Genomic DNA, 143,174 nt, shown 5'->3' on the forward strand with positions numbered 1-143,174 from the left:
CTTCAACGCTGGTAACTAGTACCTCCTGTGAGAAAAATAATAAAAAAAAACAAAACAAAACAAAAAAAGCTCATGAGTTTATAAAGATGAATTCTCAAAGCAAGCCTGAAAAGAAAAGCAGCAAAAGGAAGGAGTGGGATTCATTACGAAACCCAGCAGATAATTGTAACAAATGCGTATTATGAAGATGAGTCACACAGCAAAGGCTGAAACAAAAGGCAGAGAGAGGACAGAGATATGGCTGGAGAAAAGCACATTAAGCTAGATAACTCACACAATGCACTCAGTCCTGTAAGTACTGCACACAACCAGCCAAACCTGCTGCCTTTCCGTTTCTAAACACAATTGCATCCTTTGATGAGCAAATAACTCACAAGACACTGCCACAGTGCCATCCTCCAGTCTATCACACACACGCACAGTCCTCAGCTCACTTATCATACTGCCTTAACGTTGTCTTCATTATCTCAACCAAGCAGTAAATTGAAGTAGATAAGGTAAAAATATTATGATAATTATGGTTTATTTTTTAAAGTTTTTTTTTTTTATAATGGTGTAAGGTTTAGTTAACTAAACAGATTATTTAATTTTTTTTTCATTTTGAGTTTGGTTTTTTTTTTTTTTTTTGTAATTGTTGTGTGGTTTTATGTATAGATATGGAATGGTTGGAAAGATTCTATCTTTCAGTCTATCACATAAGCCCAGTCATCCTCTCACTTATCATACATTGTCTTCATGATGTGAACCAAGGAGTAAATAGCCCGTTTTTCACCACCACTCGAACATCCCTCGATAACACCACACTATTGGTGCTGCTTTCCACGCTGCTGCCATGGCCCCGATCTCACCAGCACACACACCAACAGCAGCCCACCTCTGTATTCCAAGAATTCCTGCTCACATGAGACTCTAGCAGACGGTTCTTTCTTGAGTGCACCCTCAAGAAATTAAGGAATAACTTCTTTATTCATCTCGGGGATCAGGAAATAAAGGAAGGTCCTGAAAAGAATTTCTTACTAGTGGCGAAGTTGTCACATAGAAACGGATGTTCTCTGTAATTAGAAGGGAGACACGCTTTAGACACGCAGCATTTCTGAGAGGAGACAGCAACAGGAGTTTCAGAAACTGCACAAAAGCATCAGCAGCAACTTTGTCAGAGTGCACTGGCACAGCCCACGGACTGCCCCCGTTCTGCTCCCCAGGAATGGGAGCACACCTGGGAGCCAGAGCCACGGTGGGTCCAGAGCTTTCCATAGAGAGTGTCCTGGTCCTTTCAGCATCCCAGAGTCTTGTTTCTCCCACTCTGTGAGAACAACTGCTGCTTAATTGTCCCCAGTCTCCCGGCAATATGTTTGTAACTGGGAAATCTGCAGTTGTTGCAATGGGCGCCTGGATTTACAAGGTAATTAGTGTGGACAGTGTTCCCAAACCTACTGTCATGTCTGAGTGGATGGCACTTCCAAACTGTGTTGGGATATACACATCCTTCTGTGCTCATGGTTTCTAACAAATTGCAAGGGGGGAAAAAAGAAAAAAAAAGAAAAAGAAAAAGGAAAAAAAAGGCAAGTTGTGGGATTCATTCATTTTCGACCAAATTTACATTGAGAATCTGTTTTTCATATAATGGATTCATACTTCTGATACACAACAGCTCTAGTTCTTTGCTCCAAGGAACAAAACCAAGACAAACGACTGCAACAAGAGTGACAACAGAAAGCCTGAATGATGAGAAATAAAGACACATCATTTCTGGTCAAGGAGCAAACAAATATAATAAAAAATCCAAGGCACTTCATTTTTTCATGTTAAATCACTGCAGGATCATTACATTTTGAGTCATTTCCCCAGGAATTGTCCCCAGTCTTTGGAAAGATGCTACGTGGAACAAGTACTAACTAATATATAAGCATTACATTCCCTTTTCTGCCTCATTGCCCTCTGTATGCTAATAAAATGAAATGGTTGTTCCAGAGTAAAAACTTACACAAGTATTATTATTTAAAAACTGTCAAAACAACACAAGGAGAAAAATAACAAATGCACACATGTAACATGAAATGAACTGTAATGCAAGATTTAAGTACAATCAATACATAATTAGAGCTGCCTGGAAGAGGCAATACTTTTCAGACTGTTGACCTGAAGGATGCTTTTTCTTATATGTAGGCTGAGACATTTCTCTTAAATGAGATTTCAAAGTGCAGTGTTATACTATTTCAGAAATACAACAACAAAGCAAATCCTACTATATGGGTTGAGGTATCATTACAAGTTCAAATGCAGTATAAGCTTAGCTAATAAAGAGAACATAAAAGCACCTCCTTAGCTTTGTGTCCTTATTAATTTAATAAAAAATAGCACACAAGAAAACTTGGGATCACTGGTTTAACTACAGAAGACAGCTCTGTTAATATGAATCCCAGCTTCCTACAGGAAAGGGCCCCAGCACTGCAGTTACCATTAAGTGTATCTGTCTGCTTGTCTGGTATGATCACCATGGTACCCAGATGCTTCAGAGATAAATATGAAAACACGGTCCTTAATTCAAAGTGCATGCAATCTGTTAAGGTAAATTCACACAGGGGTAAACTCATAGGGGGCTGGGTTTCACGTGCAGCATGTAGGTCTGGACGAGGTGACATCAGCAGTGCAGGAGATTCACACAGAGGCCAGGAACATCAGTCATTTCTTCAAAATTAGCTTTGATAGCAATAATGGCCTCATTAGAGACAGAAATGTTCCTTAAGGTGGGACACACAGCACAGTCACCATGGATTTTGAAGGTGAACTGAACCAAGGGGTATTTTGTGGATCAAGATGTACACCGTGATTGCAGGAGGAGGAGGTGGTTACTATTCCTTTAGACTGGCATTTCCAGAATTTGTAAATCAAGTTTGTCTAAAATAAGGAGATAGAAACAATCCCAAACTTTAGTTTCTTTCACATTGCTTCTAGGTTTCTGGGAGCTTGCGATGTACTTGAGTCACACAAACAAGCTTTGTTTCATAATAGAAGGAAACAAACTTAGAAGAAAGAAAGATTGATTCTTATGTAAACACTTGTTTCCTGGAGCTGAGCTTTCAAGCAAAACATCAAACACTAAAGTTGCATAGCAACCTCCCCACCCCCAGTACAGGTGGACCGGGTGGCCAGTTCCACCTTTCCTGTTTCTCCAGGCTCCACAACACAGTGCTTGCATACATGGGATTTATGTGGGCAGGGTGAGCTTCCTAGCTGTGGACAACTTGTGTTTAAGAAAATAAGAGTTCTGCCCAAAACACCCTGAGGTGGAAACCTGTGATGTTCTGTGTTCATGTTCTCCAGTACATTATGAAAATGAACAGCATGTAATGTCTTATAAACTCACTCTTACACATCATCTTATGATGATTGGATTATTCAACTAAGTAGAAGGCATTTGAGTGCACGCAATAATATGCTTAGATAGTCAATTATTTATTGTTAATCACTAGCATCTTTTGGAACCACTACAGTACTATATCCACTAATCACAACGAACACTAAATTTTGTATCACTGGCTTTAAGTGAGAAGAAACTGCAATCACCACTATGTTTTTTACAGGGTTTTGTCTGTGTATCTGTAACTAGACCAAGCAAGCATACACTAGAAAACACCTGAGGCTAAATACTGGTATGCAAAAGCATAAAACCAATTACATGTAAGTATGTTCTGCCCCACCTCATTTTGTTCTCCCATTTATTTGTTGGATGATCTCTATGCTGCCTACTGGAAAGTTCCCTCTTTGATTTCCAATTGTCGCTTGATGACTCTATTTTCCTTCCATATGCTCCTGCACCTACTTATTAACTGTTAAAACCCAAAATGTGCGCGACTGTTTCCTAAAATAAGGTAAAGTTAAAATACTTTAAAAATAATTCATCCTTGCAGGCTGTGACTCGACAGCAGGATTCACAGAAAGACGCTCCTGATGTCCAACATCAATGTGGCAGGAGAAAATCCTGTAACCAGCCACGAGGCCCCCCGAGCTGGTGCCGCGCCGTTTCCCCGCTGCGCGGCTGCCGGGTGCGCGCTGCCGGTCCCTCGCTCCGCTGCCCGCGCAGTGTTTGCCTGCCACCTCCCGGGCGAGCCACAGCGCCGGGACACCGCGGGGCACAGCCCCACCAGCCACAAGAGCGCATCTGGACACGCCAGTGGTCGCTAGGAGCGTTTGAACGACTTCGGAAATACTTAGGTTACAAACACGCGAAATTTTGAGAACATTGCTGTGGGAATGCAGGGCATCCCTCTGGCTGCCCTGGCAGGTCTGGGACCCTGGCAGGGGTCAGGAACCCCCCTGGACAGAGCCCCCAGAGACACTGGCTGTGATCTCTGGCCATGGAAAAGAGTTTTCAATCTTACAGGATCAATTACCAGCTCTGAGTGTTTGATATAAGTAATAATTAAGTGTGGCACGGGTGCAAAAGTAAAATTTTAGGATTCTAGATGAGGGGTCCAAAGGGGACAAGATGGAGGAAATTGGGTGTGCCTTGTCCTTTTTCTCCTTCTTCATGCCCTCCATGTTTCACTGTAGTGTTGGCATTTTTCTGTTGGTTCAGGCTGGGGACACACTGTCCAACGTAGGTGACAGATATTGGCACGTTCTTGTAAATGCAGCCCAGGGAGTTTCTGGTATTTAATGTTTGTCACATCCCACTGAGGGCAGAGCCCCACACGCTGCCCTGCAGGACAGAGCTGGGCAGGGCAGCAGAACATGTGAGAGATAAACAGAATAAACAACCTGGAAACCAGCACAGACCAGTTATGGCTTCTGCTTTGGCAGGAGGCTGAGAGACAGAGACTTTCTACAATCTCAGAATCATCAATACCTCAGATTCCGACACATTGCAATCAGTGAACTGTGCTGTTGTTTGTATAAATTACCTCCTCTTTCTCCCTCCAGCTGCAAGGCTTCATTTGGACTCCACTTTCATCCAGAACAGCATTTCTCAATTGGTTTTCTTTTGTTGTTGTTGCCATTGGCTTGGTGGGGTTTTTTTTGTTTTGGTTCAGGGTGTTTTGTGTGTTGGTTTTTTTAACTTTGTTGTGTAATTTGAAGTTTTCTAGATTTCTACTCTTTTTCTGCCTAGAGATTTTGTCCAGGCAGAGCTGGTGGGTCTCAGCCTCTCTGATTTTCAGAGCCTTGGACTCTGTTGCAGCCTGGCAGTGGACAGGCAGGAATGCCAGAGGAATGGACATGTGGGGCTGACTGTGCCCATCCTGGGAAGCTCATCTGCTCACAGACTTACACCCAAAGCATTTGGGACATGTTAGACCCACTGTATGTACACTGTAAAGGGCACATCCATAAATACCTGACCACAGATCTCAAGGGGAAAAAACAGTGTAATCCTGCCCCTGAGGATACCCAGTTGTTGTCTTAAACAATTTACTGCACCATGTTCAGTGCTTAGGGTTTCATCTTTAAAATACAGCTTCGACCAGAGAGAGATCCAGCTTCAGATTTCATTTCATTATGGTAAATTTTCCAAAGAATCCACAAGGCAATATAAATAAACATTGATGAATACTAATAATGATCCACAACAACACGAAGTGTTACAGGAAGGCAACAACCACTTGCACTGGGAAAGAATTCTGCATTGAAAACAGAACAAGATTTATAACAAGCTTGTTTGGTTGACATGATGATTATTTACACTTTCCCTAGAAAACTGAAAAAGCTGCTTACAAAAAATAAATGAGGCAATACTGTAATAAATAGCATTAAGTGATAGGCAATTCAAGCAAATGAATTGATGTTGAGAGGCTAGAATTCAATCCTGAATTTTAACACCTTATTACACTACTAAAATACATTACTAGGACTATGTAATCTGCTGTAATTATTTTTACTCATCACCCTAGCTGTTCACTGGTCCATCCAGCTTTGTTTTCTGCTTATACACTAAATTTCTAAACTCTTTTCAATCCTATTTCTGCCTTCTCCTCCTCACTACCCAAATCCCCCCAGATTATTCCTTCCCTCTTGACTACAAACTCCAGCAGTGCCAGTGCAGAGCCCAAGAAAACAAACTCAGCAAAGCTTGTTTGAGTTTTGCTTCCTCCCTCATGTTTGATATTGATGGTAATTAGGGAGACCTGATTAGTGAGACACAGCGCCCTGGATGTCAAATGGGGAGCAACACCAATGTGGCAGAAGGATGAGTTTCATTCTTAAGTATGACCTAGGAGGATGTAAATTTAGGCTGCTTTCTCTTTTTTAGTTGACAGACTCTCCACATTGTTGTTCATTTAGAAATCCAAAAGGGGTGATTATGGATTCTGTAGGGGACCCAGGCCCTGCAGAAGTCTCAGCTGAGGAAACACCAGGCCCCACCAGGCCAAGAGCAGCATGGGGTCTCTCGGTTGTCAGGTCCTTACCTTTATCCTGTGTCTGAAATCCATCTCAGGAGGGAGACAGCCCACAGCCTCCAACCAGTGTGGTGACACTGGTGACAAGGACAATCTTCAGCATCCTCTGCACTCTGGTGAGATTCACACTGACACAGAAACTAATAGGGCAGCTCAAATCTGAGGGCCTTAAACTGTCTCCAACTCTGAGCAGACACAGTCAACATAATTACACCTGTGATTGAATCCTTCTGAGAATAAGGTTGCAAACATCATTTTTAGTGCTAATTGTTGCACAAAACCCACTATTTCATAACTAGCATTAAAAATAAGCTGCTAAAATGCCTTGGGAGGCAGGTGTTTGATAACCACTGCCCCAACTCTGTGAAAGCAGCCTCCTTTCAAATTTGCTTTGCTTACAGTTTGCCAAGATGATGGCCTGGCAGCCTTTAAGGCTCAACATCTATTTGGGTTCTCATTTTCTCCCAGTTCCAAGTCCCACTGACCTGTAGGTACAGTAGTCTTTAATTCCTGAGCAGCTTCAGAGTTTTGATTTCTGCCACATTCCCTCCCAGAGCAGTGTAACCCACACAGTTTCCTTGTTAATTCATTAAGTTCCACATCAATGACTGAGCTAAGCATGATTCACTACAGCACAGCAAGCTTTAACAACATCCTCCTGCCTTGATGTCACAAACCATCCCAAAATTGCAGTGCAGCCCTGTAATCATGTCCTCCCTGCCCCAGTTCCCTCAGGCTGGCAGCCCTGACATTCACAACAAAATGGAAACCTGGAGAACCAGAAAAAAAGAAGTTCAGCCAGGCCAGGGAGGCAGCTGGCACTTTGCATCCCTGGAATAACACAAGTATCGTCTAATTAGAAGATTCACCAGCATTGCTTCAAGCAATTATTTTGGAGGAATTCAATCTTGTATAGGAAGTGGGAAAACATGACAAGAATGACTTGGAAAATTGCAGGGTTTTTGAAATGGAATTGTATTTATTTCTCAAATAATTGCAACAAATTAGGCTCATATCACAAAATCCCTGTTCTCCAAGAACAGGACAGCTTATCTGCCAAGACATGTTTGTATTTCACTTGAAGAATCAAAATTTTGAGAAATGTTACTGCACAATTGGTCAACTAACTCTTCACTCCCTTTCTTTTTCCCAGGTGAAGCTTCAGAAGGTTGCATATCGTGTTTTCCTTATGTCCCATCTCCACACATTTCTGTGGTTTAAGACAGCAACTTCTGGAAGATGAGGCAGAAAGGAAACGCCACTACTAACACGGAACTACTCCATGTATTTCTGTATTACACAATTTTAAGAACACTTACACTGCTGTTGGGAAGGCAGCTAAATCACCTTGGTATCCACCAAGACTCCTCCCGGATTTTTTTTTTCACATAGCATATGAAAAACCACCTCATATAGAGTGGCTATACGCAGCAGCTGATTCAAAGCCCTTTTCTCAGGAACAGACTGGTGGGTGTTTTGCAAACAAAATTAAGCGGCTTTAGGGGGAGCTGCCTCCTGTGCCCTTGAGATCTTTTGAGACCGCGATCTCAGCTCGTGTTTTGAACTAGCCTCGATTAGTGAGAGCGCCTGTGAGGCGGAAGGGACGGCTCTGCGGCTGGCAGCCCCGCTGGCGCTGCCCCGGCGAGGAGCCGCTGGGAGCCACGGAACTCGCCCCGCTTCCTCCCGCGGGTGCCGAGAGCTACAGCGGGGCCGCCCTCGGGGCCGGGCAGCAGCGGCTCCGCGGAGACAGCGCTGTCCCACGGCGTGCACAGGGAAAAGAGCGACAGGGAAAAGGTAGGGAAAAGGAGAGGAAGAGGAGCGGGAAGGGGATGAGGAGCAGGGAAGGAAGTGGAAGAGGAGCCGGGGAAGGGGAAGAGGGGCCCGGGAAGGGGAGCCGGCATTTGAAGAAAAAGAGGAGCGGGAAGGGGAAGAGGAGCGGGGAAGGAAGAGAAAAAGGAGCAGGGAAGGGGAAGAGGAGCGGGAAAGGAGCATTGGAAAAGGAAGAGGAAGCGGAGCGAGCACCGGGAGCAGCGCCCGGCCGCCCTCCCGCCCTCGGCTGGGCGCCGCGCCCGCCCGTTCCGGCCGCCCCCGCGCGCCGCGATGACGCACTTCCTGTCGTGATGACGCACTTCCTGTCGCGATGACGCACTTCCTCCCGCCAGTCCCGCTCCCCCACCCCCGGCCCGGAGGCGCTGCCGCCATTTTGCCGCTCTCTCGCTGCCGCTCTCCGGGTGCGGCGGCTGCGGCCGGAGCAGCGATTTACAGGAGCTTTAACCCGCTCGGGGCCCCGCGCCTCAGCCCGCTTTGAACGCGCCATGTCCGGAGAGGGAACCGCCGGCGACCAGGTGAGCGGGGGCCGGGAGAGCGCAGGCCGCGCCCCGAGGGAGGTTGCGGTGTGGGCTCGGCCCGGGCGGGCGTGCGGCCGCGTTTCCCTGCCAGACACTGAGGCCGGGGCTCGCCCGCCCTGCCGCCCGGCGGAAGGAGCTCCGTGAGCCCCGCCGGCGGGCAGGGAGCGGAGCCGGGCGGGGACGCCGGCAGCTCCGGCCCTCAGCCCCGGCTCCAAGGGCTGGGCAATGGGCGCCGCGCCGAGCTCCCCCGTCCTGGGCGCTGAACACGGCGGGCTCGGGATGAGAATTGCAGCCCGGCCGGGCTGTTCACAGCGGCAGTTTGCGGTGTTATGTAAAGCGAGCGTTGGCTGAACTCAGGCGTTTAATGGACTAGGCCTCTGCCTGACACCATCTGCCTCCAGAATAAAGCATTGTTCAAACTCGCTTCGCCCTTAAACTGCAAACGATAAACACTCTTTTATTTGACAGAGGGTTTTCTTTGTAGTACAGCGTTCCTTCCGTTTAGTAGGGAGCCAAACTAAAGCCCAGGAAGTGCCACCTCAGCACGAGGAAGAACTTCGTTATTTTCGGGGTTGCAGAGCACTGGCTGCCTCGGCGGATGCAGAGTCTCCCTCTGTGGACGCGTTCAAAACCCACTCCTGTGTAACCTACTCCGACAGTGACCTTGCCTGGGCAGGAGGGTTGGACTAGGGGATCTCCAGAATCCCTTCCTAATCTCAGAGTTCTGGGATTCTGAGAAATAACTACAGTTTCAGCAGAATTTGGCTTGGGTTTTGTTTGGTGTTTTTCTGTTTTTTGTTTGTTTTCTGGTGTTTTGGTTTTGTTTTTGTTTTTTAGTTAGACTGAAGTTTGTATTTACCCTAACTCTTAATTTATAGGGAAGTACCACCCGAGTGTTGTATGTCAGCTTTCTTAATCTGGTGTTAGTTACTGTGAACGATTTCCAGCTTATTGGCAGAGTTTCTCCAAAATGGCTTTTTTAGTAGTTTAAAATCGATATTAATTGGAAGGGTGGGAATGAAAATTCCTGATTGAGGGAAGAGTTAATGATAACAGTCAAATGACTTAGTGGCCAGCATAGCCTTTAGAAAATCAAGCTGATGGTTCTTGGAGCAGGTTTTTCTTTGTAGAATGTTAGTGTCTTACAAAGCAGGTGAGTTTCTGTATGTCTGGGCCTGTACCCCCCTAAAGAGTGATGTGTAAGTTATATAAGATCACTGTTTTGGTGGATGGGGTGGGTATAGGAAATGTGGTGCTCAGAGGGTAAATTACTCAGTTTCTGCCTTGTTAGGATAATGTCCCAAAATTCCCTGTGCACTCCAAGTTTTTCAGGCTGGTCAGTGTACTTGGACTGTGTTTGGGCATTCTTCAGAATGGTTCCCCTCCTCATGAGGTGGATGGCTGCAGAGAAGTAAGAATATGCCAAATTTTGGGAACGCTGGTGTGTGGCATGTTCCAGCTTTCATCTCCCCACTCCAGTGTGTTTTCAAGAATGCATTGATGTTTCATAGCTTAATTAAGCTGCTGGCTAATAGAGCATATGTTTCTGTAGCTTGTAAATTGTTACTTTTTAACTTCAACCGTGCTGACTTTAGGCTTTATGTTCTTTTACAAGGGAGAAATTGATAAGCAAAATGTTTAGTTACTATCTGTATGCTGCATAAAAGTGGCAGGTGTAGCACTGCTATGCCATAGCATTTCCAAACCTGTAAATTGTTATTTGCAGCCTGTGTAAAGCATGTAGTCTAACCTGTAACTTGGCCTTTGGGCCATACTAAGGTTCCTTTTTGTGCCCATTATTATTTCTGTGTTCGTGTTGGGTGCACTTCAGATTTAAAAAACAGCTCTCATAGGTTGGGTTAATTTTTTTTATTTATACTTGACTGCTCCATCCTCCTGATGAAGGCTTCTGGATTCTGATTTCCTGCAAGTCTCTAATTTTGTTATGGTCAATTACCTCCCTTCCATCGACTTTCTTCACTTGGCAGACTCGTGTTTCTGGCAGGCCACATCCAGACCCCAGTGCCTTTAGCAGCACTGCCATGGGGTTTGCAGCACAGAGGCTCCTCTCAGGGCCTGCAGGGAGCCTGGCTGTGGCCTGCCATGGCTCGAGGGATCCAACTCCAGGGTCCCTGGAGGGAGGGGCAGAGCCCGCTGGTTGGGGCACCCGCACTGCAGCTGCTCTAGAGCAGCTTGTGCTGGCTGCAGGCCTCCAGCTTACATGCACAGCGTTCTGAGGGTTCTAAAGGTGCCTTGCTGTAGGAAACTGAGGCTGGGCAGAGGTGGGATTGATTGCAGCTGCCTTTCCTGTTTCAGGTGTTATCTGCAGCTCCCAGCTCTGAGGTCGGGGTGCCCTGCAGGGATCAGTATGAAACGGGGACTGCACGGTTAATTGGCGTCTGTGCTGTGCGTAAAATGTAAAAATGTGAGAGTGAGAAATCTTTGAGGAGGCAGAGCCCACTCTCAGACCCACTCTCAGGCAGGGGGTTCTGCAGCTTGGTTCCCAGATCCCAGCCTTTGGAAAGCACTGCCAAAAAGCAGCCAGAGGAATAATAAATCCATGCCATGCTGCCTGCAGCAAGTACAGAGCTGTGGTGGTATAGGAAGGAAGAACAGTGGAGTGCTGATAGTAGGAGGAGAGGGAGGGAAAAAGGAATGTAAGGTTTAAGACATAGGTGGGCTTTAGGAGCCTTTATTGTACCAGGTGCAGTGCAGTTGAAACGTGGCTTTACCACCTTTAGGCCAAGCTTAGCTCCAGGAATTTTTCGGCTCCTTTGCTGAGTGGATCAGGAGCCTAATCTGTGCTATCTAGGTTGTCTCCTCATTATGTTATTATAGAACAGACTGGAGCAGGAGGACAAAAAAATACAATGCAGCCACAACTCTTGGAGTATATTTTAAGTTCTTGCTCTGTGTTAACTGTGCTGGGCCCAAATTAGTCCTGAAGAACCAGTTGAATCATATGAGGACTTAAACTCTGTCAGGCCCTGCCAGACTTCTGGTGAGGCCTGCCTGATGTTTAACCAACCAGAATTTCCAGGGTCAGTTTCTGGAATACCAAGTACCCAGTCCTGTCTGTATCATAGAAATGCACTTTTGTGGACTGAAAGGCTGCTGCATCTGCCACTGTTTGGCAGAAAATTCCATGACCAGCTCTTCCCAGCCTAATGTGTCAGGGTTACAGAGATCCCATGCTTGCACATATGGATGTCTTGACATTTTTGTGGTCCTTTATGTACACGTCTAGATTCATTTCAGTCGTGCTGCTTGTTTCATGTGCTTACTAATAAAACCTCAATTCCCCACTTCCTTCCCTCCACTTTATAAATATTTGCAAGGCATCTACTTCATCTGAAGTTCACATAACATTTCCTTTGCCCCTGCATTAGTGTCTTCCAGTCTTTTAAGGTTAGAACATGCATTTCACACTCCCAATTAGTGTTTCTAAGATACATACCCCAGTCTGTGATGCATTTTTTGTTACATGAATATGGATCTGGTCTAAGACTAAGCTGTGGAAAAAAAGAGGTCTGTGTTGCCTCTGTGATTTCAGAAAATACCTCAAAAACAGTTTGTTCTGGTTTCTTGGTGGTATTTTTGTTCCTTTTGATTCCTCTCTTTGTCTTGTGTCTGTTTGATGTGGTGCATCGAGAAAGTTTCTGCATGCTAAAGACAATAGTAAATGTTGTAGTTAACTACACTTTAGTATTTTAAAAATAGATGCTGAATGCAGTGCTTAAAGATTTTTATTGCAGGATTGTGTGGGTTTAACATCACAATCTTTAATTGTGATGTTAAACCCACTTGGAGAAACCTCTTTAAGAGTAGATAGAGTAAGTACAAGTGTTGGTGAAGGAAAGCTCCTGAGTTTGTAATGCAGTGATGTAATGGCAATTTTTACACAGTTGTAAATAAATTATAATTCAGGTGTATCTCCAGAGTCAGTAAATTCCAGGTATGCCAGTAAGAAGTCAAGTGAAAAATGTGTCAGTCCAACATTTGGGAAACAGTCCTATGAGGAAAGAATGGTAGCCATTACTAATCTAAAACTTTAAATTTATCTGGAGTTTTGAGCCCAGATTATGTTGGGATGGGGTAGTACTTACAAAAGTACCTTCTTTTGGTCAAGATGAATATGCTGGGCTTTGTCTTCTCCTAGTGATCCAGTCTTAAAGGACACAATTCTTTCAAGGCTATTCACAGTTGAAGTGACTTAGTGTAGAACAGAAGCAGTCAAGGTATTAAAAACATTTAAGAAAGTGCAAGCTTTGATAAGTTGAAACTGCAGTTCCCACAGGAAAGGGATGTGTTACTGAGGAAAGGAGTTTAAAACTTGTTCTTCTCTGCACATGCAGCTTTAAAGAAACTTTAAGGGAAGAAATCCTTAGACTAAACCAACCTGTAAATTTAGCAAACCGGATAGCTAACAATGCTTATTCATTTGCATGTTAATATATTTGAAGTTTCATTCACTGGATCTGTTACAGGCCAGGCTGTGCTAAAGTGTGCAATACCCAGCCAAAACCAGCAAACTGCCTTCTGTCTTAGGCCAGAAACCTTTGGACATGAAAGCAATTTGCTTAAAGTAGCCATTAAACTTCCTGCATTTCTGTATACAACAGCCTCCTCCTGTGATGTTAAACCCACACGGTCCTGCAAGAAAAATCTTCTTTGGTTTGTGGAAGTTCTTATTTCGTAATTAGTGATAGTTTTTAAAGCATCTTGAGCTGGCCACTTCTTGGATATAACAGGAGTTTTGAACACATTTCCTTTTCACTGCAGACGATCCTTTTGTGGAAACAGGAGGATGCCTTAAACAATTGGATGTATTTAGTCTTGTGTGTGTTCAGGTGTTTTCTTAGACACTTCGGCACCATGAAGTTTCATTTGAGAGGCCTGAGGAAACTGTTGATTTTAGGAATATGGTATAAACCAAGAATATTCCCTTGGGTGGTGATTGATAAATAAGCAAATACTAAAAGTGAACTCTATTTCCTCTGGTTTTGTTCCCTCAGGCATTCTTTATGAATTCAGAATTGGGATTTTGTCCAGTTGATCTGTTTTGTAGGAAGGAGCTCCTAGATCCCTTCCTGGAAAATTTGGGTTTAGGTCTCTTCAGATTTTGGAAATATCTTTTTATGCTTCTAGTGTCTGTGAAACTTCAAATCTGTTGCTATTTGTCAGTGTATAAATAATAAAAGGGTAGTTATGAACTGGACTACATGGTAATAATCTGTAGAAACCCCTAAGTGCTAAAGTAATTCCTTGACCTTCAAGGAGTTGTTCATGGGATAGGATCAGGATGATGTGGAGGTCTACTGAACATAGTTTAAAAAAGAGAGGAAAAAAGCATTTTTACAGTCTGTGTGCAGTATTTTTTTCAGGTAGTAAGAAAAAGTTAAAGGTTTTTCAGGTAGAAAAGTTAAAAGGCAGTGTCTGATTAGGTTCAGTCTGGTGGTATTCAACCTGGTCTAAGTTGGGGCTGCTAGAGTCTTGAATGGTTTTGCATCCTTTTTGCTGCATCTGATTTTGAAACCAGGGTGTTGAATCATTAGGAAGTTAATCAGTTTTCTAACAAGATTATTTTTCTGCTGATTTAACTCCCTGAACTGGCTTGCTACAGGATGAGCTTACCTGGAAATGTTTATCTAGGGGCAGGATAATGGCACTGAACAACCAAGAATTCTATGTTCACATAGAGAGAAAAACATAATCAGAAGCTGTATGGCCTTGAACTTTGATAGCAGCGGCTGTAAGCACAAATTGCAGATAACATAAAGTTCTCAAAACTAGGATCACATGTCTTCCTGGCTGTGGTTGAGTTGGGTTAAAAGTCAAGCTTGTGGTTCCATTTTGCTGTGTGCTTCCAGTAGATGTTGGTCCTTACAATGGGTGTTTGTTCACACACCCAGTTCTGGCAAAAGGGTCAGAAAATCCTAAGTGTCTGTTCCTGCAGTGTGTGAGGAGTGGTTGTTTGTGAGGATACAGTGAGGCCTTGTTTGTGCTCAGGTAGAACCAGGACATGAATTTGCCTGCAATGCAGTGTGTCCCTTGGACACGGATGGCTTTGGTCAGTGCTGGAGGTGGAGAGGGACAGGAGAGGGATTTCTCACTGGCTCTGAGAAGTTTGAGTTTTTCCAACTTCTAAGGTCACAAGCAAGTCCAGGCAAGTCCAGTTTAAAACTGTGATCATCATAAGAGTTATTTTCAGTTCTGTGGGGTGCCTATAATTTGTCTTGTATAACTGAGTGGAGAACTTCATCTGCTGCTGCTAAATAATTATTTGCCAATTTAGAAAATCAGTTTTATTTTCCAGTAAAATAATTGTGCTTCTTGCACAGATAGATTCACAAAAATAATTTAAGATTGCTGTGTTTGTGCATGTTATCCCTATCTATTTTTTGCTGAGCTGTTTCTGCCTTTCTGAATTTGACCCTGTATCTGCATAGGTGAATCGAATTCCTGGAAGTCTTAACTCAGCTGCCACTGCAGTGAAATGCTTATTTTTTTGTCACCTGGAAAGATTTGAGGATATACAGCTAAACTACTGCTATAATAGTTGAAAAGTGCTTCAGTGGCCCATTCTACTTTACTTTGTTTAAAAGTCAGTACTTACAGGGCAGGACCTTGTGGTTTTTTTGTAGGGTAGGGTCCTTTTTGTTGTAGACATTAATGGTACTTCTGTCTAAATGTATCCAGAATAATTTATTTGAGCCAAGTAGATTCCACTGGGGTGGTTATAGTCAGGAGCAGTGCTTCCTATTGATGTTGATTTATTTGAATTAGTGCTTTATTGAATAAGCAACATTCCAGCTTTGGGTCACCTCTAGGGGTAGCTTACAGAAATAGTATAAACTTCAGAAATTTCAGCTTCAGCGCTGTTTCTGGAAGCTGAATAACATTTATGCATTCATTTGGGATGAAACGAAACCACTAGTTCATTTTATACTGTTTTACATGTTAAAACTGTTATCAGTTGAACTACTACAGAATCAAAAGGGGAGTAAAACTATTCATATGGCAGGGATGTGAAACTATTCATATGGCAGTTTATAAATTTTCTACTTTAGAACTGACAGCTTTGAGCAACTTTGATTTTTTAATCAAATTAATTTTATAATAGTTTAATGTGGGACTTGATAGTTGCCTTCCAAGTTACACTGCTTTGCATTAATTAGTGTTAAGAATTGCTTGAATTGCTTAAAAAGTGAATCAAAAGGAGTAATGGTCTTTAAACACCTATAAAGCTCAGGCTACTGTTTTGGGTTTTTTTCCCTTTATTGCATATCTGCCACTATATGTCCATTTAGCAGTTTTGCAATATTTTTGAACCTTTTTCCATTTTATTAGTGGTTTTATTAAATAATGTCTTTAAAGGGATATGCTTTGAATTATATCGTACTAGTAGGACTGAGACAAAAACTAGTAATGCTGAAAAATATTCAGAACTAGTGTAGTTACATTCTGCTTCTCATTCTAAAGAGTGATGGCACTTTTGAGAGAGAGGAGTGATGGTGCTCTCTGTACTGTTTGTCTTTTTCAGCTTCAGAAGGATGCATTGACCTGCTGGGGCAGGGAGCTTGGACCAGGTGACTCACTGTGATCCTTTCCAGCCTGCCCCATGCTGGGATTCTGGGACCCAATATTAACAATTAAAACAAATTCCTTGAAATAAGCTTTTAGCAAGTGACAGGGTTTGGATTTTTTTTTTTTAGAATTTTCTGCAAGTTCTAGAATTTTTTTTTTCTATGTCAGTCATACTGCACTGTACTGTAGAGATGAATATTCTAACAGTGATTATGTAGTGAAATTGTAAAATTTTACCAGCAAGGTCTTATAGTAACAATTTAAGGATTACTATTGTTACATCTCGCAAAGGCAAGAATTTCGTTGGTATGGTTTTTGTATTGCTGTTACCTGCCTAAAAATGAGCCAGGTTTTCAAAGTTAGTAGTAAGTGGTTTGGAGTACTGCTCAGAACAATATTTCAGCCTTAATAAGTAAACTTCAGTTCATTTAGGGTTGTAACAAGCATATATCTTAAGGGTGCCTGTATGTGATCTTCACACGGTAATTTTTTTTATTGTCCTTTGTGTTAGACAATGTTAGATCTAGGAAAAAAAAGCCTGAAAATCATAAAGCAAGTTATTTCCAAAAGTGTTTGAAAGTAACTATGTTAACAAGTTTGCATTAAATTTGGTAAAGGTTTAGCCTCAAAAAAAGCTTTTAAACTTCGATAGGAATGTCTGAGTGTTTTAGAAAACAACAAGGTGGCTTTAGTGCCAAAACGACAGGAAGGCATCTGTAGGATTGAGAGATCAGAAAGTGAGCACAGAAACTGTGCCTGGATAGTGTGTATCTGTTCCTACTTAACCATCATCTCCTGGTTTTCTTGTTAAACTGTGATACCAAATACCAGCTGTTCTCCTTGTGCAGAATGACTCCTGGATAAACTGGATTTGTTTGCCTGAGCTCTGTAATAGAAATACTGGGCTGAATTTACTTTTTGCATCTTAGAGTTTACCAGGTTGGTAAAAATGTTTAAAATTCATAGTGCAGTAAATATCCCAGCAGACTCAAATATGTATTAGAGACATTGAATTGGTTTAGTCTAACATCTTGGTTGATGTCCATTACATGTAGAACTTGTGCTAAGTGTGTATTATCTTCCTGAGACAACTTCCAGCCAAATTCCAGTTTAGAAACTTCCTCTTAAAGCAGAGTGGTGGAGCGTTGCACTGTGGGAATGTTATCTTTAGCTTGACTGTGTAGGTGGAACAGAACTTTTCAAACACTGCTTGTTATCTCTTATGTCTTCTTTTTAATTTTTCTAGACTGCTGAATATGTCCCAGAAAAAGTGAAGAAAGCTGAAAAGAAACTAGAAGAAAATCCATATGACCTTGACGCTTGGAGCATTCTCATTCGAGAGGCACAGGTTTAGTGATATAGGATTACATTTCCTTATCTATGGTCCACTCACACTATTTCGTTCTGGAGTAAAATCAGCATATTCATTTACATAAATCATAATATTGTAAATGCTGTTTTGATTTTCAATTTTTAGAATCAGCCTATAGACAAAGCACGGAAGACCTATGAACGCCTTGTTGCCCAGTTCCCCAGTTCTGGCAGATTCTGGAAACTGTACATTGAAGCAGAGGTTAATATTTTTACATTTTTTTCTTACATAACATTTCATAGGATTTTAAGTTTATATTTTTATAAGCATGAATAAGATAGGCACATAATACCTAGGGGAAAGGGGATTTTAAATATGCCTTGCCTTTATTTTGTAAAATAGGTACAAAGGAATTATTAAAATGAATTCTAAAGTATTGGGTCTTTCATGAGTTGATGATTGTTGCATTATGGAATTGCAACAACATTAAAACTGTTTCAATGGTATTGGAGTGCTTTAGCCTTTTATTTGCTTGTCGTGTCAATTTATTGCCTCCCGTGTCATTTACTTAGAGGATTTTTCTTTTTATTTACACATACAAACTTATTTGAGTGACTTTCTCTGAATATTTGGTTTGTTTTTTTGTTGTTTATTTTTTGCTTTCTTAGGGAATTGAATGTTTCTGTGAACAGTGTTTGCAGGGAGGGTGTGGGGATGGAAGCTAATTTCTGAAATGAAAATGCATTAGCCCAACTCATTAGCTGTTAAAAATCTCAACAAATTGTGATTGTTTCCATAACTGGGTAAGACTTACCACTGAGTGCATTGGTCACTTGAACTGTCTTTAATGACATGCCATGAAATTCCCTGAATAATCATGGGGGTGGGGGTGGTGGTGTTCATTTTGGTTTGATTCCTTTCTGTAGCTGGTATTTAATACTAATACACATGGTTTCTGTGTACATCTTCTGGGCTGCACATTTTCCTTGAGACAGATTTTCTATATGCTAAGCTTCATGGGTGGGGACCTGTATTCTGTAGATGAGAAATGAGCTGGTTTTCTTCCATTTGATATGAAATTTCATTGCATAGTTATCATTTCTTATTGTAAATTAAATTACATATCCAGAAATACATGGCAGTAAATTTTGAAGATATGGAAAACTGGGATCATGGGAATCTAGCAGAAATTTTTATATTGCAGTTTATAATAAGATGCTACAGTACAAAATAGTGCCATCTAATTTAAATGCTACCAAATTAAATATATGGAGTTTTCACTGTCTTGTTCGTAGCAGTAGCTAGAATGTTGGTGTTTATTCATATTTGGGAGATTGCAAATGGACTAACATACAAATACATATTTTTACTTTTTTGGACCCTGCAGCCAAATCCATTAGCCTCTTGTACCCTGAAATTTTTGCTACAGGTTCTAGTTTTCAGAATCTAATCTTATTTCATAATTGCATTAAATGACCTGATTTCTGTGCTTTTTTAAAGCCTTTAGCTTTGCCATGCCTCAAGTTTAAGGGTTGAGTAAGGCCATCTCAGAAAGCCAGTACTATACTGTACATCCTTCAGCAGAAAGTCCTGTTGTCAGTGTGAAGCTTCCTGTCATAAACCACATTCAGAGATGAATTTATAGACGTCACCTCCCCTAATTTATAATCTAAGAGTATTTAGAAACCTTAACAGTGGCAAACTTACAACAGGCTAGGGTAGAATTTTTCACCTGCTCCTTTGAGGAGGGCAGATCAGCACATCAGTAGTTATGGATACCAGGGAACACGAGGTAAATCTGAGAGGGAAAGAATCATCATAACCATCATCAGTTCTCGTGTGTCTGCTTATTAATACACTTCAAATATTAGGGAAATGGAATATATAGTTCTGTTATTCAAAATTGGAAAAACAGGAACTGTAGATTTCTGGTAGAAATTACACCTGAAGAGGGTTATATTTGAAAGAAATCTAAGAAGGTAATTTTCAGAAATTTACCTTTTATCTTAACAGCCAAATTTTTAAATCCCGATTATGACTTAATTTTCAACTTATCTAGTTGCAGTAACACATTACAACTGGCAAGTGGCCAATTTATGAATGAAGCAATATGCTTTTTTGCTTCTTTTTAAGGATAGGTGAGCATATATAGCTGTAAGTTGAAATAACTTATTTCCAAATTCCTCTCTAAGAAAAATATGCTCACACAATTGGGCACCGTTGTCAGTGTTTTTTCAGTTGCATGTCATTTGTGCAGTCCATCTGGGTGAACTAAAATTAAAATTAAAAACTTTCTTCAAACCCTGTGGTTAAATTAAGACTTCAGTTAATTTTTGAAGGCTAAGTAGAGGAATTCTTTTCAGGCTTCTTTTGTTGCAGCCTTAAGGTGTACAGGGAATATAAGGAAAGTATTTTCCAAAAGCCTTTTTCCTTAGCAATTTTAGTAATCTACTCCTTCTAGGTAGCTTTTCTTGGGCTGTTCAGAAGTATGTAACTTTCTAGCCATGATTTAGTAAAATAAACCTGTGGTAGATCTCCAGCACTGCTTTCAATTTACTTTCGCTGCCTTATTACTGAAATCTGAAAATTGCAAAATCTTCAGTCATCTGTTACTTGCATTTCCTCTGATGTCAAAACAAGTATTTTACTCTTTAACATGAAAATGTTTCCTCTTTGCATCCCAGAAAGGCAGAAGTGGGGAGGGAGGTGGGGGTTCTTTTCTAGCAGCTTGTCTTTCACTAGAGAATTTTGCCCTCTGAAAAACATAAATCAGAGCTGAATGTTACCTAGTTGTGGTGTATTGGAAGATGAGCGAGGGTGAGGATTATGAAAAAGAAACTAGCCCTTTAACAGCTGTACTGTCAAAGTTGCTAGAAGTCTTTAAATTCCCCTTTAGCTGACTTAACAAATGTGTTCTCTTTAGTCACTCCCAGTCTTCAGTAGAAATTGTTGATAAACTATCTGAACAATAACTGCATGTGCCATTCCATATGTAATGGATAACTTGTAAGTGCAGGTCTTACTGCTGTGATTACCTCTTGGTTTTATGAGTCTTTTCAGCTCACTGACTGTTCTGCTTTTTGTGTATGACTGTGTTCCCTAGTGGAATAGAGTGGAGAGCAGTGCACAGCACTCAGTGTATCATCCAGCTCACCACAACTGGTACACAGAGCATGCTGAAGTAACCAAATACTTCACATTTAGCATTTTGTGTGCCAAGCACTGATTTCTATGCTCTGCTCTCTGCATTGTGAATGGTTAGGTAGTCAGTAGAACATGGAGATTAATTAGGAAGAGCATGCTTTGACAGTTTGTTAATGGGAATTACACTATTAAAGTTGAAACTGATGAAAATGTTTGGGTTCTTGCACTGTTTTTTATTTCTTTTGACATTCAAAGAAGAATTATAGGACTTAGAAATAATATAAGTGGATGAAACAACTCCCAGTTCACAGCTGGTTTTGGGTAATATTTGAACGTCTTAGTAGAGTTTTGGATTCGATAAGTGAGCAAGTAAAATAGTTAACTTGCTATTCTGCATCTCTTAAAATTTAGGAAGTGGAACACTAGTGCTATTCTTCCCAAACTCTTGTTTTCTCTAGTTACTTAAAGTACACTTTTCTTCTGATACGTTTCTCATAAAAACCTCCTCTCAGAAAACTTGACTCAATTCACATGGCAGTGCCTCTTTCACAGTTGTATAAAGGAGTGTCTAAGTCTCAGCCCCATGTGTGCCATAATATTAAATTCATAGATCACACGGTCTGGACTCTAGCCTGCTCTGCTGATGTGCTGTGTCTCCTTGGGTAAGTTATTTAACCTGTTTGCCCTAATGAAACAGATACCTACCTACCTCACAGGGTTGTTGTGAGGCTGCTTTAGTCATTAAAGTGCTTTTGGCACCTGCCTGAAAGGTGCTACAGAAATGTGAAAATAAATCCAGTTTAATACCCTATGATCCCATAGGCCCAGCTGTCTGTTACTGTTTCCTTTGTCACTGACTGATTTAACCATCTTTTAGACACAGAAAGACCTGATAATGCTTTTCATGCTTATGAAAGAACATTTACTTTGCCAGTGTCTTAAATACTTCAGTAGTTCTGAAGCAAGCTTTTGAAGTTGCCTTTTTTTTTCTCTGCTAGTTTCCTTTGAGAAATCACCAGGTTGAAAATACTCTTAGGCACATTTATTAAACTGTATTCATGTATTTGCAACATTTTTTTAATGATCTAAGGAATTTTTAGTTCCAGTTACTCTGAATGGAAACTTTCCTCTCTAATTGTTCTGAGTGCTTCAGGCCAGTTCACACCACACCTTTCACCTTTTTTGAGTGTACAACATTATATCCTGGTCACTTTGAACATTGTTAGTAGAGGTTGAAAGGTTGCCATAATTAAAAAGATAAAAATCATATCCAGAAGACAGTTGTGACAAATAGCTCCAGTCTAGAAACAATTAATACAGAGCTGGTAACATGCATGTGAAAGGTTTGGCTGTTAATATGTATTTTTTGTCTTGAGAATTTTGCAAGTAAGACTCCTGTGTTATTGCTTGTCCTAAAGAAATGCAACCAGATACATTTGTTTAGATAACTTCTATTTCCTATGGACATTTTGAATTTTAAATGTCTTGGTAACAAACAGATGCTGTGAGGATTCAGCGGGTGGGACCACAGCTTAGGGTTGATTGTTTTGCATTTCATCATATGCAATACATCAGTATCTTTAATCCATGTAATTCACACTGGTGTGGATACTAGTCAGAATGTATCATTTAACATACTTGTATATGAAAAATGTAAATAAAACCATTTAGAAAAATTATTGTTTTTGTTTAAAATGTCTGTGTTTCTTCAAAGCATTTTCTTCCCCTGTTTTACTTTAGTCTGGTTATGAATTCAGAAAGGAGAATGTTGTACATACCACCAGAATTCTGCTTGGGGAAAAATGGGAACTGACTTCTGTCAGGATGAAGTTGGAGTGATCAGAAGTCAAAGTAGAATAGACTTCTTGCCTGAGATTCTGTTTGGTGGTATTTTCAATTCAGTATATTGTGTGTATCAGCAGCTGATCTTAGTGAATTTCTTAATGATAATCCATGCCCACCCCACTAGCCAGACACATTTCTCATGGTAAGATTCTGCTTTAAGAATGCTGTACAGGTGCTTTGTACAAAACCCATACTGCACACTCTTGACTGCCTCAGTCTGAGATTTTCAATCTTTTTTACAACTGTATTATTTATGATCTTTTCTTATTCATGTGTGGACTTGTTCCATTCCTGTTAATAAATGTTGTTCTGTCTGTGTGATTATTGTAGACTTGCACTAGAAAGTGAATGCACCTTTTTCCTGTCTTTTCTGCTCAAAGTGTCAATACAGGTGTGTCTACATCTTGCATAGTTCCCCTGGTCCTACAAGCTGTGTAATATCTGAAAGCTGCCCACATGCTGACACTTGTAGTTTGAGAAGATGTGTGCAGTACAACACTAGTGGGTTTCTTCATAATTCTGTTTGCTGTATTTGATCATTGAAAATCCTATGGGGAAGTTTTAGGACATGTTTGAAGTGGAAATGATGCCTAATGAAGAGATTACCCTCTTCTATAGTGTGTTGCTATTTACACATGAATAAACACAAACTACTTCCTGTTCTGTTGTATTCTTTCCATGTAGAGTGACAGAAATATATCCCTGTTAGCTATGTGCTCTTGTTCACAACACTGCTGAAGTCTCACTTTCAAATGTGACAAGAACAGGAAAACTTACTGTGTGCTTTCTTCTGTTGAAATAATTCGTTGATCCTTCGATATTTTGAGGGGAGAGTCGATATTTTGAGGTGTGTCAGGTCAGGCACAAGCTTGGGCTTCTTATCTCTGAATATGAAAGAACCAGAAGTAAAAACAGGTTTCTTGTGTATGCTGTATTTGCTATGGATGGATTCTCCCTCTGCTTGTGAGAAGGAAACTGTAATTGTAGTCTTTGATTCTCTTCCATATCTCTTCCAGCTGCCAGCTGGTTGCGTTTCCTGTTGTTCTTTATTCCGATTTTGAGTCACATGATGGTTGAGAGAACACTTTCCATTAAACGTTCTCTGCTAGTGCTACTACATAAAATAATGTGTGACTGCTGCAGAATGACTTTACAGAATGTGGGAAGGCTTTGAGTCATGTCTGGGATGAAATCCAGTGACTTTTCTTAGCTGGAAGGTCTGTGGAAGCCAAGCCTTCTCCACGGCATTCCTGTGCTCTGTTAGTACCCATGGTCTTCATTTACATGTGTGCTTGGGTTTCCCCTTTGCTCTTCTCCTGATTTTTCTCACCAGTGTCTTCAGAATGATGAATGCTCCATATCCAGTGGCAGTTTTGGATTTGTGCAATGACATGTTGTGTACCTAATATCCTATAACTTTTTTATTTCTTACATAAAACAGTTGAAAAGTGAGAAGAAGGAATATGCATTGGTCCATAACTATAACATTGCACAGCTAGCATTTGCTATGTGTATTTGCACATTTTTTACATGTCATTAACTACACATGAGGAGATCTTACAGTAATTTGAATCTGATCTGTATTGGGATTTAGCTGGTTTGGTAATGACAGATATTCATAATACAAGAGCATGGGAGCATTTCCAGAGTTCATTGGAACATTTTGAGGATAGGCAGATAAGTAGAAAGGTTCTTTTTAAATTGAGTTTGTGCAGTTGTCAAGTAATAACTTCTCTAAGGTGGAGTCCTGTTGCATCTTGAGATAAGACCTCACTGTTAACCTGAAGTGTAAACAGCTGGGCTGTCTCTGTTCCATTAAAAGCAGATTGGACGGGCCCTGTGGCAGGGGCTGTGCATTAATTTTAGCGTGCATCAGTTCCAGTGAGCACACAGTGCTGATCTCTGGGCCAGTGCTGTACCCAGTGCTCCTGTAGATTGCTGGGTTAAAGGCTTTCAGAGCTTTGACATCTCTGGTGTACTCCAAAAGGATAAGAGTTAGTATGCTGAGGATGTGTGGTAATTTTATCCATCCTGGCTCCGAGTTTCAGCAAAACAACTTGTACATATGTTTAAATTACATACTTTTTATCCTTAATTCAAACTACTCCTCTAAATCAGCTAATTTGGAAAGTTTAATATTGTGATGGAGGATAAAGTGTCTTACCTCCTTAAATTCCTGTAATATCTCTGGATGAAATAGAGATTCTAATGAGGACAAGATACTCTGTCCAGTTCTTTATGGTTTGCATTAGTTCTTGAAATAGAGAGTCAGAAATAACCAGTGAAACTAGAACAAGACATGACTGTGCAATCTTGCTATTTGCAATCTGATACTTCTGTATTATTTTTTGTGAGAATGAATACATTGCTTAAAATACATTTCAGGTCATGCATTTGGACTAAAATAATGCCTAGTTGTTCAGTTTATAGTATTTTCTATGTCCAGACTGCAACAAAGTCAACTTCTTCAGCTGTTGTTCACCCTCGAAGTATGGGTTTTCAAACACAGTTTTTACTGTTTAAACAAAATACAAAATGAACTCTTTGAGATTTAGATTTGCAAAAGTGGGGTGGCAGGTGTGTAGGTGTATATGTGCTATCCTACAGATAAAACATATGAAGTTGGCACATGAGCTAACTTCATTGCATTCAGTGGAACTGCCTTTAAACATTAAACTATATTTAAAAGGTTATCTTAATTTAGCATTTTGATTATTTTAATTTTTATGGTTAAATGACTTACTATAGGTCCTATGCTGGCAGAGTCCTGAGGAATCTCTTAGACTGTGTATGTGCATCTGTGTTCATGTGTGTTTATATATGTTTAGATTATAAAATCATACAGCATAATGTTCTTTTTAAATCATAGAGTAGGAATAGGAGTGGGTGAGCTTATCAGTGCTAATATTCTGCAGGTAATTGGATTCAGGCTACCTAAAAGTTTATAGGTACTCTGAAAAATAATGTATGTAGAATATATTTGGAATTTCAGTGAAAATGATTTTATCTGCAGCTTCAGTCTTGAGTGAAAAAGCATACCTTGGTGCTGTATGTAAAGGAGTGGGAAGATAGAGCTGAATTTCCTCTTTCTTTTTGTTGTCTTGAACCCAGTATTGGCCTGCCTTTTCTCCATTCCTGCCTACCCATCACAGTACTGTCTTTGTGTGTTTTTATGAGATGCAGGAATATATTCAGTATAAGAATTGTGAACTCTCAGGTATTGCTGGGTGCTCTATCTTCCAATGTGTGCTTGCAGTTCATCTTTCAGATGATGAGGAGGTCCCAGGAGGCCTTAGCAAGAAGCTGTCACTGCACAGCTCAGACACGTTCTTTCAGTGTCACAATTGTACTGTAATGTTCTTTCAGTGCCACAACTGTACACAGTTGCTGCCCCACATTTCAGATGAGGCAGCAAGGGGATTGAGGGGGGAGATTCCCTAGTAATTAAATGTGACTTCTGATTTGATCTAAAAAATAAATCTCAAATTAATCCCATGACAAACTTTTTAACGTAGTTGCTGCAGAAGAAATCTGGTACTCTTGCTATCTCTAAATTATGCTTATGCATAATTGAATAGCTGCTGGTTAGTAATGGTATTGTATTTGTAAAGTGTGCAAGCACATTTAACAGCCTGTGGTGGGCACTATATTGTGGAAACAGTTCAGAATTAATTTATTTAAACTTCTCCTGAAGCATGGTTTAGTTAGTCTCTGTAGGTTACTCTTTCATATTGTATCACAGATACTTAGAAAATTGTATTACGGCATGCAGGAGCTTGAGTTACAAGCAGCCTTGCTATTGATGTTAATGCAGCAGGGGATAGAATTTAATATATGTAGGCTTGCAGCTACTTAGGCTTGCAGGTACTTAAAGCATTTCTAATATACAGTTAATACAAGCTGAAGATGAGTGACAGTGAATAAATTCACAAAAAATAGCTTTTGTAGCGCATTTGCTTTTGGAAGCTTAGCTTGCAGTTTTCCTTCTACCAGCTATGTCAACTGACCCCGTCCCAGGATTTTCCATGGCATTGAGTAATTAATAGTTTTGGTTACCAGCAATGTGCTTTGGAAGTGTCCCTGCACAGCCTGACAGTGCAGCCAGGTTCGTACATGAAGAAACATTTCCTTTATACAGATCAGAACAGTGGGCCCTACACTGAGAGCCTTAGTCTATCAGGTTTCATTTCACTGGGAGAATTTTGTCATTCTGGTTCTGACTGTGGCTTTGGGAATTTTAAATTCTGCCTAATTGCAGGATTGTTCTAGGTGTTCTTACTCCATGTGATGATGGTAGTTAGATAAAAAGTGACTAGGAGAAAATTTTAAAAATTATATTTTTAATGTAAAAATTATATGTTTATAATAAATTTAATCATTTATTATAAATAGTGCATTTAAAATAAAGAATGTAAAGTTCAAATGCACTGGTTCTAAATAGACAGGGGTAAATGTTTAAAAGCACACATAGGTGCCCTGGAAAACCCTACTAGCTATTTAAGGTTGGGGTTTTTTTTTTTGTTTTGGTTTGGTTTGGGGTTTTTTTTTTGTTTTTTTTGTAAAAATGCACTCTTAAAATAGTCCCAAATGCATGACTTGTAAGTTCAAGTCACTGGAAGAAGTGCAGTGGTACCTTACGTGCCCGTGATTGTTGTCCATCAGTTAGCATTCCCCAGGCAAATGTTATCAATACATTTAGCACAGAAGTCCTTGAACAGGATGGGCAAACACCTCAGAATATTCCACAGTATTTACTCTTGATAAAATATCAGTGCTTGTAAGCCTGAGCAGGAAACAGACTGTATGATTTATTGTTACAGGATAAAAATTTAAGTTCTCCCACATAAGATGGAACTAAATTTAATTCAGGCCTCACTTTTTTTGAAGGGGGGAATGCAGTTTCAGGTTGATACACAAAAGCACATGCTTTTTTGTATGTGTACAGGATAGGTATTAAAAGGGAAATACTGTCAAACTTTAAAATTAGCTGTTAGACTTGAATTCAGGAATATTTTTTCTGTCACTAAGCAGATGGAGGTAAGTTTCTTGCTAGTAGTCTTTAGTTGTTAAAAAAATTACTGTTGCATTAGCTATTTACAAAAGAAAAGAGACATATTTATTTGTCATTTTACTGATGCCTCCAAAGTTTGGGTTTACCCCTAGAAAAATCATGATTAAGGTCAGCTGTGGGTTTTTTTAATTTGCCAGTGAGAAAAGTACTGATGTTTTCAAATAATTAAGTTTGGTAATTCTGGTTGATTGATCTTCTGTCTGAGTCAGATGAAGACCCTGCACTTGAGGAGGTGTCCTTAGACTTCTAGCAGTCTGTCATTTCTGCACAAGCTTCACAGTCCAACATTTTTCACTGCTCTTGGAGTTTACCTTTGTGCCTGTAATGCACAGAAATGTTGAGCACCTGCTGAGTTGCTGCAGCTGCTTGAACCCTCTGGTGGTAGCTGTGTTTGCCTCCCAGGCTGGCAGAGTTGCTCTAAATCTAGAAAATGCTGGTTTTCACCCATGAGCAGAGATTTCTGCTGCAGTCAGTACTGGAAGTCAGTTCTCAGGTGCTGGCTGACTCCATCCATCACAGAGGTTTTGTGGTGATGCTTCACTGTGTTGCTGAGCCTTCAGAGTGGGTTTTTTAAGGCTGCTACATCACCATGATGGCACACACCCAAACCGAGCTGAGCTTCTTTGCCAAGCACAATTCTTGTCCAAAGCTGGCTTCAAGTTTGCACCTGGGGAGATCCACATCTTTCCTTGAGAATTTTGGCTGCTTTGCTGGGAGCTGCACCTTCTCAATTTAGAGGGCTTACTTTATGCTTTGGTAGCAGGTCTCTGTTTTGTACTTAGCAGAATTTTTTCTGCCAACGCTGGAGGTTGTCAGTTAAGCTGCTCTGTTAGTTATGTGTCACTTTTACAGAGTGCTTTGGTATTGATGTGTCCTTGATGTTTTTATATCAAGCCTGCTCTTGGCATCCTAGCTTAAAGCAGCAAAATAGAAGAAGAAGGAGCTATCTTGGGATTTCTGAGATCCCTTATGTGCTTCTATGCAAATTAAATTAGCTGGGAGCCTACATACCATTTTTAACACGATAATTTTCTTTTTGCAGGCATTTGCAGCATTCTGTAACGCAAGTGCTGTCTGAATGTATTCTGTATTTACATAACAATGCACCTAGCCTAGGAGTCAAAGTCAAGTCCTGAATCAAATGATTGCCTGCTGCTCATCTGCTGAAGAGGCTCTTTTCTGTAGAAAGTTTTAGAACTTTACCATGGGCTTCTGAATGATCAATTGTAGCAGAAAAGCCCCAAAATGCTTGGTTAGAGGGATGGGGGAGAGAAGTATCAAACTGAACAGATGTTCTGCTCTCTCAAAACAGCAGTTCCCTACTATGTGTCTCATTTTGCATGGCCAGCATTTGGTGGTGGAGGGGTGCAGAAGAAAACACACTTTTCCCTGTGAAAAGCAACAAATAAATGAGATTATTAATACCAAACAGGGCTTTCGTGTAAAGAAGCTGTAATTGTTCTGAGTGTTCTCTAGCATGGGGGCAGAACTGGCAGCAGTATTTGTTTGTTGTGTACAGGTGTCTGTAAAAGTAGCACATTTCTGGTCAGTAAGTGTTCTTTCTAGCATATGGGTTAAGGCTGACCTTTGTCAAGGCAGGGGGTTTACCTGTGCCAGTTTCTCTTCATTAGTCCAAAATCAGAATCTTAAATATGTGACTAACTCCTGGTATTTCTTCTCAATATGCTGAGAGAGGGATAGATGGGAGGAAACTGGGAGGTCAGTGGTTTTCCATCTCTCTCTTGTTCAGGCTACAAGGGATGTGAGTTTCTGTACTGCTTTTATCATGGGCTTCTTCATTTCATCTTCCTCCTAAGAGGTGAAATAAGCTGCAAATGCACCTACCTAGGCTGCATGGGAAATTAATGTTAGCACAACTGTTATATGGAAATCTGACATCAGAACAGCTCTTCTCTCTGCTAACCCAACACCAGTGAATTTCAGATGGGAACAACATAATGAATTGTCTTTACAAGTATTTTGTCTTAGAAGTGTAGCTGACTTAAATGGGTTTTCATTCTATAGTTCTGACACCACACAGTGTATAGAAAAAAGCTCACAAGCAAACAGGAACCTCACATAAAGTGTCAGTCATTTTGGGTTGACCTGTAAAATGAAAAGACTTCAGTGTGGAGGTAACCCCTCTCACTTTTCAGTGGCAGTGTCACCTACATTTCATTTCTAAAGTGTGGAAATGTGTGATCTGTGGTTTTATTTTCCAACTTCAGTGCATCTCTTCCTAGCCAATTATTCAAGTGTAAATTCACTTATTATCTAAGTACTAACATCAACTCGTAGATTTAAAAGTAGCTGTACAAATATTTTTGTCTTGATCCTGTTTTTTGAATAAATTCCCATGTATGGAAGTTGAGCAGGATTAGCTTTAATATCTGAGGGCATGAAGCTGAAATTTAGGGAAAGAGAAGAGGAATTCACTTTTAAAGCTACTTGTACAGTGTTTAAGGGGAAAAGCAGTATAGCATTTAAATATTCTAGAAACTTGAGGGGTTTGTAATACAAGCAGTCTCATTAGCTAGGATAGTAATTACACTCAAATTGAACTATTCTGGAAAGAGGATCCAGAGTAGTTATGCAGAGCTTATCCATGGAAAGTTTTTGGATCAAGTTTTTACCAAAAGGATTTGCATTCTTCATGTGGATTCAGATTAGGTTGTTGGTGATCAGTTTGATACTTCTCTCCCCTATCCCTCTAACCAAGCATTTTGGGGCTTTTCTGCTACAACTGATCATTCAGAAGCCCATGGTAAAGTGTTCTAAAACTTTCTACAGAAAAGAGCCTCTTCAGCAGATGAACAGCAGGCAATTATTTGATTCAGGACTTGACTTTGACTCCTAGGCTAGGTAGCTAGATACTGAGAGACCCTGCAGTAAAACTCCTATCTTGAAGGAAACTGTTTTACCACTGAATGCTGTTTTTATAGTGAATTCTGATTTCTCTTCATAGCCAAAAGACAGAAATCTGGGTGTTTAATTCTGTGATGGACTCCTCAGATAGAGTCTTTCCTTTTCCAATATTCAATATTATAGATGATATTTCCCAGTAGTTATGATTAAGAATGTGCATTTTCAAAAAGGATGGGGGAATTTCCCTGATTTCTGACAGACATGTAAAAGATTTTTGATGAGGGCAGTTGCCTATATTAGAAAAATAACTTCTCTGAACTTAAGCAGGAATACTTCATTCATGTAAACCAAAAGCAGCTCAGTCATCATCTGAGGCAGATTATTATTCTAGTTAGTAAATGATTTGCATAATCCTGTTTCTTAATGATTTCATAGGAAATCCATGGCAAAGCCAGGAACCAAATCCCTTCCTTTAAAGATCCATAGCACTGCAGTTGAAGTGTGCTTGGTTTGGGTTTAGTGGGTTACCTTTGCTAGGGTTTATTTTGTAATGCAGGGTACAATAAACAGCATCTTGTCAGCTGCAAATCGATGCTGTGCTGTAGTTGCAGAGAATTACTTGTGCCTGAGCATTATTCTGAATTATTAACTTTGAGATTTCTGATTTATGGTTTCCTGTGATGAGACAGTGGCTTGTGTGGTCATACATGAGAGCCCTTAGGCACAGTCTAATAGTTTTGAGAACCATTCTCTGGGCCATTTCTGCTACAAATTATTGGAAAATTGTTCTTTATTTTCTAAGAACAGAGGCAAAATATTAAGAGCAATTTGTTCTCTGCTAATAGGCCAAGCTGGTCTTGTGCTAATAGTACAAGAGTAAGAAGATTATGCTGTAAGAATTACATTTTCAAGTACTATTTTTTACTCTTTGAATAATCTGTATTCATTTTCTTTATGAGAATTGCTTATTTGGCAGGCTTTACTGGGGAGAGTCTTTATGAGTTCCATGATAGAAAATGGGAGCCACGAATGCATGGCCACTGAATGAATTTGAGCACTCAAAAGGGCAGCAGTTCTTTCTGGTCTTAAGATATCTTCATTTGGGCTATCAGCCCAAGTCCTGGCCCACAACTAAGTCCCTGTGGAGGCTGCCTTAGAGATATGTAGCTTTTATAAAATTTTATTTTTAGGATCTCTTTAGGAAGTAAGAACTCTTTGAAATTGTAAATTCCTTAAGTGTACTTTTAACATATGCTTGGTGAATGAACAGAGATTTCTTCCATAAAAATTATTACTATTCGATAGCCATATTTTACTAAAATAAATTCTCTGAAATACTGTAATTGACAGTTTGTGAAAAATATGCTTATCAAACTTACTCTTTTCTGCCTTTTTATGCAAATCCTTTTCATCTGAAAAGAATGGGTCAAAACTGTAGGCGTGGGATGAGTATAGTGAGAAATAATAAAACTATAAACCTAATGGGGAACTCAGTGCCCCCTAAAACACCCCATTTTCCCCAGCTATAGCCTCAGATGACATAGTCAACTGCTACTTTCTTAAAGAATTTGAGGATAGCAAAATGAAAGCAGAAAAGATTTTTTTAAATAGTTATACATTACTGTAATGGACAGTGATTTCTAATAGACATAAGAAAACGCAGTGATGTCCAATTAAGAGTCTTAATAAATGAAATCTTAGGTCACAGCCTTGTAAGGTGTGAGAGGAGCAATTGGCTTTTTCTCCCCTATGTAGTGATGCCTCACATACCCTTTACTCCATGTAATCTGTTGTAGTGGTCTGATCCCTGCCTTGTTTTTAGGTCTTAGTATTGCAAGGAGTTTTCAGCTTGGATTATGGGGTAGAGCTTGTCTGGTGGCACTGGCAGACTGCAGTGGGTCTGTGCTCCTCAGATAATAGGCACTGGTGCCTGTTATCTTATTAAATCAGCTGAAAAAAGCATTAGAGGAGTGCCTGTGTTCAATTCCAATGGCTCTGCTGGGTGACTGTTCTCTTTGGAAAAGTAATTGAAGTAGACAAATGGTGTAATTTGTCTGATTTTACAAATCAGGGATCCCTAGCCCAATGAGCCCTCTTAATGAAGCTTTTTAACTTCAGTGATCTGGCCAACAGCTAAGACTGCAAATCTTTAATTTCTCTCATTGCATTTTGTCATGTTAGAGATTATCTTGTAATCCATGGGTGCTAGATGTGCTTTTGAGCCCTGTAATTTGAGAGTTAAATGATAAAAAAATAATTCTAGGAGGAAAATCACTGCTGTAAAGGATCCCAGTAGATCTGGGAATGTTAGCTACCCAAAAACACATCCTAGGACGTCCCACTGCTTCTGTAAAGTACAAAAGACACTGAAAAAGGGATGAGCAGCAGAAGTGAACAAAAGCACACAGGAAAAACCCAAATGCCCAAGTTGGGAAGGAAGCAAGTTTGCAGGGCTGTGAATATGGGGTGGTGTTTTCCCCTGTGGCTTAAAGGGAGTGTGAAATTGAAGAGGAAATTATAAGCCACCAGGCATGTTGAAAATTGACTTTTCATTAAAATGAGATTGAAAATCTGGTTGTGAGGTAGAATCTGGCTGGAACGTAGTGGGTGCTTAGCATTTGTAGATTACTTCATACAGCTAATACAATATTCCATTTCATAATGGGCAGATTGCCTAAATAAAAAAATGTAATGGTTTTCCTGAGTTGGAGAACATATTAGAGAGTAGGTAGGAACAGAGCAAGGAAAAAAAGCTGGCAGTGCTTATGTGAGCTGTGCATCTGGGAGCTTCATCAAAGACCAGCCAGTTCAGTAAACTCCCAGGAAAAGAAAACATGGAGCAGTTCTCTTCTTCACCCCCAATTTCCAGGCAATTTTTCAATGTCAGAGCTGTAGGGTGGTAAATGGAGAAGTGACACTGTCTGTGTTTTTGTTTTGAAGAGCACAGAGTGTGCTTTTCATTATGACTTAAAAGGGCTGTTTCTGCAGCTTTACTTCCCTCCTAATCTGTGAGAGATGTTTGCAGTACTGGGGCTCAGTCAGGAGGAGTATCAGTGCAAATAATAACAGGTGGGCTTAGTGTTCCAACATAACTGCAGATGGAAGGGGGAGGCATGTTTTTCTAATGAAAGTGTGCTCTGAGAAGAAAGTAAAACTCCAAAATGAGAAGACATAACATCTACAAGATGCTGTAGATAGGAAGAAAGAGAAAAGACCCATGAGAAATTGCTTCTTTTTTATAGTCAAAACCAAAAGAGATGTATTTGATGTCTGAAATAAACGAAGTAGGGAGTGAATCAGTGATTGCAATTCAGAATCATTCTCCAATCAGAAAAATCACTGACGAGTTTTGTCACCACTGTTGTTTGTTTATTTTAAGGCAGCCTATAAATAAATATTTCTCTGTACAACCTCTGTCTAGTCTCTTGAGAGTGATGATTGAAAATTGTGCATTCTTTTCAAAATATTAACATGAAGGAAGGCACTCCCTGCAGGACCAAGAGGCCAGCATTTTTGTAAGGGGGTAGAGGTAGATGCTACTCCTGCAGATTTGTCTCTTTGTGAAAATTAATCAAATTGCACTAAGGTGCAAACCAAAGCACATTTGATAGTTTTAGTAGCTCTGTCTCTGAGCTCTTACTTGTTAGTGAAGCATTTGCTCTTTTCACTAGAGTAGGTATTTAGGAATCAGATGGGGTAGGTAGTCCTTTTATATTCCAAACTTTATTATTAGTAGCAAAGTTTATTTACTGCAGTGCACTAATCCTTCATCACTTCTGGATCAATGTTTACTGTCAGTAACAAAGAGGTTGTCTGTATTCTCAGGCCTTGTATTACTGCACTTCTGGAATGCAGTTTGCTCATACCTAAGCATTTTCTAGTCAAGTATTTGTATGGATTGATTCCTTTGCTGATGCATCAGAAAATTAAAGATACGGTGTCTTTCAGTCTAATAGATTAAACAGAGACTTCTTCCACTTGCAGATTTTTTTAATTGGTAATTTTTTTGTTTACATAGTTTTTCTAATTAAGAATGACTCAACACTGTTTAACTAGGGAATTTCACTCTGTCTGCAGAGGGACATTTCACAAGTTCTTCTTTTTGCACCCTTTCCCAAAGCCTTCTGCTCTGAGCTGTTCTCTCACCACCCTCAGGCCCCTTGGGTTCCTTTCTTTCCCAGACTTCCAGATAAATTTAATTTTATGTTTGCAGTTTCAGAAATGGCCTTTTCAAGTCTTCAGTCCAATTTTTGCAGTTAGTCAGTGAGGGAGATGTTCAGGCAGAGATTCTTCATGCTGCAGCCTCTGAGAGGAGAGATGTTGGTCGAGTGTGTTAACTTGATATGCTGTGGTTAATGGTTTCTGAAGGCTGTTTCAGGTTCTGTTAAAGGCTTGGGTGATGAAGCTGTAATGAGAATTTTCAAGAAGTTAAGAGAGTGAGGAGCAGTCTTGCCTCTTATTGCCCATTCATTCAGTGGCTCTGTCTCTGCCACTGCCCTGTCCCCATTTCCTGCTGCCACTTAGCTCCTTATGAAAATTGCTGTCCTTCATTTCCTAATTATCATTTTTCCTGTAGACATGACCAGTTTTTTCTGTTGAAAATGGTCATGTGGCTCAGAATTTTGCTATTAAAAGTCATCTTTCTCACTATCTGTTCAGTAAGTGCCTGTTCAACTATTTTTGAGTGCAGGATATCAACTGGTAATAGGATGTACAGAACTGCAGCTTTGCTTCATTAGCAGAACCAATATTCTCAGTTACTGTAAAGTTTTTTATTCTTAAATACTGTGAGCAAATTGAAAGTGTACCTAACTATTAATATAGTGTATGTGACACCTCCAGGATTGGGGGGGATCAGGAAGCTGGTGGAACATTGGGACAGGCTTCCCAGGGAGGTGATCCTGCTAGGGTTTAAGTGTCATTTGGACATGTAAATTACATTTAAGTGTAATTTAGCCCTTAAGAACATCCTTGAGGCTCTTGTCAGCCCTGAAGTGGGGCTGCGTGATCAGGGTAGGTTCCTTCACACTGAAACATTCTATTCTTAGGTTTCTTCAGAAGCAGATTGCAAAATAGTGGGAGTTTTCCCCCTCTACATTACATCTGGGGTTCTTTTGGCAGCTGTGAGTGAATCCTGTTTTTCACATGATGTAGTGGAAACAACATGACTTCTAAATTTTGATGCCATGGTTCTGGAAGCTCTAGACACAATCCTTGTAAATAGTAGTTGGAGGCATTTAATTTAGAATAACTTTTCAAGTCCCATTTTATGGCAGACTTTGAAATTAAAGCATATAACCAGGTGAATGTGAGAAATTACAGTTCTGAATGAAAACGTGTGAAATCTCATCTTGCTGCCTTTTGAGAAAATGGGTTTTCCCATGGTCAGTGTACTCTATCTCTTCTTTGCAGGCTTTACTAATGGCAAGATAAAAGCTGTATTTTCACAGGGAGTAGTAAAACTCTGAATGAAGACAGCAGAAGTACCTAATAATTCAAACCTTACCTGGTACAAATTATAGCAAAACAATATATTACAGAAATTGCATCTGCAGTCACACACTAATGTTTTTCAAGAAAGGATTTGGAATATCTGGCACAAATGAAATGCAGGCTTTGTTCAGCATACATAAAATAAGTTTTGCATCCAGTTATTTAGACAGTGATAGTCCAGCCTCCTTGGGTTAATGGCCACGGGGAAGTGCAGTGCTAGCCCTGCCTTTTGTCTGCCTTTCACGTGCCTGGGGTTGCTGTTTGCAAAGGCCATTGCTGTTCTCTGAGCTGTAGGACAAGGATTTTGTCACGTTAAGTGCTCACTCACACAATTAGTCACTGACTGGGAGCCTCAGCAAACAGCAAAAGGCTGAATGTGCTGGAGCTAGAGCAGAGAATTAGCATCTCCATCCTTTCAAATGCCACTCCTTTGAGGTAATCTGAGCAGTTTGAATTGCTGTGGTGCCTAGCCTGTACTTTGGAGACAGAAATGTGAATGTATTTTGTTACACCCACAGTTCTGTACTGCTAGACACCCAAATTGCACCCCCCCCCCCGCTCTGCTTGATTATTTAACCCTAACAATCAAGATGGAAAAAAAAAAAAAAAAAAAAGCAAATGGTCAAGACAAATGGATTGAGTGGTGGTAAATTTTGTGTAGACTGATCTTATTTTTTAAATGTTAATTTTATTTATCTAATACCCAGTTGTGTAACTGTCAATGAATATAGATATTTCACAATGTGTTCCCTTCAGTAAACAATTAGTTACCTTCAGTTAACAAAAGCAATATTTCCAAGTACATATATTTAGACTCTGGTTGTAAAAAAAAAACCTAAATAGTAAGGATGGTGCATATCTTTTAGTTTTTGTAACAAAACCAGATTTTAGGAAAATTCTCAAAAAGGTGACACCCACGTAGCTGTGGTGTTTCTTTCTCTCCCACTTTGTCCCACATCAGCTGTTGCAGTCTCAGGGCTGCAGAGTGTTTCTCTTCAGGTCCAGAGAAACTTGAAAAAAACTTGGAGTGTAGTGCAAGAGCAAGAGGATCTACCTCACCAAGGGGAGAGCTGCAGGGAGTGAGTAAGGAAACGTCAGATCTTCTGCTGGAGAAAATCTTTTTTTCCCCTGGAAAATAACAACTGATAGAAGGAAGATGGAGTTGGGCTATAGAAATAAATCAAACCATGCTCATCTTTAATTATCACATACTAACTATGCTTCCTTAGGAGCTTGGTGGAAAGCTGAAGAAGTTAAACAGGGATGCTTTTTAGGCTTGTGTTGCATGTTGCCAGACAATTAGAACTAGTATTAAGTCTCCAGATTAGTAAAATCACTTGCCTTACATAATCATAAATGATTCATGTGGCTTGTAAAAGTCTATTTAAAAGGTTGGAGTAATTTATGGATTAAGTTTTGCCCTTCAATGTTTGTGAAGCTCGTTATAGGGAATTATATTGTGTATTCTGGGAAGAAATTTGACTTCTATTATGAATTAATCTTGTACAAAGATGATACAGCAGTGACTTAAATTTCTCATTGGAGCATCAAACCTAAAGTTAATATTCTGGCAAAGCAGGTGGAATTTCTCCTTGTCATGGGCAGAGGAGGGCAGGTTCAAGTGTGTTTTGCTACAGGAATGTCCAAGCATAGCTGGTCAGACTGGGAGGTCTTTGTGTAGTCCTCAAGAATGGAGGGGAGACACTCATTACATTGATTTTACCTTGGAATGAGGATATCCCTCAGCTCATTGAGTAGGAGATGGATTTGTGGTGAAGCCACTCCTTTGTGTCAGCTTGTGAGGGTTACACCTGCCCTATGAATTAAAGCAGTCAGATTAGGAATCCTGGCAGCCTTAGAAACTGGAGGATAAGCTGCTGTAAATATCTTTATTTATCTTTATAGTTGATTTTATGTTTGTCTTTTAAGGACAAAATTACAGTAGTAATGTCAGTTCTTTGATGCTTTCCCACATCTCATCACTGCCTGTTGCAGTGTCTGTCATAGGAAAACCAAGAAGTGTGTGATGGGCCCTGGGGGCAGCACCTGCCCCTGCCGGGGGTGGTACTGGGCTTTCCCTGAGCCAGGGCTGCCAGGGCGTTTGCTTGGGAATGAACTAAGAAATGCAGATTCCTGCAGCAGAGATGCTTTTCTGGCATAGTTGAGATGGTCACAATACAGAGCAACACACTCCATCTTCAGAAGGCTTGAAACTTGTTTTTATTCTAGCATGGATGCTTTTTATGCATTCTTAAAAAGCTCCCAAGTTTACACTTCATTCATTGATCAGGAAAGACAAAGTGCTCATTGGAACAGGCAGTTGTAGGTTTCTCTTACTTATCCTTCTCTCTTTCTTAGTTTCTGTGTCAACGACCTTGGTAGGAAATTCTTTCAGGAGTAGACATGGATCCTCTTCTCAAACTTCTGTCTGACTCACAGAAGTCACTGTAAAACCTCTTCCTCACTTTTCCATGGAGAGATCCAGAAAGTGTTGGCCAGTACTGTTTTGCTTTTCTTCTTAAACAAATCCTTCTGCTTGCCAGCCTCCTGACTCCACTGGTACCAAGGTTTCTGAATTTTTAGATACCAACCCCCTTGTGTGCATTTAACAAATATGGAATGCTGATGTGAAGTCCAGATGTGGTCAGCAGCTTTTCATATATATGATAATCACATAGCAAATATTTTGCTTTGAGTCATAACCCATGCAAATAAAGAATATACCTCCTTTTCTTAGCAAAGTAGTTTTCTTTTCAAGGTCTTTGGTCCTGGGAAGTGCAAGCAGTCTAATTGATACGTATTCCTTGTGCTCCATCCTTTGATGTTACCTGGTGACAGTGCTGCCAGGAGCTACTAAACTTGCTGACACTGTTTTACCTGGCTGCACCTGGGAGGCAAACTCATTTTCTGCCCTGTCTGCTTACAGCTTTTCCTTCTGAGCTCTTAAAAATTATTTTTCATCTTGTTACTGAATAATTAGAGGGTGATGCCTTTTGTCAGTGGCAGAGCCATGAATTAATTACTTAATTTTCACAAACGAATTTATACTATCTCCTTTCTCACTCTGTTTAAAGAAGAAAATCTTGCATATCTTGTTGAAGGTTTTACTTAAATTAAGTACAAGGGAAAGAAGGTGCAGGCAGCTGTCCTGCATGCTAAGGCATAGAAACCAAGATTCATTTGTTCTTTCTCACTCAGCCAAGGATAGCAGGAGATTTCAGGGAGTGGGAGAAGAAGGATGAAGTAAAAATGTCATCCTGTTAAAGAAGGATGAAGTAAAAGTGTTTTTTGTTTTTTTTTTTTTTTTTCACTCTGCAAGGCATAACGAGGTTTAATTTACCTTCCTGCCATGCTGGATTGTGTGGAATCCTTTCAGCCTGGGTGGGATACCACTCCACTTCAAGTGTGGTACAGACACAAGGGTCCAGCCTTCCTTGTGTGCCAATAAAGTTTTTTTTCCAATAGTATTTCAGTTCTTTTATTTTTAACTGATCTTTTTCAGGAGATGGAGAGATGGGGATGGCTCCTTTGAGCCTCTCAGGCCCGGGTGTTGCAGAAGTAGAGATGCTCAGGGAACAGGAGGCAGGGTGTTCTTATTTAAGATCTCCTGCAGTCCCAGTCTCCTGATGCTTCCATTAAAAATTCTGCTGTGCTCTAGAGTGGGAATGATATAAACTGAAATCATTAATCCCTGGTGCAGAGGGTGCTGTTTGCTGCCTACACCTCAGGGAGATGGGAGAGGTGCTTGTGTTTCACACCACAGTAAAGGCTGGGAATGCTCTAAGTGAACAAAGAACAGTGAGATTTAAAAGGGGAGTTGGATGCTTTACAAAAATGCAACACAACGTAGCAGATCTTTATTTCATTAAAGGCACTTTATTTCAAGGTGTCTGTTAAGGGTATTGTTGATTCTCCTTGTGTCATCAGGATGTAGCTGTAGAGATTGCCTAGCCTGCTACCATAGCTGGAGCTAACAAATCCATGCAGGATGCCACTCTGCCCTCCTCATCAGTCTTTCCTTTGTCCTGTCTGAAAAGCAGCCTGTTAGCTGGGGGCTGAATTTCACCCCCTGCCCTTGTGGGGTGTGTCTGAATGAATGAAAGTGCTGCTGGGTGTGAGTCCCTCCTCCAGGGAGCACCAGGGCTGGGGCAGCTGTGGAAAAACAGGTTCTCCATGGGTATTATTCCTTTATTCAGCATCAGCAGATTGGAGCAAAGTGCAATTTGAGAAATGAATGCTCAAGTATAATACATTTATTAGCCTAGTAGTTTTGTAAATACAGTATTTTACCCTTTGTTTACTAAATCTTAGTCTAGAAGCTCTGGTACCTAAATCTATATCTGCACTGAATGCATCAGGTTCCTTGAAATAAAAAGTTAAGTCTGGATGTTCAAACCACAAAGCAAATTTGCTGGTACCTACATTTTGGAATTGAAGAATTAAAAATAAAAATAAAAAAGCTGCTAATTTTGCAGCAAAGTACATGACTTTTGTATGTTTAATTATATTTTTGGAACATTATGTGGTGTTTTGGTGTAATTAGTTTAGGCAAGGTACAAACTGGAATGCTTAGTACTATATGAAGAATATATTCCTACTACTCTAAAATATTTTCTTAAGTGATTTGTTTTTTTTTCTGCTTCCCTGTAGATTAAAGCAAAAAATTATGACAAAGTGGAAAAGGTGAGTCATATTCATATATGTAATATATCTCTATAGCAAGAACAAGTACCTTGTGATTGGGCTAAATCAGATTGAAAAACGCTGTAGCTGTCCATTGGATATGAAACATGGATAAAAAGTAGCACTAAAGTTGAATTGTTGCTGCCAAGCTCTAATCAGTGAAGTGTGCAGGGGATTTCTCTGCTTAATTCTCTCCAATTCCCTTGCATAGCATGGAGCTGCTTTAAACAAAAGAATGAGTTTAACTTAATCTTTCTTATAAATCTCATTCATAATTAGAAGGGTTGTTTACATTCATTTTGTATAGCTTTAAAAGTAGAAACTTAATTTCTATGTCTGGAATCCTGATCACATCTTCTTGATGTATTAAACAGTTATTTCAGCGCTGCCTTATGAAGGTTTTACACATTGATTTATGGAAATGTTACCTTTCCTATGTACGAGAAACCAAGGGGAAGCTACCTAGTTACAAGTAAGTTCCCAGAGTTGCTCTGAATTATTCTAGTTTTATGGTGGATCTCTTCTTGATTTTTGACCAGGGGACGGGGAGGAATCTGGGTGACAAATCTATCTGGGGATTTTCTCTTGGGGGTTAATATATAATCTGCATTTAGAAAACACTGAAATCTCTCTGATTGAGCTTGCTAGGTAAAATTGGTTCCTTAGTTTGGACTCCTCTAACAGGATGGGATAAGAGCAGTGGAAGAGCTGGTGTATCAATGCCAGTTCCCTGCAGATGGGATTGGCGCTTGAACCAAAAACCTAAAAAACCTGGAAAACATTTCTTCCTCTGTCCTTGCCCTCAGTGTCCTGTTTAGTCTCCACTAAATTTAGCACTGGTTCCAGCTGAGACCAGTAGCAGTAAAGAGTTCAGGAATTGTAGGAAGTTTTGGAATGCATAAAAAAGTTCATAAAATTTAGGGTGTCAGATTTTTGGGGTATATTAATCTTCATCCCTTTTCAGTTATTACATTTTTCTTGTTTATGTTCCTATGGGTTGAGTTTCAAAAAACACCAGTGACTTACAGCATCTATAAACTCTCTTCCCCAGCCCACCATAATTTCTTTGCACTGTAATTGGCAAAATGAGGAATGCATTAACAGAGAAAATAAGCAAGAGGTTTTAATTTATTTTTACACTACGTTTTTGAAACAATTTTAGAAGTGACAGTTTCAGTTTGCCTTTCCTCTGTTTCTCCTGTTAATGTGGTCAAGGAGGCAATAAGTTACTGAAGTGTGTTTGAATAAAGGAAACTGGGAGAAAAGTTGGGGAGAGAAAAAACAGCTTTCACTGAAACTTAGTGAAGTTCTGTAAACATTTTAAATTTGAGGGAAAATACTTGGAAATAAGAAATCATGTGAAGTATTCTGGGCAGTTTCCACACAAGGGAGCTACTCCTAATTGTCCCAGCCTTTTGGGGTTCCTGGAGAATTACAGAAGGGTTTGGGGAACTCTGAGGGGAAAAAATAAGAAACCATGGGTGCATCTGTCAGCTGAGAGGATGTGGAGAGCAGTTGGTTTCTTCTCAACTTCATGTCATATTTGCGGATTTCCAATGCCTTGGGGTGGGCCAGGAACAGTTAAAATACTGGATTACCACCAGTGGATTTAAATAATTCTTGAATAAAACAAACAACTAAAACCCCAACAGAATCTGAATAAGGAATTTGAAGTTATCTGAATACCAATTTTTGCTCTAAGGTGTTGAATGATATTTCTCATTCCTTGATGTTTGGTTAGAAATTGCTGCACAAAAGAATACTCTTAAATAAAGAATTTTTTAAATACTGAACGCTTGCTTTATGGTCTTTGTGGTTCTTTTCCTCAGAGAAAAAATGGCTCAGGCATATGATTTTGCTCTGGATAAGATTGGCATGGAAATCATGTCATACCAGGTATGTTTTCTTAATCAAAACACATTTTATTTCTAACTTTATGACAAGTACAGCTAATCATTGGTTTCACTCTATGTAATATTTTTTCTCACCTAGATCTGGGTGGATTACATCAATTTTTTGAAAGGCGTGTAAGTACCTGAAAATTAACTTTTTTAAAGCTCAGTTAATGCAATGCTGATGTTCCTGCCGGTTGTGACCTGTCATAGCTGACGTTGCTCTCTCTCCCCACTGTTTAGAGAAGCAGTAGGATCTTATGCAGAAAACCAGAGGATCACAGCTGTCCGTAGGGTTTACCAGCGTGGTTGTGTCAACCCCATGATAAACATAGAGCAGCTCTGGAGAGATTATAACAAATATGAAGAGGTAACCAGTAACTGATTCTTTGTGACATTCAGAAAGAAATAATTATCCTGTAATTCAATATGGTGCCCAAGCTATACCCACTAAACACATGTGTAGAAAAGAGATGACCAGCAGTATAAACACATTTTTGTGTGCAGTATGTAGCAACTCCTGTGGCAAAACTCTACAGATACCCGAGTGATTTTTTGATTTCTTTCAAAGACCCTCCATGAGATACATTTTACTGTCCCATTTCCCAGCTGGAATTGCTGGTTGGTGAGTGAGTGAGTGAGTGAGTGAGTGAGTGAGTGAGAGTGAGTGTGAGTGATCCCTGTCCTCAGTGGTGGAGCTGGAGCAGCTCAGCTGGCAGTGAGGACTTGTGTCCCCAAGGAGGCACTCCCCTCCTTTCACTTAGAGTCAAATGGCATTCAGCTGGGATGGTTTGGACTTCCTCCACGGCATTAAGTTCCAAGGTCTCAGTGTTTGAAAGTGCTCCTCACCATCTCTCACCTGAAGCCATTCCAGCAGCCCTCCAGGTGAGTCTGCTCCCACACTGCCTTCAGCCAGCACCAGCTCAGCTCACTGCATTTCTGGCCAGTTTGTAGCTGCACCTTCAGAGTGTGTTTTCAAGCACAGCTGGTGACAAACCAGCCCCAGTCAGCAGCAGTGTGACTGCAAAGCTGAGGTGGATGCCCTGGTGCTCAGCAAGGATGATCATACAGCACTGGCATGGTTGCTGTGGGTCACTGTGCCCTGAGCAGCAAAGAAGGGCCAGTTCCTGTTCCCTTGTTGCTAATTATGCAAGTTGTGAGCTTGATGCACTCTGGTGTTAATAAGGCTGTGGTGCTTAGCTGCTGGGAGAACCTCTGGGTGGGAGAACTCCAGGCATCCCCAACCCACGAGCATGTACCATGACAGCTCATTGCCCCACAGCTGTTTGGGGACACCACTGCTGTCACCAGGGAGGGTGCCCAGGACACACCTTCTCCAGGGTAGGCAAATCCCCAACACCATAAACCACCCCTGCTCCCACACAGCAAGCAAAGGCTCTCACTGCTGGTTCCTCCTGCTTTCATTAGACACAGGGAGGCTGCCCAAGCAATGGCTCAGACCTGCCCAGTTTCCAGCTGGGGCAGCTCTGGCTGACACCTGGAACTCCAGGCTGTCCCTCAGGCTCTTTGAGCTGCTGCAAGCTGAGAACCAGTGCTGAGCTTGGGCACGGGGCTCTGCCTGTCCTGTTCTGGCTACTCTGGCCTCAGGGACAGGGCTGCTGCTCATGAGTGTCCTGGCGCAGGGAAATAAGTGCTCCTCACCAGAAGGGCTCTTTGAGGGGGAGGAGATTCCCCATGTCAGCAGCCCAACAGCACAGGGACTTCATGCAGGTCTCAGTATGGAAAGTTAATGGCCATTTGCTGTAATTCAAGCTTTCCTTTAGCTCAGCTGTGGCCACCAGGTAACAATACCAGCCTGTCAATCCCCAGTCTTTAATTAACTAAGTGGTCAAAAGTGGTAGAATTTTTAGGGAGACGTGGCTCAGTGACAAAGTGACAATCTGGCTCACAAATCTGCATGGCTGCTGAGCTGGGAGTGCATTTTGGGAGAGTGCTGCTGTATCCTCAGCCTGGTCCTGGGTTAACTGGGGCATTGCTGGGTTTGTGTGACACATGGCCCAGTTTGCTATCCCAGACACTGCCTTTGCTTCTGTAGTGAGGGCAAAGCTTCCTTTGCTTCCCAGCTTGGGTGCCTCTTGGACTGAAAGCTGTGCACATCTTCTGCAAAGTCTTGGCAACCACACCAGCAAAATCCACCTGGCAACAGGCAACAGACACAGGCAACAGCCTGCTAGCAGGCTGCTTTTCCTGCCTAAGAGCAGTTCTTTGTGGGTTTGTTCTTGCCAGAGCCTTGTGCCCAAGGCCTGGCTGCCCCCAGCCCCTGCTGCTCTTGCAGAGCAGCACAGCAGAGCTCTCTGCACGTGTGTGCAGTCTTGGAGGGTGTCAGGCAGTGCTGACACATCTCAGGCCCCTGCTGACAAAGGCACACCTGTGGCAGGGCGTGTGTTGCATGGAACTTCTTCTAAGAGCTGTCAGTCACTTCAGGAACAGGGGAGCAGGCAGAGCTCTGAGCCTGGGGGTCAGTCTCTGGTACTTCTCATACAGGAAATCAAATTGCTCATGTGCTCTCAGTCAGGGAGCTGTCACTGGCCATCATTTAAGAGCAAAATTGTAAATCACAAATACGTTCTTCCCACTTTCACCCACAGCAGTTCTTGTGAAGTTCATTGTATTTTTGAAAGTGATTAAAAATAAGCTGAGGTGCTTCAGATCACTTGAATTCTAGTACTGACTTTATCCTCTGATATAAGTTCTTGCCCATATATTTATTAGGTGAAATAAATATTTTGAGATTGGTATTTTACAATAACTTTGTCCTTGCTCACTTTTGCATCCCTTTTCAAACTCTTTCCTGGATAAAATAGGATTCAGTATGTCCAAAGGGAAATTGCACATTCCCAATTCCTTTTTTCATCCTTCTCCAGGGCATCAATATTCACTTAGCCAAGAAGATGATCGAGGACAGGAGTAGAGATTATATGAATGCACGACGTGTGGCAAAGGTACAACCTTCCACTGACTTTTCTTTGTTCTAGTTAATTCCATGAAGCAGCATTAAACTTGGATCTTACACCAAATAAAAATATGTACAGACTAAGAAGGCTGGTATGCTAAAATATTTCCATTTGTTTTAGAAAGCATAAGCTGAAGTAAGTGTTCAATGTGTTTAAAACTACTCTTCAGAGCATTGCTTCTGTTTCAGGAGTACGAGACGGTGATGAAGGGCCTGGACCGCAACGCTCCCTCCGTGCCCCCACAGAACACCCCCCAGGAGGCTCAGCAGGTGGACATGTGGAAAAAGTACATCCAGTGGGAAAAGAGCAACCCTTTACGAACAGAAGACCAAACCCTGATTACAAAAAGAGGTAATTAGATGTCTCTAGGGCATAGAGGATTGTATTTCTCAGCTCTAGCAGAAGTCCTGACGTGATTTGGTGTTCAGGGATCGTGCTGGAGTAGAAGTTGATTGAGTTTCTTAAATTGTGTGGGTGGTTTTTTGTTAAAAAAAAAAAAATACAGATTTTGCTAAAGCCAAGCTGAAAGTAAGAAATGCATTTTGGGAGACAGTGCTATAGTTGTGTGGCACTGAACCTCCAGTGCAGGTCAGGGAACAGTAGATTGGAGCCTGATTTCATGGCTGATTTTCAGTGAGCTGTGCTTGTTACTCTGTGGACAAGACAGGTTTTAGCTGCTACTTGTGGTTCATAAAGTTCCTGGCAATATAAAAGAACTGCAGCAGTGACCATTGTATTCAAAGCCAATTAGTGTTGATGTTGTCTGATTCATTTGATGAATTTTGCATTCCATACTTGGGTTGTACAATGGTGGTACCATTTCCAAGGAGTGTTTCTCTTGTGTTTTGCCCACAGTGATGTTTGCCTATGAGCAGTGTCTCCTGGTGCTGGGCCATCACCCAGACATCTGGTATGAAGCAGCTCAGTACCTCGAGCAGTCCAGCAAGCTGCTGGCTGAGAAAGGGGTAAGCAGCTTGCCACTGGCTTTCTCTTATTTCCTTGCTCTGACAAGGTGTACTGTCAGTTTTTCCTCAGAATCAAGGAGGAGGGTGTGAAAAATAGTTGTGACATGTTCAGAATTTTCACATGGGAAAATTAAAAATTTTAAGAAATAAAAAATGTATGCATTTTAGATAAGAATTGTGAAAAATTGTTTCAATCTTGACCAGTTTTAGGCATTGGGGATTTTTTGGGCCTGATTTTGTGATTCCTTAGGTACTGGGGAAATGATTGTCTCTTTGTTGGAGCACTGAATGGATATTCACTGGGGCTTGTCACACACAGAAGATATTCCATAAGTTGACCTTTGTTGTCACAGATGCTGAACAATTATATTATTATTTTATAACAGGACATGAACAATGCTAAACTTTTCAGTGATGAGGCTGCTAATATTTATGAAAGAGCGATCAGCACTTTATTAAAGAAGAATATGCTTCTTTATTTTGCATATGCAGATTATGAAGAGGTGAGCAAAAATAGTGATGTACTGACATTAAAATCCAAATACATCTCCCATTAATACTGTCATTTATTTGAAACATACTGAGTACAACAAATTCTGTAGAATTAATTTACTGATTCTTCTAGCCTTATTCTCCTGAGATGGAGTGACAAAATGGAGAGGAAAAGCCCATAGTATGAGCTGTGAAGATCCACTGTCTTTCCATTTCAATATTGACTATATTTCTGAAATTGTCCTAAGAGGGAAATGCTTACAAATTTCCATTTCCCAGAGCATCAGCTTCTCCACTTTTAAAATGGGCATAAAGGGCACCTTTCCTGGGTGATTCCTGGGGAGGTGATGTTTTTTTTGGCACAGCTGTGACAGAAGATAGGAGGCACCTTTGCTGTAGCTGTCTAGAGAAATCTCTTTCCCAAGGCCACCATCTCACTGTGCAGCCTCCACAAGGAACAGTGCCCCAGTGGTGTTTGTTCCACCAGGAATAAAGGCTGTTTTCCACTGGTCAGATGAGGACTCTGGAGTCCTCTGTGGGGTATAGTTTGCCCACTTATTTTATCATGAAAAAATCTTTCCAGGAAGAACTTCAGGACAACAGAGTGGGTAAACAAGCCTTTGCCTTTAAAAGAAAAATCCTTCTTTGGTTTTCAGTGCAGCCTCCTGTACGCTGTGTCCTGTTTTTTCAAGGCTGCAGAATACAGCCTGGAGGGCTGCAGCTGGCAGGGAACAGAATGGACTATTTAAAATGTGTAGGTTGGAGAGTTAAGAAGGTTTTCCTACCTAGCTGCACATTGCTTTTAGACAGAGGTAAAGGATACAGTCTTCATATGCCAAACACCTCCAATGGCAGTTCTGCTGCAGTATTACTACATTAGAAAAAGACTTGAGAGACTCCTGAAAAGCATGTAGGTAACCCTCAGTGGGAAATTAATGTGGGAAGTAACAAATCGTCTGCATGAGACAGAATACATATCTGACTAAAGGGACTGACATACACAGTGTTCAGCCAGGGAAAAATGGGAACAGGAAAATTCTAGTTTTGTCTTCAGCTTGAGTTTTGCATTGTGGGAGATGATGTGAAGGGAGTTACTGAGCAGTCTGTGTTTGCTTTCCCTCAGAGCCGGATGAAGTACGAGAAAGTGCACAGCATCTACAACCGGCTCCTGGCCATCGAGGACATCGACCCCACGCTGGTGAGATCACCCTGCTGCCTCCACATCCCCATGGATTGTCACCCAGTGCATGCACAGAGTGGGGAAGCACTTACAGGATTCCTTGGGTCACAGGGGTGGTGGAGCAGGTGGAGTAGTGAGGTGGCAGAATTGCAGTCTTCAATCCATTGACATACGCTACGACACGTGCACTTTCCTCCTCTGTCTCTTTTACACAGTCTTTTACAACAAGTAATGAGATAAAAAATATAAAATATTTCACAACCATCCTGTGGCCATGTAGTTTGCAAATAAATCTGCAATGCACCATGTAGGTATCAGAGTGTTGCCGTGCTGCAGTGACACAGTAAGCACTGTCCGTGTGCCAGCTCTGGTGGTGCTGAACCAGTGATGTCAGAAGTAACCTGCCCTCAAAAGGTTGTTTAGTTTATTATAAACAGACACAACAAAGCATGAGGAGGCAAAAGAAGGTGTGAAGCCTAACACTAAACAACAGGTCAGTGTCAGAGGAGAGGTATCCATTTACTAACACTTGCCATTCTTTAGAGACACGTCCTAATGCTTCCCAAAGGCATATTTTATGGGAAACCATGTACCTCCTGCTAAGGAATGCTGCTATTTGTGATCTAATTCAGAGTGAAGGAGAGTTGACTCCCAAAGAAATGCAAGTCACAAATTGGCTGCTGAATTCACACATTCATTATTTCCTTGATCAGGTATAAATACTTGCAGGCAGGAGGATTTGTATCTTGGATTGTATAATGTACAGTAAAATGCTTCATCAGGTCTTTTGGCTGTTCCTTGGCTTTATGGATGTCTTAACTTTATTGGGAAGTTACCATTTTTACAATAAGCCTTGAGTTCTCTGAAGGCACCAGCTAATGTAAATTACATTCATCTCCTTCCCTCCACTTCCTTGAAAAATCTGTGTATTAACTACTGTCTTTTCATGGGATCAGTCTTAGGTGTATTCCACATTTTATTTAAAAAAAAATCTTTAAAAAGGTTTGCCTCAGTATTTAAAGCAAAACAGCACAGAGGCACAAGACAGCCTTGTTCCTGTTAGGATTCATTTGCTGTATTTTTTGAGTCATGGTTGCTTCAGACATAGTAAAAAACTTAATGATATCCTGGTGTTCTTTGTTAGCACTGATGCTATTTAAATTTAATGTGCACCTCAGGTTTATATCCAGTACATGAAATTTGCAAGGCGAGCAGAAGGCATTAAATCCGGAAGGACGATATTTAAGAAAGCGAGAGAGGATGCCCGGACCCGCCACCATGTCTATGTTACTGCAGCTTTAATGGAGTATTATTGTAGTAAGGTAACCACAGGTGCTCACCCTGATCCTAAACAAGTGGCAGGAGGGTGCACAGCTCACTGAAGCTAATAACTTTTTTTTTTCCCCCCCAATGTTTGCAGGATAAGTCTGTGGCCTTTAAGATTTTTGAGCTAGGGCTGAAAAAATATGGGGACATTCCAGAATATGTACTGGCATATATCGACTACCTTTCCCACCTTAATGGTAAGCTTTAAGCTTTGAGAGGTCTAATGAAGCATTACTCTGTGAGTTTAGGTCCAGGCCAAGCTTTTGGTGTTTAAATTCTTCATGAAGCTCAGCAGTTAATCTGAACACAAAACCTGCTGGTTTGTCCGAACTGAAGCTCCAGAAGTTATGGTGACATGAAATCTTGATTCTGCTGAAAGGAGGACAGTGAACTTTCCAAATTGTAACTCACTGGCAGTGCAGGAGTTCCACAGCATCTGCTGCAAATGGTGGGAAGTACACTGAGGAATTTAAAAAGGTCTAAAGGAGTTTACAGTCAGCATGAGAGGAGTGAGAGATTAGCTGGTCCTGACTAGAATGAATTTAAACTCATTCTCCCCAAGTAGATGAGCAAGATGTAATATCAATACTGGGCACGTCAGTCATGCCTGGAAGGTGCTGGGGAGCTGCAATGGAGAGAGCAGGACACAGGGGCTGGGGAGACCCGGGCAGGAGGTGGAGCTGGTGGTGGAAGGGCTCTGGCTGGATTCCCCGAGGCAGGGGGCCTCTTAAAAAGGAAACCCAAGCTGCTGTGTGGATTCTGCAGCACCAGGCACCATTCCTCTCCTGTCAGACTGCAGTACCTGCGTTTTTCAGGCACTGGGAGTTTAAAGATTCTGAGGGTTTTTTCTCCTGTCAGTTGTAAAGTGAGAGATTTTATACAAGTTAGAGTATATTTAATTTTGCTTTAATTTATTGTGGGTCTACATAAATACTAACAATACCTTTCTGTAAGTTGCCATGAGAAAAAATTATCTTAGATCTCAGTAGTTTATTGGTCTATTTTAATAACCCAGCAGAACTCCTGGAAGCCAGGAGAACTGATCTCTGACCTGTGAGTGTAGGAGGTGGTGCAGTGCACAGGGCAGGAGTTGGCAGTTTTAGGAACAAACCCAGCAACATCTCCATTTCCCCAGCTGGCAATGTGCAAAGACTGACTTCTTGCTGGGAACCAGGTCTAATAATTTTGGGAGGATGTCTGAGGACTATACAAGCATATTAGTATTGCCCTGATTTAAAAGGGAAATAATGAATCAAAAGGCCAAATTTAAATTTCCCAACATATGCTATTGAAATAATTAAAGAAAATGGATAAAACCCCCAAAAATCCTGAAGAGATGCCAAGCAGTAGCTGTGCTGTTATAAAAGAACCTGTAGTAGGATCAGTTTGTCACTGTCAATAAAAACAGACTTCCAAAGAACAAATTCATATTGGAATTTAACATCAGGAAAGTTTTACGTGGGAACTCGGATCTCTTTATAGTTACTGAAATTCAAATCCATGAAAGTCAGCCTTATGCTTAATTCAATGTACACATCTCTTTGAATGGACATCTTTTAACTTGTCTTTAATATATTTTACTCGGTGTGATTTTTTTTTTTCTTTCTATTTTTAAAGAGGACAACAATACAAGAGTTTTGTTTGAACGTGTTTTAACTTCAGGGAGCCTTCCACCTGAGAAATCTGGGTACGTCTGCAAAAGCAGTTTCACTGCACTGGAAAAGATACATAACCCCTTTCAACCATAAATATCCCAAAGAAATTAGAAACATGAACAGCAGGACAAAATTAGGTACAGGTGTTCCTTCCCCTCTTTGTGCTGTCCAAAATAGCAACAACTGTGAAGATTTGGGAAAGTCCCTATCCCATTTCTAGTGAAATTATTAGTTTGTTGACTTTAGAACCTCACTAATGCAGGATTGTTGAGGATGGAGTGCAAAATCCTCCTGTACAGTAAGGATTCAGTGGTCTGAGCTGAGAAGGTGAATCAGGAATTTGTTGAGGAGGGTGCTGAGCATCTCCCAGCCATAAAAATAAAATAAGGAAAGAACCAGAAAGGACTTGGATTAACTGTTTACTGCCATATTTTCATTGCTACTCTTTAAGTTTCTTTCTCAAAAATAATGCTCACCAAAGCCTTGCAGTCTGAGGGTTCACTTCACCATTATTCTGGTAGACAAAAGCATCTAAACTAAGGAATCAAATAGGGCACTGCTGTGCACGTTCATTCTGCACTTCAGTTCTGATCTTTTGTGAGAAATATTTTTATGCCAAATTTAAAAGTGACAAAGCACGAGAACTTAAAAGCTGAATCTTCTTCAAAGGTGAACTCCAAAGCCAAAATGAAAGTTGAATCAATATGAGAAACATGGTCAGATATTGCTTAAGTTATGTATGAGATTTTCCATGGAGAAATTAGCACTAGCTATATATATTTTGGGCTGTATAAAATTCTGAAGCACTGCCTGTTGTGTTCTTGCCAGTTAGAATGTGCTAACTGGTCGGTGCAGAGGAACTAGATGATAATGCATGGTAAAAAGTCCTTCCCATATCAACATCAGAGTGAAGCTGTGTGCACAGGATGAGCAGAGTGTTTGATAAAAGCTCACCTCAAATGTTGAAGTCCTTGACACCAGAAATCCTTTCTTTTCTGTAACAAATTCCTTTGCAGTCCACCAGACTGAAAGCTCTTAGAGGAATACAGAAGGCACTGGGAGGGCAATGCCTATTTTAGATGCACCTAAAGTAAATAACAGCAGTGGCCCTCCAGACTCGTCTGGGTCTGTCCTCTTGTGTGTTTTTAACTGGGTTGTGCTCAGTAATCCTTCCTCCTTCAGTAACTCTCAGTGGCCTTGTTCTGTTCCAGGGAAATCTGGGCTCGGTTTTTGGCCTTTGAAAGTAATATTGGGGATCTGGCCAGCATCCTGAAAGTGGAAAAAAGGAGGTTTACAGCCTTCAAGGAAGAATATGAGGGCAAAGAAACAGCTCTGCTGGTGGACAGGTACAAGTTCATGGATCTGTACCCTTGCTCTGCCAGCGAGCTGAAGGCTCTTGGTTATAAGGTAAGAGCATAAGAACAGTTCACTGTTGTTCTTTTCAGTCCTAGGAATCTTGGGCAATTCCTTGTTTAGAATTTGCCTTACAGTCCTTCCCTTTGCTAGAGAAGCAGGCAAAACAGGCCTCTTCCTCCTCCTCTTCCTCCTCCTCTTCCTCCTCCTCCTCCTCCTCCTGGTCTCATTGGGCAGCCAAGTGCCAGGGGCCAAGGGCAGAAAGGAGCCAGGACCATCAGTAACAACTGCAATTTTGGGTATTCCTGGTTACCTCTTGTGTTCCCATGGAAAGGTTGATGTGTTAATGCCATCACCATGCAGCTACAGCCTCCACTTCACATCTGAGCTCCTTCAAGAACCACAATTCTGTGGGAAATTTGTAGGATCAGGTCATGTATATGAAATATGGCTGGCTGTCCTCCTGCTTTGAGGTGGCAAAGCTTCCTTGACTTCATTGGGAAAAAAACCCCACATGCTGCAGTCCCAATGTTTGTTGGGAATGGCTGAGGAAGGCTACTGACAGGGATCAGTGGCCACCTTTTATCAGTTGTTTCTTAGGGCTCAGGTGCCTTGGTGCTGCCATGTGGAGTTCAAAGTCTAGGCCGACCCCTTATCTGGTTATCTCCTGTTTTGCTTCTAACTACATGTATTTTTACTATTTCTGTAATTTTGGAGAATCATTAGAACAGAACAGGATGTTGGTTTACATTTTTTTAAGTTTGCCAGAGAAGAAAAAATAGCTGATTACCATTTGCATGCACAGGAAGAGAACCCTCAATCCGTGCCTCTAAAACGGTGCCTCAACTTCCACGTACTTCTTCCACAGACAAATAATTTATGAAAAATACAGATGCCATCAAAGTTAACAAAGTAGCTGAATTGTTGACCACCACAGAGCTGTAAAATTATCTGACAGGTGGAAATCAGATTGACATTAAGCGACTGAATACTTTTCTTTGAATGTAGTGGGGGCAAAGTTATTTTGAAGTTGGATGTGAGCTTACAAACAAGTACATTTTGCTAAGTGCATGCAGGGCGGTGTGTACCTAAGATGGTGCAGCCCTGGGGCTAATTCCTGCTCCTTGGAACATGCCAAAACATAATCCTGTTTGAAGTGATGCTTTGCATGCCTGCTGACTGCCTTATGCTTTACTTCTTTTCCAGCTAAAGCAATCTAGGGAGTGAAATGAGGGAGAAATGATAGTTGTGAAGGCCTAGTGGTCTGCACCTGTTCACCTAAATCCTCTTAACCTAAAAAAGGAGCCGCTCAAAAAATGATAAACACCCATTGAGTAACAGAAACAAGTGTTTCCATTCCATTCCACTGGGTCGCTGTAGGATTAAAATATTTAATGAAACCATGCAAGTTTTGCCCAGATGGTCTGGTAAGAGGCCATCTGAAATGAGAATGCAGGCAAAGTGAGAATTAAGTGACTGGTGCAGAGTGAGGTTTTATCCTGTAATTGAAGCAAGCCATGTGATCCTGCCAAGTTCAGCACTCTCTAATTGGCTTTCACAGGATGTCTCCCGTGCCAAGCTAGCAGCAATAATTCCAGACCCTGTGGTTGCACCTTCCATCGTGCCTGTTCTCAAGGATGAAGTAGACAGGAAGCCTGAATATCCCAAACCAGACACCCAGCAGATGATTCCATTTCAGCCAAGACACTTAGCACGTAAGTCAGGCTTTGGGAAGTGGTTGTGTTTCACCTGTGGCGAGTTAGAAACCTGGCTGTTCAGCCAGCCTAATCAGTCATCTAAACCTGTACTTTCCTCTTCCTCAGTCATCTAAACCTGTACTTAAGTCTTAGGCTGTCATTTCACTGGCTTGCTAAAGGCATATGTGTTTTAATTTATGCCAAGGTCACATAGAAATAAGTACAAGGAGTTTGGGGTATGGTAAATGGAAATAAGCTGTTACACACATCACAGAGCAGATGGCTGAGTGAACAATATGGAATTAGTAGAGGGAAAAGGGACAGGGTACTAATTATTTGTGTCAAATAACAATGCAGTGCAAAAGCAGCTCTAGTCCAGCTGTCTTGCATTGGCTTCACCCAGCTTTTCTCCCCACAGCTCCAGGTTTACATCCTGTCCCAGGCGGGGTATTTCCTGTTCCACCAGCAGCTGTAGTTCTCATGAAGCTTCTGCCACCTCCTATTTGTTTTCAGGTTTGTTTTAAAGAACTCTGAACATTTCAGAAAGCTGTGGAAGACATTCTGTCATGATAGAACCACAGTGTGTATCACTCTATTAAAAATAACCTTCTAAACTTTTTTTTTCCCCCTTTGGTAACAAATCAGGGTCCCTTTGTTCAAGTGGATGAGCTCATGGAGATATTCAGAAGATGCAAACTGCCAGACAGTAAGTTACTTGTCCTCTCTGGAGGCTGTACTAGGGCTGCATGAGACTTGGGTTTACATATGGATATTGCTGTCTAAAGCCCAGACCTCATTTACAGAGTGTAATTAGTGTTTAAGAGATTGTGCTGGAATCTGAATAGAGATATTTGCACTTTTACCTGGAGGGAGGTAACAAAAAGTCAAAAAACTACAAATCACCAGCTGCTCGTTAATGTGTTGGTGGTATAAACTGAAAGAAAGAAATTAAGATTTTGAGAATAACCTTTAAAGGCAGCATTTCCAGCAGCATTGCAGCTGTAACATGAAATTACAAATTTGCAGCATGGTGAGAGATAACTCTGAGTGCATGTTGTTGCAGTGCCTGGGCATGAGCTGCAGGCAGTGCATTCTGAGCTCCTGCAAAGAAGGGAAGGAGAGTTGTGGAACAGAGAAACAGCACAGATCCTACAGCAGATAATAATCTGCTACTCTTCACCCTCCTTGTTAGTTTAAGGAAAAAAAATTATAGAGAAAGAAATGTAGGATTTAATTTCTTTGAGTGAAACTAAAATATCTATTTAAATTATACAGGTATTTTTGAGGCTTCCTCTGTTGAGAAGCAGAAGCTGCTCTGCAGCCTTTCTGGTGAATCATGAACTAGTTACCCTGATTCCCAAAGGCCTTCCTGTTTTATTGCAGCTCCCAAATGACCTCAATTCCTGTGTAAAGGGAGGGCTGGAGCTGAAGCAGCAACATTTCCTTTCTAATTGGCTTCACCACAGCTCAGAGTTTCAGACAGCCAAGGCTTCACATTTGTAGAACAGGGCAGGAGAAGTGTCTCATGTTGCAGAGGTGTCCCTTAGGTGTCTGTGGGGGTCCCTGCTGGGGTGCTGGTCGCTGCCAGGGCTCGGAGGTTCCCCACTGAGCCGCTCTGTGTCTGTCTCTGAAGCTGTTGACGAAGCCGTGCGGATAATCACGGGCGGCCTGCCTGAAATAGCTGTGGAAGGCAATGGACCTGTGGAAAACAACACCATTCTCAACAAGGCTGTGAAGAGATCACATGAGGATTCTGATGACGACGAGGAGAAAGGATCTGTAGTTCCCCCTGTACATGACATTTACAGAGCACGACAGCAAAAGAGAATCCGGTGAAACAAGTTTGGAGTTCTGCTGTGACAGACAAAGACTTGCGTTGAATCAGTCTCTTAAAAGTCAAGCATTTAAAAGGGACAGCTGCAAACAAAAAAAATCCTTGAACATGGTTTTGTTACTGTGGTGCCTCTTCTCCCATATGGTTCTTGATCTGAAAACAGCCCGAACAACCTTAGAATGTGCTCTGAACAAAACTCGGTTTTCAAAACCAAAAGTGCAAAATGTCAAAACTGTATTTTGTTCTTCGAGGGTGTACACATCTACCACTTGAACTCTTGTGGGTTTTCAACAGTTTTATTTTAAAAACTGGATGGCTTATACTTGTGAAGCATTTGAAATTCACATTTTCTGGAAAACAGTTGTTCTGTTTGTTCATGTAGTGTCCTGCCTTATTGTTCGTTTTTATTTATGGCAGAATGTAAGGAATCTGTTTTGTAGTTAAAAATTTAAAAAATAAAACAACAACAAAAGACCATTCCTTTAAAATAAAAGGATATCCATAACATCATGCCTCATTCTGGTTTTATTCAAACGCAACAAGGTATTTCTTATATATTACTCAGCCACTTCAAAAGCAATGCTAATTATACCATCACAGGAAATTGATCAGAGCATACATATTAGAATAGAGCTTGCTTTCCATTTTCTAGAGGATACAGCACACTTTGGCTTGTAATTCCAGGGCTGTTTGAAGAAGACAGCATTGTAAGACTAACTCAGTTCAGTGTGGGTGGTCCAGGAGCACTGGCTCACAGCCTGGTCCTGGATACCTGCACTGCTCTTCCACGTACATGTACAAAGCTAAATGTTAATAATCAGCTACATCAGCTTGTAATCAGCACTTGTGTTATCTTCAAACAAGCTAAAGAAACACTATGTGAGCTTTCCAAGCAGTTTCTATGCGTACTCCAGCTTTTAACTTGGAATTGGCTGTGATCAGATTGACTCTGCTAAGATCCTAAGAACCCCTTGGACCACAGGACTGTCAGAGCCTGGGGCAAATGAAAGCCATTCCCACCCCAGCACAGCTGCCTGAGCCAGGGCTCCTCTCTGCCAGGGCAAGGGTGAAGCACCTGCACATGGAGATGGGGCTGGCCTCATCCTGGAACTTCTTCCTTGCTTTGCCACTCAATTGCAGCTCCCCGTTTCTTTTAGAGAGGATGTAGAGAAACTGTTTGTCAAACACTCTCGTTAAAATGCATAACCTGGGAGAGTCATTACCTTGCACTTGTGGGAATTTATTGCACTTCCTTTAGCTCTTTCCTGTTGAAAGGCCCCCAGCACCTGTGCCAGGAGCATTTGTTCCTTCAGTGAGGGCCCTGGAGGTGAGAGTGGAGCCACAGGTGAGTACTGCACTCCGTTCCCTCATTCTAGGATCTTTCTGCTTAGGACCAAATCAATCTTGTGCGGAGAGCTGGGATCCCTGTGTGGCCCTGTGAGCAAAAGCATCACGGTGGCAGCACAGTCCCTGCTGCCGTGTCAGGAGCAGGCACTCCTGGGCCCTGAGCCCTGAATCCCAGCCCTGGAAGCAGCCGTCTATCTCCTCAGTTAGGATTTTATCTGCTGCTAAAGCAGTGCCCTGCACTCTGCCATCAGTCACACACCTTCCAAGGGCTTTTCTGTCTCACCATGATGTTCCTCCCCACACCCTCGAGCTCATCCTGTACCTCATCTAACTCTGTGCCTCTAAAGGCAGCTCCCATTTGAGAAAACTGGAAACAGCTGTACCTTGGCCATCTCTCTTGGTGCCAATTCCAGCAGTTTGGGCTCTGGTGGCTCCTGCAGCACAGGCTGAGGGAGCTGGTGCAGCTGCAGAGCTTTAGGCTGTGATGTGAGGCAGAGCCTGCTCTAACAGCACAGCCCAGCAAGCTCAGGCAGCAGCCTTGAGGACCTCTGTAGAATCCTTTGCTGATCCAAACAATGAAATAGACCCTATTCAGAACCCTTTTTTCCTGGCTAACTAACCTCATTGAGTTCTCAAAGAAGGATTCAAAGACAGACATTTTCACTTATCTGAGCTGATGAACTCTCACAGGGTTTTGCTGGGCTTTTCCCTTGGAGAAGGGGCTTTGTCATGAACAAGAAAAGATTTGGTTTAAAGTTGCTAATATAGAAAAAAAGGCCTTATTTCTTCCATCCCCCTCCGAAGTTGGTGCAGTTTTATCCACACTGACATTCAAAGGAAACTGGAAAGGGAAGCATCAAGAGTGGATCATAATCAAGTGTTTCTGCAAGTTCTGTTTAAAGACAAGCACGTTCTGGTTTGGACAGCCTCATACTTGGGCCACTTACTGTGAGTAACTACAAACTTTGCTTTCATAAAACCATCAAATATTGATTACTGTAATACACAGTTGTGCTCAACCAGAGGAAAATTTCACTTACCTCCCAGCTGAGCCTGAGATTGCAATGTAAGATCACTGGGCTCTTCTCTATACAACATGTAGCTTATGAAATTCAAGACCTACAAATATTCTAAGTTTCAAGAACACATCTAGAAAGTGAAAAAAAATCTACTAAAATATTCCCTGTACATTCAAACTAACATCAAACCATTCACCTCTCACAGTACATTGAAATTACTTATACAGCCCACCATCTCTGCACATATTTCTGAATACATGATTGAATATGCAACCAAACCCTGTTGTTGTTTTTAAAAAGCCCAAAATTTTCAACCTAAAGTTTCACACACTTTAAATCCACCTTCTGCAAATGAGAATTTACTTTAAAATTAGTATTTCACCTAAAAAGGAGTAAATTACTAGCAAAAAAAAAAAAAGGTAAGAAATGGCACTTTATCAAAACGTTTTAGCTCTGCCCTTTCTGAAATCTTTACAAGATATAAATACAGCTGCAATCTATAAGATTGCCACTTCTGGGAGTACTGTACATAGCAGAGGACAGTTACCCAATAACCAGAAAAGTTGCTACAAAAATAGATTGCAACATCTGCAGGTAAACATCAAAAAAATGCTATTAAAAATGCAGTAAAATACAGAAAAAACTAGTAAGCCTACTATACTCACCATAATGTTACAGAAAAGTGCTGCTTGGCTTGGTGTTTTGTCTGGTAAAGTTCTTCTTTAGAATTTTAGCTTTATTAATTCTTTAAAGAAAGATATTTTTTTTTTTTTTTTAAACCAAATCACCCCTTCTGGGAAGAACCATTGCTAATCAGCTCTGGATAAATTAAACTAAGTTCACTGTAAATTAAGAGTTAAATGCCCTGAAATGAGCCACTTAAATACAAAGTTTGGTTCTTAAACTTGCCCTACCTATCACCAGCTCAAAAATCTAAAAATTGCCACCAGAAGACTCCCATGATATCCCCTTCCCCAGGTTGCATAATTATATTAGAAATGCATCTCTCATCTTTTACCTCAGAACCTTTTCTGCATCTCCTCTATTTCCCTCACCAGTCAGCACTCAAGGGTTAAAAGGAACCAGTATTTACACGGAAAGCTGTTTTCCTAGACAAATATTGGTAGAAGTTTTATTTAATAGCTGACAATACTGTATTGGTAGCACACAGACTGGTTTTTTTATGATTCTTCTGACTTCCCTACAATTTGGGATTCTTCCTTAGTCAGTATTTTGCCAAGGACTGCATCATAGTAAGGGCTGAAGACCATTCTGTTGTAGGTGACAAGACGAATGTACTTGGCAGCAATCTCCTCCAGCTCCCTCTGAATGGGGCCTAATCCTCCAGGAATGGCAGGCAATGATTTCTGATGACTGGATGCAAGATAATTGTCCAGAAACTTTTGAATTCGAGAATCTGGAAAAAAAGGGGTTTGGTTTGTTTTCAAAAGAGATGGTGAATTAGAGACAGTGTAACCTCATGTAAAATGCAATAAGCCTGAATGTGGTTAGCAAGTTGGAAAGACAACATGGAAAAAACATGGAAACAATGTGGAAACAACAGGGAAAGAGGAGCCCTGCACATCCCCCAGCCCCAGTTCCACAGACAGGGAGAGCAGAGCACTCTGCAGACCTACCTATGAGCTTGCAGATGGAGTTCTCCGGGCTGGCCACTGCCTGGATCTGTCCCTTCAGCACAGCCTCCCTCTCAGCTGAGAACGGGGTGAAGCCATGCTGGGAAAGGCAGCTGTTCACTTCAGCACACACCTTCTCGCCCACGGTGGCCAGGGATTCCTTCAGGTTAAAGGAGCTAGAAAACATAAGGTATTAAAACATCACTGTTTTCCAACTTTCTAAAAATAAACCATTCAATTAGAGTTGCCTTACTTATCAAATGTAGTGGAAAAAGCATAATGCAGATAAAGCCAATTATAAAGATTAATACAATTGTATATACATGAAAAATAAAGCTAAGATCTAAAGCAAGAAAGTAGGAGAACATTCAGGACTTCAAGGCTGAACAATCCACACACATAAGAGCTGAGTTTCTGCCTGAGGACAGCTCTGACTAAATCAAAACCCACAGGTGTAAAGCAATCACTAAATCTGCAGGCAGCTTACTGTGCCACACTCAGGTTTTTGGGGAGCCTGGCCCAAGCTCTGAGCAGGGGCAGCTGCTGGCACCGTGAAAAGCACGCGCCGAAAAGAGCAGCTTGTATAAACCATGAATCAGCAGACCAAGAAAAGACAGCTCTGTGTGAGTTAACTGAAGAAAAAATGTCAGCCTGGGCTCACAAAAAGCCCTCGTCATTTCCTCTGCATTTCCTGCAGTCCCCAGCCTTAAACTGGCTTAACCTGATCATTTCCCAGGGTGACAAGAGAGCTCCACGTGCCCCTGAGAGCAGGAGGTGCCATACTCACGGGAGATGCATTCCCGTCAGCAGCACCCTGACGATGGTTTTGATCCTCTCGGTGAATCCAGGCACATCGATGAGAGCTGGGCCTGCTGCACTGAACGTGACCAGCAGCACTGTCCCCACCACCACGAGCTGCTCCAGCTCCAGCTGCATCTCCAGGAAGCGTGTCTGGTCCATGAGCAGCGTCTGCAAGGAGGGAGGGAGCCAGCACAACAGGGAGTCAGTCTGCAGGGCTGGCAGGGGACACTGGGGTGCAGCAGCAAAGGCACAGGGAACAGCAACCAGCAACAGGAGCACAGTGAAATCCCTGGCTCCTCTTTCCCAGCTAAGCAGGCTCCAGCACTGAAAGACAGGCACCTGTTAGAGCTGCCCCATCTCCCAATCAGAGATCAATGGTTTAGCTCTGTATGTGTTGCCAGGCTACAAATTCAAACAGCTTCTGCTGTGTCCTGGGAACAGAGGAGTGGAACAAACACAGAACCAATTTTTCTGTTAAATACCTACTTCTGGAAAAGGCCTGTTCACGTGATCCCACTTCAGAAGCTTCAGATAGGCCTGGTTTTGTACAGCAGTGAAGCACAAGGCAGAAGCTCCACCAGTGGCATCACTACAGTGGGGAGGCAACATTTCATGTCCCAGCTTTGCAAGATCATCTGCTGCTTCTTGCAACCACTTGGTGACAAAGTCCAAAGAATCTGGAAGAGCGGAGAAAAAAAATCTTGTTAAGAAAATTCCACAACCAGGTTTTTCCATCGATAATTTCCAAACAATCCCATTAGTTACTATGACTAATGCCCATGATATCAGGTATGACATGCATTTCATTTATTGCATCAAGCAGAACACCTAAAACAAAACCACACAGCTACAGGAAATCAGAGGTGAGATGATGCTAGGTAATCATGCCCTACACTGTACTGAAATTAAACTGAACATACCAAAGGCAGAACTATTGTTCTGGCAGATTTTTTCTAACCACAGTTTTGGGGCACAAGCTGTCATTTATCATAGGAATTCTAGAACTTATAAAAATATCTGAGTTCTTTTCATAATCTACAAGCAAAGACACGCAGTTTACTGGGAGGTCAGGGGGGAAGAAAGAAAGGAACAAAGTCATACTTGGCTGTTTCTCAAGAAACTCCTGAAACTTCTTTCTTTCATATTCAGCAGACTGCTGCATTAATTTTGGCCTAATACTACTGACAGCGAAGTTTGCCATATCCATTTTCATTAGGTCTAATACAGAGAAAATTGCTCTAAATAAACAAACAGAAAAAGTTATTCAAGGCTGCAGATGTTTCCGAGGTGCTGTTTACAAGATTTATTACAGGTTGTCTAAAGAAAGAGCAAAAACATGCATGGGAAACAGTAACAGCTTAACAACTTCAGAACATGAGACAGAGAAAGCTGGAACAAGCATGTACATGCATGCATGTGCCTCTTCCAAGTGGGAAACAAATCCTACTCTCCTGTAAAAAAGCCTCCATGGAATTAACTTCACTAGCTCCATAGATTTTATCTCCCAGGATGTGCAGTATTGTATATGAAAAGACATCTGGGTTTCCAAGCTTGCAGGCCATGGCTGTTGAAAGCCTGGAAAGCCAACCCCAGTGGGAAGTGAATAATCAGACCCGAGGGGCAAAAAAGAAAAAACAAACAAACAAACACCAAAATAAAACACCTTAATTTCAAAGCAACCTAATTCCTGCTGGCAGTATTTCTGCCAAGTCAATCCTGAACTCCTGGAAGCTTTCAAATTAGAAAACAGCAAGGTTAATGAAGCTTCTCTCAACTATTGAGACCTTGAGCTGTTCCACTGAGAACATGGTGACAAAGCAGAAGCCTGGATGCTCTCAGATGTGGAACACATACTCCCTTTGGAACAGACAGGGAATTACACAGGGACTGGGGTGAAGAGAGCTCAGACTGGGAGGAAAGGACAAACTGGTGGGAAAAGAGCAATGCTTTTCCCCAAACCCTTGTGTGCCTTTTTCATCTTCTGCTGTTGACATTCAATTCTGATACGAACTGACTATTCATCAGCTACCTTGCAGCTTATTTGCATTTGACATTTAAGCAAATGTCCTTCAGTGACATGCAGGAGCCAGACAAATACTCCAACTCACTAGATCAGAGATGGTCCTTGATAATGACTCCTGGAGCATCTCTCCCCTTTCACACCCACAGCTACATCCTTTTCCCTATCACTCTTTTCTTTCTAGGAGTCTTAAGCTGCCCCCTCCAGTTCTAAAATTATTTAAGAGACTCTGAACATGACTAACAAATACATTTCAGTACCTGAAAAGAGGAACTATTTCATTAATATCTTTCAGTTTCTTAATGTCTTCATCTCGAGCTGGAGCACAGAGAGTCCCCATCATCCCAATAACAAATTTGACCAACTTAGAAATGTCAAGGGCCCCATTCTCTGCCTCCTGTTTTATCAAATCCAGGTCAAGAACTTCTGTAATCTGGCTTCTCAGTCTAGTATGACCAGGCAATAAGAAAGACAGAAGACTCTGAAATAGAAAGTGAACAGTGCATTAGTTCTACATCAAAGACTACAAGGATCCAAGCAGAATTATAGAATCATAGAATGGTTTGGGTCAGGAGAGATCTTAAAGATCACCTGGTTCCAAACTCCTGCCACAGGCAGAGTCACCTCCAACTAAACCAGTTTGCTTAATGCCCCATCAACCAGGGCTTGAACACTACCAAGGATTCTTATCTAATCAACTAAATAATTAAATTTCCCTTTTTGTTTGTTGTTTTTTTTTTTTTAACCAACCACCCACCAACTCCAAGTGTTCCACCTGTGTGATACTGAAATTACTAAGTGGTAAATCCTCTGTGGCACAGATCATAATTCAGACTGGTGTGCTTGGTTTCATCAGCCCAGTGTTGGAGCATCTCACTGATTCCATACCTAATACCAGTGCCATAACATGAAGGAAGCTTGGAATTATGGAACTGGTATTGCTTACCTGTTAAATCACCTTACATGGTTTTGCATTTGGTTTTATATTCAAATTTCTCCTCCTGGATTATACAGCTTGTGTATGTTCACAGGAATGAAAAAGAACAAGAGGATTTTTTATGAAAAGCCAAACTCCAACCACTTCTGTTCATTCATATCAAATTCAATCATTTCCCTTCATATCAGATCATCTTACCTCTTTAATTTCTCCCAAAAGCTTAATTGCGTGATCATATGTCGGGGGGTCTTCCTTTAGCTGAGCTTCCAGACAATCCCAGAAAGCTTTATGCACAATATCTCTGACTTTCTTCTCTAAGCTGTGAATAAACATGTTATAAGGAATGATACTGGTTTCTGCACCACCTTACAGATAACCTGCAGCTCCTGAAGCACAGCATGTAATAATATGAATATAATGCAATAGTAACTATATGATGATTAACAGAGATCCATCATTTAAAATTACCCAGAAAAGCAAGAAAAACTGGACACAGGATTTGGAATGGTTTATGTCCTAATACAAGATTACACACCAGCAAAGGCAGCTACAAAGTAAAACCCTTCAAAGTATTTATCACGTGCTACATCTAGAAAACTGGACCAAAACAAAAATGGCAAAAATTACATTTTGTCTTCAAAAGACAAGTATTCATGTTCCTTTTAAAGGCCCCACTAAGTAAAATCAATTCCACTAATAAAATTAGTAGCAAACCTAAAAGAAATGAAGTAACTTCCCTGACACAAAATCTTCTGTTTCACTACCTAAGTATTGCACCTACTCTGAGGTAAGGGCCCAGATCAGTTTGTATACAAAAAATAAATGAATTCCACTGTTTCAGTACCAATTCCTATCTCAAAATACTCTGAGATAAGGGCCCAGATCAGTTTGTATGCAAAAAATAAAGGAATTCCACTGCTTCAGTACCAATTCCTATCTCAAAATACCGACAGTTCCTGTTCACACCAGGTCTAAGTTCAGCAGTGGCCCCAGTGGGGACCAAGTTCCCTCCATGAAATATGTACCCCCTTCCCCAAATCAAGCCAGGAAGCTGTCAGCCACACCTCACTGTGTGTGTGAGAGAGAGGAACAGAGGATGGAGCTTCCTCTGCTCTCCCTCTCCCCTCTCAGCAGGGCACACAATTACTGCAGACTCACACAGAGAAGGAAAGGCTTCGAACTTGAAAGGAGCAAGGACTAACCTAATAAAACACAGGAATCTCTTCCCAAAATACCCCTGAAGAAACAGACAGGAAAAGCTAAAATAATCAGTTTCCTCTTACTCCCACAGGCAATGAAAGCTTCAAAATTGCTAAAAGCATTACCTACATCTGCAGCCAGACTGGGGCACTGGGAAGGCTGCAGCCTCTGAGTCCTGGGACAAGGGGACACAACAGAAACCACAGCACTCTGGGGTTTGCACCACACATCTCCAATTAATCCAAGAGGTTCTCCTTTCACACACACATATCTTGGGAAGCAGAACTTCATAGTTACCACCGTCTTCTATTCTTTCCTACCTCCTCCCAGGCACTGCCAGACAAGGCACCAGCCAGAGCCTTTACCTGAACCCCCAGAGCTGCTCTGCAGCTCTACAAACACAATTTTATTTAGTATTTGGCACCAACCTTACCTGTGTTCTGGCAATTCAGCTGGTTTTATCTGGAAGTCTCCATTCACCACAATTTCATGTGCCAGTGCCATGTTGGTGACTCCCTTTGCTGTCTCCATGAGCTCTTCTATGGACACAGGCCGAGAGGGACTGGCTGTAACACCAATTACACTGTCAGACAGCTCTCAACAAAAGCCTGCAGAAAGAGTCTTTTGGACACTTTCCACCTTATTGATAGTACTCAGGGTCAAATGACAGCATCAGCTGAAGATTCTTCTCCTTTCCCATTCTGTGGATGACGCATGTTTGGAGTACTTCAAAAAAACAAGGAGTGAATCCCAGTGGATATTCTGGGCTCAGTAGTCAATTGCTTCTATCAAGCTCTTTTAAAACCCATCTCCAAACACCCCCCACACAAACCAATACTTCTTTAGGATGGTTTAATAGCACCTTGGCATCTTTCTCTACACTGTAGAAGGAAATAATTACAAACAGCAACATTTTCACCATACCACTTCCACAAGTATTGTGCATATTGCCATTTCAGTTTTACATTTTTCAAGGAAGTGATTTCATCATTAAAGCAGTCAACAAACAATTGCCATCACTGTTAAGCAGCAGCACACCAGTAGCTAATTATTCTCACTACTTCCAATGCAAATGGCACTCCTCCAAACTCTTTTTTTCCCCCAGAGGCCATCACCCAAACAACAGAGGACAGCAGCAGCAGCAGTGGCACCACCAATGCTTGAGAGCTGTTCCGCTGGCAGGCATTTGGGACTGACCAGGATGGGCCAGCAGCCTCAAACTGGGCTCTAGGTTAGTGACAGGGTTGGTGCCCTGATGGATCCATTCCATTCTCTAGTTCATTCACTTCAGCTACAGCCCAGGCACAGGAGCAACACATTAATCCCAAAAGTGAAAGAAACCAAGCAGGGATCTTCATAGCTGGGTTCCCTGAGAAATGTTTCAGGCAAACTAGGACCATCTCATTTGATAATCCATGTTGATTGGACTTAAGTAATTACACTGAAAAGGTCTTTCAAAGGGAAGTGTCCACTACTTGTCTGCCATGCAGAGCTCTTCTGAGTTCATACAGTTGAGGTCCAATGTGCTCGTTTTTCATTAATATGTTGCTCTTTCCATGCAGCCCTCCTAAACCCTAATTTCCTTCTGCCTGGAGCTTAACTTGGCAGAGTGACTCTGGGAACACAGCAAGGATTGATATTCTGAGAAGAAGCAGCACGCAGCAAAGTTCACAGCGCTCTTGTCTGAGTGCCAAATGACTTCAGCACTGGCGGCTCTAAGAGCAAAGACTCTTTCACTGGCCAAAGATTGCTCCTAAATCATATCATTTCATTCTCATACCTGCTCTCTTACATGAGGGCAGGGCTTGAGACCAAACCACCTCTTTGTGGTGCACTGCTAGACTGTGCCATGATTTTTACTTCCCCATGTTCAGAGCCTCTCTCCATACAAACACCCATTTCCTACCAGGCATCCAGCAAGGCATGGGAACAGAAACTCCCTCAGAACATCTCTGAGTAACACGACACTGAACACAAGAAAAAAATAAAAAGAATGCAACAAACAAAATGTTACTCCCTACAGAAATCTGTAACTCTGAGCAATTCTGCTTCTTTGAACTGAATCTCTGGAGCCAGAAAACTTCCCTTTGGTTTTATCTACAGATTTGCCAGAAATACTGGCTCCCATATTACATCCAGACCTTCATGTTAAAAGCAGAATGGCAAAGAAAAATATGCCTTGGAAAAAATATGCAGTCCTGTTTATATGGAAGTAGTATTAGGATTAAATACAAAACTTTCCATCTATCTTGTGAGGGGGCTGACAGGACATCCCTTTGTTGATAACAGCCTTTTCTGCCTTGCAGTAGGAACAGAGCAATGCAGAAGGTTCAGCTGATAAGGTAAACAGCAGAGTCAGTTTAGCTGGAACACACTGGGGTGGTGTTCATACATTCCAAGAGCACCAACACACCAGGATATTTAGTATACATGTGATCATTGTGTACAATTAAGAAAATGTGCATACTGTGTGTACAATTAGGAAAATAAAAAGAAAACCGGGAGAAAAGTGTTACAGTTTCAAGGCATAACATCAAGAGTCACACTGTATTTAATTGCAAGACACTCAAACTTGCACAGAACGCTATAAAACACTATGATTGCTCCAACAACAATTAGAGAATTGGCTATTTTTTGCTGTATTTCATAAAGCAGTTTTGCTTACACTTTGGTGTATCATCTCTGTGTGACCCTGGAGCACTCTGTCGTATTCTTTTTCGAACAGACTGATCCGAGTTCTCCAAGTTCTCCTCCTCATCATCTTCCAAACCACTCAACTTTTCGTCACTTGCATTTAGCTTGTCAGGATTCTGAGACATTTTCAGTTGGTTCTTTACAAAAAGAAAAAATATGAAAAAGGGAATGAATAAGCATTTTCTGACATGACTGAGGGGGTAAACATCACCAGAAGTCCTCTTGATTAAGAGAAAAAATTAAGAATGAAAGAATTCCTAAGAGGAGTTGTATGATGTCATCCCTATAATGGCAGGGGACCTGGATTCAGTGACTCACTTCCCATCTTTCACAAAATGGGATGCTTTCAACACAGCTAGCATTTATTTAATCTGCAGTCCTAGTCAGTTCTCAAAAATTTCAAACTGTTCCCTTGCCATAATGATACAGATGAGAGAAAAAGACACTGTTTTTGCTCCTAGCACTGCTTTTAAGAGAGTGGCGAAAAACACCTTCAGAACAATGTCACAAACATGTTTTACAAAAGATTATGAGACAATTCCTTACTACACAGCAATAAATCTTCTTGTTATATTCTATAACATATTCCTGAACTATGGTCTGCCCCAACTTAAAAACTTCCCTCTGAGCCAAAAGCATTAAGAAACAGCAGAAGAACTAGAGAGAAATTAATATAAAATTCTGTTCCCATATTTTCATTACATTCAAGAGTCCTGATTTATGCACAAAATATCACAGTTGTTTGTGTTTTTTAATTAAGACAGTAAAGAACAGTTACAGTAATTAAAATCCTGGTTTATTAGACATTACATATTAAAGGATATTTATATCACATTGCAGACACCTGCAGGGTACCCAAAATTACACTGAAAAAATTGCCAGTAGAAAACCAAGTCTCATTTGGTTCCTTCACTTACTTCATTCTCAGATTTCCCTATCAAGAATGTAATTTCTAAATCCACCATTGAAAACTATCACACAGGAAGCTGCTGCTCAGGCTTTAATTTTACAGGAATCTCTTTGAGAGCATGTGATGTATCTAAATTAAATAACTTAGATGTTCTGTGAAGTGAGAGCCCAGAATGGTCTGCTTTCAAAAATAAAAGAAAGCTCCTGGAAAAACAACAACTTCCTCTTCCCCCTAGTATCCCACCATCTCCACTTTCACATTTTGAAAGAAATCAAGTTATTAGCATGAGAGGCACCTCACAGCTACTAAGAGAAAATACAACTACACTGAAGAGGATGCAGCAGAAGCAAGCAACAGTGAAGAAATATAAAATACAGCACTGATATTTATTTTCATACAACAGATGTAATAACTAACCCTGCTCTACCAGTGCTTAAATTGATTGCACAGTGTGATTCCTCAGGACAGCTGGAAAGCTCAGGGCATGTAAGGAACAGTTCTGCTCTACAGCAATGACTCAGGATCATCATCTTGCTTGATGCCTGAGAGACAACAGCATGCAACACTTGCCCACAGCACTGTGTCATTTCTATTTTAGAGGAGAAAGCAGCATGAAAAGCTTGGGACGAATAACACAGGAGAACACCCTCAGCACACAGGCATCAGCAGAGGTACTGTTAGACTCGCTCCACCTCCAGATGGAGGATGAGAAGCTCTGTTAATAAAGGGGCTGTTCACAGAGAAGAGCATAGCAACCATTCCAATATAAAATATAAAACAGGACTGGTTAAAGAGAGAGAGAAACCTGTTGTTGAATTTGGCTAGGATAAAAGCATTATCACAGAGGCTTCCGCACTCATTCCAGACTAGATGGTTGTTCTTCTCATCCATTCTCTTCCACCAAGCATCCTCCTGAAGTCAAATCTGAACCACAAAGATGACTCCACTAAGCCCCACTTAAGTCTTTAATGCACACAACAATTCCTAGTACCTTGCAATCTCTTGCTGCACTTTATCCTCACCACCCTGAGAAAAGCAGAGAAATATAATAAACCTCACTTACAGAGGGGAAACTGAGGTTTGAGTTCAGTTACTTGAGGACGCGCAGAAGATAAATGACAGGGACAAGACCATCAGTTTGATGATTCCTAGCCCCAGCTTTGCCCAGCAGGTCATCATTCCTACCACGCAGACTACACCCTAAAGTGTTGCCTTCCATAAAATAACAGCTCGAGAGCTACAGTCTCAAACCCAGCCCAAGTTTCATTACCATTTGTTTTACAAAAATCCTATTTCAGCTATGGAGGGCAGGTATTAAAACTCCTGGGCCTTTCTACGAAATGACTGTTCAGCAGATGAGGTAAACAAGCACACTTGTTGGTTTAGTTGTTTAGTTTGCAATAGTCTGCTCTTTTCTGATGGATTACTGCTATTATTGCCAGAACACATCTAGAACATATCCTCTCTCCACTGAGTAAATAAGCTTGACAATACCTCTTCCAGAAGCATGACCGTCACCCCTCCTTTCACAGAAACAATTCCAGCTCTTAACAGAGCAAAGTCTACTTGACACTTTCCTCGCATTTATTTTTAACGAGAACAGAAACGCAAGAGGAAAATGCAACAAAATTAAAATCTAAACAAAACATTTTCCAACAGCTTCTCTTCATTACAGGTCATCAAACTGCGTGATGGGCAGCAGCACGAAACAACCGGCCCCGCGCTGCGCTGGAAGGAGGCCGGAGCAGCAGCAGCCCCTCGCTCGCAGCGCTGCCCCAGCGTGTCCCACGGCGCTGGCGGCTGCCCTGAGCTCCGGCCCAACACTCCCGGCTGCCTTTCCCCGGGCACAACTCCGCTCCTCCCCGTGTCCCCACAACCCCCTTTCCCTGCATCCCAGCAGCAGGCAAGCCGCGGCCCGTCCCCCCCATCAGAAGGGATGCCGTGCAATTCCGCCCTTTCCTCGGCCGCCCGTTCCGAGTGAGGCCCTGCCAGCTCCATCCGCACCAGCGGCTCACCCGGCCCCGGCCCCATCCCCGCGGGCCCGGCAGCAGCGCCGCCGCTCCGGCCGCATTTCCCCTCCGCACGGCCCGGGAGCTCGGGGCCCACCAGCGGGCTGAGGGGGAGAACGAGCCCGGGGGCCGCGGCTCGCCGGCCGAACGGGGCGAGCTGAGCCCGCCCGGCCCGGCCCCGCCGCCCTCCGCCCCGGGCCGCCCCGCCTTACCGCGCCCGGCGCCGCCGCGGCCGCCGGCTCGGACGGGCCCGGCCCCGCCTGCGGCCGCGGAGCGCGGCGGGGCCGGCGCCGCTCCCCGGCGCGGGGCGGGCCGCGGCGGCTCCGGGGCGGGGCCGGGCCGGCTCGGCCCGCGGCCGAGGGGTCCCGGCCCCGGGGCACGGCCGGCGGGGAGCGCGGCCCGGCCCCGGCAGGGCGCCCCGCGGCCGGGCACCGGTGGATGGATGGATGGGTGGGTGGGTGGATGGATGGATGGATGGATGGATGGATGGATGGATGGATGGATGGATGGATGGATGGATGGATGGATGGATGGATGGATGGATGGATGGATGGATCGGGGTCTGCCCCATCACACAGCGCTGGTTCAGATCAACCAGGGAGCGCGGTCCTGGATCGCCCTTGCTGTCCTTAGGCACCTTACACAGGTCACAGTGCACCGCCAGTTCCTCCAAAGAGGGATCTGGGATTCCCGCAATCACCCTAAAAGAGGAGGAGGCGCTGCCCCTGCCTCGTGCCCTCCTTCGAGCGCCAGGCCCGCGGCTCTCGGGGCAGGACCTGGCACTGCCCGGGCCGTGCCCGCAGGGAACAGCTCCGTTCCCGGGCACGAATCGCATCCTCCTAACCCAGGTGTTACAGCAGGCAGGAGGCAGAAAGGGAAAATACTTCTGCTGAAGAGCAAACCAATCCAACACCATCATTAACTTAGGATTTCCACTCCCAGATCTTAAACTATGAGCTAAGACAATTTTTCTGAGGAAGTGCATTCATAATAAAAACCTTTCCTTTAAAACTATGAACTATAACTACTATAAAGGCCTATGCTTCCCTGCTAGCTTTCAGAAACTGATCGTTTTTAGAAGTCCTTTCTAATTAAACTAGAAGGTTTTTACATTTTTGTCCTCCATCTCCCATCAGGACACAGTAAAACATCGTCCCGTTGCACACCAAGTCCTTCGGCTCCATTTCAGAGAAACTCTCTGGCCCCTGGCAGCAGACACTGGTAATCACTGAAGCATTAGCTAGTGAGACATGAGTCTGACACAGGGTTGTGCTTTTTAAGAACAGCTCACCACATGTGACTGTAACAGTTATTACTATTTTGTTATCATAATTAAATTAGCTTTTGCTCCTAAATAAAAGAACAGAGCTCAACACTTTAAACGGAACAAAATTTGGTTGGTATTTTTTTTCCAACAGCAGCTGTAATGAAGTTTTGGTGACATCATTCCAAAGATAACTCCACAAGAGTCACAATTAGATGTCTGATCATGTAATATATACATAAATATATATTATTGGAGTAGCCTGAGTTGCAAATCTTGGTATTTCCACTATAGACCAGACATGAATAAGAAATGCCACAAGAAAAGCCAAAGGCCCTTTCTTTGCTCCAGCATTTTTCTAATTACAGCTGGTGCCATCAGTACAAGTTACAGACAGAGCAAAACCCTGCAGGGATGAAGATAACCAGCCACTAACAGTACATCCTGTGGCAACCAAAGCCAGACTGACTTCAAAATCCAGACTGACTTTACCACCCCAGGAGAGCAAATTCCTCAATATGGTGTCATTTGAGCTTAAAACAGCACAATAATGTCACACACATAGGTTAGTTAGCTGGCAAGCCTGAAGAAAAGCTGTGCAGTATCAAGCAGAATATGTTTTTCAAGCTCTCTCCAGCACACAGCAAGCCAAAGATCAATGTTATGTGATAGTCACATAATCCAAGGCAAATTAGGAAATAAAAAAAAAGCATAAAATTCAGTGATGGAGCAAAAGGTGCCAAAGAGATTTCATTCATGGTGTCTTCCCTCTCAGTGATTTTGAGACTCAAATTGAGGGACTCAACTTCAATAGAGGGAGTACTTGGCTTCTGGGGAAGTACTATTTTGGTCTTATAGCAATTAAGAATGAGAAAAGCTAACCTATAAATACAGGTTAAACTCAGGTACTGTTTGCTTTGGTAATAATTGCATAAATTCCATCAGTTTCCACAAAATAATTTTATTAGGCAGATACATGAATATAAAAGATTTACAAATATATTAGTGTTTTCACTGCTGGGGTATACAAAGCAATCAATATTTACACATATTAGTAACTCTGTCTCCAAAATACTGCATAAAAATACTTGGATTACTACTATGAAACTGATCTAGCAGCCTCTTCCTCTCTTTGTCAGAGAGCTTTGCATCTTCATCAATAGCTTTTAGTAGAGATAATAGCTCATCTCTCGTGGTCTTCTCTGTGTTGGAGCGATACTCTCTTTCATCAAGCTTTTGGCAAAAGGTAAAACCTGAAAGGAAAGGGGAGACGTTGAGAGGATTATCACCACACTCCACCCACCCTCGAGATTCCAGGGACCCATCCTCCTTTAGCTCACAGTGTTACAACCTTTTTTTGCATCAGGCATTTCTCCTTTTGGGGCACGGCAAGATTGCAAAGCTCAGTGTGCAGAGTTACCTGGTATCTTGCTGGGATCCTGCCCTTTCTGCAGGGCCAGCAGTTTGTTGCTGACCATTTTGTGCAGGGCCCCTGGGATCTGGAACAGAAAGAGAGGACAATTGTCGTGGTTTGACATGGAAAAAAAAATTTTCTAGAAGGAAGAGGTCAATTAAGATATTGACCAATTGAAGATAGACACGCCTCTAAGAACACAGGGGTTAAAAGCAGAATTCCCAAAAAAACTCACTCTCTTTAGTTCCAATCAGCACGCAGTGCTGTGCTCTCCCCTGCCCAGCCGGTGGCTGGGGAAGGCACATGGCCTGACTGAGGTAGGCCAAAGAGTAGAAAGACTAGAACCACTCTAGCCCCTGCAGATAGGAAAGTAGAAGAAATCCAAAATGTCTCCATTCCCCCCCAGAATTTCTCTCCCAAGAGGAAGAGAGAAAAAAACAGCAGCCGTTTATCAGCAATTCCACCGTAAAGAAGGAGGAGCGGGGGAGCCGCAAGGTGCCCAGTCGTGTGGGAGCTGGAGTCTGGGCATCGAGCCATCCCTGGGAATTCAAACTTTTAACCCTTCCCTAAAAAATAAAAGCTTTATAAATTTTTCTTTCCCCTCCTCAGTTTAAAAAAGAGGAAAAGAGACACCTTAGACCCTGAGATATTAAAAGAAAAAATTCTAGATGGGAGGGGGACAAGGAGTAGCTTTTAGCTAAACTCTTCTGTGTTAGCCACAAACTAAACCAATCTTCTCCTTCAAAAGAAACTATATTTTAAAAAGATGCCAGTAAGTCAATAAACCTACTTCAGCTAAGAAAAAACAGAAGTAAAGAGAAAAAAAGTTAAAGAGTTTATAGTAGTGCCCCCTTGTCCTCAATAGAAAGAAAAAAAAAGAAAAGAAAATCTCTGTTCTTAGACCCTCAGCCCCCCAAAAAAAAAAAAAAAAAGGAGAACTGTAATTCCAAACAATAAAAAAACTAAACTGTTGTTTTCTCCCCTCTTGGCAGGGCTTCCTTAAAAAAAAAAAAATCCTAAAAGCAATCTGTCCATCCATACATTAATAATAAAAGCACTGTACATAAAAAAAAGAGTCACCATAGCAAACTTTTCTCCGGGCGGTGCCATGTGTAACATAGAAACACAAAATATAGAACTGTGTTTTCTTAAAAGGTCTATAACACAAAATAAACTCTGTTCCCTCGAAAGGCTGAATATCAATTATCTAAAAAATAAAAAGCTAATTAAAGTCCAGATCGTGTCTCACTATAGTTTATTAAAGTTAAGCAGAAAGAAGAATGCTTTTACAAAATTTCCATTTTAATCTTTATGTGTTTTTTTTTTCCTTTTTCCTTTCTTTTTTTTCCTTTTATAATAGTAACTGAATAAAGTTTTTTTTTCCTGTTAAGCCTACTTTACTCTGTTCTCAATTCCACTTCACAACATTCAATAAAAAAGTTACATTTTCATAGAGGCACTAGCATTGTGCCAATGTCAAACCATAACAACAATGCAACAGCATCTTAGAGAAGGCAGCTCTTCACCAGCAGACCAGATAAACAAAGCCTTGCCCCTTTTCTAGCCCTTACCTTTAACACATCTCTCTGGTTGTCCACAAGGAACAAGATCAGGAGGTCAGTTTTCCCTCTGGATAGGTTTTTATTGTTGATAATAGCCTTAGAGAATGTCCTTTTCACAACCATCCTGTTGTCACTCTGTAGAACAAAGGGATATAATGACCAGAAGAGGAGAGTTAGTCTCCCCCATTGAGAAGGGCATCACCTTTGTTCTTCCGAGACATTGTTTTTCCTGTAGTCACAAATTTAAACCACAGAGGTGTTTTCTGACCAGTACCGGGGACCTCTGGATTTCAGAAAGAGTAAAACAGCTGTTAAGAATGCAGATTTACCTCCTTCTGTAGCTTGAGCTCAGACTGATGTGCTGCAACAGCCATGAAGTACAGCAGTCTCCTGAACTCCTCCCTGACTTGGCTGTCTAGGAGCTTCAAATAGAGCTGAACAGCTTCTAAAGATTGCTCCATCTTCCCATTCACTGGGGAGAGAGAAAGGGATCTACTGAACATTTATTTATTTCAATAAATAACTGTTTCTTTAAATAAATAAATATTTATTTAAATAGTTAAATAAATAAATATTTATTTAAATATACAAACACATTTATTTATTTAAATAACGTTAAATAAATGTTACCATAAAACACCTAAATTAGCCACTGAAGAGATGCCCATCTCTTTAAAGAGAACCAGCCAAACACAGCAATCCATTCTCAGAAAAACTTTTCCCAGGTTGAGGAGAGCTGCTTGCAGAGTCTCTCACAACATCCCACACACAAGCCTTCAGCCTGGCATTAAAGCTCCCTTGTAATTAAGTTCAATTACAGTTCAGCCATCTTAAAGGGGATGAGAAATACTGAAAAGGGAAAATGGCACTATAAAAAAAAAATAAAAATGGCCTCTGCTTGTGGTAATAAAGATCTCACAAAAACTGAGGCATATGTCCTAGATACATAGGCTAGTTGGATGAGTCAATTGCAAATTACTTTGTAGAACTTTGCTCAATTTTAATTTGCCTTACTATGCAGAGTAGCCATTTTAGAGTTGTGAATTGTTTAAATGAAGTAGGTTGTACTAATATCCTTTAGGAATAGTAACATTTAGTACAGAGGAAGAATGGGATATAAATGCAAAGTATTCCAGTTAGCATGGAACAAGGAGAATAATCAAGGCAGAGAACTTATGAAATATAAGGAGATCTGGGATAAAATGTTGAGAACTAAAATATCAAAAGCTTTCTAAAATGTTGTCCAAACAAAATTTAAGAAACAAGAAGAAAAAAGAAAAAGTTGTCAATGGGGTACCAAGCATCCACACAGCTTTCTGTTTAGCTCTTACAGCCTAATATTTACTATTAGGCTATGTTCATATTTCATTTCCCATGGATACCTGACTTACATGGATACCAGCTAGGACCAAATTATAGCATTCTGGTTTCACAGCCGTTCTACATAGACCTGAACAATTACAGAACTGCACACAGTAAGAACAAAAATGCCAATGAACAGTCTTTATGACTAGAAATTTAAAGAGCTCCAACCATACATAAACCCCCCCAAAAAAAACCAAAAAATCAAAAAGCCCACCAAAACCCAACAAAAATCCACTTGTAGAAGTCAGCTTTTAATCTCGGCTCCTGAGGTAAATCCTCAGTTTCTTAGTACATATCTCACATGAGCATTGGAGCACAGCTCTATTTTACTTACCCAATAGTTCTGCAATTCCTAAATGAATTTCAGATGCATGGCTTAAGAGTGGCTCCTTTTTTTGGCTGTAGTATCTCCCAATGTTTTCAAACAGCAGCAGTTTCCAGGAATCTGCTTTGTCTGGCTGATCAGGCAGGTTCCTGCTAATATCCACCACCATATGATCAGGAAGATATTCCAAGCAATCAATTGCTGCCGAGAGCCACTCGTCTGTCCTGGAAAACACAGGGGTTTGGGTTTGTACCTTTACTTGTGGGTGCCCTTCAGAGCTGGCTGCAATGCTTTCCACAGAGAGCAGGCAGACTGGTTCCTCCATCACAGTGAAAACTGCATGTGTAGGCACTAAAACCACCCATTAGAAAGTCACACACACACACAAGACACTTCACCTGACACACTCGCATAGATCACAGTCATAAGCCTCTTTGTTATGTATTTAATCAAGATGAAAAATTCGTAACCCACAAGTAAACAGTTCCAAGAAGTAAAACCCAAAGTCAATCATGTCCTCTACTGTTAGATAAGGACACAATCATTGCTAGATAAACAGAAACATGAACCTTGATCTGATTCAGACTGGTACAAGTTTTTCAGAGAATGTTTTTAACTCTATGCACAGTTTCAAGCTCAGCATTCTTAGCTCTTTTAATACTGTAGGAGGAACTAAACTAGTTCCTCAAAAGCGATGTCTCTAGGAAAAACTTCCATGATGGTTATAAAACCTCTAGTTTTCTCTCAATGTAGCAAAAAAATTTCTCCTCTGAATATCATCCACTATTGTCATTGCATTAAAAACCAATCCCAGTGCTCAGAAGACGTTCTCACTAAGTAATTGTTATTTACCAGTTTTTCCAGTCAAGTCCAACAGGGAAAAAAGTGTCAGCTCACATTATTTCTGCAGGACTGAGACGGCTGTATTTTCTACATCCCCCAAAGACCAACTGTGCTTTACATTCGCCTGAGAGCAGAAAGTTGTTCAGAGCTGCAGAGGACAGCAATGATTACTTACTGCGAGTCACTGAAAGCCTTGAGGATCTCTCTGTCCAGGTAGTTGCTGGTGATGACATATCCAGCTGCCTTCCTGGGCTCTGGCAGCTGAGGTCTGATCTCCTGGTGCTCCAGTAGAGACTCCAGGAGAGGGAGGTCCACCAGCTGCAGCAGGCGAGCAATTGTTTGTTCTTGCCAAACTTCATTAATAACTGGGAAGGGTGGATACACAAAGCACTCAGCATGAGCAAAAACCGATCACAAAGAAGGTCTCTCCCCATCAGGCCTAACCTAACAGATTGATTTTACCGAAGCAGAGACTTGCAGTAGCAAAGCATGCAGCTCTTATCAGCTTGAAGTGCCTTTTATCACCACAAAAAGGCAAGAATTACCCATTTGTTTAGTTAACTGCAAGTGCGGGAGAACTGCTTTTTGGGTAAGTCTGAAGTGCCCTACACTCTTTGTGCTCTAATTTGCAAACAATCTTTGTTCTAGATAAGGGATGAAAAAAAATGCAACAGTGACACTCTCCTTATCACAGTTTCCTTGATTATTTCATATGATGGAAAACGCAGTTTCTAGGATGCATTAGCACTTTTAAGCAAAGGAAAAAACGCGTTAGATCACAGTTTGGTCTGAAAGACAAGCCATGAATTGTCAAGAATAGTTTCACACAATACTGAAGGAGTGCTGGATGTGCAGATATACAATTCACTTCTAGCCAACAGCAGACTACTTGCCCTGACTAAAACAAGCACACAAATAGTGCAAGTAACTGAGCATTATGAATATTTCTACCTCAAATCAAGCTCTATATGCTGGATATTCTTCTGAACAAAAGTCAACACCGATTTATTTCAATCAAGAGATAATGCCTCTTGTCTGATGAAATAAAAAGGCAAAAGGCAAGCTTGCAACAAATATAATTTGCCTTTTCATGACCTGGTGTTCAAGCCAAGATATGCTGAGTGTCAGTTTGCCTCCCTCTCCAACCTGAGGGGCACAAGTCTTCCCACTCCTGCAGATGTACCTCCCTTCCCCCACACACAAATGACTGTGACATTATTTGGCTCACCTCGACGGGACAAGCTGTCTGAGATGTTGACTTGATGGCTGCTTGCAGGCTTTAGACTTAGGTTTTCCCAAAGATCCTCCAAGCTTTCTGGTTTGAATTGAGTAGAGTAGAACAACGTGCCCTTCTCACATCTGAGATTAAAAACATTTATATATATATCTATAACCATATATTTGGATAACCAAATAAATCATGGAACATACAGATGTGGGGAACTGTCCCAAGGTCAAACATTTTCCCCTGTATAGATATTTACACAATCCCCCTCATCTCCCCTGCCTGACCCTTCCTCAGTCCAAGTCACCCAGGAGAATGTATGATACCTTCAAAAATTATTTGCATGCAACAGAACCACTCCAGCCACAAATTATTGTTCCTCCAAGCACAGCTGTATGATTTCAATTCCCACAGCTTCTTTGTTTTAGGGCACTGCACAATCTTTTTGATGCCCACTATCTCTAAAGTGGATGTGACAAGCTGCAGGTATCAATAGAGCTGTTCCTTTCACTAAATGAAGAAATGTAACCTGATGGATCTGTGCCCTGCCCAGAAGAAAAACACCTTCACTCTACACTAATAAAACATGAATAATCCTGTTTAATGACTGTTTGTTCAACATATTCTAAGTCTTACTTTAAAAGCTCTTGTGATGGAAATATTTTTAAATACCACAAATACTTAAAGTGGTTTTAATTTCTCATGAATTCTCTTTTTAAATAAAGACTTGGGACAGTATGCTTTAGAACAAGAGCTAATGGGAGAGAGGGGAGAAGCAGGACAAAGGAAATATTTTTAATCTTTGTTCCTCTACTTTTTTATCAGGGTTGATGCATTCGAGTTCACATTTGCTACTCACATGAACACGTCAATCAAATAAAGCATTTCCATTTTGGGTCAATACTATTTATAATTTTGAAAATTATAAATTAGCACATTGCTAAAATTTTAAATTAGCACATTGCTAAAACTACTGCATTAAATACAACCATGTAGTTTCTTGTAAGAATATGTCAGAGTAGGTGAAGAGATGAACACTGAACAAAAACTTTTTAAGGGAAGTTTTTTGGCAAAGTGGCATCTACACATTCTGCTTTGTTGGGTTTGGTTAATACCAGGGTTTTCTTTGCCCACTTTTAAAGGGACAGGGCAACAAAACCTCACCATTGCACTTCCCTCTGGTTCTAGGATGGAGTGCAATAGCGTAACAGAAGAACAGCCGGCTACCCTGCCTGGGAACAAGTCATATTTGCATAAAGAAACAGCTAAAAAAAGAGCTAAATTGGAAGTGTAGTGAAGTGAAGACGGTGAAAGAAGAAACATTTTTTCCTTAGAAATTGCATGGATCACTGGTTTATGCCAGAGCTAGATGTGCAGTGACTAGAGATTGCCCTGTTGCTTTAGCCTGTTCGATACACCTGAATTCCAGCTGGTTATATTGATTTAGATCAGTATGTAAATGCACTTAATTTCTACCCTCTCACCTCCCTCCCCCAAGGCGAGGTGATTACAGAGAAAACAAGTAACCATGTAGGCTATGTGGTTTACTCTCTTCAAATTGCTCTTTCCTACCTGTCTTCCACCCACATCTTCACAAACATCTATGCAGTGTCTATTTTTTCCTGGTAAATGTACAAGTTATCTTTTCTCTCCTCCACAACACATAGTATTTTTCTCTTGTAAAAAATTTCACTTCACCTCCACGTACTAACCTCTGTGGGGTACACTGCTGGTAATCTTTCTCAAGCTCTGGCTGGTTCGAGGCGTTTGTGAATCTGTAGAGGCTGCTGCTGCTGTCCTCAAACACGGAGCGTTTGTCTTTGCCAAAGACCCTCGTCGAGACAGCCTCAAACACTTTGCAATCCATCAGCGCTTGGCACACGCGCACCACCTTAGCCCGGGAAATATCCACGTCCCCAAAATACTTGTTCTGCAGCAGATGGGCAAAGACAACATCCACCGCATCCGAGCCAATGAAGCAGTCGTGGTAGCACTTCAGGTTCTGGCGGCGCTTCTTCACTTCCACTTGAGTTTGGAGCGCACTGATAATGCTGCTCCAGACGAAGGTGGCTCCAAACGGCTTCTGCGCCAAGCTGAAGCCTGAGGACACAGACAAAGCCTGAATTCATGCTGCAGCCACAAAGGACAGCCCCCTTTCTGGCTTCTAGCTTTCATCAACCTCCTAAGGATTTAAAAACCTTTGAGACTTCCACTTTGGCTCGGGTTGCTCAGGCATTAACGCTTTGTTACTTCCTCAGCAAGTCTGCCTGCTCTGCGCCACTGTCTCCCTCTCTCTCTGGTGGTGGTTCCACTCGCTACACCAGCCTAAAGCTTTGCAACGAGGAGTTCCTGTTTTGTCAGCCTCTCATTTTGTCCTTTTGTGTGTCCCTCAGTCACCTAATGGTTACCCTTGCAGAACCACTGCTAAGCACACAAGTCCAAAGCCACAAGCCAGCTGCACGCACTCCTAACACCCCAGTTCCTCATTAACGCTACCAGAGCGACGCAGCTGGGCAGGCAAGAGGGAAGCAGGGATGAAGAGACGCCTCAGAACCCTGTGTGCTACAGGACTGTGCACACAGACAAGCTGCCTAACAGCAGTGCTTAGCACAGCACTAAGGAGTCCGTGGAGATGCCATCCACTCCACACTGATCCCACCAAACAGCCCTTGGCCACCACGGCTCCAGAGGAGACCTCAGCTCTGTCACCCAGCGCCACTTCCGTGAGCCAGTCCATCTTCCCTCCCCCAGTGAAACCACTGAACTATTACTCATTTACCAGTCTGATTAGAACAAAATGCCAGCAGCCAACAGTTTGACCTGAGGCTACACTCAGCCTCCACAAGGACTCAAAAAACCATGAAGTTTGCAGGTGGCACCTAACTGTAAAGAGCTGCAGCCACCAGAGAGGCTAGAATTAGAACATGTTTTTCAGTAAGTCAGATGAATAATTTACTAAGAGTGAAAGCAGAGGAAGAAGACAGAAATCAAAAGCTCAAAGACAAAATATGGAAGGAAGAGTTGGCAGCAATCCTACAGAAAGCCAGCTGGGATTGTGACAGACCTCAAACCAAATGAATTAACAGTGCGATACAGTGTTTGAAAAAAACAACATGCAACTCCTACTGGAACATATTACCATGAGCATTTTCCACAGAGATGCAGGAGGTGGTTTTTTCTACTCTGTTTAGTCTGAAGTAGCTTTAGTTAGAGAGTTGTATTCCAATTTAGGGCACCAATCAGTTTTCAGCTGCAAGAAAGCCCAGAAATTGGCAAATAAGCAAGGGGAAAAGGAAAGGTAGAGGAGCAGTGAAGACTGGGAAGAGGGAGAGAAAACAAGGAACACAACACTTTTGAAGACACCAGAACTCCAGAAAGACAGCAACAGTTGTCTTTCTGAAAAGATTCATGCCATGGGAATAAAAGCAAAACAAAACAAGAAAAGCAAAGCTGCTTTTTAATACAGAGCATTGAACCAGCCAAGGTAGCAATCTCCCAGAACATCCAGTTTCCAAAGCTTCAAAAGTACAAGATGGACAAGGTACACAGCTGCTGACACTTTAACCTCAAAAGTACAAGATGGACAAGGTATACAACTGCTGATACTTTAACCTGATGACACCTTCAGGAAGGCAGAACAAACACAACAAACACAGAATACGCTTCCAGCCCTACATTCCAATAGCCAGCTACTCTCTTTGGGAGGGAAAGAGTCCCAAACCCGACACCACCAAACATACAACAACGCTGGTTTCTGTCGCTAGAACAAACACCAACACGTACAACCTGCAGCGCTTTAATTACTACTCACGGCCTTTTCAGCGCTTCCTTTATACACACAGAGCCTTCGCATCTTTTCTGAGAGAAGCGGCGTTAAGTGTGGCATTAAGACAAGCCGTTTGCACAAGGTTAAGGCGCTCAAGGCAGGGAAAGAAAAAGAGCAAATCCAGCCCGCAGCGAGCGCCCTTTCAGGGCTTACGCTGGCTACCGAGGCACCTGCTCCCAGCCCGCGCTGGGGTGACGGAGCTGCCCAAGCCCCCCTGGCAGCCAGCCCCCGCAGCTCCGCGGGCCGGGCCGGGCAGGGCAGGACAGGGCACGGCAGGGCAGGGCAGGACAGGGCAGGGCAGGACAGGGCAGGACAGGGCAGGACAGGGCACGGCAGGACAGGACAGGACAGGGATCCCCGGCGCTGCCGCCCGGCCGGAGCCGCCGCTGCCGCCGGCGGAGCGGGCGCGCAGCCGGGACGCGATCCCCGGCGGCAGCGGCTCCCGGCGGCGGAGCGCGGCCAAGTTTTGGACGTCCCAGAACCGGGAAAGGCGCCGAGCGCAGCTGCCGCCGCCGGGAACCCGCATCCCGCAGCGGGCAGAGCCGTCCCGCCGATCCCGGGCTGCGGGCAGCGCGTCCCTCCCGCTCCCGCTCCCCGTCCCGCTCCCCGGTGCCCCCGGGGCTCGGCCGTACCCGGCGGCCTGGCGGCGGGGCTGCAGACCGCGCTGAGGCTCAGAGCCGCCGCCTTCTCCCGCACCGTGGCCATGGCGAGGCCGCTCCGCATCTGCCGCGCCGGGCGCGCCCGCGGCTCTCGGGGCCCGCGGGGGCGGAGCGGCCGCGCCCCCGCCCCTGGGCGGTGCCCGGGCCGGGGCAGGAGGGGCAGCGGCCGCCCCGGCGCCGCTTCGCTCCCGGGACGGTGGCCCGGGCTGGAAGGGCGCTCTGGGACCGCCCGGTCTAGTCCCCCTGCCGAGGTCACCCGGAGCAGGTGGCACAGGAACGCGTTCGGGTGCCTTTGGAACGTCTGCTCCAGTGTGCTGCCACCTTCAGTGGAAAGAAGCTCTTCCTCGTACCGAGGTGGAACTTCTGATGTTTTAGCTTATGGCCAGTGCTCCTCATCCAGTCGCTGGGCACAACCAAAAAGAGCCTGGCACCATCCTCTTGTCACCTGGCTTTGAGATGTTTATGCACATCGATGAGATCCCCTCTCAGTGTTCTCTTCTCCAGACTGAGCAGGCCCAGCTCCTGCAGTCTCTCCTCTTGAGAGAGATGCTCCACACCCCTGACCATCTTTGTGACCTTCTGCTGGGCCCTCTCTGGTAGTTCCATGTCTGTTTTGTACTGAGGAGCCCAGAACTGGATGCAGGACTCCATATAAGACTGGCAGTATCGTAGGAAAGTGGCTGCTGTGGGAAGGGTGGAAGTGCTGCACAGAACTGGTGCTACAGGCCAGGGGCTGAGTGTGAGAGCACCACTGGTCCTGGATGGGGAACTGTGCTCAGAGAGCAGCCCTGACACTTCCTGCAGCATGGGAGCACCACCTGCCCTCCTGGCAGCAGGACAAGTGTCCCTGGTGACAGAGCATGATGTGAAATGCTGGATTTCACAAAATCCCAGGTGGGTCAGGCTGGAAGGACCCCACTGGACACCTGGTCCAGCCTCCCTGCCCAAGCAGGGCCATCCCAGAGCCCATGGCACAGGATTGTGCTCACATGGCTCTGGAATATCTCAGTGAGGGACACTCCACAGCTTCTCTGGGCAATCTGTTCCAGGGTGTGATCACTGCACAGCAAAGGAGCTCTTCCTCAGGTTTAGGTGGAACTTTCCGTGGATCACTTTCTGCACATTCTTGTCCCATTGCTTGGCACCACTGAGAAGTCCCTGGCTCCATCCTCTTGGCTGTAGATATTTATACACACGGATGAGATCCCATCTCTGTTCTCTTCTCCAGGCTGAACAGGCCCAGCTCCCTCTGCTTTTCCTTGTAACAGAGATTCTCCAGTCCCCCAGTCATCCTCACTGCCCTCAGCTGGACTCACTCCAGGAGCTGCATGTCTCTCTTAAACAATTCTCTTTATTTCCCCCTTATTTACTGTGTCATTTCAAACCCCAGACTGGTCAGATCTATTTCTGTGGTTAACCTGAGCACAGGCCTTGTACATGGCCATGGTGAACACCTGAATGCTGTCCTTGGTTGCTTGTGGGACACAGCACAGGTGGTTGAAGTTTTCTTATGATGTCTTCCATGAGCTGTTCATTATAGCAGCTGGCATTTCTCAGTGCAATGCAATGAAATAATAAATTAATTTTTAGAGTAATAAGTGTTTTTTCTACTGCCTGCAGCAAACTGCTCAGAGATCCAATGTAATTTTCTACTGTGTATAAAATATAATTTTCTATTAAGAATCAAGTATTTTGATATTCTTACTCAATGGAAGTGTATTAGAACACCGTAAAATAATTAATGTTTTTTGGATTATTTCCATAGGGACGGACAAAGCCAAACTGATCTCCATGGCACACAGACTCAGAAGTATGTAATGCACATTAAATACCAAATAATGCAATGTTACAAGCAATTCAAAAAGTCACTTTGAGTCATCAGATTATTGAACTTTAGGCTGTTCTACGTCAAATTCTGTGCTAGCAGGTGTAAATGCAGGATGTTTGCTATCCACTGAACCTCAGGGCAGCCTTCTTCTATCCTCATTTGTCACACTTACAGGTAGGGCAATGCAAGTTTGTTCATTGTATGCAAATAAGTAGAAAATGCACTGCATTTGAAGCTGTGAAAATTTACTACAGGCAATTAGGTACCACAGACAATCATTTCTTCATGTCTGATTGCCTGAGTACAGTATTTGATAAAGGGGGTTCTAAAAGTGGAAGTTTTTATGAAGCTTTTCAGATAAGGAAGGCTTCAGTCTCTGGGCACAGAGAAAGGAACTTATTCAAGCTGTAGGAAAGTGCCAGCCTACAAAAATGAAAGTTCATCTTGTTTCCTGAACAATAGGAAGTGACTAACAGAGATTTTTTGTTGGGGAAAGAGGGGAAGATGTTTAAAAAATGTCCTGATTCACAGGTGCCAATAAGAACCCAATAAAATAACATATAATGCGCTGTTTTATTATTCCCTGCTTTTGCAGCAGTTTGATGCTAGAATTTTTGATGCATTGCCAAAATATAACTGCAAATCAATAAATACTGAATCCATTTTAATTTTAAAAAATGATTTATTTTTGCACAGTTCCCGGAATAAAGTGATGTAGTCAATCATCCTGCTGTGGTTCACCTAACCTTGAGAGAATTCAAACCCACAAGCATTTTCAAGTAGGGGGTGCACCAATCAGAACATTGCACCTTACCTTGGAGAATGGTTTGTCAAAACCCTGCTTGCAGGGAACAGAGCAAGCCACAGCCAATGCACTGAGGGCTGCTCATCGAGAAGTTTGTCAGGTTTTTATTCTTGTGTTTTATCATCAGGGGATCAACAGCCTACCCTGGATTTCTGCCTTTGCCTTCATGTTTTGTGCCAGTGACCACAGCCCTGACACCCAGTTTTGACAGGGGCAGGCAGCAGATACTGGCTGGTCGTACAGTATCTGAGAAATGCCTTCTTTTGTTATTTCTTAAAACAACATTATTATAAAATGCTTTCCTAAAGCACAGTTAAACTTTTATGTAATTATTAATATATACATAATTATTGACAATATAATAATTTGTTTATAGTTTTATTTAGTCACTTTAAATAGTGCGACTCGTGCAGCCAGGATGGTCTTGGCTGAGGGAATTCCTCAGGCCATGGTGGAAAGATCTCAGGATAAAAGTACAACTCCCTTTATCTGGTTTCCCCTTCCACAGCAGATTCCCCTAATTCACCTCCATAAAACTGAACACAGGATGCACAAGAGAGTGCTAATTACAAAGAACAATTAACATAATTTATTCATAAAATCATTTGAGTCATTGTATTTTTAACAAAAGTCCTACTCCTAACAAAGTCCACAGTTGTGTCAGGTTCTTTGCAACTGTTGTAAAGGACTTCTATAGCAAGGAACAGCAAAATAAAAATCTATATTCATTTATTTCCAGGTCATCTAGAAATACTCCTACAAGCTACAAAAGGATCAAGAGAACGGTTATGTTTCGAAGAACTTAAAAACTTCAGTTTTCAAGAATTTCTGACTCTCATGTAAGACCTGTAGGGTTTCATTAGAAGCATAAAGCAGAAAAAGAATATTTAAATTCAACAGCCACAGTTTCAGGCATGGCTGTTGATTAAGTTCCTCATGTCAATTAAGTGTTTGCTCAAGGATAAAGATGATAAAGACCCACGTTCAGGTCTTGTCTGATCATGGAGGGAGAGAAGGAAAAATGGAAACCTGCAGCTCACAAAGGGAGCAATGATGCACACCTGCATGCAAAATGCTGTCTAGCTTTTCCCATAATGGACCTGGAATCTGGGCAGCCAACCAGGATGGGGAAGTGAGAACAGCTGTCATTTCCAGAGATTCTGAGCACAAATGAAGGAGATATAAATGGGTATAAGACCTTACAAAGTAAAAACATGAGAGGCATATTAATAGGAAATATTCTATTTTATAGGGATGCTATTCTATTCTGTAGGGGTGCTGCTGTTTTTTCTACAACTGATCAATGCTTGGTTAAGTAACTGGGAAATGTTATGTGTTCTTGAAAAAAAGACCACAGGAAAAAGTTTTCATTTCATAACTTTTAAAAAAACTGGAAGGACACCAAAACTGGAACATAAGCTGTTCTAAAACCCAGAATTGTTCAGTGTTCCAATTATTATTCAAATTTAAAATGCCAAAATAGACAGTGATTTGTCACTGAAAATTGACTAGGAAATAAAGAGGGATTTTTGCAGAACGATACCATCCAATTTCTTAATTTCAAATGAATTTAGATCCCACTTTTTCAAATGGTTAACATAGAACTCTGCATTTCAAATGCCTCTCTTACACCTCAAACACGTCAGAAGGCTCTCTCTTCTATACCAAACTTTATTCTTTAGATTTCAAATGCCTTCCCATAACAATAAAGCTTTAAAGATTAAGTATATCAACATAGCTTTGTATATCAACATAGCTTAAATGCATATGTACATAAAATTTATTGCCATTGTCATCAGGATCTGTTGAACCCAATCATTGTCTGTTTCTGAAAAAGCATAGCAATTAATAATTACCATAAAAATTCAGGAAAATATTCCAGTTATTTAGAACAGTTACACTTCTGTTTTTTCCCCACTTAAATATCAACAATGCCTGTATTCACTACAGTGGTGAAGTTGATGAAAGGAGTACATTATAAAGAGTAAGCCTTGAAATGTTGCTCCATTCCATTCACAAATGTCGAGACAAATTAAAGTTCAGCGTATGGTTCACTGTCGCACAGAGATCCTCATGGAAGGGAAAATCAACAGCTTCTGTTAGAGAAATTGCTACAATTATCATGGCATTATCAAATCTGCTCTACTTCAATGCTTGAAGATACAAAGGCCAGTGCAAAAGGTTTTCAGTAATGAAAGGGACCTATAAAAATGGGAAAACTCTCTTCTCTGGTAATCTCAAATTTAAGAACTATTCACACAATATCAGTTTGCAAAGGGCTGTTTGACAATCTGGACAGAGCTGGCGCAGGGAATCTCCCTTATTGTGACAAACAGGTTCTGCCATTTGCAGCTCGGAGCAGAGCATGGCTTGGGGCTGCAGAGGACAGACACTCTCCCTTAGCATGCAGAGCAGCTCACTCACACACTCACTCTGCTCAGTCCCGCTTCCCATCCACATGTGAAGCACAAAAGAGGACAGCACAGTGTGAAAAGTTAATATTTTATGATTGGCTTTTCACAAATATTACAGTGAATATTATACGTGTAATGTTAGAAAGTTATGCTGTATTGTCTGAAGTAGCGTGTTAAAATACAGTTTTAGGATATAACATAATGCTAAAATAGAAACTATGCAATGTAGAATTTTTTACTAGCTCAAGAAAAGGGATAAGATAATTAAGAAACTCTTCGCACAGAGATAACAGCAACAGGGCACATAAAGAGTTACAGCCTCCTTATCAGAAAAGACAAACATCCTTCCACCTTCTCTCCGTCTTTATGGAACCACCAAGATTAAGGGAAAGAAATGGACAAAAACCAGAAAAATCCTTAATTTGCAAGGAATTTATGCATCATGTATGAGATATATGAATATGCAACAGGCTATTGCTTTTAAGGGTTATTCCTTCATTCCCAAGGCTTGTTTTTTGGCAGCTCAGTGCCCAGAAACATCCAGAATGTCCGTAATTCTTTGCTTTATATTGTCTCGTAGGGTCCAAATCCTCATTGTCCAAATTTTTATTACTCTAATTTTATTACTATTTTTTATAACTATTTTATTACTAAAAAACTTTTAGGATTTAAAAAAACCCCAAGTGATTGGTGTTTTTCACACACAACAACCACAGCACCTGCCCCACCACGGAGAGGCTGCTCCAGAGCACACCTGGCCTGGGCGAGAGCACCACTTACTCCCGAAGGGCAGCTCTGGAATGTGACAGGGAAGTGAAATATGTAAGGATTCCACCCTGGCACTTCTGAAGAGCCTGGAACAATAAACAAGCTCCCAGGACAGAAAGCTTCTGGGTGCCGGACTGTTCGAGGCGACAAAGGGAGCATTGTCCAGGAGCGCCATGCTGCCACTGCCGGGCTGGAATAGGGATGTGGCTTTGGGAGCAGGCAGGGCAGGGAGGACAGGCTGCTGCACCCTGACCCGCGCTGCAACACGGCGTGTGTGGCTGTGCCACTCCTCGTGTCCACTCGAGGACAGCAGGGGACACTCTCCCGTGTCCCAGGAGGGCGGCTCAGGCTTTTGGCCGTGCTGGGTGAGGTGATTGTGATGATGGAGGAGGTGAGGAGTCGACTCCAGTTGGGGGTTAAGTCCAGGTTTATTGAGGAGAGCTCCAGGCAGATCCACAGCCCAGGGGAACCAGCCTTGCCTGGGCTGTGCAGCACAACATAAGCAGGGGTGGAAACATGGGGGAGATCACCCAGCCATCAAAGGGAATATTCCAGGGACTGGGAAGTGGGGAGACAGACACATGGGGAATTCAATAGGGAGGTGGAAGGAGGGACCCTGGCTCCTTACTGCCAGAGCTCACCCTGGGTTGGGCTGGCTCCATGTGGTGGAAAAGTCTCTCCTCCAGCCCGTGCTTCCAAAGAAAAGTTCAGCAGTCTCTGTAGTTCAGTCTCAAGGCATTTTATTGCAAGTTATCTAAAGGATTGTCTTCTGTGGGCTGCTGGAGTTTGCTCACAGCTCAGGCAGAGGCACACACACACAGCCCTGACATCCTCTCTGTCTGCCACCTTCTTCTCTCTCCCTGCCCCTGGCTGCTGCTCTATTTTATATGGGACATTACGTGTGACATGGTTACAGTTTTCCCCCAATGCCTATTACCTATATTAAATGGTGCTTTTCTATCTTTTATATGGTACATTACGTGTTACATGCTTACAGTTTTTCCCCAATGCCCATTACCTATATTAAAGGGTGCTTTTCTATCTTTTATATGGCACATTACGTGTTACATGTTTACAGTTTTTCCCAATACCTATTACCTATATTAATGGTGCTTTTCTACTCTAAACCAATCTGTGAGTGCCAACATCACCAAGAACATGGAGGTGAGGAAGAAGAAAGAGGGAGGACAGGGCAAGCCCAAATCCCTCCATCTTAAAACTTCTGACCCCCATGTACAAAACTAAAACCCCCCTGTACAGCACTCAAAAATTCTTCCCTTTACTTTGTGACTACTTCTACTATAATATCTAAACTTTTGTGACTTCTTGTTCTCCCTGCAAGGTTGGTAAATCATTCCATGGTTCAATTCCAAAATCACAGCTCTTTCCAGCTGCCTGCCAGGGTCTCAAATGCTTCTGACCGGGGCCTGGAACCTCCAAAAATGTCTGAGGGACATTTTGAGTTTCCACACCCGTCCAATCACTCAACGCCCTTTGGGGAAGGTTCTGGATGAGTGGGATGGGGAGTCGAGTGATGGACAAAGCACCAGGGAGGGGAGAGGGGAATGATCCAGCAAACTCGGGAGAGATTGACATCAGGGAAGGAGGAGGGGATTGGCACACAAGGGAAGGGGTAGTTCAGGGTAAAGCCATGGGGGAAATGGGGCGTAAAGGGATGGACCATTACAGAACTGGTAGAAAACATCAAACTTAGAAACACAATACAACAGGTGTGGATTTGCAGAGAGCTTTTAGGGCTTGAGAGAAGGCTTACACAGTAGGTAGGTATCTGTGTGTAAACTTTGAGATAAGAAATGTTGACTTAGAAATGTTATGGAATAGGATAATAGATATTGTCGAGAGAGAAATGGAGTTAGAAAAGAGTTTCAAAAGATGGTTTTACAAATAAGACTAGAAAATTTAGAGCAATAGAACTATAAAAGATGTATTGTAGTAAGACTTACGAGGAGTAGTTTTAGATTGTTAGTTTCAACACATTTACAGCATGGTGTAGTAAAAAACTGGTAGTTTAAGAAACACTTCTAGTGTATTGTAATTAGAAAATAGCTTCTAGTTGTGATAGTGTGAATGTAACATCTGTATTGTCTCATGTTTCTCATAAGACTAAAAATAGAATTAAAGTTTTTTAAAACTTCTCAGTTGCCCCATCTCTAGGTTAAGAGTATTGTCCAGTTTGTTGGACAATACTCTTTTCTTGACCCAGAGCTCTCTACAAATCCATTTCCCACACTCCAGGAGGAGCCACAGCAGCTGGCACACACCGGTCCTCGAGGTGGCTCACACAGCAAGGAAGTGGGAATGGAGCAACCTCACTACAAACACAATTTGTGATGCAGCAAGCCCCCATTTCTCAGTCTTAATAAAGAAAAAAAAATTGTCTTAAGTGGATTTTCCCGCTTTTCCCTCTAGTGGAGGTTTCCTGGGACTTCAAGCACGATTACATGCTGTAAACAAATCCTGGCACAGGGGTCCTGGCACTGCTGTCTGGATTACAGTTACTAAGCAAACATTACACTTCTATCTCAGGTGTGGGCTCCTGTGTATTAAAGAGATCCTGGAATGTACGTTAATAAGTTTTGTCTTTGTATTTCTACTTGTAATATATCTAGATCAACCTAGAAGATCCAAAGAATATAATTGTCCTAACATTCTAGGTCCAAAGCATACACAGAACATTAATTTACTAATATAATAAGCAAATTTCAGCTGCAAAGTGTTTTAACTAAGAATTTGCCACCTGTCATTTTAAGAACTTACAAGTCACCTACTAAAATCGGTAACAAATTTCTAACTTCTAAGAAAAGTATATTATTTACACTGTTACAATATTGTCGAACTATGACACATGTATGTGTCAAGCTATACGCATTGACTAGAAAATTTAAATAGCTATATTTAATTAATTATTCATAGATTGTTCATGTTAATTTTTTTTTTTTTCACTATACAGAAAACATCTCCCAACCAATTTTATAGCCCTAACCAAGCCATGAACATGGCGGGTAAAGAAAAATATTTAGCATGCAAAGACTCCTCTCAGAACAGTGAAGGCTCAGTGTCCTCTGTGCGCCAGAAACCTGCTCAGCCAGAATGAGCAAGTGAATAATTCAGATAGCAGGAGTCACTCTGCACCCAGCTGGGAGGGGCCATTTCTGCTGGCCTCCACAATTTTGCATCACAAACCCAAATTCCTACCGAAAGGGCTTTAGGTGAGTTTAGAATTAGGGGAGCAGCTCTCACCAGTTCATAGCTGTGGAGAGCCCAAAGGAGCAGTGAGGTCCACCTGAAGCACCGTGAGGTGGTAACTTCACTGTGGGACAAGTTCCATGTTCCTCCTCCCACAGTGAGCACTCGTGAGAAATGAATTTGTAGAGAATTCTTCAAGTTTGACAGAAGGCTCACACAGTATGTATCTGTATGTAAACTTCGAGGTAAGAAATGTTGACTTAGAAATGTTATGGAATAGGATAGACATTGTTGAGAGAGAAATGGAGTTAGAAAGAGTTTCAAAAGATGGTTTTACAAATAAGACTAGGAAATTTAGAGAAATAGAACTCTGAAAGATGTATTGTTGTAGGACATAGAAGGGGTAATTTTAGATGATTGGTTTTAAGGTACTTACAGTATGGTGTAGTAGAAGTCGATAAGAAACACTTGTATGGTAATTAGGAAATAGTTTCTGATTGTGATGGTGTGAATGAGAACATTTGTATTGTCTCACCCTTCACATGAGACTGAAATAAAAGATTTTAAAAGGCCTCTCAGTGTGCCCCATCTCTGGGTCAGAAAAGGGCATGATCCCACAAGCACTCACTCGAGGCACCAGCTTAATGGGACAGCAGGAGCTGATGGGCAATGGGGGAGAAAAGTGAGAACTCTAAATGGATCTGCTGAGCAAGACTGAATTCTTGACTTTGACCATTTGTTTTGACTTTCTTAGAAAACAGCTGCATATCATATATGCTCTAGGGCAGAGAATAAGGCTTATTGTTTATGTATGCCAGAAGCAGGAATCTATAATTTACCTTTTATATTACTGTACAATGTGCTGAGGCCACCTAACTCAATTATGCCATATTTTGCCAGGTTTAGGATAGGAAAATGTCCCCAGAAGCATCCTGAAGAATTTTATTACCCCACTAAATTCAAAGGGAACTTGTACAGTTCATGTCAAAGAGAAAGTGACAGTCCCTGGCCAAGCATTTCTTGTTCCCTGGTGGCTGGGGTTTATTTGAGGCAGCTGGTTCCAGAATTGCAACACCTGGATTCCCACAGAACACGTGAGCACTCTCAACTCCTCCAGTGCAAAGTCCATTGACTGTGGTCAAACTACCTCTAAACAACATTGCTGCACGGAAACAAATAAGTGTTCCCATACTGTTGTTTGTTAGGAAAGCTGTAGGGACAGGAATTTCTGCATTCTGACAAACAACAAAAATCTGGGAGGTTTCATCTCGGGGTTCTGTGGTCAAGATGACCGCGAGATCATAAAAAGTCTTCTCCTCTCAGCCCTGCAGCCAAAGAAGAAATCCAGATGCGTCGGTTTTGCTTCTCAAAGTTGTTTATTTTTCCTTATCTATAACATTCTTTCTCTGACCTGCTAAGCTCTATCTAGCAGGTTGGATCATGGCATTCTGTCTGCCCTCTAGGGTAGTGTTTACATTTTGTACTATGAACTACGTGCACTTTATTTACGATTAATTCACAATACCTATCACCTGTGTTAGAAAGTGTCACCATCACAGTGAAAGATGGAGGGCAAGAAGGAGAAGGACAAGACACACCCAAATTCCTCAGTCTTGCCTCCTGAAACCCATTCTAATAAACACCAAAATTCCACTTTTTCACCCTGTGTTACATTAACTCAAACTCTTGCGACCTGTAAATCTTCACACAAAGTTGGCAGCTTTTCCCACAGGCTAAAATCCAAGCCACAGCTGTTTTTGACTTCGTACCAAGGTCTCCAAGCCCCTTGCCAGGGTCTCGAGACAGCCAGGGAGATGTCCTGGGTTCCCTCTTTTCAGAACAGTTTCAGAAGCCACCAAAGCTGCTTTACTTAGGGAAGAGCTCTAAATCCTCATTCTCCCAGAGCTTTGAACAAGCTGACCATTTGACCTAACCACATAATAAAATATTGATGCTCCAGCTTTTATTCAATTATCATATCACTTACCTGCTGTTGCCATAGCAAAAATATCTGATACATAAATAATGCACTGACAAATCACACTAGCAGCCACACAGTTAGAAAGGAAAGGATTATGCAAATCAACATAATTTTACTTAAAAGGTCTTCCTATTACATATTCTAGGAGTCTGAGAAGGATGCAACACGTATTCCCAATTATATAATTTACAATTTCAAATCACACATATAAATAAAGACTTCATTTAGTCATAAATTGAACTATAAAATGAAGGACCTTAGCTGCTCCTTCAGTCCTGCTCATGAGCTCTGCTGTTGCTGCTGCATTCCTCTACCACTTGGGCATCAGGTAGCCAAAAATAACCCCAACAAAACCAACCAAAATTAAGCAGACACAAAGAAAAGAAAATGCCCAGTTGAACTTTTAAAAGCAAAAACCCAAGATATACTCAGGACAAATGAGAGAGTACAGCCCTGAAATGTTGTTTGCTGTCTTCCCTGACGCACCACTTATTTTTCTCCTTTATAAATAGCTTGTTCTCTGTATTTAGTGTTGTATTCTTGTACGAGATCAAATGAAAAAAAAAATTAATATGGTTTTCTTCAGTTTCTAGAAATGAAACAAAGATTTGTTTGGTTACCTATGGAAAAGGCAAATAGCTAATGCAGAGCAAGTAATTTTGATTGCCTAAGATACTTACCCACAAGCTGCTGATAGTAGAAGCTGCTTTCCTTCTTTCCTTTTTTAAAAAGCTGTGTGCGTTCAGCTTCTTGCCTTGCTTTTTCTTTTTGTTTTAAAAAAAAAAACCTTCAGAAATTAAAAGTTGTATCTGAAACACAGCATTGAAATCTTCAGGACTGTAACAGGATATTCTCTCCTTCCCAAAGTATTTTTTGGAGAAAACAACAATCAATTCATGGGAGAATGATTCATTTTATAATTATCTTGGTTTGGGAAGAAGTTTATACAGAAGGTCATTTAAAAAAAACCAAACTATTCCAGCCTCCAGAATCTCCTTTTCCTGCAAATAAGTTGCTCAGAGAAGGGCTGCTGTGGATCTTATGGACAACATCCACAGCATGGAGTGGGGGTTCAGCCCTTGGTGTGAGGGAAGAACAGTGCTAAGGATATCCAGGGTAATTCCTTGTAGCTGGGGCGGGGGGGAAATACCAAAACTCTTACCCCAACAGTCTGGCTCCTCACTTCCCACAGCAGTTTCAGGTCTGGCAGCTGTATTGCACAAATTAATTCAGAACATTTAGAACCCAGAACTAAAAAATCCACATAATCCAAACAAGCTCAGTTCAGGTAACATAATAAAAAAAACCACCCCCAAACCCTACACCTGTATTTCTTCATGTTTCAAGCAGAAAATAAAGGAAAAATTCCAAATTGCCAATTTGTTTCCAACAATCTTAACTTTTTCGAGACTTAATATTTTAATAACAAATGACTAAGCATTATAAGGTTTTTGTTTAAAAAGTGTTTTCACTTTAATGGGTTTAGTTAATAACATCATGAATGGTACAAAACTGTCCTTTTTCACATTTCCATACATTGTATTATGGACCACCTGAAAATCTGGACTAAGAATATGCATAGTGTCTCTTAATTAGCCCTAGCTTCATTTTTGCCATATGTAGAACAGATATGCAGAAAAACATGCATTTATTACCAATGTCATGTTAATATTAGCTTAAATAATAAAATATGGCAGAATGTGCACTGTGAAATGCACAGGTTCATAATAGGGTAAGAGAGACCAAATGTCAAGTGCTGGCAACGAAATAAGAAATGGTTGATGACACACTGACATTTTGTGATCCATAGTATTAGCTTTTCTGCTTTTAAATTGTTTTAAATAGTAGTAAATATTTAAATAATATTTAAAATATATCCTATGGGAATCATTTACTTGGAAGACAGCCTGTAAGATCTGACCTTTTTAAAAAGTAGTATTTAATTTTGACAAGATATGAATACAATACATGCCACAGAACCTCAAAGACCCTAAAAAGTCCTTAGCTGTTTTCAGAAACAATTTCTCAATCCGATTTTGTGATTGATTTTTTGCTAGCAAAACTTTGGGAGTAGCATCTCAAAGCAAACCTGCCTTTAAGAGCAATGCTGAATTTGAATTAAATCAAACCCAGTGTAAATTGGGATGCCACACGAAAGGAAAGAATAGTAGGATTAAAAGCCAAATAACTGATTAGGCAATTTGTTTCATTCCTGTTTTGCTAATTCATAGTCTAAGGAGGGCTTTGTTCCTTCCTAGTGCATCTTCTTTGCAGTCAAATCAGTGCTCAATTTCCACTGTCCTATTAAGGGATGAAGACCTCACTGTTATTCCAAGGGGAAAAAATCTGAAGTGTGGGCGCAGACTTCATTATCTAAAATGTAACAAAAGAAAGTATTTGTGCAAAAAAAGTAATTTGTACATTGACTTTTTCATTAAGTTTGCTTCAGTATAAAAAAACCTCTTCAATCCTACTAACAAAGCTTTGCTTTGATTTATGACCCTTCAACACACTCAAGAGATTCATGCTTTTACTTATTCTGGTTTTGTAAATTAATAATCCAGCCACCATTTCTACACCCCAAGACAAAGATGGAAGCTCCATTATGTTAATCTTTAATAGTCTGGGGTAGTTATTTTTATTCTTATTTATTATAAGACAAGTTTTTCCTGTCTTCTACAGGCACAGTGCTGGTTTAACTGGCCTTGGGAACAAAACAGCCAAAAATAAGCCAGGTCACTTTCTATGGCAGTGCAGAGCATCCTGGCTCACCCCACCCCTTTTTTTTTTTTTTTTTTAAATGGTTGTTACTAAAATGACTTCCTTTTTAAACAGGGACAAGCTACTCCAAAAGCCTCTCATTTCTCTTTCTTCAGCTTCTAAGGACTGAAAGCAGTTTTCTAAAGCTACTTCTAGATTAGAAAACCCAGAGTAAGTACACAGTAGTGGTAATGTTCTAGAAAGCACAGAGAACTCTCTCAACTTGCTGCTTCATTAGGAAGGGGTGTGAGAGAGACAAAGTCAGACCAGCTCTTTACTACACCGTCAAGGAGCTGATTCCATTGTTCCCTCAGCCTGTATCCTAATGATTTTTAAAACCACAGACTAGGAATTTCCAAACTATAACAGAACTCTGCCTGGGCAAGTAACTCCCTCTGGTGAGCCTACAGCCACTGCCAGCTATCCCAGTAAGGGATGTAAATTTGGGAATGCCCACTCGAGATTGAAGAGTGTACCAAGCACATTTCTACTCCAGTGTGCACATTTACATTAAAAATCATTTTATCATATTGCTGCCAAGGCTGGTAACTCTGCTGTTTGGTTTCACCCTATAAACTCGAGCTCTGACCAGACCCAGCAGGACTGAAACCATAGAAATTCCTTACCCCCACAGCTACCCCTCTTTTTACCGTGGGAATTAATTAGCCCCATGAGTGCTCTAACAATCTGCCCGTTCTGCCTAAACCCAAACCCACCTCCTCTCCTTGATAACTGCAGATATAGCAGTAGCACAATGTGTCATTAACACGACAGTGACCTCCCTTTTTAAAGCAAAACCACGAGGAAGAGGCTTTAAAAAAGGCAAGGGCACATACCCATTTCTGTTCATCGCAGTCTGCACACAAATTGTAAAGGAGAATTATTGCTTTTTAAGGATGAAAAGCTTTGGAAATATGGTAAACATCCTATGAGGTTCTAAATCTAACCAGCTAAAATTCTGTACATACTTTAATATTCAAACCTCTATTTGCTTACTCAAGATCAAATAATTTCATTTTCACATCTATTCATTAAACTCTTTATAGTTCTACAGTCTAATGAATATTTAAAAACTAAATAGGATCAAAACATGGGGGAAAGGTCACATGGCAATGAACATTACTTCATTTGGCCAATTAATAGTGAACCCTGCTCTCTTGGCTGAAATTAAGGCACTAAGTGGCAGTAAAAGGATAAAGGAATGAAGTTTCTTTTCGACATTATCTGAAAAAAGACCAACATGACTTATTTTTAGGATGCCAGTAGAGTCCATCTCCATTCTGAATGACTCAATAAGGCATTCTATTGGCAAATTTAAAGAAAATGTTCTCCTGATTAGAGCCCATTACATTCATTGTCTGAGTGTGACTAGTGGCACTACTAAGTGTTAGCAACCTGGAGGGGGGAGAAAAGCTGCAAAGATGTCTGAAGACTTGAAAGGCACCAAAAAGAGAACAGCTCTGCAACTGTCAGTTCTACAAACAATTATGTAAGCTGTGTTTAACACTGCATATAGTCTATTTTCAATCAACAATCTTTGCTGACCAAGATAAAGTGTAGTAGCTCTTCATTTAAACTCTCAGTTAATCAAGTGCTAGTTTAGTAAGAAATTTATTTTTACATACCAGAAAATAATTGCAGTGTCTAACACAACTACACTTAAAGCAAAACTAGTCTAGTATGCATTATGCATTATTCTGGTTAACACTGAAGCAAACCTGTATAAACAAAAGGGTTACCTCCAGATACATAGTTTACAATATAAAATCAACATATAAATGAATAGGATTTACTGAAAACAATGGAAAGTGTATTACAAAGATACATGTAACAACTTTAACCACAATATTTCCTCTGTGAAAAATACAACTATTAGTGAGATAAAATGTACAATTGATTTTTTTTTCCAAAAGAAAAAAAAAACCACAGTATAAAGGAAAATATTTTTTCTTCAAAACAGGGAAAATAGTTAAGGTCATTGTCTTTCATTACAATATAATTTGACACAAAAGCAGTCATAGGATTGCACCAACTCCATGTTCGGTCTCCCGAACATGACAATAGTAAAAGGAGTCCATAAAGCATAATGAAATTTCTGGATTTTATGATGGCAATATAGGTATGCAGAAACTGATGTCACTCCAGCTCTGTTCACAAAATGTACAAAACTCTAAATTTGGTGCCAGACATGTAAAAATTAGTTCGCCCCAACGGTGACTTTTCTCTCACTTAGGGATGGAAAAATCTGTAGTATTTTAAGTGTTGTTATCTGTTGAGCAATAAAAAAGAAAAAAGTATATGTAGTGCATGCTTCATGACTTGTCAAAAACATTTCTGAAAATAAAACTAAATTATCCAAGAGTTTACAAAATCGAAAATAACTCTTCAGGTTAAAAATGTGGTTAGGTTTATGTTTAGTTCCATCTCCAAAGGACCGATTTCCTTGGCAGCATCACTTTTCCTTAGCACGAGCCAAGGCACGAAGTTCCATAAAGAGAAATAAAAATGGCTACGAACAAGAATGCAGTCTGGCATTGTAAAAGAAATCAGAGCCTCTCTCTGAGCTTTCTGTTCCATCAGGTTAGTGCCATACAAAAATGTGGGATTTGGGATACATTTTTGTTAGGAGCATTTCTGCTGGACACGATTCAAGAGTTCACCAAACTTTTCAAAAAGATCCTCCACCCATTTTATGTTTTTCATGCACAGCTGCACGATCTCTTCCTGGCCTAGATCTGCACTCGTCTTCTGAACAGAAGAAATCTATTTAAAAAAAAGAAGGAGGGGGACAGAGATGCACACACACACACACACACGTTAGCCTGCCAGAATTGGAGAGTTTTTATTTTTATGAAAGTCTGCAGTTAAATACGAACCTTCTCTGCTAGAAAATCTTTCAGTTTTAAAAACAAGGGTAATGTCCCCCAAAATGCATTTCTTAACAACTAAGCCAGAGCTCAACTCTTGTATTTCTACTACCTGAAATATTCCCAGCAAGGTTATGCAGAAGAAATAAGGGCATGGTGTTCTAAGACCAAAAAATACCTTTTAGATCCAAGGAGTTAAATACACTGATAACATTTGTTTTGTTTATTTTGGATAAAAGCGAAGAACCCTTCAGGGAATCCCACAAACCTTGCAAGCCTCACATCTGAGTGTTCTAAGCAGCAGTTCCCATTAGGGGCAACCCACGTGGATAGTGTAGCCTTTGTTTGCCATAAATAATTAATTAAAATAGGAGGCCTCAATCCATACTCCTTTACCAAGAATGTGAGAACAGCTTCCCAAGTTGGACTCAATTCCCTCAATGAATGCAAAGAATGAGAGCAATACTTACCTCCTCTTTACATGTTAGATATATGTGATATTTGTAATGATGGAGTGAGTGATACAAAGAATACAACTGAATTTTTTCTGGATCTACTGTAAACTCCTGCAAAAAGAACAATTATTTTAGGAAAATTCATGTTATTTACTAGGAGACATGACATACATTTTCTTCTGTAAACAATTTTTTTAGCTCAATTCAGAAATGGGAGTGCTTCATCCAAATCATTATTGTGACATATTTGGCAAACGGTGATTCCCTTTATATCATAATTATCTCTACTTCCCATGTTGTTTTATCAAAACCAGGTGTGAGAATGCTTTCAGTCATCCTGAATGCACTGCAAAGCCAAAATGGGTAATGCACCCCCTTCTCTAGAAGTACTCCAAGAACTACCAAAGTTTAACCATTATTCTACCAGACTGATGGCTATAATAGGAAAAGACACAGACTTTGTGCTTGAGAAAAATGATTTGTACTTACCTAAAAATTAGGCTAATTTGGCAAGAAATACAAGTGTGTGAGGTATAGGTACATGTCATTTGCCAAGCCCTATTTACTACAGGGAGATGAGGCTAAGCAAGCCAAATCTAGTTATAGTGTTCCCCAGAAATTCTATGAAATAAACAATATGTGCTTCTCAAAATTCTTCCATGTTGTTTGTTTTTTTTTTTAAATTTAAGATATACAGCTTCATTTTGCCATTGAAAATGAGGAACGGAACAAGATAGAACTCAATTTTTAACAAGTGTTATCTGATCTCAGATTTTACAGGGTTAACACTATTTTTATTAAATTTTTGATCTAGAAGCCATTGTATCATTTACTTTGCAGCAAGTGTAAGAAACTGTATTATGATTATTATATACATTATTATTATATGACTTATTATGATCTACAGCAGCAATGGTGAAGGCAAATTTTTGCTGCTCCAGCAACAGCCCTGGAAGCTGACAAACTACATTTCACATATTAATTATAATAATGATTTAATGTACTCCTTTAACTGTTGGTTTTTAACCTTTCCTTGTTACAGAAAAAGCACCTCTCTCAAAGATTTTATATTTTGATCAACCAACCAAACCAGCAGTGTTTTATATCAATATGGCTGTCATAGCAGAAGTCAGATGGTGCCAGCAACAAACCCTGTGAACACTCACCTGTGCTGATTTAGTGGTTGATTTAGAAGCCCTCAGTGTTTTCTTGTTGTAAGCTTTACCATTCATTTTGATCTTAGACACAGATGCCCCTCCACACTTTGTCTTGGAGTCCCGAGTGACCACTGTCAGTTCAGGAAAGTTTTCCAAAGCATTCTTGAACAGAGCATATAAAGACAAAGGATTATGAAAAAATCAAGAATGGCCACATTGATGAGAAACTGGCCTTTTTATTTTGAAAAGATTAGAGTGCAGTCTATTAGGAAAAAAATTATTCTTCCACAAAGACCTGATAAAGTGTCTTTATCAGATTATACAACCAAATCTGGCTTGGAAAGCACAACCACCTGTTTCTGACTATTGCAATTTTTCAAGACCAGCAGATCCTTTCACTCTACATCAGGTTGACATCTGTGATTCTCTCACTAGAAAGAGAGAGGGGAAAAAGCTCCATAGGGCAATTTTTAACTTCTAAATTGTTTTCCAATCCATTTCTACCCAAGAATTTCTAAGGCTAAGTTACTTGAAGATTTTAAAGTATTTAATGCATAGTCAGGCATGTGGGGATCAAATGGCTAAATATCTCCATAGATTTTGCCCCAGATTTTGCAAATTACAAACTAATTGCATATCATCAGATCTGTAAGATGAAGAGTGAAATAGAAGGCTGGTTCAAAAAAGTACAAGTTGAAGACATTTTAACTCATGAGAATGAACTGCATTTCTGTCAGCTTCAATTCTACATTATTTGTTTGAGTAAATTTGAATACAATTTTGTTGAACAAATACAGCATTATCTTAGCAGCTGCTTTGAAATAGTACTGCTATGCTACATAATCTGGCCCTGAAAAAAAATGTTTCACATTAAATAAACATGCATCTTTGTATTACACTCCAGTATGAGGCAGAAAAATACACATATGGAAAAATTAATAAAAGCTGCAGCTTAAGGGCCTTACTGTGACCAACTGGGTTAAATATGAAGTTGACTCCATTTTTATATTTTCTTTTAACAAACAGTACCTGACTACAACAACCTCACCTGTCTGTAATTGATTAGATCTTTATTCATATCACACATTTTTTACTTTATTAATCAAACCTCTCAGTAAACAGCTATTAAGAGATTTACTTGCACAGTTAACCTTGACCAGTAGCAGTAACTTTGACCAGCCAATCTGTCCATATCCAGTCCTTGCAATCCTTTCAAAGTGGAACAACTGACACAGGTTTGAATTATTTAGTTTTGCTATCCACTATAACAGCCTTCCTCAAGGCTGATTTGGAGTGTCAAGGGGCTCTGGCCACTTCTGGCTTCCTCTGGAGAATTTCTAAGAACCAGAACAGTTCCATGGCCACACCACTGACCTACAACTGACAAATGTGAACTGGAATGTAGAAGTAAATACTGGTGATGACTGCATCTTTGGGAGCATGAGACACATAATTGTTTTCAAATAAAGTTTACACAATTCAGCTGAGATGCTTCACTTACTGAGCTTCAACTAAAGCAACAATAATATTTCATAATTTTGTTTCTAACAACTATTACCCAAAGGATGCAATAAACTGTTAGAACTATGAAAAATGTTACAGGCAAAACTACAAACACTGACTGCTAACTTCAGTGTCTGCTTTGGTTTGTAATACATTGCTAACATATTCCATATTAACTGCATCCAGTGGAAAAACAGTATTAAATTCATCCATGCCTATCAATGCAGTACAATAAAAACATTCAAACTGTATGATATCAGTGAATGACAAATTATACTTTTAACTTATTGCTTTCTTCGGTGCTTCACTCAACTCTAATATATGAACTGATTATTTCATTAAAGGTGGAACAGAAACCTGCTGTTTCTTAAAGAGCATCAAACACATTTTTAACACATTTTCCTAACCAACCCAAGCACTTATGATGACAAGTAGGCATTTCATTTTTTTTCCAAGACATTGACCCAAGGGTGGCACAAGTTGGCATTTGTCACATCAGAAGAAAAACAGAAAAGGTTTTCTATCCTGCAGATGAACCACAAGCAGATCCCTTCCTTATGTCCATTAACTCCATTAACATCTTTCAGATATGATGGAATACAGTCTGAAGTTAACTTTAGAATTATGACACATAATCTCCTGCTAACTGAACACACAGCAAAGCTATTGTATTCACAATGAACTCAATGAACTCCAGCTTAATTACATGTAGGTATTACAGAGAATTGTAGTAGCTTTTCCCACTTAAATTAGGAAAAAGTCAAGTGTGACTACCTCTCACTTTTTGTGTACTGTGAATGTAATTGCAAGTCTAAAAATTTGTATCTTCCCTTAACTGGTCTATCTTCTGTGCACAGACAAGTCAAAAAAAGGTATCTATATAAATAACTACTAACACAAAATTCTTACCACAACAGAAAAACAGAAATGGAGGGTTAACACATGCTACCTCTCTGAAGCTATTGGTTATACAGCCCTCTCTGGGCCTTTTTACTATAAGGAGTAAGCCACAAGCAGTTCTGTTCAAGGAGGTACAAATTCTTCAGCTGTTGGGAAAACAGCATAACTAACATTGTAAAAGTTCAAGAATCATGTGAATTATAGCTGTTTCTCTGGTTGATAGTGGTCACTTCCCTGAAACAAAGCCACCTTATGTCCCACAAAATTTACCAGAAATGGAATGGGGGAAAAGGTTTCATGACGGAAAAGGCAGAACTTTCAAGTCTGTTATCTCTCTCCTCACCTAGTTCTCAAATATAAGCTCACAGCAGTACAAAGAACAGCATTCATTCTCCAAGTGTCTCTGTGCTGTGGGACAGTACAGAGGAAAGGGGGTCAGGGAAAGAGAGGCAAAGAGCAAGTTTGGTGACAGGGTTTATAGTCAGGCCTGCTTTACTGTTGTTGGCCTCAAAACTGTTACAACAAATAATCAGTCTGATTATAGACACTGACAAAAGGGTGTCTTATTCCCAAGCAGTAACACAAGAGGCAATGGGAGATTTAGAGTGGATATTATGAAAGATTTCTTCACCAGGAGGGTTATGAAGAACTGGATCAGGCTGCCCAGGGAAGTGGTGGAGTCACCAGCACTGGAGGTCTCTGAAACACATGCAGCAGATGTGGTGGCACTTTGGGTCAGGTTTGGCAATGCTGAGTTAACAGCTGGAATCGATCTTTTCTAACCTACATGACCCCATGAATGGAAATCACCTTCCTGCACTTGCAAGCTCTGCATTGCTGCTGAGAGGGTGGGTGGGAACAGTAGGAAGCACAGTGATTATCCTCCCGTTTACCTTCTCTCTACTGAGATGGTACGGCTTCTCTCTTTCCTGGCCACATCCAGACCTGTTTTTTTATTACCACGTCAAAGCTGCTGTAATATGGGCTTGTTATCCACACTTTTCTCAGCCTTCCATGCTGAAGATACATGAAAGAGCACACAAATGAGTTGTTCTTGCATCCCTCTATCCTAGTTTTAAACTCCTCTGATCATGTTCTCTACTTCAAAGAGGTTCAGACATCTGCTCCACAGCATAGCTGTTTCATGTAAAAGTTTATTTTTAGGCAATACAGTCACTTAACCAAAAGATTTAGAAGGACAGGAAACAGATTTTCTTTCGGTAAACTTGAAAAGCTTAAAGGAAAAAATGCTTGAGAACAAACCAGAAAGCATGGGGAGTAAAACTAGAACTTTACTTTTGCAGTACAAACTCCTCCATCCCAAAATGTTCTCCAAGTGCCACATACAAACACTAAATTTATAGCATCTCTTTCCAATCCATATTAACTTCTGTTACAAATGGATTTTAAGCTGTGCCTGCATGGCATGAATTCAGTGATTTACCCAAACCACCAGGTTTTATTCAAAGCCTAGAATTTGAAAGAATACCTTGAAAGCGTGATCCAAGCGTAACTTGGAAAGCAGCCTTTTCCTGTTGTCATTCAGCATTCCATCAATCTTTCTCATGTGAGGCAAAAGTAGCTCATCTAAAAGACACATTAAAAACCCACAACAGTTGATTATTAAGAGATGCACAATAATGAGATTCATACTCATGCTATACTTTGATCCATTAATATACAACGTGAAAAGTAAAAAATAAAGCAATTAGCACATAAGCTAATTTCAAATGTGAGAGAAAAAGATTTTTTTTATCAACCCACTAAGCTGGTGTAGATAGCATCAAGTTTAATTGCTGACTGAAATCCTGCTCTTTCTCTGACTTTGCTGCAAGGAAAAATTAAGATAGAGCAATGCAGAACATAAATATTGGAGACAATGTTACACCAATTCCTACATAAGCCTCTTCTGTGCAATACAGCTGGCAGTTTTATGAAGACAAGTATGTGGTTTTGACATTTGTTATTCCATTTTACAAGAAATGGTCCTGCTGGCATTTATTACAAAATCTTTGAGGAAAGTGCTTACTGATAAAAGTTATCTGATAAACCACTCTGACTTGCACAATATAAAGCTGAACTTAGGCATGTGGCCAGCAGTGAAAACTTACAGCTCAATATGGAGCATTTCATTTCTAAAGTCAATTACTTTGATTTTAGTGGGACTACTGACATAATGCATGGCTCTGAAGTCTTGAGATAAGCACTGATTCACACTCAAATCAAGAGAGGCAGGAGAGGAGAGGCTAGAAATGATTTTTTTTTTTTTAAACACAGGCAAACGGAATGTAGTACAAAATAACAGCTTGCAGCTAAATAATACATGAAATGATTTATCTTTTGGAACCTTTATCTTTCAACGTGAGTGTATTACTAAATTTTGAGAAATAGGAGTTTTGAGTTGTACCCTGGAGTCTACTAGGATAAACAAATCCAAATATTTTGTCTTCAAAGAAAAAGTGTGCATTAATATAATTTTCTTTGATCAGGATTTCAAGATTTCAGAATTTGAAAAGCCAAATTTTTAGAAGTAGGAGGAAACATATCTACTTATAATTATATGCCTATTTCTTCATAAGAAAGCAAACACACTGGAAATCCTGTAATTTTAGATTAATGTTTGCTAAGGTTTGAAGTACAGTAACTGTAGGAAAAAATAGCTCAATTCTGACATTCACAGCAAAATTCCAATGCAGAAAAAAAAAGACAAAACAGTATTTCCAAGTTACTTTGATTGTTCAAAGAGATAATGCAAAAAACTACATATACACATAACACGTGTAGATTCTTCAGATGAGGTTATGTAACCTGAATTTTGTTAGGTTTGTGAGTTTTTTTAAAAAGAACACTCGCTTTACTGATTAATAATCATAAAATCTAGTAAGAACACACAAATGTTAAACATACTGTACCATTGCTCTTTTCTAAGGCTTGCATTGTGTCTGGATCCAAGGCAATGCTAACAAGCAACTCCATGTAGCTCTTGAAAGTCTCTTTCATAGCTCTGGTATTCAAAAAGCGAGTAACAAGTGGAGCTGGAGGTACAACCTCTGAAAAATAAACAGGACATTATGAATTTTTTCCCTTCAATATCCTAGAAACACTTGTGTTCTTCATAACTGAAGGTTTCTTTCTTAAAACACAAGTGACCTCTACTGGTACCCCAAGAGATGAAAATTCAGTGCAGTCAATTGCAATGAACTACCAAAAACAGGGGCGGACACTAAATATGGTACAAATGGTTGAATGTTTTAACTATCAGCATTTAGATTATATTTTAAGGAATTTAAACATTTTCCTATTATTGTAGGTGAAAGTCAAGAGAAACAGGAAAATTCATCACTTCAGTCAAGTGAAGTACCCCCTAAGTGCCCTAATTTTCACTTCAAGGCCAGTACCTCCCCAAAATGACAAAATTTAAACTCATCCAACAGGAAAAAGAATTTCTGAGTATTAGTGTCACTTAGAGCCTACATATCACTGAAGTCTATCACATCTAATTTTTAAACTGAAAAAAAAAAAGTAAAAAAATTTTATTAATGTAGCAATATAGGCATACTTATGCTTACTCTGAGGAAACTTTTATTTTTTTCATAGATAGCAATTTTAACATGTACATGGAGTAGCCATCAGTACTAGTAAGCATTCTGCAGCTTTTTGTAGGCTGAAGGTCTGACACCAGGATCTTGCAGTGATTCAGCCAGCAAGGCTGTTAAACTTCCTCAGGGATGACCATAACCACAAGGTTACTTGAGGTCTTAAATATGGACAGTGTTACTTGGGCAAGTTTGCTTGAAAAATATTTGAAAGGTGCTGTTCTCACAGAGGCAGTGTGCCAGTACACCTGTGATAGTGTATCTATATTTAAAAGTCACCAGGATGCTTTAGAACTGCAGCAATAATAAAGTATGAGCAATATACAAAGCTTTGTGTCAAACATACAGGAAATGGAACCATGCAAAATGCACTGTGAATCTGCTACCACAGGTAACCCCTATAAACACCATGAACTTCAGAAATCCCTTTTTATTCTGGAGAGTTCCTGCAAACATTGAATCTCAATGTTCTATGAATGTCTTAATAGCAAGTCTGCTCAGCAGGCTACATTTGAACAGCTGGCATTCAGACAAGCAATGGAGCAGTCAAAAAGTCAACTGCTATTTCTCGTTGGGTTCTGAAAAAACAACAGCACCATCTGAATTCTGCCCACATCTGCACACAGGCAAACACTACAGGAATGGTATTTTAGACATGATGTTCAGTTGCAATGGAAAACTAATGAAGAATCTCATTCTTAAGATGTATTTAAAAATCAAATTGGCTTCTCTTCCTACAATTGCACCCGTCATAGACAGCAAGTGATAAAATAGATATTTATGTAGATAAATTACATTTGAAATAAATTAAACTGTACACATTTGCTTATACACCAACAGCAACTGAGAAATTTTAAGAAACTCATTTTGCAGGGCATGGTATCGGATTTTATATTTTATTTCTGAGGCTTGTACAGAAAAATGTGCAACATCAAAAAATGTAATTTTACAATACTCTTCTCAGTTAAGTTCAAAAGGGCCTAGATGCCAGCAACAGTATCTCACCATCTTCTTCACTCTGGGCCTCAGGTGAAGAATCAGACTGGGAAGACGAAAATTCTTCTTTCCACTTTTTCCTTTTCTTTGGTGGTGGTTCAGCCTTTACCTTTGGCTGTTTAGCTTTGGGTTTCACAGAAGAGACTTTTGTTGCTGCTGGTTTTGGTGTTGGTGGATCAGGGGGTTTGATGTTGCTATTACTAGGTTTGCAGTGAATAGTCCTGCAATATTATGAGGAGAATGTTTATGAATATAATTACCACACAAGTTTTGGCAGTAATAAAATAGCTATAATCTTATTTAACCAGAATATACTCCCCACTGATTATATACACTTATTTCACTGTAACTGGGTATTAGGTCATACCTATTTTATATACTACTATATTTTTGAAATAATACTTGACCAAACAATGCCTTTCTCTTCCCATCCCTCAAAACAGGAAGCAAACAGGAATGTTAATTTAGAAACACAAAGTTCCGTACTTTAGGACTAATAACACAATACAGTTTTGAGAGCATAGCAGGGAATACAGTCTTGGGAAGTGCTAAAGAGGAGTTTTGTCAATGTGGGAAAGCAGTGATATGTACAGCAGAATCATTGTCAGTACCTTCTGGAACACTGAGAATAATTCTAGACATCTGTCAGAAATGGAGACTTCAAACCACAATGGATGGAGACAACAGGTAGTAGAAGGATGAGAGCAATGGAAAATTGAAAGACCTCCCTTAATGAGCTCAGTGAAACACACAGAGGTGGGATCTGACTGATTTCTCCAGAAATACAACATGCAAACAGTACAAACAGAAAGAAAAGCCCAAAGCAGTGTTGAGAGAACAGTAGAAGCATAACAAGCTCATCACAATCATGTTTTGTTAAAAGAGGGGGTTGCTTCAGAGCACTGGAAGAACAGTTACTGGAACAGTCTTCTACAGCCCAAGAAAAACGGAGCATCAAAATCCCAGCTATATTTAGTAGAACAGGATTATTTCATAAAATTGATTATCTGATGGCACTGCTTTTTTTGAGAGCAAACTAGAATTAAAACTCCAATGTTTTCCTGAATGAAGAGCACTGTCATGAACATCTGTCTTTAAATTTACTTCCCAGGATTTTGAAGAAAGCATGGCACTTCCAGTATACCAGGACAGAATGGTCATTAAAGCAATCCAGAAAAAAACTACCTAATTAGCAAAGTCCACATGATATGAGAAAACAACACAGAAATTAAAATCAGTACACTAGCAGGCTTGTAGGGCAAAGGATGACATAGAAATAGCATGGAGAACCCTAACACCTCCAAAATAACTCATTATGGAACAGAACAGAGTAGGGAAGACAAGGCAGTAATTTATATTTAATTTCTTAAAGCAAACCAGACAGTTCTCAGTTTCCATATTAAAGCACAATGAATATTCTTGAAAAAGTTATAACTTTTGTTTATTAAAACAGGTGTGTTCTTAATATGAAAATAATGTAGCAAAATGAAAAACAAATTGAAATAAAATACCTTGCAGACTGGACAGGCTTGATTCGTGGTTTTTTTGAGCATACTCTGACGTATTCCTTTTTGTTAGCATTTTCAACAAACTTCACATACACTCGTTTGTATTTTGTCTTTGCATCCCCAAAGTACCCAAGATACTAAAAGGAAAAAAAAACCAAACCACAACAACTGTTTATGTTAAGTAAAATTTGTCAGTTTTAACAAGTAAAAATATCAATCCTAAAGAAAAAAAATCAGTTTAAATTCCCCCATGTTTAAATACAACAACAAGCCACTCTACAGCATCTATAATTTAAACAAAATTCTCCATCAGATTGACAGATAATAATTAAAACTGAAGACAATATGATAAGGGAAGATACTCTGGGCTTCTTTTTCTCCCTTTATCTTATTCTCCATATGTGTTATCCCAAGAGCATCTACCTGGTGAAAGGCTGCCTGTTAAAACTGTATCCTCTCTGTATCACTCATATTGCAGAAAGCAGTTGATTCAAAAGCTTTTTTACACTGGTTTTATTCTGGTCAGGAAAACTTGTTCCTTACACAGCCAAAATGTTAGCAAAGACCCCGTGTTGGAAAGCAGAAAAATCATTCCACAGATGTCTTTAGGGAGAGTTTGGGTTGGAGGGGGTTTTCCCCTCTAGGATGATTGCTAAGCATGTATGCCAGAATCACATTCTATTTCGTTTTCTAGCCTGCCATGAAGGAAAGCAGCTCCCATGAGGCTTTCCAAGGAATTTTAAGGACTCACACTGTTAGTAGCAGCAAACTCTCTGTGTCCGTCACGCACTTCAGGAACAAACTTCTGCAATAAAGCCTTCTGTACTTTCCAGATAGCTGGGGGCTCTTTTCCTGTCTGCAAAGCAACCTGGAAGAACATAAAAATTGTTTGCTAAAAACAGTGCTTATTTTTCTTTCAGAAATGTGTTTGTGCATCACATTTTTTGATGAAATTACCCAAGGATAAAATGGAAATAAGTATTTTAAAATTCCAACACTATAATTATTAAATTCTGTTTGCATCAAGGCAAATTTTTAATTATCAATTGAATGAGAATTTTCTGTAGATCCTACAAACAAACTACTAACTCAAAAAAAGCCTTTTGGAAAATGTAGTCAAACACTGATTACTTTTTCATGACTCCTGAACTGACAAACTTAAAATTCAAAATTTCTCCTAACATAACTGAATCCATTTTATAAGTGACAAAAGAATATTTCAAACTGATAACACTTGTCTTATGTGACAAAGCTGCATTACTTAATTTAAAACTGCAGCTAAAGAGGATGAGCACAGAGACAAGTAATCAAAAATATTAGGAATTTTCTAAGAGTAAGAATATTGCTGGCTATGATAGCAACAAAAGGAAAGGTTAACATGCAGAAGCATTGAAAAGGTCAAGCAACAAAACCAAACCAAACAATCAAAGACAACAAGAAAATTCACATACACTCATGTGAAGAGTTGTACTGGTTGCTTATAACAATAATTTCTTGTTGAAATACAAATCAGAACCTCTTAAAAAAACCCCAGAAGCTAATTCTATTCAAGTTCTTTTGCAAAGTTACACTTGAAAGTCAACTCCTATCTAAAAAAAAACCCCAAAAGTAGTCAAGCGCCTTTGAAAAATTTATGCTTTTGAATATTAAAGTAGGTAATTCCAAGTTCTAGCAGAGGTTACCAGCACACATATTTACTTTATTATGTATGCAGCATAAAGTGGGTCATGCACATTCAAAACATGTTTATAATCTGTGCTAGAAAAACACCTTCAAGGCATTTTGGCAGCAGTCAGGGAATAACAGAATAGAAAGTGAAAACTAATCTGCAGCCTTTCCTCTTCTGGTAGTTCCTTGAGGCTAAATTCATATGCAGGGGTTTTGTGCTGAGTTTCCCCCCCAGCAAATATTCAGATTACCTTTAGTGTCTCTATATCTTCAATCTTTACTACAAATTCATCACGTTCTCTGTACATCCCCTCTCCTTCACTGTCCATATTCTCCTCATCAGTACATCCTTCTATTGCAACAGTCTCCTGCATTTTTGCCAATTGTTCTGAAGTCACAGCATCCTGTTGAGCTACTTTTAAGGGGTCAGCTGGATTCATTTTCTCCTGCACATTGCCTACAGGAGCAGTTGTCTGTGGAGATTCCTGCTTTACTGCAGTGCTGGTGGTGGTGGCAGCAGCAGTAACAACTGTCACTTTTTCAGTTTCTGAAGAAAAAAAATCCAAATTTCAGTTAAATTATTGAGGATTAGCAATGTAATATGGAGTTAGACTTTTCTCCTTTTCTGTTACAATTTATATTAAAAGCAACTATTCTAGGAAAAACACCTGTTCTAGGAGTTAAAATAGAAGCAGTACTTTACCACAACTAAATCTTAAGCAAAACCAGAACACTGTAGCTAATATACCTCTGTTTGTATTAAACTGCTACATCTGTTAGCATCTGGAATTAACAAAACTGAATGCTTTGGAAAACAATTTGATAGTTGCAGACATGATCACCAGGTAATACTGTTATACTTTGTGACAATAACTAAATACAACAGTATTGTTATTATTACAACACTGAATCTTGTTATCTGCTGGTAAGTCTTTTGAAATTGGATTACAGAAAGAGAAATATACATGAAACATGAAAACTTTCTGTGTGACTTTTGGACACTTACAACTTATATTTTGTGATAATGTAACTGGAAGTTCCAGATTAAAACTTGAGCAATAGCCTAATGATTTTTAATATTAACAGAGGTGAGCAATGAGAACTGATGATACAAAACAAAGAAGGGAAAAGAACATTCCTTTCCTCCTCTATTCCAAAGAGCCAAAGAGAAGTCCCACCTTTCAAAATTATTCTTTCCCACCTGAAAAAAATTAGAATCCTTTTTAGATATTACTTTACAGTCTTCTATGCATATTTAACGTTGACTTGCTGATCTAAAAGAAATCAAGTTATATTAACTGTAACATAATTACTAATATCACTCAGGAAACTTAAACCACTTCACAGTTTTGCTACAATCACTGCTAATTGTTGCCATTTTCACTTAAAAAAATATATAAAAGAAAATACAACATTAACAAAATAACTTTAACAAAAGTGACTCCAAACAAATGAGTTAAATGTCAAATTAAAGTGTCAATACAAAAGCTATATACCAACTAAGTGAAGATTCATTAAATCCATTCAATAAAATTGTTAATTTGAAATGTGAAATATGTTCTTCCAGATACATCACCCCACATTACTGCAAATATGTTCTATCTCTTCAGTGAGAGATAGCTTTGACAGCTTTAATTAGCCACACCATTATTAGTTGCTCAGGTATATTTACATATTTATCAGAACAGCACATAAAGGCACATGTACTACTTAATACTATCAACAAAAGACTATGTTTAAATATTTGTCTGTCTATACTTATTTGCAAAAACAGACAGAAGAGGGTATTACTAGAAAACTTGCAAAACACCAGCAAAAAAGGAAGAAAGATGTCATTATTAAGCATCTTGTACAATCTGTTATGTCACAAAACAGGAAGGTGAATTAAAGAAATTGGTAACCTAATATTACATCCTTATGGATAACAAAAAAGATACAACAATGTTGTAAAAGAAATCACTGCACATAAAACACCAATGGAAATGTTCTCCCAAAAAAAAAAAAAAAAATTTCTTTGGACATTGTACACAGAAATGGCTTACTAAAATTAACAAACTTCAGCAAGAGGTTCACACCATGGCACTGTCCAGATTTCAGCTTTCTGGGAAGAAAAGTAATCACTGCTTTCTTGTTTGAAATATATATTCAACTGAAAGACAGAAGGAACTTCATCCTCTGTAACAGCCTTTTTGAAATGCATGCACTTAACATAATTGCACAGAAATAGCCACAGAAAAAAACAGAATAGTAATTAAGATAAAGTATTGTTCAGCATCTCACGTATTCTGCAATATTTTCCCAGTATCTAAGGTGTGATTATTACAATTCAAGATTAAATTTGCTATGTATTTTTCAGTAAATCATGTCACACCTAGAGGGAAAAAAAAAAAAAATCTCCCTCTCTCCTTTAATCTAAAATGGGAAACAATTACTTCATTCTCTCTTGTTAAGAATCAGCTTATGGGTCACAGGCTCTCAATCCTGAGAAGAGTTAAAGAAATGTTTCATTTTTTCCCTTTGATTATTTTGGAAGACAATGGTATTCCTCTGGAATTAGTACAATTATGTGATTGGCTGGATAGTTTCTAATTGCTTACCAGAGCAGGAGGGGGAAAAAAATAAATCTTTACTGAAGAGAAATGGCCCAGGCAAAAACATTTTGTGTGCTGAAAATACTTCAAAACAAAGCACCATCAGTTGAACATGGATGTACAGCATGGATGTAACACAACTGAAACTGAAACGTGTGTGAAAAACTAATTACTACTGTGATCAGTGGTTTCTGCCTGTCCCTCCCTGCCCAAACTAATCCTTCCCAGATTTTGTTCTTTTGTTAGCAACCTATCAACACACACGGAGCTACAACAGCCCTGCTCAGTATGGCTCAAATGACTCCTACCTTGGGCCATGAGTAGCAGTTTACAAGAAGCAAGTGAGTGCAGTTTACAAGAGCAAAAGTTGTTTCACACACATATCCAGTACAACTTCATCATCACAGAAAATGAATGTTTACTGAGCAAGAACTTATCAACTGCTGATGGCAATTATTAATATATTCTCTTGCTAGAATTTTCTTAAAAATAGGTTTAGAACTTCTGATATGTTTTGTTGATGTTCCCAGATGAAAATCATATTCAGCGTTCCAAGCCAGAATTGAAGAGAACATACACATTATTCCAACTCCAGGCTAAAATAACTCTTTGGCATTAGTCCTATTTGAAGCATGAAAAAGTTTATTTACATATTTTCTAACTGTGGAAAACACTATTTTAGTCCATAGTCAACACACCTTGTGAAGAAAACTCTTAATTGTGGCCAAAACCAAACCAAATAAAAACCTTTCCCTGAAGATAGATAAAATCATTCTTTTATTTTGTCCCCTCAGCTACAAACATCTCCTTCAACATATGCACCTGCAGTAACCATTTTACCTGATTTCATCTTTTTGTCAGATGTTTCATCCAGGGCTGACAATGCAGTAGAGATGCTCTTTTGAAGATCATGGTTACCACCCACAGAATCATCTTCATCAGAAGAAAACGAAGGCAACGTTTCTAAATTTTTCTTAAGTTCCTCGTCGGCTTTTTTGGTTGGACTTTCTCCACTGACCTCAGTAGCCACAGGTGGTGCTGCCGCTGGCTGAGGCTTTGCAGAGGGCTGCAGGCAAGGGGAACGAACTATTTGTGTGACTGGTCTCCTAGTCCTGTTTGGCATTCGTACAGCTGGAGTAGAAAATTGTTGCCTAGGCCCAGATTTTAGAAAGTCTAAAAAAGATGCAATAAATCCTGTTCTGACTTCAGGCTGTTTTTCTTCAACTTCTTTAATTTTTTGCCTCATTCTTTCCTGATGTTGGTAAGTATCATAACAACCTTCAGAAACAGGAGAAGAGTATGTGAAACATGCATCATTTCCTCTTGAATTTTGACGCTTACACTGTCCACTTCTTTTTACCTGTTTCTGAGTTGCACTGTCATCTTCTGCAGCATTTTTGTTTTGGCTTTTTCCTTTGCTTTTTTTCTTCTGAAGGTTTCCTTGAGTTAAATCTTGGCATTCTTCTTCAGTTCTATTAATGGCTCCATCTGCACTTTGAGGCACAGACAGCGTCTGCAAAGGAACCTTTGACTGGTTGCCTGCTACTGTACCATCATCACCACCCACATTAAAATCATTCTCTGAAGCAGCACTTTCCTCACTTAAGCTCCTACCACTTGAAACAAACTCTGTCTCCCTTGCATTCAGTGTACCATCAACAGAAGCATCATTATCTTCTTCAGATTCGTGACTGATGCTAGATTGTTTCTTCACCCGAACAGTCTCCTGCTCTTCTTGACCAGGACCAAGGGTGGGTGAGGTCATTCTTATTGGTACACTCTGATCAGAAGTTTCAAGGTGCTGCTGATCCAGGTTCACAGTTTTTGTCTGTATTGTTGACACTGGGGTAAGATTCAGGGTAATTTGGCCTCCATTCAGAGAAATATTATTTCTGCTTGCTGGCTTTCCAACTACAGTAGGTGAGGCGCTGAAAACAGAAGACACATGTCTGGAATCCAAAGATCGGAACTGCGTTTTGGACTCCTCACTGTTTTCAACAGTTTGGATTTCCTCTTCATTAGAGGCTGATTTGGCAAAGTCAGATGGTGTCACTCCACAGGCTGCTGCTGTTGCTGCTAAGATGTCATCCACGTTGGATAATATATTCCTCTCATCGCTGAGAAGCATAGATTCTGGGAAGCACATTGAACTAAGAGAAACAAATTGATTTTTTGCATCATGTTGATTTGTTTGAGTAAAATGATCTTTTGCTGTCAAATGCTGCTGTAGTGGTTTTGAAGACTCAGAAATGTCCATTTTCATTACTTCTGAATTCTGACTGTGAAGCTGCTGCTGAGAATGACCCCCATTACTTTGAACAATGTGACCATCCATCTGAAGAAATGGATGTGCCACCTGCTGAGGACTCTGTATTCTTTGCACTTGTGGTGATGCCTTTGCTTGTCCTAAACTCGATTGCAGGATTGACTGGTGAAGAATCTGCAAGTCACAGGCTGACTCCAGCAGTACCTGTGCACTGGGCAAGCACAGCTGATGGCCATGTCTTAAAGCATGAGGCTGCACCTGTGCTGGCGTGCTAATGACTTGGCCCTGCTGCTCTGGAGCTTTACTCTCATGTACCTTATGCATAAGGGAATGCTGTTGGTTTAGGTCTTTAGCACTCACAGTTCCCTGTGCTGTTCGCATTAAATTTGCTGTCTTTTTGATATCGTGGCTTAGGCTGCTGATATGGCCAATGTGTTGGGAAAGCTGCTCCACAGAACTGACCATTCTTTCATCTTTTTTTGTTCCTTGAAGAGTAAGTCCAACAACTTGATCTTCAAGACGAGAGTTGCTTCTGATTACGCTTTGAGAGTATCTGTCATTTGCTTTTGAGACCCTATAGGATGCGTCCTGAGCATTGATCTCCTCCTCTGTTAGGCTTTGAGTGGAAGATTCAAGAGTAGCTTGCTGTTGCAATGCCTGCATGTCCTGCATTGATAATTCCTCCTCCTGTTTCGACGAGGCGTACAAGTTAGAGTCAGACTTCCTTTTAACATAGGACTTTGTTTCTGAGGAAGGTCTGTTGTTCTGCAGTGTCTGGGAATGAGCTGGGGATGCAAAAGGAGACTGGACAGATGGCAAAAACTTTTGAGACTGTGGAGAGGAGGATTCTTGTGACTGAGAGTTCTGAGAAGAATGTAAAGATATATAGCTTTGATTAGGGCTCGAGGCTGGAAGAGTTTGTACCCGAGGAGAGGCATTAAAGGAAAGAGAAGGCGACGTTAATGTTAAAGACTGCCCTGAAGAATAGCTTTCTGAAGGACTAACAGCTGCTAAAACTTGTGATTGAGATGAAAAATTAACTTGGGACTGGGTAACTGGAGATAAACCCTGAGAGTGACTAGAAGAGTAGTTCTGAGCTTGGCTGACTGAAGAAAGTTCCCTCATTTGCCCAGAGTAGTTCTCATTTGGAACGGAGGTCAATACCTGTTCCTCTGAGGAGTAACTTAGAGTCTGACTGTCAGAAGTAATAGCTTGCGATTGCCCAGAAAAAGTCAATGTTTTATACAGTGAGGGCAGCTTCTCAACCTTACCGGATGAGAAATCCTGTGAGTGGCTGACAGGTGGCACATTCTGAGCCTGGCACGAGACGTAATTTTGGGACTGACTGACCGACAAGAGGCTGGGCAGCTGCGCCGTAGAATAGATCTGTGCTTGGCCTGTAATGACAGAACTCTGGTTTTGTGCAGTTTTGGCATAGCTTTGTGTCTGCACGGTGGGAGCTACACTCTGAGGTTTGGGGGTCTTTGTTGACCTCGGAGACTGCTTCATGGAACAATTTTTCACTTTTGCAGTGGAAGCAGACTGAAAACCGGGCGATGGAATTGCAGATGTGTATGACTGAGCAAGTTCCACTGTGACTTGAGAAGTCTTCTGCTGTGGTCCTCCATTGCTCACCTGAGTAACATCTCCAACTGGACTGCAGGATAATGCTGAGTGCCTAGATGTATCCTGAAAGTTAACTCCACTTGTACTTGTTAAATAGCTGTGTAAGGAATGCTGTGAAACAGCCAGCTGAGGCTGGACAGACTGAGTACTCGAAGGCCGCTGGTGGTGTTTAATAACACTACATTCTCGCTGAAGCGCTCTGTCCATGGAAGCAGTGGAACCAGTGAAGACAGATGTGCTGTAGGCCTGAGACACCTGCTGGGCTCCTCCAAGGGTCGAAGGCAACAAACTGAATTGAGGCTGCAAAAGATGGGGCGCAGATTCTTGAGCAGAACGATACGTTGACGACTGGGGGGGTACGCTGGTACTCAGAACAGAGCTGCCCAGGCGCTCGAAGGTCAGAGCGGTTGGAACAGTGCCTTGGGATGTTTTAATCTGTAATAAGGGATCATGGGGACTTAAGAGACCATTGGATGTAGCACTGAATGTGGCATCTTGAAGAGTAAGAGAAGGGGTAGTAGCAAAGTTTCTGCTGCTGAAGGTGTTGGGATGCTGATACGCTGACAAAGCAGAGGTTGGTGGAAATGTTCCAGAGGTTGGCAGAGCTCCAGTAACAAATAGTTCTGTGGCTGTCGAGGAATGCATACCTGGAAAAAACAAAACAAGAAGGAAAAAGGAGCATAAGGGAGCTTTAAAAGTAACAACATTGCATTTCTGTAAGTCATTTAACTGCAAGCTCTTACAGCACTTACAAACATAATGTTCTTTAGAATCACCACCCTTTAAAAAAACCCAAACATGCATAGGGAGGCATTTATTGTGGGTGATTTTCAAAATGAAAGTGCAGGATTTTTTTAGAATGCCGAACTCTATACCTGCAGTAAATTGCTGAGGGAAAACCTCATATCCTTAAGATGCAAATTGTTGATAAAAAGAATTGTACAAGATTAATTCTGCTTTGAAATGGAAGGCTCTTTATTAGTTTTTATTTCACTTTAAAAAGAACTGATCAAAAGCCCTGGCCACCTTTAATAAACAGTAAAAAGACAAAATTACACCTTAGCAGTTGTAATACATACACAATTTAAGGAGCAATCCCATCTCCTGGAGTTATCCTCACCAATAACTTTGTAACTCACTTTATGGGAAGCATTTCAGAGCATGCAGTGAAATAGCTAATCTGCAATTCATTTTCTTAGAGGAGGGGTTTGACTTTCAATACAATCAATAAATATATTTTGTATACTTTCTGAAGTGAGAGTCCCAAATATCCTCAGAGAGCAATTATCTGCATGGTGCAGTAGCAACTATTAAACTGAAAAGCATATTTCTTATTTGCATCCAGCCACCGGTATGACACCCTGGCTTAAACAAGATTTCTCAACAGAAAACACTACTCCAGCTGAAACAGGAGTATGAAATTCCCTTGCAAGATCTGAGGCTTAGGGCAGTGATCCGTATCATTCACCCTGTAACCCTGTAATCATTCACTCTGCTTCTCACCCTGTAACTTGCAGACACTGGTGAAGTTTGTGTACTGTTTCCAAAGTCTACCAAGAAAAGCAAAGAAGGCAAGTTTATTCCCAGACAAACTTAAAACTCTTGTAAAGGAATCCGTTTCCTCTGGGAAATTTACCAGGGTATGCAAATTGGAACAAGTTAAAATCAGTAGACTGATTTGACCTTTTTTTGATTCTTCTTGCACACTTAAAATGCTTTTTAGCTTAGCATAACTTAAAAATACATATAAATTCTCAGTAAATAGAGCTTGTTTTGAAACAAATACTTCAGTTAAAAAAATATTTCATTTTATAATACAGTAAGTCTTCTTAAGTTGACTGCAACTTAATCATACAATTGCTTTTGAAGTTTCAGGTGAAGCTGAGAAATAAATTCTTTGTTTCTCCCTTTCAGTCCAAGACAAACTGATATGAAGAGATGTGATAGTGAAGGAATGCCAAGGTATTTTTCCTTAGTCAACAATAAGGTCTTTCTGAGTGAGAAAGCATAATCAGTGCTTTAATGCACTTTCCCTCCCTATTCTAAAAAACTGCATCATCATGTACAACTGGGTTCTCTTTTACTGATCCCTACTGCTAACACACAGGAAGGGCCATCTGGAAGTCTCAAAGAAAGGAAAGAATTTAAACCCCTTTTAACTGCAGATGTTCATTTCTCATCTAACCTGTATTTTACCTTTCTCTTCCATAAATCAAAACCCTTCCAAATATGCCCCTAACTTCTTAAACCAGACAAGAGCCAGTCACAGGAGCACTACTATGGCAGAACTGTTGGGCTTTATATTCTAATATTTGTTCAGGAGCAGACAAAAGGCATGGCAAAGGTACTAAGTTACATGCACAGGCACACCCTCACTACCCTAAGAAATCAGAACACTGATAACACAGATCAAAGAAACACTTGGAAGGACAAATATAACAAACACAACATTCTTCTTTTTTCCCCTAAAATCAGCAGTGTGGAGTTTGGAGAAAAGCCCAAAGTAAGAAACTTCTAAAAAAAAGTCACCTTGCAGAGTGAAGAGCCCTTGCTTTGCTTTCCCTCAAAGAGGTTTGTGAAGATAAAGCTCTCAATAGACACTTGGGATGATCAAGGGTTACAGAAAAGCAGCAAAAGTATTAAAGGACAGCAGAAAGCTCAGAGAGCTGGTAATGTTGAAAAATGGGCTTAGTGATGAGTTCTTAGTAATGAGTACTGAGAAATCTCCCAGCCATTGGTACCAACATCAAACCTCACCCACAGCACATCTCCCCCTTCTTCACAGTTCACTGTTAGGCAGGACGCAATGGATAAAATGCTAGGACAAGGAGGAAAAAAATTTCTTCCCAGCTGATATTCTGATGTGAGAATGGGTCATCATAACTCTAAATTCATAACTGACTGATATTAAATTTGCCAGACTACCATTGTGCATCTTCATCTGTGCTCCCACATGTCTGCTTTTTGTCAATAGTGAGTTAAAATCCACAGTATCTATTCTCAACAATTTGTGCAGCTCTTCCCAGAATGCAGCTGCACATTACCCAAATGTCAAAAAAAGGACTGCTCCACTCTTGCTACCTTGTGCCTCCTCCCCAGATCAGAACAGCAATCATACAGCTGCACAGAGACACAGATCAGCCTGCTGATACAGAGGAAAGCCATCCCACCAAAGGACAAAAGCCACTCAAACATTTTCTGCCAGATCAGTGGATAGATCCAATTCACTGCACAGCTGCATAATCACTCCCTAAGATTAACCAGAACTTGAAGCTACCCACAGATGCAACAGCAACACTTATCTTGGTGCAACTGTCTACAGTGAGCTCAAAATCTGCAGTTTCCTGCTCTGCACAGAAGGCTTGACAGATGGGGGAGGTTTGTGGAAGGCAGTCAGTCTGCCAAAAGAGATGGCACGTTTGTTCAGTTGTAAATTAGATCCCTTATTTCTATGTCACATGCACCTCAGGCCTTCTTTTTGAGAACACCTTGCTCATTACTTCTGTGTACAAAGGGGCCAAAGATACCCATAGATTTTAGCACTAATATCACAGAAGAACTACCATGGGAAGCAGAGTTTGAGAGTGAAAGATTGACTAGGAGGTATAGGTAGTGTGCCTGAAAATGCTTATAGTGTTAGTGAGACTAATTCCAAACAAAGCTGGGGAAATAAATTTAACTCGTCAGACAAATTAATACCCTATCCATCTAAATTCCTTCTAAACAACCAGAACTTCTGCTCATATAAATCTTACACTAACATAATTTAATTGGTTTTGAAATTTTAAATATTGAGATGTAAAAGAGGTAGAAAACATGCAGCCTTTTCAGTTAGTCAGAATATTTTCATTTCAAATCCTCCCAAACATTCAATGTAACAATGACAAAATTTTATTTAAAGAGAAAATGTTCACCTGTCTGCCACGAAGGAGCCCTGAATTGTGGTAAAAGGGTAGATCCTGAGGAGACTGCCTGAGCAGTACGAGACTCAATAGCAGAGAGAAAATTCATAACTGAAGAAGCTTCCTTAGTGTTACCTCCAGCACTGTGCATACTGGTATCAAATATTCCTGAAAGACCTAGATGATAGTGGAGGGAAATGAAACAAAACAGGTAATTCAGATGAACTTCAAAGAAGTAAAGTCAAATAACAAACATATATGTTCATAATTCACAAAAAACCCATCTCATGAAATATTAGCAATGTAAAGGACATTGATTTTTCAGTGTTTAACACAGTGTTATGCAGTGTTACAACTATAAATTGAAACTTCAGTATACATTTAAAACCTATTATTAAATGTATGTCAAATATGATGCTTATAACAGTATTTAGGTACACGAGTAAAATGCTTCCCTTATCTGAATCTGAAGATTCACTGTTCTATTTTCACCTGGGTAAACATTCAGAATTCCTCCTGAAACATGTTAACTTTTCTATATCCAGTTTCTCCCTTTTGGGCAGCTTATGGAAGTTTGGACACATCTCTAGGACTGGCACATGAAAAGGGGTTTTGGTTTTCAATAACACCTTCATGTATTTCCCATCGCTCAGACCTTTCCATAGCAGAGGGCTCAATGGGAAGCACTGGTGAGATCCAGAGTTGTGAGTAACAGAGATTATGTCAAGACTGCAATTCCAACCCTCCATCACCCTGATCAAGGACCTGGCCAGGACTTACAAATTCCAGTCAGCACATGAGCTCAAACACTTTTCTTTGAACCTGGTTTGCAAAGTGAGCATGAAGAGGTCAGGCCCCATCTTCAGGGGGGATCCAGAGAGAGGATTTCCTCAGGATCAAAGACTGACCACAATTCAGCTGTAATGCAGCCTAAGCCACTGCTACATTTTAAATGAATTTTAACTTTTCCCCAGCAGGGTCTCACTACACATGGTAGTACCAGCAGCAGCATGCTCCAGTTCACATCAGTTCTGCTGTTTGCTTTAATCTGGAGGAGCTGGCAGCATTTCTGCTACTGGCTTGGAAGCACACAACATTTGCCCTTATGCATAGACCAAATCCTGAAAAGCTGTATTTGAAAGAAAAAGTGCAGCTTTTTCGAAAAACATATAACCTGCCTTGATATTTTCCTTACTACTTACAACATTTTGATAAAAAGCTAACAGCTTTAACACTCAGTTTTTCTAATACCAGTTGCCACCACTTATATGACAAACTTCCTTTGATTATAAAATTCATTAACTTTAATCTAAATTACGTAACAGTTGGTTTGTTTTTTCTCTCTCCTCTGAAGCTATTTAAGCAGCATTCTCATGACATGGACAGTTACCAGCAGGATGTTGTGTAGGTGAGTATCCAGGAAGTTGATGAGAAGCTGTGTATGTCTGTCTGTGAAGGTCTGTTTCTGAATGTGATGAATGTCCTCCTCCATAGCTTAAACTAAGGAAGAAATTAAACATTATTAACAAAATGTACAGCTATAGGAACAAAGAACAATTATGACATTTTAATCACAAGCCAAAAATTTACAGAAATACAGGAAAACAAAAGCCCAAGATCAGACAGATCTAGTTCTGCTAGAATATCACAAAAAATGTTAAGCAGAAAAAAAAAGTACTACTGAAACCCAAAAAGCCAAAGTGTTTAGAGTGGGGAAAAACCTTACAAAAATCAAAGCTGACCACAGAAAAGTTTATAAAGGACTAGGTCAGAAAGACAGAGTTCAACTGTAAGAAATACTCTGGGCACTTTTTGTAATGTTTTACCGATAGAAAGTCTGCAAAGCAGATAACTATGAATACATGCCCACTTTAACATTTCCATTTTTAATTCCATTAAAACTTACAGGACCTCATTTAATTAAAAGGCTGGAATGACTAGGAAGCTGTAGGAGCAATAGTTTTTAAAAAGATTTTGATCCTTTTGGTACAATTTAATAAAACTGACAGTGAAATCAGTGACAAATCCATCTTCAGATCTCCTAGCATTAAATGCAAGTTAATGATTCACAGCTTTTATTTAACATTTTTAAGTGAGTCACTTAAATTAACATGATGTTTCAATCAGGCTTAATGGAAGCACACATAAAATATACATTGTCTGCGTACATGCAAAACCAATAATGCAGAAAATAAATAAATGCAATCTAAACACCAAGCAACCTTAGGAACTTGCCAAAAGCCCTAATGATTTCCAGTTTAAAAAGCAGAAAACAGAAGGGGAAGCAAAACAAAATCCCAAAACTGTCAAGCTTCCCCAGACTCAGTTTCGCATACCACCTGTCAAATGGAAGAAAATGAAAGCCAGCATGACCAAGTAACCATTCACCTTCTTCTTTTCTTGTTTTTGGACACTAAGTTTAGTATAGGTAGCAGCTATTTAGTCCAGTGCACATGTGAGACTGCTTTAATTTCAAAATTCAAGTGTAAACAAATGCCAAAACAACCCAAACAAGGAAACCCACAGCCCTCCCTGCTGCCTGCCCTTATCTTTCATCCCCAGGGATGAGGGGCAGGCACTCTGCATCAGGAAAAATTAAACTCTCCATGCCAGGAATCATGACATCATGGGAAAATTTCATAGAAGATACCAAATAATATAAAAACTGGCAACATTTCTGGGGTTACTTCATTTCCATTGAGACATGAGAGGAGCCAGATGAGCCTCTTAGAGCATTGGGACCTGCACACACCATGAACCAGCAAGAGCCTGTCTGTGCAGGACTTTCCTGCCTGAGATGTACTATCAGGGGGATGCATTTTCCACTTCAGCAATGCTCCACAGTCAGCATGCCAGGCTACTGCACAAGCATAAAGAATGAACCAAAATCCTTTGAAAAAACAAAAAATCTCAGCTACTGCTCTTCTCAGTTGTGCTCATTGGCTAGCACTTTAACACCTTTCACAGCAGTAAATGCAATTTAGAGGATTGCCAAACCTAAATTCAGAGTCAGCAGATCCCCGTGCTTATGCTGTAGAGGACAGATCTTTGTGCAGTTCAACACTATGCAACAGCAACTGATTTCTATTATATGCTGACTGAAATCTAAATATTTGCATCACTGCTATGGACAACTGGCAGACAATTGCATGACACTGTAGATTATTTTTTTATTTATAGCATTAAACAATTTGTATTATTTCCAGACCAAAAAAAAATTGCAACAGTGTTCTGCACATAAAACATCATGCAAGTAATAAAGCCAACTGAAGTACAAGTATTTTCACAAGAAAAATTTTAAAGTTTAGGTGGTTTGAAGTTTTCGAATAAACTTGCATAGCTGGGGAAAAAAACCCCAAACACAGAACTTGAGAGACATGAAGCTTTCTTCAGGTCTTTTTAATAAATAAAAAGCACTACACGAGAAAAGTTTCTAAAATGAAGTATGGCAGCCCACACACAGTCTGCAAGAATCATCTTCACTCAAAAATGCTGAGCTTATGGAAACTTTCTTGCAACAGCAGTAGGTAGTATTTAGGTTTTCTTGCAAGTTTACTTAAAGCTTGTACCTATATAAAAGTATATAAAAATATGCTGACTTCTCTTTCATATATGTTTTAAAGGCAAACTCTAAAGTCCTACAGCAGCACAGCTCCCTTTTTCCATTCTGTAGTTTCATGTACAGAGAGGCACCCTGGTGGTGTTCCAGGCAATTGGGGCTACACTTAGCAGCAAAAACCCTTCCAGAGACCCCAAACCCAGTACAGTATATCAAGCAATATAACTTCATTCCTCCTCTTAATTGTAAAAGGTCATCACCAAAAAGGGGATGAACTTTAATTAATCACCTGAAAATTAAAAAATTTGTTGTGAGGGTTTTTTGTTTGTTTTTGCTTTTGTTGTTTGTTTTATTTTAAATTTCTATTTATTCCAGTTGTTCGGTGAAGATTGTGATTAATTTCCCCTCTCTTCACTCCTCTACAATAAACAACTTTTTTTGTAAAGGGCAGGTACAGTGCACACAAATACCACAAGACAGCGTAACACACACAAGCCCGCAGACCAAAGGCAGAATCCTCTGGAAGATAAAAGTAACTTGTAAAACAAACTTGGACAAAGACTTTGTAACAAGGAGGGTGCTAGAATTAGCACTGAGATACAAAATAATCCCTAGACTTCAGCACTCAGAAACACTGTGAAATTACTAGAACCTCAGAATTCTAGTAATGCTGGGCATGGTAGAACACTCTAAGTATAGGATGGTGCTTTTTTTTTTATACAAACTCCCAGCTCATAGTTAACGCAACCGCAACCTCAAAAATGAATCTGTCTTTCAATAAAGAACATGGTATTTATCTGAACAGTTAATTGTTTATTGTATAATTACTGCTTGCTGGAATGTAGATTCTTATCTCAAAAAGCCTTACATATATGTCTTCAGTTTACATAAGCTTATCCTAAACAAGCACGGCAATCGGAGAGATTACTGCCTTAAGGTTTCTTTTTATAAAATTTAACTTTCAAACAGATGAATTGACACAGCATGTAATTCTTATATCAAAAATACACCCAGCACGGCAAACACCCTTATGGCTACCAAGATCTGCATGCTCTTGTTTGGAAGTTTGTTACAATTGTGCAAGTTCCTGCTTGTACTGAAATGTCAGATTCACAGTACTCTGTGCTTTGTTATGTATGCACTGCTCCAAAAGCACTTGCCCCTTATCACCGATTATCACAGTGATTTCCCACTTCCACTGTCATAGTGAACTGCACAATGGAGTGGTCACTGCTAGGAAATAATATTAATTGGACACACAAACTTGGAAAATAGTTCCCCCTGAAGTATTTTTCATTGAAAAGATACATTTCTTTTTAGAGTAATATTTAAGAGATACACTGTAAAGAGTTATCATGATTTGTCATTGCTGTAAGAATGCAATCAAAAAATGTGTACGACAATGGAAGTGAAATGACTCAAGTATTAATCTGGTTTTTTCAGGTATATCAGCTGGCTAATAGAAGGTTTTTACCTCTCCAGTAAAATTTCTGGAAGAAAACAGTCATTGCACTTCATTGTTACTAAACCCTCAACCTTGATTTACCAGTCCTTTTCGTTAGCCCACATTAAATCTGTCAGGAAGGGACCCTTCACACATCTGTTTGCATTGCTATTCTCACAATCATTTATTTTCAAAGCATTCTTCGATCCAATAGTTTCATAGAAATTCAGGTCTCCATCTGCAAAAGGTTATCAAGTCCCATTGCACTCACCACCCTCCTCACTTGCCAAGACAATTATCAAGTTTATGCTTCACACAAGTGAAGGATGCATTTTCCACCTTCAAACTCAGAGGGAAGTATCATTTTTACATGGAAGCAAAATTTAGCTGCAATAAACACTGGACATACAAGTAAGTATTTCTCTTTTACTTTCTTCAAATAACCTCGCTCTCTGAGGCATCCATACAGAATAAAAACAGAAACAGAAAATAAGCACTTAACAGAAGTATCTTTGTCCCCTTTCTATGAAATTATACTAATTTTACTAAGTATTAAGTAAATTTTTTCTTCTTTCTACTTTATTTTCTAGGTACATCCCCATTACAGCTTAGCAATTTTTAAGGGTTTTGACTGATTATTTTGCATTTGGTGTTTTCTGGGAGGGGTTGTCTGGGTTATGTTTGGTTTAGTAACAGCAATCATTCAAGTACTAGGGAAATTCACAATGCTTACATGGAAAGCAGATTAGAACTCTTCAGGGTGCAATCCCTTGTTCTTGGGCAATTGTACCTCCTGCCTCTCACATAAAGGAAAATTGCTCCAGAAACTCCCAGATTAAATCCCAGAGCACTACCAAAGCACTCAAATGGTGCAGGCTGTGCTCCAAGTGAACCTTGGATACCTACAAGACAAGTGGGTGCACAGGGACTCCTGGCTCCAGGAGATCCCAGAGGTGCTCCCAGCACCCTGCAAATGGAACTCAGTGCCCCAAAACTGAGGCTGACAAGTCTGAGACCAAAACAACCGAGCCCAAACAACAAAAGCCAACAACCCAGCATGCACACAAGGCATCAGATTTGAGGCAGGCCAGGAAATTTGATCTCATTTGTGTCTGCCCGTTCTGCCTTACTGGAAACAAGAGCTCCTCTGAGAAGATGGCTCAGCACAGCCCCCTTCTAATTAAATCACCACAAAGGAGATTAAAAAGAGAAGTGATAGCCTCATGCTGGCAAGAAAATACCTTTACAATCACACTTTGCATTTTATCTTACCTGAGATATTCGTGAAATAGGGGAAATAGTACTGCCATTTCCCTCTCTATCCCAAAGATCAGACACTTGGCAAAGGAGTCTCCAACCAGCAACTCAGCTGGGCTATAGCAAATTCCACTCAGAGACAGAAAGCAAAGCCATAAAACTGACAAATGCACTTCTAAATATTAAAAATGTCATCCAAAATAAGATACAGGTACTGAAATATAAATGTCATCCAAAATAAGATACAGAAACTGACACTCAGCTTACATCTCTTTTTGTCCACTGAACTTGATTTTAGACATGTAAAATGCAGTTCCAGGTTTTATTACCTGCTGGCAAGTACATAGTTAGGATTGCTTTAATATTAGATACACTGTTTATTACTTTCTTAAATACTTCTTTGTTATTTTGCCTTTACTCAGACATCTCCTGAAGAAAGAATGGAAGAGTTTACTTGAAAACTTCACTGAATTCAACACAGATTAAATGGAGGATAGATGGCCCTTCAGCTGCTCATTGTAACAGCAAGAGTTCCCTGTTTGCTACAGTCAAACTAGAATGTAATTCAGCACCCAGGGGTTACCTGCAGCTCAGAATAAAATTAAAATTTAAAAGCAATGTTACAGGCCCATTACTTCAATCCAGAAAGAGGTTTAATCTTGTATTTTAAAAAAGCCATGACCCTAAGAAGCAGAGGAGGGAGTCACCCAGGAAAAAAGTTGCTACTTAAATGAGCTCAATACCATTAGTAACAGCAAGTCACTCCTGTCCAACACACTTACGGAAGTTTAAAAGCAGAGAAAACCCTTAAAAACAACAGAAAACAGAAACTGAGAATGCTTCAATAATTAATTCCAATGGAAAACAAATGCCTTCTCAGTCCAGAAACTCATTTCACTGCAAAATATTTTTTTTAATGCATACGTATGTAATTTTTCACTTATATTTCCCAGCCACAGACATACTGGAGGGAGGGGGAAGACAGTGCAAGCACAAATTTGGGTTGAAGCCTGAAAATGCTGGCAGATTCAAGAAGCCAGCCTACTCCCTGCACCTAATTCTTTTGATCCTCACATTAGATTATACAAGACAAGACAAACCTTAACATCATATTTGCAGAAAGAGAAAAAAATATTTAACAATCCAGAACAGTTGCAGTGTCCATGTGTCCTGGGGTGACTTCATGGTGCTGAATTGTATCCCCATTTGTTTGTTTAGCCTAGAAATCAGTTTTGTGCCTTTAAACCTAGATCTGAGAGTGAAGGAGTAGAGAAGAAAAATGGGTGGAATTTTTTTGCAGCTGTATTTAAAAACAGAGATCATCTGTACACAGATATGTTTGCCCCACACTATAAGAAACAAAAGAAAAAAATGCTACTTGAAAAATAAAGTTCACCACTGAAAAATCAAAAGAAATAATCTCTTAAACTAATACGTCAAGGTATATAATGCATTCTTTAAAGAACAGTATACATCTTTAGCATTTGCCTAGTATGTTCTTCTATTATAGCAAGAAAAAATAGGTACCAATATTTTAAAGTACTATTAACATTGTTCTTCAAGATAGATGACTTTTGGAAAGATGGAAAACACAGAATCAGACTCCAGTACTGAGGTAAGTCAGTAAAGCACAGAGGAGCAGCATTTTACTGACAAGCTCCACTGTCTGCTGGTTATGGCACATTCTCCCTTTCAATGCAATTACACACTACATATCCAGTGTAGAATATATCCTATCCTAACACACCAAAGGCGATCACCCTCCACTCTTTCATTAAAAATGAAGACATAATGGTAATTTCTCCCTTCAATTCAAAGGCAGAGCCACCAAGAGCATGGCTGAGCCTGCCACAATGTGGGCCAAGGATTGCCTGGAGGTCCTTGTGAGAGGAAACTCTCATTACTTCCTCACTTTCTAGGAGTAGAGATAAGGAGCTTCTAAGAAATAGATTTTAAGGTAGAAAATTACATGCAGGGAGCTGCCTCAATAAGCAAAAGTTCATGCTGTTCCTGTGATTCTTCACCTGAATATATATCACATCTTAAGGGAATAAAGAGATTTTATGACACAAAAGGTCCATCTCCCTTTTATTCCCATGTTAATGTGTCTGAACTCCTTATGCTTGATCCTTTTAAAAATGAAAAACAGGAAAGCCAAAATAGTCTTACTGGGACTTCAATACCCGAGTGCAAGTGCTGGCTTGTCTGATTAAGTAACCTGCGGAGTTCTTAACAACAAAGACAATATAATTCCGTTTTCAAAAAATCAGTTAAAACTCTGCTGCAAAAATACATACATGAAAACTAATATTCAGATAAAAATGAGCCATTTATAAACTACAACTTCAGTTACCACTAATGGACTGGATTAATTACTTTATGTCATTTTTTAATGCATGCAACCTAAATCAGCTTTCCTCATAAGGTTATTTATGGTAGAAATGCAGTACATATAACAAAACTTTTTTTTTTAATCAGAACTGGTAAATTTGGAACCGCTTCTCTTGCTTAACCACAACAGAAACTTTGCACCTTACAAATGTCAGTCTGGAGCTCCTGATGCATGTTTTAAGATTTCAAGGTCTGGAAAGAAGCTTTCAGTGCTCTCTGCTCTGAATATTCAAGACTAACTTTGATGTCCTTATTAAGACAGTATCATTTAAACAGACAGTAACACATTCCTCCCAATTTGCATTATAATACAGTGTCAGAAATAATTTTAAGACATTTGTTTGCCAAGCAGTGTTTTGGGGATTCATACATCTTCCCTGACAGCTTCTACTCTATCACTGCCTGCAGAAACAGGAATACCATTATGGTCTGTGTAGCTTCCACCACTCTAAGATCTGCAATCTTATTTTCTTCCTTTTGAGACACTGGATTATTTTGTCACTACATTTATTTATCTTCTTCTCTTATCTTCTGTCTATGAAAGAACTTTTGCTTTACCCAGCCCAAAGAGAATAGCTGCAATTTTTAAAAATTATAAATACTTCTCTCCTAGAGTTTTACTTACAATTTCAGAAGATTTTTGTAACAGACAGCAATGGAAATCTAACACTTTTTCTCTGGTATGTGATGCTATTCTGTTGTCAAAAGTGTACTTGGGGCATATTCAAAACTCTTCTCTAGATCATTCCAGTATTAATGGCTGAACACACAGCATAATCTTCTATTACAGCTGAGCTACACACAAAAAGATTCCATTACTTTTAATAACAAAATTTTATTTTCAAATATAAAAATCAGCAGAGCATTATCTCAAGATGTGGGTTAGCCACATCAGAGCCTTAATAAAATTACAATTAATTTTACCTATTGAAATGCTTTTCAACCCTCATCTTCCCACAGTTATTACAGCATTGGATTTTGTGGCAAGCTTGAGCCTTACCTTTAGGGTACGGCAGGAATACTTGATATCCCATTTCTTAACAAGCCCTTTATTTTCCATTTATATGAAAAGGATGATGCTGAAGCTGAGGTTTTCATCACAGAAAAAGGTAAAAGAAGTGCAAATACATGTGTGCTGTACACTGACAGAACCATCTTATGCTGTCAGTGGGCTCCTTTCATTAACAAACCCTGAAGCACTTTCCAGTTCCATAGCCCATGGAATACCTTGTGCTTCAGTCTAGGGAAACCCAGGCACAAGGAAAGACCCACTCTGATTTACAGCCCTCACCACCGAGACTCCGGTACTAAAATAAGACAGTTTCTCCAGGTTTTGTGAAGTTAAAATGCACCCCTGTGAAGAGCAGTGGTCTCATGGCCCACAACCATGGCACCTACTCAGTGACCACATCTGAGATCACACATCCTGCCACCCTACAGCCAAAAATTCAGGGCCAATAGATGGGCTCTAAGCCTCCCAGCACGTCCACATGTCCAGCACAGTGTTTTCGACATCCCACAACACACTACAAGGGCTAAGCAGCTTATACGAGCTACTTTAGATTCAAAACAAGAGGTATCCCTATGACTAACACCACTGCCATCCCAATTTAGGAGGTGTGCCCAGGAAAGATCTAACACATTAACAACACAGTTCATCATAAAACACAGCAGCAAAGAGTCCTTTACATTAAAGAAAGCACCACAGGGTGTTATTAACCAAGTTTAAAAGGAAAATTAGCTTAGTTCTTGAATTTAGCTCTTATACCTCTTCACAAATGCTCTTCTCATCCTCAAACAGGCTTAAATTTCCATTTTTAACCTTGCAAAGTGGACCCTGGCCATCATTTCATTTGTCACAAGTCACTGTTCAGCTGAAAACATCAGCTGAAACCAGTTGCTTGTGAATGCTTCAACCAGAATTGCGCATTGTTCAAAACTGTAGAAATACAGTTACAGCTATATGGCATTTATGCTGAGACAGCAAAAACTACACTATATTAAACAAATTCCTTGAATATGTCCCTGATACCAATTTGAGCTTTCATGATGATCATGTCTAAACAAAACCAAGTATTAATCAAGATAGAAACATCATACACACATGAACAAAAAAAAAATGCTTTAATTGGTGAAAAATACATTCTCTTAAAAATAATAACAAAAGGGAGTTTTTTAATGGGAAAAGACAAAAATCCCATCTCTCTCCAGTGGTGCTGACTATCAGCAAACTCCAGCTCACCAGTGCCAGCAGCTGAAGGTGGTTAACACATGGCTGTGTTCAGAGTAGGGAGGAGTTGGCTTTCTACAATCACTCTTTGCACAGCAAATGAACTAATGTTCAGATTCAAGAAAAACTTATTAGAAATCCTGTTCTTGGCAGACTCGGCAGAACATAATGAAATCGGACGAGCATCAGGACTGAAGGATTATTCGCTGTCTAGCACTGGAATTTTTGACACGAAGACGAGAGAAAATAAACAGGATGTGGTGTGAAACACCAAGCTGCCATATTTCTGAGAGGGATTTCCTGGTCAGGAAAAAGGGCAGCGTGGAAGGTGCAGCATAGGCTGGTACATTCAGCATGGCCCAGGGTGTGACCCTTTGTCTGGCACGTTCTGGATGACCAAAAGCTCTCAGAAGAGCTTGCCAGACATCTGGAATGCTAGACGAAGGACTGGAGCCCTCCAACTCTTCTCAACTGAAAAAGGAGGGAAATCTCCAATGAAATCTAGCTGTATGACTGTCCCAAGTATAACTCCTGCAGGAGTATTAAGGAATAAGTGCTCCTTAGTATCCTGCTGTGTAAACTATTACTCTAAGATAAGGATGCCTAAGGGTGCCTTCTTCCTGCTGAGCATAATTAGTTGCACTTTTCCAAGTCCTAAGCAAGCAACACAGGTAGGCATGTAGAAGGAAGATGAAAAACAAGAAAAGCAATATGGGAAAATAAAAGCATGCCTAAACATATGTATGTTATTGCTGAACTGTTTTGGAATAAGCAACTTTTGAGTGTGCAGAAATCCAGGAATAAGAGCTCCTTGCCCCTTTTTGTAGCCCATCATCAGAGAGGTTCTGAGGAGGCCCTAATGAATCTAAGTATCCACTTAGCCCCAAGTCTGTCCAGGGCAATGAAACAAAAGAAGCCATGTAACAATGACAGAATGGCAAGCAGAAGTAAACCCAAAACCTATGAAATCTGCCCAGTGAGACAAGTAAATCTAGTGCTTAATAACCATGCACTCTGTCCTCTCTGAAAGCATTTCTCTTTGCTTAAAAATTCAAAGAATTTTCTTTTCTCTGCCACTTGCATGGTACAGCAAGAAATGCTGTGCTGTAAAGGCTCAACTCTGCATGCTGCTCAAAGTAATTTTTGTCATAGTTAAAGCTGCTAAGGAAAGTCTGAAGTGAGACTATTACAGCCTTTTGACTGTTTTTTGTTTTGGTTTGTCTTTTCTTTGTTTGTTTAATCTATGGAACAGGCACTCACCATGCAAAGTAAACTCTTGACATGCAAATTCGTGAAAGCTTTGACAAAATACAATGAAGGTATCCATGCAAAATACATCCACTCTATAAGAGCCCTAGTATTGTTTAGAATTAATGTAGTTCAGACATAGGTGCTTTTTTCCTGACAGGAATAAAGATTTTTCTAAAAACCTCCTTCCTATGACAGCATTACATCAGAATCAGCAGCAACTCCAAGAAAAAAAATAAAAGGTGGGCAAAAGTACAGAAGAAACAAGGTGGAAAGGTTGCTCTCTCTTGGTGGAAGGTAAACACAGCTATGATTAAAGTTAACAGGATGAAAGGCAAAATAAACACATGGGACTGAAACACTTTTTGCATAGTGTTGCATAGTGAACACTTTTTGCATAGTGAAACCCCCCTTTCTTGCAGAACAATGTATTCTGTACTCTGTGTTGAGGATGTTGGCTCCATGGGAAGGGGCTCAAGTCTGAAGTATCATTGTAGGTGATCTCAAGACAGATCTGGCACCCAGCTAACACTTACCAAGTGCTCCTGGCAGGGAAGCAGGCAGCACAATCTGTGTGGGATGTTCATCTAAGACAGTGACATGGCAGACTGAGCCCATCTAAACCCTGTCCAGAACCACTGGGAAGAATGCCTGCCAAGGCCACACAGCTCACTCCTTACAGCTCTGTGCTCACTCCTTTCATCCTCTCAAGGGATTCACACAGCTCTCACTCCTTGCAGCTCTGCTCCCTGCTCATCCCCAGGTGCCACCTCTGGCTTCCAGCTGACAGCACAGGTTCACCAGCTCAAGCCATTCACTGTTTTGGCCAGGAGAGTTTTCTCATGGATTAACAAATGAGACCAGCTCCCTGTGCAGTTGCACAAACACCAAACCAAGTCGAGGGAAGAGGAAGGGAGCCCCTTTCAGCAACAGTGAGCCTGAGCAGCCTTCTCAGGTAACTGCACCCTCAGACTAATTTTCAGCTCATTCCTTCTGCAGATAGTTCTTTATCACCATTTCTCACTGCAGCAGAATGACACACACTGCTCACTGCTTGAGATCTTTCATGTAAAGCTGGCCTTAAATCTCACACAGGTAAGCAGCATCTAAATCCAAACAAGCCTGGCTGGCTCATTTTGAAACTTCAGCATAGATTTTGCAAGATGACCACACATCTACACCAGGAAAAGCTATAGGACACAGAGCAAGAACACATTCAGCCTCTGTTCAGTCAATCTTTGACCTCCCCACAGCTGTGGTTTCAGTGTGTGCTGAATGCAGGTGGAAAAGAAGAAAAAAGACAACAAAGAAAAAGCCAGCAAGTCCCTGTGAGGTACCTGTGCTATACCATGGACTACCTGTGTTTATTTTGCATGTATAAATGTTTCAGATATAAACTATGACAGAAAATTTGACAAAATTTTAAAAAGTGTATATATATCTATCTTTCGATATGTTTGCAAAAAATTACTTAGTCTTTCTGTGCCTTTTAATACAAAAATTCTAAGCATATTCTCAGATTATGAGCTTTCCTTTCAACATTTGAAATACTACGCCATAGGGAACTTTTTGTAGAATGTGTTTAACAATAAACATTGGTTTCACCTCTCAGAACAATTTCATTTGATGAAAGAAAATGTTCTCTGCTTTTCTAAAATACTCTGCACTTACAGAGTTCCTATAGCTATGCAAAAACCCATTAGAATTTAAAATTGAGCCTTAACTAAAACACAATTATCATACAGCTGTTACAATAAGCATTAGTTTGACAGCTATGCAAAAATGAGTTTAAAAACCCATCATAACCATTTATCATAAAAGTATAAGTTTCTCATTTATGTAACTTTGCAAATGAACAGTCACAGTAACTAACTCTATCTTAGATTAGCTGTTATAGGCCACACTAACAAAATGTAAGTGCTATCTGTTGCAAAGAACCATTTAGAGCTAAACTACATAAAACCCCATATGCTTGGGTAGGACAGAGATGGATACAGACTACCAGGCATAAAGGAACATCAGAGACCATGGCAATCACCATAAAATTTAAATCAACAGCAAAATAATTGTGACTGACTCTTAATCACATGTAGCAGATTTGAGTTTTAGAGCTGTGGTAAAAACAGAACAAGACCAGTGAGATCTTTCCACTAGTAAAAATCCTTTTCTAAAGGAGTACCCCCAAGCCAGAGAAACTCATCCAGAAACCTCAACCATCATCACGTGTTTCCATGTCTCTTTCCAAGCAATTACAACAGTTTCTCACACTATTACACATCACCTGTTTTCTGAATACTCAATAATTCCTGAGCAAGCAGCAAGTAAGCATGACACACCTTATCTGCTATTCAACAGCTTTTGGCAAGAAGAGGGTTTAAGCACTAGGCAGGGTTTTCTGGCAGCCACAGTAAAAGGCCAAAAGTGGTAGTGCACTCCTAGAACCACCAGAAACTCCTTCAAGCTGCTGACAGGCTGTGTAAGGGGTCTGGGGGTCAGGGATATGGAGGACAGAAGCACCCCCTCAGCCCCTGCTATGGCTGCACTGTCCCAATGTGCTCCCCAGCAGGGATGGTCCCTGCTTAGTTAATGCAGTGATCCCAGTGATATCCATCAGCTCCCATCCCCATTCACCATCTCCTATTCCATGGGAACAGTTATGTCACAGCAGGCCCAGTAGAAATGTCCTTGTAACACTTCACCACACATTTCCTTTTAGTTGATAAGAATAGTGCCACTGCACAGACAAAACAGTGCCTGCAAGAAATAAGAAGCAGGATAAAAACCAGATGGCTGAAGTGAAGCGCAGGAAGACAGGAGCAATGCTTCTAGGGAGGAGAAATCATTTTGATGAGCTGAGACTGTGAACATGGCTCTCCACACAAAGGGAACATAACCTGCCACGACACAGCCTGCAACAGCATAACTATGAAATTTGAATGAAATATCATCATCTGTATCACCTAAAGGCTGAATTCTTTTCAAGCAAGTCCTAGGTGAACATGACACATATTTTTTAATTTAACATCAGGCTAATGCAGCTTCAGCTGTTAAGATGACTGCCTGTCAACCACAATCAGTAACACCACTTTGAAAAATGTGATGTGATCTGCAACAAAGTCGAGGGCATGGACAGCATATTCCTTTACAGTACATCTATACCTTCAAAAATCCCGTCCAGGCTGGTGCAAACCTTGACAGTGACAGGAATAACTCTTCCATCCCAAGTTCTCAGCAACTCCATCCATACAAAGACAGGTGAATCAGCAGTAAAGGGAACCACAAGCACCTAAAGCCCAGACTCTACTTATCACTGTGTGCAGCATGGTTCAAACTTTTAAATCTAGCCAAAGTCAGGGTATCTTGAATCTTATTAAAATGTCATGAACGCAAAGAAGCCAGTTCAGGAAAATTTCAAGCACAAAATATGATTCATAGTATTTTCCTTGTTCTTGGTACAGTTTAAAGAAAAAAAGTTTCAATGTTTCAGCCAATACATTTTAAATGCATCATTTTTCACCATGTATAGAACCTGGAGATGAAACTTCAAAGAACATAAAGTTTTCTCCACATTGTTTCCTGAAGCATAGTATAAACATTGCCATATCATACAGGGATACAGTAATACTAATTTGATTGGTATAGCCAGCAGGCAGTGATCTAATGAGCTTCTGCATGGTACTTGTCTTGGGATTTTTCTCCCTGCCATTTTTTCTAAAGAATTCCCAAAACTTACATTTAAGACTGCATTAATACAGCAGCTATTAAAAAAAATGCAAGATGTGTTGTAAAAGCAGGGGATTATTTTAAATATTAAAAAAAAAAATCATCAAGCAGTTGTGTTTCTTGTAAAATCCAAGAGAGATCCACTTCTGCTTCTGCACTACCTGCTCTAAAACGACCTGGGACAAACCTCCCTCATGGAATATCTGGCATGACCCTCAAGAGATGATGAGAACTGGCAAAAGCAACACAGAAAGGACAGGTCACTGACTTCCACTGAAATCGACACAGCAACATGACCAAGAACACTTCAGTGATTAGGAAGAAAAACTGGAAAGAATTATATGGAGACCTTACTTTACCAAGCAGGAAACTTCTCAGAGAAACTGGCTAAAGAGCTTCACAGGGCAAGGGTTTGGCCAAAAAGCTACCTGTCCTTGCAATTCTTTGTGAAGCAGGGAACTGTGTGTACAGCCTCACATCCCAGGCAGGTCCTGTGATCTTCCCACTTCTCACTGCCTTAATTGCATCTCAAATGCAACGTGCACTATTCAGGAAGGGAAATTGACAATAACTTGGAGGAAATCTGAAAGAAATCTGTGAGAATAACTAAAGTAGCAAGCAAGAAAGAAAAAAATCTCTGGCAATAAACTTAATAAGATTATGTTCTTTTTATTAAGAAAAATAAGTAAAGCAAGAAATTAATTAAAATGCATAAGAATTCATTCTCAACACATAATGGTATTTTCAGTGTTGATAAGGCTATAAACAAGACTCAGTGGCCAGAAACTAAAGGTAGCCCTCTTCATAACAGAAATATAATATAAACCAGTCACTTGTATACTTTACTAAGAACTGTGCTGAATTTTGCCTCATCAGAAAATTTTAACTACACCTTTTACAGGCTAAGCTCTATTTTCAATCACAGATTGGGGAAAAAAAAATTTCTATGGCCTGCATTATGAAGAGGTCAGACTCGATGATTGCAACAGTCCTTCTGACTTGATAATCTATTAATCTTATCAGACACGTCTGACCACTTTCAGAACCAAGTGCAAAGTCATCTATTAGCGCACCTATTTTGACGGGGTATTTTTAGCCCGAGATTCTCTTTTACCTCTAAACGTCGTCGAGATGGGAACTGTAGATAAATCAAACAAGAGACATAAAAGGCAAGCGATAACTAAAATCTCATCGCCTAGAGAATACTCGTTTTAGCTGGCAGGGTTACACAATCAAAAAGCAACCCGAAGCCAGTAAGATATCTCGTATTTTCCCCGCACTTCCCGGAACTTTGCAGAACTCTCTCCGTGGGACGGAATCGCTGCAGACAAGTTTTGGCTGAGAGGAGGCTCCGCACGCCCCGGAGCAGCGCTTTAGAGGAAAGAGGTTCGCCAGGCTCAGCGGAGCGCACAACGGCGGAGCAATGGAAGGGCGCGGGGGATGCCGGCGCGGCGCGGCCGCCTCCGCCGGCCCGGTGCCCCGGCGGGCAGCATTGTTCGGCCGGGCAGCGCCGGTGCCCGCGGCCCCGCGTCCCTCCGGCAGCCGGGCAGGGACGCGTGAACTCTTGAACCCGCGCCGCAGCCCGACGCGAGCCCGCGGGGCGGAGAGACCGCCCGCCCCGCCGCGGGCCGCCGGGACGGCGGGGAGCCCGCGCCGCCGCCCCCCGCCCGCCGGGACGCGGCCTCCCCCGCCCCGCCCGGCCCGGCCCGGCCTCCCCGGGGCCGCCGGGCCCCGCTCGCCCCCCGCCCTGCCCTGCCCGCCGCCGGGGCCCCCTCGGCCGCCCTCGGCCAGGCCCCGGTGCGGCCCCCGGCCTTTCCTGCCGCTGCCCCCTCGGCGGACCCTCCTCACCTGGGCTTGAGGCTGCCGGCGCCGCGCTCGTAGGCCCAGGAGGCGGCGGGCGGCGCGGTGCCCGGGGCCAGGGGCTCGGCGAAGCCGGGGGTCGCGGGGTAGTTCCTGTCCATCATCGGGGCCGCGGGGGCTCCGCGGGGGCCCTGCGCTTTTGAGGGCGGCGGGGAACGAGCGGCGCGGGGGGGGAGCGGCGCCTCATCCGGGGCGGGCAGCGCCGCGGCCCCGTGCGGCCCCCTGCGCTCCGCTCCCGCTCAGCGGCGGGCGGCGGGCGGAGCTGCGGGCGGCGGCGGGGGCTGCGCGGCCGCCGGACCCATGTCGGGCTGCGCGTTCCCAGGATGCTCCTCCCCCGCCAGCGCACTGGGGCTCACGGGCTCCGTGTCCGGGGGCAGGGAGGCCGCGGCGGAGGGGCCGCGGGGCCGCCGCCAGCAGCGCCGGCGGGCGGAGCGGGAGCAGCAGCAGCAGGAGGAGGAGGAGGAAGAGGAGAAGGAGGAGGTCTGTGAATCGCGGCCGGGCGGCCGCGGCCCGAGGGGGAAGCGCGGCGGCGGGAGCGGAGCGTGGCGGGGGGCGGTAGCCGCCACCGGGGCGGGGTGGGGGGGCTGAAGGCGGGGACGGGCGGGGTGGCGGTGTCGGCTGTGGGGGAGGCCGGTTCCTCGGTGAAGTGAAGCGCTGGCGCTTTGTTGGAGGAACCGGGGCGGGGCCATGTTGTTCCCGCGGAGGGGAAGCGCCGCCAGCCGCGGGCTCCGGGGCGGCCGCCGCCGCCAAGATGGAGCCCGGCAGCCGCCCCATTGTGGAGCGCTTGGCGGGGCGGCGCGCCCGCCCGGTCACCGTCAGCCGGCGCTGACGCCGCGCCCGGCCGCCTGCCCCCGCGGCGGGGCTCGCCCAGCCTCCGCCCGCCACCGCCTCGGCTGTGTGGCTGTGTGGCTGAGCTTTCCCCGAGACCCCGGCATTCCCCACCAGGAAGTCACCGCAGGCCTGGGGCCGAACGGAGTAGTATAGTGGGATCTCTATACAAGCTTCGGGTTGGAAGGGACCTTAAAGGTCATCCAGTCCGGTCCCCCCTGCCATGGGCAGGGGCACCTTCCACTAGATCAGGTTGCTCAAGGCCCCATCCAAGCTGGCTTTGCACGCTTCCAGGGACGGAGCAGCCACAATTTCTCTGGGCAGTGTGGTCCCGTGCCTCACCCTCTTCGCCGTAAAAAAATCTCATCTTAATATCTGATCTAAACCTACTTCCAGTGTAAAGCCGTTGCCTCTTGTCCTATCACATGCCCTTGTAAAAAGTCTCTTTCCAGCTTTCTTGTATGCGCCAAGTCAGCTAGGAAGAGAACAGAGAGAATATCTATTTATTCTTTCTTTATTTTTATTCTGTCTTAATTTAAATGGTAAAACTTCAGAGAGGTTCTAGAGACCTACTTCAGCTAGGACTGGCTAAAGCAGTTTATTTTTATTTAGAGGAGCCTAAGCCACCTGGTTTGTAGACAGTAAATTCCTGTATCTTTTGCTGAATGCTTGTTAAAACAAAGAATAAGGGAAATGGGCACCATCTGCACAGAGCAGGACAGCAGCAAAGGGGACATGAGTGTCGATGAGTCAACTGTGGTGTCTTGCTTTCCCCGCAGACTGAAGACAGGCAGGCCGCTGAGATGAGCAGGAGGAATGTGCCTCAGAGGTAAAGATGAGGAATATGCTCTTGAAAAGAGGGTGACTGCACCTGAAGGCACTGCTCAGAAGAGGAAGGTGTATGCTAATGACCGAGTAAGTCTTTTGAAGATTCAGTTTGTAGCACTCCAGGCAATACTGAACCACAGACTGAAATGAATTCTGTAGTGAAATGCATTTAGAAACTTGGCTACAGCCAATCAGATTAGATGTTAAAAAAAAGTTGCAAAAAAACCTCAACATTGGAATGAAAAGACAGAGTGATCAGTATTCAATGGGAAAGCAGAAAGGTATGAGACTTCAGGAGGAAAAGCCGAAGTTCTGCTTTTCTCATGCCTAAATTCAAGAAGCAGCAGGAAGAAATGCAGCCGTGGAGGGAAAGAAAGGTAAGTGTGAAAGTCATCAGCACTGAGGAGAGGAGCAAAGTCACCCAGAGGCCAGGGCAGAGGGTGGAGGGAGAATCAGCAGCTCACCAAAGCCAGAAACCAGCAGAGTGAGTTTTCCTTGTGTTTGCATAAGCTAGCACCTGTGTTGCTTGCAGCTGGAGGAGCCCTGTGGGGGGTGGGAGACCTCCTTCCCCTGGGAAACAGGAGTGTTGCTGTTTTACATATGAACGAGGCCTGATGACAGAAAATGACTCCAGTCGTATGCTAATAGTGCAGCGTTTGCGGCTGATACTATTGAAAGTGACATTTCCGGTGGGGAAGGACCCGCAGTTTTTTATTTCCCTGCAGGATCTCCACTAATCTCCGTTATATTATCACACTTAGAGCACACTGCTTCCCTCAAGTGGGCCTGAGAGGAGGGTGATACATGGACCTGATATGAAATGCCTTTTCCATCTAGTTGTGCAGTGTTTGGTTTTCTAGAGTGAACATGTTGCTGTGGAGTTTCTTGTCCCAAATTTGGAATGATGTGTTAATAAATTATAAAACTGCTAGTGTCTTGTTTGTTTTTTTTTCTCAAGTAATGTCAACACGAACTATAAAGAGTTACCATTATGTTGTTTATTTCCATTACAAAACTGCTTTAAAGAGAATGTGGGGGTGGGTACATGGCTGTAAAATCATGTTACACGAGAAATCACAAACAAGAACCCGTCCAGATTTGCAGGCAAGGAAACATAGACAGTGCATTTATACCACTAAATGAACCACAGACACAGTGTTTCTCTGAACATTGCTGGAGTAGATCCTTTTTTCTGGCAATCAAATAGTGAAGTTGAGTGAAACAGAAATTGTGACAGCTGTTGTTAAGTTTAATTTCCTTTACATGGTTTTAATAGAGGTGGAGTAGACTGGAAGCTTAATCACTGATGCCCATAACCATCAGATAAAGTCAGTTTATCCAGTGATTTGCTTTTCCTGTGTATGAGAGAAATCTTGTCCTGAGATCAGCTAGTGAGACTTCTGCAGCTTTCTCATTAAACTGGCCCCTACTGCTCCTTGCTGTCCTCTGTCTAGGAAAGCTTTCTCAAATTTTGTGCATTTTATCTTTTTGTAACCAAATTGTATTTTGTAACACTTTTCTCTCTAAGACAACAAAAGAGTATGTTGAGAGTAAGTGCTTTTATAGTATCCTGGTACCCAGGATACTTATAAGCAGCTTTTCTGAAAGATCTGTTCAGGGATAGAAAAATTCCTTTGATAGATCATGTTAATTAGATTTTTTTTTTACTGTTTAGATTAAAGTGTACATATTAAAATGTATATTTAGCAGCCATGTTAGATGTGTTTAGGATTCTGAAACTTGGATTCTTGTCTTAATAAGGAATGGTTTTATTTCAAATGCAGCTGTTACTTGCTGTTTAGGAACTAAGCATTGGTGGGCTAGAATGCCTTCTGAACTGTA

General features: G+C 41.0%; 4 protein-coding genes and 1 long non-coding RNA gene across 12 annotated transcripts; 2 read left to right on the forward strand and 3 right to left on the reverse strand.

Moving 5' to 3' along the window:
* The first annotated feature begins 8,539 nt into the window (after nucleotides 1-8,539).
* CSTF3 (cleavage stimulation factor subunit 3) lies at nucleotides 8,540-56,617 on the forward strand. Of its 2 annotated transcripts, XM_021527596.3 has the most exons (21): nucleotides 8,540-8,740; nucleotides 17,577-17,678; nucleotides 17,808-17,903; nucleotides 40,711-40,743; nucleotides 41,118-41,215; nucleotides 42,573-42,639; nucleotides 42,736-42,770; nucleotides 42,879-43,005; nucleotides 45,521-45,598; nucleotides 45,799-45,961; nucleotides 46,466-46,575; nucleotides 46,962-47,078; nucleotides 48,191-48,265; nucleotides 49,426-49,569; nucleotides 49,668-49,770; nucleotides 51,191-51,260; nucleotides 52,440-52,635; nucleotides 54,143-54,296; nucleotides 54,697-54,791; nucleotides 54,924-54,984; nucleotides 55,912-56,617. In XM_021527596.3, the coding sequence occupies exons 1-21, from the start codon at nucleotides 8,711-8,713 to the stop codon at nucleotides 56,112-56,114; spliced, it is 2,157 nt and encodes a 718-aa protein (XP_021383271.1). In that variant the 5' UTR covers nucleotides 8,540-8,710; the 3' UTR covers nucleotides 56,115-56,617. The 2 variants fall into 2 exon arrangements, with proteins under 2 accessions (XP_021383271.1, XP_077640518.1); XM_077784392.1 differs by lacking the exon at nucleotides 17,808-17,903.
* Nucleotides 56,618-56,619: 2 nt separating this feature from the next.
* TCP11L1 (t-complex 11 like 1) lies at nucleotides 56,620-71,346 on the reverse strand. Of its 6 annotated transcripts, XR_002465204.3 has the most exons (11): nucleotides 70,679-70,843; nucleotides 67,736-67,901; nucleotides 65,504-65,636; nucleotides 64,069-64,189; nucleotides 63,194-63,414; nucleotides 62,015-62,151; nucleotides 61,400-61,590; nucleotides 60,900-61,081; nucleotides 60,116-60,288; nucleotides 59,144-59,895; nucleotides 56,620-58,578 (listed from the first exon to the last, which is right to left on the reverse strand). XR_002465204.3 is itself a non-coding variant. In XM_021527603.2 (10 exons), exons 2-10 carry the CDS (start codon nucleotides 67,887-67,889, stop codon nucleotides 59,660-59,662), a joined length of 1,548 nt encoding a protein of 515 aa, XP_021383278.2. In that variant the 5' UTR covers nucleotides 67,890-67,901; nucleotides 71,326-71,346; the 3' UTR covers nucleotides 56,620-59,659. The 6 variants fall into 6 exon arrangements, 5 of the variants coding, with proteins under 5 accessions (XP_021383278.2, XP_021383277.2, XP_021383274.2 ...); XM_021527603.2 differs by lacking the exon at nucleotides 70,679-70,843 and adding an exon at nucleotides 71,326-71,346 and having other exon boundaries at nucleotides 56,620-59,895; XM_021527602.2 differs by lacking the exon at nucleotides 70,679-70,843 and adding an exon at nucleotides 71,321-71,343 and having other exon boundaries at nucleotides 56,620-59,895.
* Nucleotides 71,347-72,892: 1,546 nt separating this feature from the next.
* Nucleotides 72,893-83,265, reverse strand: DEPDC7 (DEP domain containing 7). The gene is made up of 9 exons (XM_021527613.3): nucleotides 83,140-83,265; nucleotides 80,394-80,781; nucleotides 78,685-78,815; nucleotides 77,632-77,821; nucleotides 76,623-76,837; nucleotides 75,253-75,395; nucleotides 74,933-75,058; nucleotides 73,368-73,446; nucleotides 72,893-73,200 (listed from the first exon to the last, which is right to left on the reverse strand). Exons 1-9 carry the CDS (start codon nucleotides 83,228-83,230, stop codon nucleotides 72,983-72,985), a joined length of 1,581 nt encoding a protein of 526 aa, XP_021383288.1. The 5' UTR covers nucleotides 83,231-83,265; the 3' UTR covers nucleotides 72,893-72,982.
* An 11,797-nt stretch (nucleotides 83,266-95,062) lies between these two features.
* Nucleotides 95,063-139,822, reverse strand: QSER1 (glutamine and serine rich 1). Of its 2 annotated transcripts, none has more exons than XM_021527604.3 (13): nucleotides 139,665-139,822; nucleotides 123,355-123,464; nucleotides 121,977-122,141; nucleotides 115,011-118,709; nucleotides 111,831-112,126; nucleotides 110,663-110,779; nucleotides 109,915-110,048; nucleotides 108,413-108,624; nucleotides 106,724-106,861; nucleotides 105,301-105,398; nucleotides 101,418-101,570; nucleotides 100,267-100,362; nucleotides 95,063-99,692 (listed from the first exon to the last, which is right to left on the reverse strand). In XM_021527604.3, exons 1-13 carry the CDS (start codon nucleotides 139,778-139,780, stop codon nucleotides 99,552-99,554), a joined length of 5,475 nt encoding a protein of 1,824 aa, XP_021383279.2. In that variant the 5' UTR covers nucleotides 139,781-139,822; the 3' UTR covers nucleotides 95,063-99,551. The 2 variants fall into 2 exon arrangements, with proteins under 2 accessions (XP_021383279.2, XP_021383280.2); XM_021527605.3 differs by lacking the exon at nucleotides 139,665-139,822 and adding an exon at nucleotides 138,931-139,314.
* A 132-nt stretch (nucleotides 139,823-139,954) lies between these two features.
* Nucleotides 139,955-142,261, forward strand: LOC110469131 (uncharacterized). Its single transcript, XR_002465209.2, has 3 exons — nucleotides 139,955-140,156; nucleotides 141,284-141,419; nucleotides 142,058-142,261. It is a non-coding gene; the product is annotated as an uncharacterized LOC110469131 (long non-coding RNA).
* Nucleotides 142,262-143,174: the final 913 nt, after the last annotated feature.

The sequence above is a fragment of the Lonchura striata genome, chromosome 6 (genome assembly GCF_046129695.1).
Source record: "Lonchura striata isolate bLonStr1 chromosome 6, bLonStr1.mat, whole genome shotgun sequence".
NCBI classification, from domain to species: domain Eukaryota; kingdom Metazoa; phylum Chordata; class Aves; order Passeriformes; family Estrildidae; genus Lonchura; species Lonchura striata.

Excerpts from the sequence above, each read along its gene's own strand:
- CSTF3 (XM_021527596.3), top strand. The coding sequence starts at position 8,711 with ATGTCCGGAGAGGGAACCGCCGGCGACCAG. Across the intron at positions 17,679-17,807 it reads TTCTCATTCGAGAGGCACAG|AATCAGCCTATAGACAAAGC; the intron begins GTTTAGTGATAT and ends TTCAATTTTTAG. Across the intron at positions 49,771-51,190 it reads CTACCTTTCCCACCTTAATG|AGGACAACAATACAAGAGTT; the intron begins GTAAGCTTTAAG and ends CTATTTTTAAAG.
- DEPDC7 (XM_021527613.3), bottom strand. The coding sequence starts at position 83,230 with ATGCGGAGCGGCCTCGCCATGGCCACGGTGCGGGAGAAGGCGGCGGCT. Across the intron at positions 78,816-80,393 it reads CAGCAGTGTACCCCACAGAG|ATGTGAGAAGGGCACGTTGT; the intron begins GTTAGTACGTGG and ends TTTTAATCTCAG. Across the intron at positions 75,059-75,252 it reads AGCTCAAGCTACAGAAGGAG|AGTGACAACAGGATGGTTGT; the intron begins GTAAATCTGCAT and ends TTTGTTCTACAG.
- TCP11L1 (XM_021527598.3), bottom strand. The coding sequence starts at position 70,705 with ATGGGGCCGGGGCCGGGTGAGCCGCTG. Across the intron at positions 67,902-70,678 it reads CGGGGCCGGGTGAGCCGCTG|AACCAACTGAAAATGTCTCA; the intron begins GTGCGGATGGAG and ends CTTTTTGTAAAG. Across the intron at positions 59,896-60,115 it reads CTCCATCTGCAAGCTCATAG|ATTCTCGAATTCAAAAGTTT; the intron begins GTAGGTCTGCAG and ends CTTTTTTTCCAG.
- QSER1 (XM_021527604.3), bottom strand. The coding sequence starts at position 139,780 with ATGATGGACAGGAACTACCCCGCGACCCCCGGCTTCGCCGAGCCCCTG. Across the intron at positions 108,625-109,914 it reads AAGCCTGTCCAGTCTGCAAG|GACTATTCACTGCAAACCTA; the intron begins GTATTTTATTTC and ends ATAATATTGCAG. Across the intron at positions 106,862-108,412 it reads GGCCCAGAGTGAAGAAGATG|AGGTTGTACCTCCAGCTCCA; the intron begins GTGAGATACTGT and ends TTTATTTTTCAG.